At 38.7% G+C, this 144,179-nt stretch overlaps 1 protein-coding gene across 1 annotated transcript; it reads right to left on the minus strand.

Moving 5' to 3' along the window:
* Positions 1 to 11,812: 11,812 nt before the first annotated feature.
* Positions 11,813 to 117,481, minus strand: PLPPR5 (phospholipid phosphatase related 5). Its single transcript, XM_046645864.1, has 6 exons — positions 117,245 to 117,481; positions 78,926 to 79,058; positions 75,507 to 75,757; positions 40,322 to 40,498; positions 31,961 to 32,080; positions 11,813 to 12,016 (listed from the first exon to the last, which is right to left on the minus strand). The coding sequence occupies exons 1-6, from the start codon at positions 117,479 to 117,481 to the stop codon at positions 11,984 to 11,986; spliced, it is 951 nt and encodes a 316-aa protein (XP_046501820.1). The 3' UTR covers positions 11,813 to 11,983.
* Positions 117,482 to 144,179: the final 26,698 nt, after the last annotated feature.

Here is a 144,179-nt window from a genome sequence, read left to right on the forward strand (position 1 = left end):
GGCTGATTATGACATTCACTGAATTTCAGGATTTATTTGAGATATAGGACATTATCTGCAATAGTAATTTAATGCAGAAATCACAAAAAAAATGCTATTTTGAGGATTATAAATTAGGTTAGGATAAAGTTCAATCAGATTATAGCACGTAGATATTGGGATTTCAGTCAAGATCAAATCCATTGAGTGGGGAGGCATTGTTCTCTGTGGCCCTTTTAATTATAATTTTGAATCCATTATATGAACACAGTGTGGAAGTACTTGTTAAACATTTGATAATGATAACGAAATGACTGAAATATACTTTTTAATTACTACAAATTTACACATTCTGCATCTTACTTTTCCATGTTCTTTTTAATCTTATGCATCTACATATATGATTTTTACATCCCAGTAATTATAGAGTATAATTTACATTCTTTTTAAACAAAGTTATGAACATTTTTCCGGTTGCTACATAATGTGCATAATTATCATTTTAATGACTACATAGTATTCTATATAATTGGTAAGCCCTAATCCATTTAACCATCCCCCTATTGCTATATATTCAGGTCATTTTTTATATCCCAAATAAAGCTGCAACAATCATCTTTGTGATTATTAAATTATATTACTTTTGGAGACAGATTCATAGGAATGAAATTACTGAGTCAGGGTTATGAGCATTTTAGTAGATCATGAAATGTATTGCCAAACTGCTTTCCAGAGGGATTTACACTGCCAGCAGAAATATATGCTTGTATCAGTTATATTACGTCCTTGCCAGAATTGGGCATTTTAATCTTTTTTCTATGTTTTATAATTTAATAGTCACAAAATTCACTTTGAGTCTTCTGTTGTTGATGCTAATGATCTAGGGTGTTGGGGGAAACAAAAGAAATATTTATTGGGTGCCTACACTTGCTATGCACCATGCTAGGAAATTTGTACTCATTGCCTGCATACCGGCCCTACCTCCACCTCCCCACTCTGGTGTCTCTCAATATCCTTGCCCTGCTTCACTTTTCTCATAACACTTATAAGATTTTGAAATTATATTACACATTGTTGTTGTTGTTGTTAATGTCCTAGAGCCAATTCCGACTCCTAGCAACCATGTGTACAGCAGACTGGAAACCTGCCTGGTCTTTTTGTGCCATTCTCTCACCTTCCTGTACTATATCAGCTCGCTGCTATTCATAAGGTTTTCATGGCCAATATTTTCAAGAATGGGTGGCCAGGTCTTTTTTCCTAGTCTGCCTTAGTCTGAAAGACTCTGCTGAAACCTGTCCACCATGGATGTTCTTGCTGGCATTTGAAATACCAGTGGCATAGATTTTAGCATCATAGCAACACACAGCCACCGCAGGATGACAACTGACAGATAAGCCGTGTGGTTCCCTGACTGGGAAATGAACCCTTGTCGTGGCAGTAAGAGAGCAGAATCTTAACCACTAGACCACCAGGGCTGACACTACACATTTATGTTCTTCTTTATTTTACTAACTTGTCCAATAAAATGAAAACTTGCTAAAGGCAGGGGCTTTGTCTTGTGTGCTGCTCTCTAAGCTAGGACTTAGTACACAGTAGAGCCTGGATAAACATTGTTGAATGAAAATATGAAGGATTTAATTAATTAATCTCAATATATGAGTATATCAATTCTGATGGATGTCCACTGGGACTGTTCACAGATATTTGATGCTCTCTCTTCCTTTCTGGGTACCTCCCACTCCGTCGCATTCAAGCGTGGTTGATTTGCTTTGGTCAATGAAAACTGAGCAGAAGTGATGTGTGTCTATTTGGGGTAGACTATTTAAGAGCCAGGCACACTCGCCACTGGTCTCTTTCCCCTCTGCCAGAGTTAATGCGTATGTTTCAAATAGCATCTCCTCTGCCAGCCTGCATCTAAATTTAGGATGGCTGTCAAATAGATCAGAGCCTCCAAATGCCCCTTGGTGCATACGTTATGTGAACCAGAAATGAACAATAATTACTGTGGGCTGATTTTGAAGGTTGACTGTTACTGATGTAAAATCTACTGCAACCTGACTGATAACAGGATTAGTTAGTTTGAATAGCGTGGGCTAAATCAAAGAGCTGCCAGTGGAGAAGCCAAGATTCAAACCTGGTTCTGTCTGTGGCTTTTCCACTATTCCAGAGTACCAGAGGCAGTAAATAGGTGTATTAGTTTGTTTGGGCTGTGTACTACAAATGAGGTGGTATAAATAAGACAAGTTTCTTGTTTCACAGTTCTAAGGGACTAGAGATCTGAAATCAAGGTGTCAGCAGTGTTGGTTCCTCCTGAAGGCAGTGAGGGAGAATTTGTTCCATGCCTCTCACCCAGCTTCTGTTAGTTTGCTGGCAATTTTTGGAGTTCCCTGGCATGTAAAAATATCACTCTATCTCTGTCTTCCTTTTCACACAGTGTTCTCCCTGTGTGTGTTTGTGTGTGTCCGAATTTCCCCTTTCTATAAGGACACCAATCATATTGGATTCTCTATTCCAGTATTACCTTATTTTAACTAATTATGTATTCAGCTACTCTATTTCCAAATAAGGTCACATTCTGAGATACTTGGAGTTAGGACTTCAACACGTTAATTTTAGGAGAACACAATACAATCCATAACAATAGGAATAGAAGTGCTTGCTTAGTCTATTACCCCAAATGAAATTTTATGTATATAGACATATATATGTATAAATTTGCATATATACATATACATATATAAATTTGTATATATACATAAATTTAAAAATAAATACCAAGAGTTTATCTCAGGGTATGAATAGTGTATAACAGCTCTGTAACTACATCTACATTAACCCGGGTAGAAGAGAACTCAGGTTACTATTGTTTCTGTTATTATAATGTTCCTGGAAATCTATTGAATTAGAAAGAGCTAATAATAATGAAAAAAATGAGGGTTGAAAAATAGCAATGTTATCTTTTAAAAATATATATTGTTAAAGTGAACAGTGTTAGAGTCTCAATTGATGGTGGCCCAGCTGGTATGTCCATATGTCTTTAGCATTTCAAGATTAGGACCAAGTATTCAGAATAAATATAAAGGCATCTGAAATGGTATAGATATGATCCCAGATGCTGTCACCATATGTCTTAAGAATTTCACATTTAAAAAATTCCAGGTCTCTATCATTTGGCTTATCTGGTATAATATACAAGTTGATGTCCCTTAACACAAAGCACTGAATCACAAAAAAAGCAAGCTAGCTAAGAGAGCCTGAAATTTTCATAGCATTGAATTTCATTGCAATTTAGGATCTCAAAGGTTTAAATTTCATTTATGGTAAAACTGTGTTAACAGTGAACCATATGCTAAAAGCATTCTCTAAGAGAGCAAACATAATTATTTGACATCTATTTGAGTTCTTCCAGATTATGCCTTAAGATAACATCCAGAAATCTCATGTTTTGACTCACTACTAAAAGTGAGAAAAAAAAATACCCTACTTCAAGATATATTTACTCACAACAAATGTACAATCATGGCCCCTTTCGTGATGATTAGATGACTTTAATTTGAGCCATGGAGGGCCGTCTGAAATCAGTAGCACAGCCAGTAAGTCAGAGTAACAGCAGTGAAAACTCTACCACAAAGCCCACGCGTTTTGTTTCATTAGAGAGGAGTTGAGTCCACTTTAGGCTAATTGACTTCATTTTACATACAATAACACCATGGTTATCCATGTTCCATTGGCATCCTTTAGTTCTTCTGTAGGACAGAATGATAGGACATGAAATTTTAGGGCAGTATATGGCTGTTATGGACTGAATTGTATTTCCCTAAAATGCAGATGTTGAAGCCCTAACCTGCGATGTGACTGTTTTGGAGAGAAGGCCTTTTGGGAGATAAGGTTAAATGAGATCATAAGAGTGGACCCTACTCCAATAGAACTGGTGTCTTTGTGAGAAGAGACAGACACCAGAGCTCTCTCTTTCCCTGCATGTGCCCGAAGAAGAGTTCATGTGAAGACTTGGGTGTGCAACCCAAGGAGAGAGGCTGCACCAGACACTGGTCCTTCTGGCACCTTGATCTTGAACTTCCAGGCTCCAGAACTGTGAGGAAATAAATTTCTATGGTTTAAGCCCCCCAACCTGAGTATTCTGTTATGCTAAACTGAGGTGACAACACAATGCAGACTGGAAGCAGGCGAGAAGATTTCAAGACAGGAAATAGAATTAACAGCAGAGGGCAGAGAAAGCCATAAGAAGGTAAATAGTGAAAAACAAATCAGTCATAGCTTCTACAATTCTTTACATCAAGGGAACAAACTCCCCTATATAGTTTTTCATAACTTCCAAGACCTTTACTTTATTAGAGCACCAAAAAATGATTCATGTTCAAAAGACTGAGTGGGTTAAATTAGGTATATTTATGTACTAAGCCAGAATGTGTGCAATATAATTTAGAAAGATTACCTAAACTATCAAACACAAGTTGCTTGGGATTATTACTTTTCCCGATCTCCCTTCTACTCCTTCTAACGAGTAGTCTGAATAGCTGAGATAGCCCTCTGATACAATTATGTGTCTATCTGTTGATAAGACCAGTATTTTTTAATTTGGCCATAGAAAAAAATCAAGTGACTGAGGAATCACAATAAAGAGATCTAATAATGAAAAATTATGAGATTCTAAAGTTCTTATGTTATGTATCAATATGAACTATAGATAACATTTCTTTTTAAAAAACTTTTATATATGATATATATTAGGAATTTTATATATATGTAAGTATGTCTACTCTTTCTATGTGTTTATATATATGTCTCTAGACAGGTCTCTATACAGCTCTCTCTCTATGCATAGACAAACCTATAAATATACATATGCATATACATATAGACAGACAGTCTTTATACAGTAGTCTGGGACCATAAAAATAACCACGCAAACTCAATCCATGCAGAGATCTTAACAAGCAATGGGAAAAATTTAGATTAGTCTGTTACCTTTAAATTTTTCTGTCAAAACATTAGAAACTCTCTTACTGCCAATTTTACATGTATAGGGAAATTTAAAAAATAGCAAAACTAATATTTACTCAGTACACTATAATTTAAAACATTAGAAACATTGAGAATTAATATTTTATTTCTTCATAAAGAATTTATCAACAGCAGCTTGAACGTGCTTGCTGCCTTTTTCCTGTCATATAACTTGTGACATGGAGTTGAGTGATTTTTATTTTTTTAAAGGTTGGCACCTAAGCTAACATCTGTTGCCAATCTTCCCTTTTTTTTTCTTTTTCTTCCCGAAGACCCCCGGTACATAGTTGTATATTCTAGTTGCAGGTCTTTCTAATTGTGCTATGTGGGATGCAGCCTCAGCATGGCTTGACGCGCGGTGCTAGGTCCACGCCAAGGATCCAAACCCACGAACCCCTGGGCCACGAGGGTGGAGCACACAAACTTAACCATTCAACCATGGTCCCAAGTGAGTATTTTCTTCTATGCCTTGGCTAATTGTCATCTTCGTTTCTAAGTTTGGATCAGCTTATTTTACTTTTGCACTTTCAAAGTTGTGAAATATCTCCAAGAGTTCCTTTAATGTGAAGTTTTTTGTCTGAATCACTTCTTCTGGGACATTGTCATCTTTTCCATCACAACCTCTTTACTCATTTTCGTCCATCAGCTCACCTTCACTAAATTATTCTGGTTGCGTTTCTCGAGTCTCTCAGATGGTGATGACCGTGTCAACATTCTCCTGGTCAGCCAAGTTTTCTATAACTCCACTTATGTTTGATTTGAATTTCATTTTCAGTGTTATCACCTTTTCTTCTTTGCTGCACTTCCATCTTCATTGGTCAGTTTCCTCTTTCAATTATACATTTTTATAAAATGTCACAGGGGTTCATCACTGGGAGATGAGGAGTCAACACAATTGCATGCTTTGCCGTCTGTGCATGAACAGATTAACAAATGTGCGGTGACCACTGGGAGACCCTAAAAAAGTGACACGATTGGTCACTAATTATAATGCACATGTGCGTGTTATTCACATAGTGATTTGTGAACTGAAGAGCCAGCAGCTACATTTGTACTTTATGCAATAACTCACAGTTATTATACCACGGTAACTAAAATTGATCCCTGTTGTTGTGGGAGTGGTGTTATTTAACTAAACCAAGTATCTTAGTCAGTTTGGGCTGCTATAATAGAATACCATAGAGTAGGTGGCTTAGACACCAAATATTTATTTCTCACAGGTCCAGAGGCTGCAAAGTCCAAGATCAAACCGCTGGTAGTATGGTGTCTGATGAGAACTGTCTTCCTGGTTTGCAGACACCCATCTTCTCTTGTATCCTCACATGGTGGAGCGCAGAGAGAGAGGAAGCAAGAGCTCTTGTGTCTCTTCTTATAAGGGCACTAACATCATGAGGACTCCACCCTTGTAATCTAGTTACCTCCAAAGTCCCCACCCCCAAATACCATCACATTGGGGTTCAGGCTTCAACATATGAATTTTTGGGAGACACAAATATTCGGTCCATAGCACCTTGGTAACTGGAATTTGTGAAAATCAGAATTGCACAAACACACACACACACACACACACACACACACGATATATCATAACCTGGTCTTATAACTTAGTTATTCTTTTTTTTTCAGGTTTTATTCTCTTGCTTCAATTTCTTTCCTATTCTTTCTGCTCAGGTGTTTTTTCTTAACTTATAAATTTATGTCCTCTTCCTTTATTTTTTCCTATAGGAGAAGACCTAGGAAGTCTTTCTGGAAAAGCCTAGAAAACTTCAGCAAGCTCCCCATTGCTCTCAGTTAAGTACTGGATAGATAATTCTGTAGCCAATTTATCACACAGGCATTTTGGGGGCATAGTTGGTGATTGGTGGGGTGGCCATCCTTGCTCAGCTACAATGAGCTTGCTTTCTATTTGTGGGTTTCTCATACTTATCAGAATAAATCCATACTCAACAAGTTGAGGAACTCGATACAGGGGGCACTGCTTGACCATTTTTAAGGTTTATCTGCAGGAAGAGTTTATGATAGATTGAATGCACAAAGGGCCTTTGTTTTCCATGCATCTTTGTGTCCACCCCTTTGCAATGTGACTTTGCAGCTCCCTCCTCACTCCTTGACTCTGGGCTGGCCTTGAAACTTGCCTTGGACAGTTGAATGAGATGAAAGTGACAATGTGCCAGTGCCTTGCATGCTTCTGCTCTGTCTTGGCCCCTATGTGAAGGAACTTGGCTACCCTGATGGAGATTGAGAGACTGTGTAGAGAAAAGTTCAGTTGACCCAAGTGAAGCCATCTTAGATCAACCTACAGTAAGATGACCCCGCATATGTGAGACTGTCCAGCCAAGATCAGCAAATCATCTCACCTGATCATGGATGCATGGATGAGCCTAGCTCAGACTAGAAAAATGGCTCAGCTGATCCACAGACTTGTAAGAGATAGTAAATGCTTATCATTATTGAATTTAGGGCATTTTAAGTTCGGTAATAGTCAAATTATATGATACTGTTTATGGAGGCAATGCTTTTTTATTAACCTTAGCTGTTGCTGTAATCTATAAAAATGTCCTTTGCTTAGTCCTGAGAGTAGGTAGCTGGTAAACTCCAAGCCAATTCTCCCACTTTAAACAGACCTCTTGGGGCACCGTCAGTGTCAGCGCTGCTGAACTATCCAATCTGGAAGGGTAGGGACCATGTCTGTCTCTCTCATCGCTGCTAATCAGCACATTGCAAAGTATCTGCTGTACAGAATCATGCAATAAATGTTTGCTGAATGAATGAAAGCTGAAAGGCCTTCTTGAGCAGGAGCAATACCTTTTGGGAAACCTGACTAATACTCAAAATGTCTTAATATTTTGGAAAAGTTTTCCTTTTTGTTTTTTAATATCAACCTAAAAATACACCCTTTTTCCCTCCTAAAAAGAAAAAAAAATTTCCTTTTCTACAAGTGATAGTGTTTCAGTGCAAAATGAAAATGGAAATGCTTTAATAAATGCAATAATATGAAGATAGGCTAGATGATGGTGTCCATCAGGATCACCCCTGTTAAGAATGGTATCTTTGAGACATGAACTTTGAGTTTCATCTGCTTGCTGGAGGTGGTTGTGTGTCCACTCATCTATATTTTCTCATCTGGAGGTCCTTTTGAGCAAGGCCACAGATTTGAGCATGGGAGTCTGAATTTAGAATTCAGATCTTATAACCCATCCATGGCTCACAAAGCCTGGGGTGGGTGAGGAAAACAGATTTATTTTTTTATTAAATCTTGACAATGTCCTGAGGTCTATCAGACTAAGAACCAGCTATCATCTGAAGTGAAGGGGACAAGAAAGAATAATTTGAATATTTTCTTCTTCTTAGAAGAGAATCATTCACTTGAAATCTGGAAAAATTTCCTTAATTGATATATTTTTTTTTTTTTTTTTAAAGATTTTATTTTTTTCCTTTTTCTCCCCAAAGCCCCCCGGTACATAGTTGTATCTTCTTCGTTGTGGGTCCTTCTAGTTGTGGCATGTGGGATGCCGCCTCAGCGTGGTCTGATGAGCAGTGCCATGTCCGCACCCAGGATTCGAACCAACGAAACACTGGGCCGCCTGCAGCGGAGCGCGCGAACTTAACCACTCGGCCACGGGGCCAGCCCCCTTAATTGATATTTTTAAAGAATCATAGCTCACAAATTTCATTAGAAAGCCCATGCCTGGCAAATTGAGAGAACATCAACATTTGCAAGGAGTAAATCGAACCATTTGGTATATGTCCAGGACAGTTTTGTAAAGTATGCAATTAAAATTTGATAACCCGTGCCCTAGAGGTGGGAATGAGATCGTTTACATCTATTTTTCAGTACCTTGCTTGTACATCAGACATAGATTATGTAGTAGATTGTACACCCGCTCAGTATCCCAGATAGTTTCTAGGGGTTGTGATTTGCAAGTAAGGAGGTTGATAAAATCCCAGGATGGCCCATGTAATGCAGAGCATCACTTAATTGCCCAAAGAACTGGTCTAATCTGAGCCATCATGATTCATTTCTAAACAGTCTCCAGTCATTCTGACAATCTGACTTCCATCACCTTAACAGCATTCTTATTCCTTTACCCCCAAGAAAGGACTAATACTGGGAAAAAAATAAAAAATGAAACCTAATTTTTTAAATTAAAGTTTTAAAATTTTATTTGAAAAATACAATACACAGCAGAGAATTATTTCCTCCCCTACCGCTCTTTCACAAAGGAAACTGTATGGTCGATGTAACTGAGATATTTGGCTAGGATACATCCTGAGAAAAGAGAGGCCCAGCTAAAAGCGGAATCGACAAAGTCTGTCAAAGAAGGTTCACCTCTCTTTTAACATAAAAGAGCCTTTTAAATAATCTTAGGAATCAGATAAAACATGTGCAGAATTTCTGCCATGCAAACAGAGACGACTGAAATTTTCAGGCTGACCAATTTATACTGATCTGGGCCCCAAGTAAGTAGAATAAAAAGATGTCTTTATCAGAAAGATGTGTTTGCTTGCTTTTACTAGACTATATATGTAAATATTTACAAATTAACATTTTCTTAAATGTATGTTTTGTTATTCTCAGTAACAGCATCATGGTTAAGGGCTTTTTGCTGGCTTTTTGCCTTATACATGTGTCTCTTTTTATTCTTTTGAAATTCCTTCATGGCATGATCATTCATTGCACAATCTCAGGCCCATGATGTTTAAATATTAGAGATGACCTTACTCTGATCCTGGGTTAAATGTGGATTTTTGAGGAATTGATAACTCCTGCATTCAGACCAGGTTTAGCAAGGTACAAAGAAACATTTACATGACCATATATAGCTAAGGCTTCCAACAGGAAGAATATTCCAACTGGCTCCTTGGAAAATTGATGCTAGAACCGACAGAACTGATCTAACTCTGGAAGTTTTACTGGTAATCTTTCCTCTTAAGACATTAGGATCATCCTTTTCACTTCCATTCCCAGTAAGTGATTGCCCATTACTCTTATTGCCTAAAAAGTCTTTAAGGAGGATCAAAGCATTCCAAGCTTTTTCATGTTCTAAATTTCCACCAGCATTGAATTTGCAATAGTAGTCTGACATTTGTAGAAATATGGATTTTCTGGTTTTGGCCCTCCTAGACGTGTTTTTACTCACCTGTTGGAAAAGAGCAAATGACATCTATTTGGGATTAATGGCCAATTCTTGGTTATATTTATTTGTTGATTTCCATTGAAACTACAGAGAAAATTAAAAGTTCATTTTTTAGTACTGTCAAGGTTAGGAAGATTCATTTCAGTCAAGTAACTTCTACTCATATAAGACAAAGCTACTCAGGGTAGCCTTAAAGATTGCAAAGTTACGGTTGAGGAGTACAAATAATGGTTTTCTTATGGTCCAGTTCATCTTCCTTATATTATTATGAATCTCATTCTTAATTCCACTCGCTCAGTGCAAGGTATGTCCCTTGCGGGCTCTCCTGAGGCGGGATGGTGTAGGGGGCTAGGGCATCGGGGTAAGAGTAGGAGGAGAGTCATCAGATTTAGGTTTTGATTTCACAAAAGACCACACATCTAGACTCTTGACACTATTTTAAAATATGATTATAAATAGGTTACTATACAGTCGTATATTTGAAAAGTGTTCATTCTTAAAAGATAAAACATTTAAAATACAGCATAGCTTTTGTAATTCTATTTTGGCATCTCTTCATTTTTTTAAAAGATAGGTAGTTGCCCAGGACTCCACTGACCTCGGAAAGGCCTTGATGCATCCAACATGGTATGGCAGCTGTGGCATATTTCAAAGGAAGTTTGGGGTCAGAAAACCTGAATTTAAGTTTAACTGCCTCTTACTAGTTGTGTGGAATTGGGCACGTTACTGACCCTGACTTGACTTCATTTTTCTCATCTATAAAACTAAAGTCATACTCTTCATGTTTACTCTGGGTTATTGTGAGGATTAAATGAAACAATAAATCAAAATATACTTTGTAAACTATAAAGTGCTACACAAATGCAAAGTGAAATATGTTAACCATATTTCTAGCATTTATATAATTTAAATTATCTGTCAGGTGTTCTTTCCTATTTAAATTATGTGGAATCCTGACTAGTAAAAAGCCTAAGAATGGAGCCTTTGACCACTCTTAAGACACTGTTATCAATGGAAAATTGCACAATAAATAGGTGTCACTGCTGGATTTAGTCACTTAAACTATCCTAAACACGGCCTGCACCCAAAAATTACAAGTCAACAATTAAACCACAATTGTCAGGAACAAAAGTCCAAATAAATAATTTTTAATTATGATACATTACTTATTACAGTAAAAATTGGCATTTTCCCCTTCAAAAGCAGAAGCACCAGTCTTAGAATGTATAGTATGAATGGTATTTTAAGTGAAATATAGCATAATATTATGTGCAAACATTATTTTAGTATAGAACATACTTTCTAAAAGTAAAGTAATTTCACACACTGAAATCTGTTAGAATGGAAATAATGTCATGCTGAATAATAAAATAAAAACCCCCATGACTTTCAAAGTCCACTTCAAATGAAATATGGTATACTGCTGATTAGATATATGAAAAGTTAAAAAGCTTAACTGGCTCCAAATGGAGGGATATCTTGTACAAATAGGACTCGTGTAGAGGTTTCTTTTCACACGGTCTCAGTGATTCTCTGAGAAACTAAAGCGAATGTTTTATTTAAGAATTAATTTGTTCATTCGGTCATCACATTTTTATTGAACACCTACTTTGTGCGAAGCTTTGTTGTAGGTGCTGGGGATACAGAGAAGAAAGACACAGTCCTGCCCTTGAGGAGCTCACAGTCTAGTGGGGGAAACAGAGAAGTTGACACTGATTTTAAAATTATAAAAATTATTAGACAACTTTATAAACTTCTTCTGTAATCAAACAAACTTTGGGTGTTATGAATGGATGGTGAAAAGGGATGATGTCCAATGCAGAGAAAAACCATCTGCTTCAATATCATGTGACTTCTGCGAAGGCGGTGATGTGGTTCTGCAAGAAGAAAAAGGAATTACAAAGTCAGAGTCTTGGGAAAATTGGCTTCGCAAAATATTTAGTGCTTTTACGAATAATCATCAGCCTAATATACAACTGTAGTCTGTATATGTTTAAGTTGCAAAAACATTGAGTGTTATTAAAATAAGTTCTATGTATTATTAATAAATTCAGCTGCTAATCATATATTTTATTCAACATTCTTAATTAACCAAATAGATGAAAATGTTATACGTACGTGCCTTATTCAAAATTAACACTGAGATTTGGAGAGATAAAAATCGCAATGTCCGACACGTTAATATTCTGTTCAGTGTTAATGGAATTTTAATGCTGCATGTTAGAGTTTCAGATTAATTGCTCCCCGTGAGACAGATGGCATAGAATGAGGTGGTGAAATACTCAGACTGAAGTGGCATTTGCTAGTTGACAAAGATCTACTTAAACACTTCATTTTTGATGCATGAATCCAGACTACAGACTACAATCTTTGTATTTCCCTCGACCACAGAATTCTTTACAGAGCCTTTTTACTTTATTCTTTATTAAGTGACAGAATCGTATATAAAGAAACCCTGTGGAATGGCCAATATTTAAATGGATTCAGACATGCAACAGGCATGGCCGTTGAAATATTGCAGTGGAAAATCGATGTGACATAATTAATCATGCCACATATAGGGTTATGTCAAGATCTAACATAAATGACAGCCTCCCAACAATAACAGCAGCATTACAAAGGGTTTTACCATCATATGACCTGTTTTGAATGTTTTTCATGGTAGTTTTTGTATGACTTTTTATAAGTTAAAGAGATAATAAATAGAATTTCATGTAATGAATGCATGCCGTGAGATTTCTTCTACGTACATATAGCTTTTTTCAAATTAAAGTGTTTTAACTAGTTAAAACATTTTTAAAATGTGTGTGAAGAAATTAAAATTCACTTTCACTGAATTTAGGCATATTAACTACAACTAGAAGGATATCATTGACTACTGCTCAGGGCATTATTTTCTAGATTTGACCCACTTAAACCTAGAGAAAAACAATATCCATAAGAATCAGTAGTGAGCAGAGCATACTGACTTTTTCACTAACTCCTGATAAGGCCTTAGAAACTTTAATTTTCCATTAAGAAAATGCTGGAGAGTTCAGCAGCCCGTCTCTGTCTTCTTGAGTTTTCCTTACAAAAGCACAAGCATGACTTTAGGACAAAAAAGACTTGTCAGAGTTATATAATGCACTAGGACTGAATAAAAGCCATAAGTGCTGTGGAAACAGTACATCATAGTTTTATTTCTAGTGGCCCCATGGGGACTTGAAATCTGTGAACTGAGAAAATACAATTTGATATACAGTGTTGCAGTACAAAATTGACAGGAGTGTCACACCTCTGGACAGGACCTAGCACATAGTAATTGCTGGAGAGATGTTGAGATATAAATTGAAGATTAATCGGTGGCAACTGGTGGGTAGGAAAAGTGTGAAGTGACAGTAGAAAGAAAGGAAAGGAAATAAAAAAGAAGAGAAAATGGATGGTGTTCTGAAGGCCATTGGCCTAGGTGTCAGTGTTCCCTTGACCTAGATAATGAAGTGTCCACAAGGCTCATTAAATTTGCTGAAGATGATCCTAGGAGACATCCATTGAAGGGGACAACCATCACCATGGAAGGTAGAATGGAAATATTAAAAGATCTTAATAAAGCAGAGAAAGTGTCAGAAACAAATCACTGATAATCAATGCAAGGCAGAACAGAAACAAAGGAAAAACCATATGACAAGTGCAAGCTGGAGAGAGTGACAAAGAATATGCAATGACCTTAGGGCGACCACATAAATTATCATCTAAACCTGGACATATTGAGGGGGAAAAAGGAATGCTAGTAATACAGGGGCAACAGGCTGAAATTAGGCCTGTCACAAACAGAGATGTAAGGTCACTTTAGAAATAAGGCATTGAATGTGTAACTGTAAGTGTCCTGTTGAGGTCTAGGAAATCCTGGATTCAGTCTTGGCATTTAAAAATCACATTTTTGTGGCTCCTAGATCTTTCTTTCACTGCCCACAAATTCCAGGTGATATTACCATTTTCCTTACGTGAAGTCATTACCAAGTTAAACTACAAGGGTAACAGTTTGTTTCCAGACTGATGACAGTTTTAGATCCCATGATTCTGGGGAAACTCCTGCTTTTTTTCTGATTAGCACCCTTTCAGTGTCACATCACACTTCAGTTTTAACCTCTGAGATGACTTTTCCTATTTGACTGGAATTAGAAGGATCCTGCTCGGGGCTTATCATTGAAAGGTGGTGGTTAGCAGAGAGATAAACTGATGAAAATAAAACATTGAAGTGACTGTGTATGGGGAAGAGAAAATTAAGGGAAAATTTAATAATGGGTTCTAAGTACATGAAAGGAGTATATAGACAGGGGAGACGTTCATTAATTTCACTGTCTAAGAGCAAATGAGCCCACACCAGAGAATGAAGGAGACAGATTATTTATCTCAGTAGGATTTAAAAAATAAGATTAGTTCTCTTCTAGCATAGGGACAGTTTTCCCTGAAGGAATCTAGAGAAAGGACAAGCTAATTACTTAAAGTCCTTACCGTCTATAAGCCTCTATGATTCTATATTATAAAAATTACATTAGCATTGAAATATACAAATGACGTAATTCCTACGCAGGAAGTTACAATAGTGTTCACTTCCCCATCAGCATTTTTCTCAGTAATATAAAAAACCAGAATTACATTTAATATTTTCAGATCACCTGTCTGGAGGAATGGACTCCCTATGAAAAACTAGGTGACAAGGTGATTCTCCTTTTAATCTGGCTGAATTCTTAAGCTGCAATACTAAATCATATTAATAGATGACAGTACAAACACACAGGAGGCAAACCAAAAACTCATGCACAAAAGTTTAATTCAGAGTCAGGAGAAGAGAGTGGTCATGTAATTTATCAGCGCAATTACTGGTGCCTTCCACAATTAGACATACAGAGGCTGATAGTGGAGATGACAGAGCTTAAGGCCAAATAGTTGAAGATGAGAATCTGCTCCATCTGTCGGAAAGTGTCCATCAAGTCCACAGCAAATCAGTGAGCAAAATACTGAATCTAGTCCTTGAGTGCAGAGGTCCCATGGAAAAAGAAACGCTTGTTTCTCAAAAATAGTTTTGGATTCTTAAATCGGGTAAATTCTAAAGTCTATCTAACATGTCAATTTTTGAAACTCTAAGTTCTACATGAAAATCTCTATTTTACTATTTATTCTAGACATCCGTTTATAGAAATAATATTCTGTAATTTAGAAAAAGTTATTTACAACAAAACTGTCATTTATTTATGACATGAAAATTTGGTGATGACTTACCACCTGACAAGATATGCCACTCACCATTTCCCTTCACAAAAATAGGGGAAAAGTCAGAAAGAGTACTTCAGATGGGAAAACCAAAAAAGCCAATATCATTAAGGGCTATTTGGCTAAGGAATGCTAAATTCCTATGAATGAACAAAAAATTAGTGAAAAAAGTAATATATTTTAAAGATTAAAAAATAATAATAACAACAATCTAGTACCCAGATTTTTTAACACAATAGAAACCCGCACAGAAGGACACATTTTCTGTATTTGCCTTAGCTTTGCAGCCCAACTCCAACACCAGTGCGCTCTAGCGCACATACGTTTATTGCCTTAATTGAAGGTGTTCACAGTGGCTTATTCCCACCATCCAGCTGAAGAGCCTTGCAAGACAGTCTTTAAAGGACCCTCCCTGTGAATTTTCTTCTTGACCATTCTCAATAGGTTGGATTCGAGACACCTACAAAATATGTTTTATATATTATTTAAATGTTTATTTAAATAATTGACATTTCCTTGGACAAAGTACTAGTTTACTTAAAGTTCTATGTTGTTTTATTGTTAGAGTAAATTTAGAGGTTAAATATTGTTCCAGTTTCTATCTTTCAAGATGATTATAAACAGCTTTTGTGTTTTAATAGGAGGTTGTCAGCTATCAGCTTAGGTTTTAAACCTAAACACAAAATGAAATCCATGCATACAATATTTTTAATTCAATGATTTATGTCTTTGATGTGACGTGATTGATGTGAACTCATTTGGTGGCAAAAACCAAGCCCGAATTGCTGTGAGACAATTTATAGTCTATGTTGTGCTGCAGAAATATCCATCTTTGATTACAAAGTGCTGCCCAAGGTCTTGCTTGTGTAACAGAAGGCACAGTATTTTTCCCTAAAATGTAAAATATTTTGAATCCTGAAAAATACCTAGCACTAAAGATTTAGGATAAGGAATCATGACCCTATAATAATCAACAATTCTCATGCTGTATAGAAGCATATTATATCATATAATATTCCCCATATTATATCAGGGGAAGGTAGATGGATGTCATACTCCCAAATATTGGTCGCCTTTACTTTTCTATTTCCTTCCTTCCTTCACTGTCCTTTGAGGAGGGCAAAGTGGGCAGGAGAAGGGAGGAGGGGGCAAAGCCGTAATCCACGGAGTGTGTGCTCTCAGATGCTACTTTGTCACGTTAAGTTCTCCTTCTGGTAGGTTGTGAAGTTAGTATTTTCATAACGAGAAATAACGTTAGGTCTGTCTAAGAAGAAATTATTAGAGAACTTCAAACTTGAGGCTGTGAAACTGACTGTAAATTCATGTTGAGCAATTTCTTGTTTTAAGAAGTTGGGTATATGAAGACGTAAAAGCTAAAAGGTAATAGAATCAGAGTTCTCTTGAGAATGAGACTGTTTTGGAACCATTTCTTTCTTTACAGTGGTTCTCTTTCAGTTCAGAGTTTTATATTAGCTCAGAGTTTTGTTTCTATTCAGGAATTTCTTTTTTGTACTATTTGGAGAAAGGGGCTAAAAGCTACTTTCTGAAAGAATGTCTCTCCGTAGAGAAAGGAGAAATCTCTAGGCAGCTTTCCCTGATAAGCTAATTAAGCCAGAGGCAGTCCCAGCTTTTACTGGAGCATTAGCTATAGATCTTATGAGGTATTTCCAAGTCCTCAGGAGCCAAAGAAGCTTAAGGCTTTCCACACTGAATCTTTAGGAGCATGGGTTCTCAGCCTTGGGTGCATGTTGGAATCACCTGAGAGCTTTAAAAAAATACTGACACAACCCTAGAGACTTAGATTTAATTGGTCTGAGGCTTGACCTGCTCAGTGGGATTTTTAAAGGCTCTCCAGATGAGTCTAATGTGCAGCCAATATTGAAAATGACTGTTTCAGAAGCTCTGCAGGCCCAGCTGGATCTAGGTCAACTGGCTCCTTATCCAAGCACCTGAGGGGCCTGAGACAATACAGATCCCCAGGCAGAAGCCCAGGGAGTACTGGATCAGAATCTTTGGGCATGCATCCCCCAAATGTGCCCTTTTTGCGAGTGCTGCAAGCAATAAATTCACTTTTACACCAGTCCGAGAACCACTGTCTAAAGGTGTAGAAAAGTCATTGGCTAGCAATGTAAGCCTTGCCAGGTATATAAAATCAATTCCTTCTTTAAAATGCTATCATTTCTCTGATATTTCTTTCAAAAAGCCACTGCCTTAAAAAAAGCAGTAATCTTAAATAATTCTCAAAATAAATCTTTGTGTTCGAAAACGTCTGGAAACAACTGCACATTGTATTTCTAGCTTAGAGCTTCAAAGTGCACAAAAGTGTTGAGAAGATCTGTAGCAAAGACTCGTGTCTCACTTTAACTCAGTGTTTCCAAGCATTTGACACGAAACTGCATGTAAGTCTATTAATACTAGTGTGTGCATGGTGCTCGGTGGATGTGCATAACCACGTACTCTAGCCGAAGTGTCTTCACCTCCCTAACTCTAATGACCCGTCCACCACACTTTTAGCTCATATTCACAACAATATTCTCAACCGTCAACCGTAGTAGAAGTATAAAATCCCAATTAACCTCCTCCCCTACCTCCTTCATGCAACAAAGTTTCTTTGGCCACTTTGGAAATTTCCCGACCGCTCATTTGTCCATCTGTTCCAGTCCATCTTGCTCCTTCCCACTTCTATTTCTTTTACACTTGTTTTGGACCCCACCTGAACACCCTTTAACGACATTTTCAAGTCTCTTGCCCCTGTGCTCCTACCTCACCTGCCAATCAAAATCTTTGTGCAAACTGGTTCCTCTATCTGGAACATCCTTCTGTCTCCTCCTCACTTGGCTAACAGTCCTTCACATCTACCCTCAGAGGATGTTGAAAGCATTGCTAAGTTTGAATAGATCCCCCTTTACATGGGGAGACCTCATCATCGCCCTGCTCTGTATTTGCTTATAAAATTATCTCCCCGCTAGACTGTACGCTCATGAGTCCCGGGAAACGTACCATAGTGTTTCTTATTTCATATTGTTACAGGTTTCATATATTACAAATCTAATTACAAACAAAATTTTACTATACATAACAAATGACGATAAGAAAGGTAACTCATCCATAAATTATACCCATGCCTTGTTTTATACTAGTATTTTAATCTATCTTGGCTTCTTACTTATTTCATTTCTCTTTAACTTTTTAAAATGTGTTAAATTTGCTAACTCAGCGACCCAATGCTACTTGACAGAGAAGAATCAGAGGATGTGGGTAATAGATCAAGTGCATGATAAATTCTTGTATAACCAGGAACTGACAAAGCTCCTCATTTAAAAACTTGCCTATTTTCACAAAGAGGTACCAGTCAGTAAAAATCTGGAAAAGCCACATCAAGATTAATGTCAGAACTATTCAAAAGCATAAGGGCAGTTAGCCATGACCCAGATACTTTGGAAAATTTTTGTAAAGGTAAATATACATTTATCATAGAACCCAGAAATCCCATTCCTAGGTATTTAGCCAAGAGATAAAAAATATCTATTCACACAAAAACCTGTACATGAATTTTTATATCAGCTCTAGTCATAATTGTGAAAAATTGGAAACAACCCAAATGTCCTTCAGTTGGTGAATGGATTTAAAAAAATAGTATATCCATACAACAGAATACTACTCAGCAATAAAAAAACCCCTACTGATGTGTATAATAACATGATTGAATCTCAAATGCATTATTCTAAGTGAACGAAGTCAGACTCAAAAGGCTACATACTACATGAATTCATTTATACAGCATCCTGGGAAAGATAAAACTATAGGAATGGAAAACAGATTAGTGGTTGCCAGGGGTTGGGGGTTGAAGGAGGGGTTGACCACAAAGGAGAAGGAGGAAACTTTTTAGGGCCACAGAAATGTTTTATAATTAGATTTTGGTGATGATTACATGATGGTATGCACTTGTCAAAACTCACAGAACAGTTAAAAAAAGAATTTTAAAGAATGTAAATTGTGCCTTTAATAAACCCCAATTAAAAAGAAAATTAGGACCATTAACTGTGACATAAAACTGCTAAAAAGAAATGGAATTTTAAAGGATGTAAATTACACCTTTAATAAACCCCAATTAAAAAACATTAGGACCATTAACCACAAGATAAATTAAGTCTAAAGGCCACATAGTGTATAGATACTGGTTTGTCAATTGTTGAATTATTGTTTCAATATTTGATTGTTTCAGTCACAAAAGAAGACTATAAAATAAATGTATAGGAAGATATTCAGAAGATGCAAATTAAAATAAGGAACTTCATTTATTTTTGACCTACAGGATTGGTACAGATTGTTAGGGACAATATTCTCCATTGTTGGAAAGGACATAAAGATACGAATGAAACCAAAAGCCTCAAGAGTACTCATCCTCTTTTTTCAGCATTTCCACTTCTATGAATATACCTTAAATCAATTATTCATGGAACTTACAAAGATATCTATTTTAGAGATGTTTACCCTAGTATTGTTTATAATTGCGGGAAACTGAAAGTGCAAGCAATCCTCTATGCCTAACAAAAGTAATGGTTAATTTATATAGATTAGAACTTTCTCAATATCATTGTATAATATTGTATAGCACAGTGATTATGAGTTTGAGCTCTGAGGTGATAAGTACGGAACAGATTTGGAAAATGGAAAATATGGTTCTGTATTCTTGTTTCAGAACACAGGCCAGTTGTGGGACTTTGGGCAAGTCGCTTAACCACTCTCTGTCTCTTTCTCTGTAAAGTAGAAATAGTCAGACACACTCAAATGATTTCCATAAGAACTAAAGTGATATTTTATGTTTGAAATTCTTGCATAATTCGAGATACACATTAAGCTCATTGAAGATTAGCTTTTACTGTTATGCTTGATTTATTGATCTGTAACTCTATCCATAATACACTGGTAAGTGAGCAAAAGCAGGCACAAAAATGACCATCCAGGAAGATCCTGTACTGTACACAAACCCCTACCTACACTCATGGGGCCTTCAACGCTATTTTAAGAAAAGATTTCCAGTGATTATTGTGGGGGGATATGGATCTTCTATTTGTTTTTGCTTTGCTTACTTGAATTTTCAAATTTTAAAAAATATACATGAATTACTTGTTACTTCTTTAATGAACAATAAACAAAAAAAAATCTGTCATTGTTTCATAACATTGTGAATGGGTTCATGTTTATTTTACTAATTTTAATCAAATAAAATTTTACATTTTCTATACAAAAAACATTCATTGTGTGGTGGTACTCCTGATTGATTTTGAAGGCCTCAATAGTGTCTCTAGGATGGTCCACCATGCGAGAACAAATCTGAGAGAAGAGGCGGATGAATGGGTGTGAGCACTTTCTCGTGTATAACTAATTATGTGTGCACTTGGAATGATTTTCTAATCCATCATTGTTTTAGTCTTTCCTAAACTAATGACTGTAGGAATCATATAATTTAAAGATGCAGTCATCAACTCTATATTTATTCACACAAATGAGATGAAAAAGCTTGTTTATATTCAAAAGTAATTTACTGAAAAGATGCTTTTATACAAGGCCTGTTAGATAACTGAAAAAAAAATCTGGCTTTTATTCTTTGTGTAGTATATTATGATTTACAAATAGTGTGGCAAATAAATACTGAATATATGGGAGCACAAATAGGAAAAATGACATGGCAAAGTAATAACAGAATGTGCTGGTTTTTCTAACCTAAAATGCTGATGCCTGTTGGAATTTTTAAGCTTCCATTTTCAATTGACTTTTTTAAAGTGAAATTAAATTTAACAAATGAGAACAGAGTATAGCATGTAATCAATGACTTCCTTCAAATATTTTTCATAAGTGTTCAAAGCTTAGCTTGAGGACAAATGCCTAAGATATGAATATATTTAGTTCCACTAATTACTCCAATATCTGATCACTAATAAAGTTGTTTTGACAAGGCCCTATATAACATTTATATTACAGTTCAGCAGCTCTGTAAAACAAAGATTTGCATTATAGAAAAGCAACTGAATCTTAAATAGATTGCCATAATTATTCGCACACATCATTCTGAAACCTCAAAGGAATTTATCACAGAGAGCACAGTAACGTATAATCAAATTTGTCTTGGCAAGGAACCACAGGATTGTTTTGCTGTTGCTATGACACTAATGTATGCAACATTTTAGACTATAATATTTTCTGCCACATGTGCTATGTATGACATAGACTATCTGAATAAACTTTCAAATCCGTGAAATACATCTGTAGGGATATGCTAGTTTGAGATAAAAGGAAAATCCTATTAAGGGAATCATTGTTGCAGGAGAGAACTAACTTGTGTTAACCACCTACTGTGTGCCAAGAAGCTTATTTGTGATCTGTTAATTTCAACAATTAACCTACAAGGGAACCATACTGTATCAATTTTTCAGGTATTATATCAATTTTTCCTCAGTAAGGAGGAGTCATTTGTCTAATCCCACTTAGTTATTCTGTAGCCAAACCGGGCTTCAAATCCCGGATTTCCAGCTGCAAAAGCCTCGCTCTCCATCCATCTCCCACCCTAACTCTGCCTCAGTTTCAGTTCAGGTTTCTCCTTGACCCCTGTGATTCTATAATCTTCAAAACAGTCCCTGTAAAGGTCAATGCATATGCTTCTCTGGGTCATTGTGAGTTCCCTTATAATTTTCCTATCCATATAATTTTCCTTTGCAGTTGCCATGGGAATTAAACATAGTAATTTCCACCTGTAATAGTACACACTTATTATGACATTTCTAGGTTTTTGGAACTGTCATCATTGCTTACCACTTTCATTCAAGTGACATTTCTGTCAACCACGGTGTGCTGTTACACCTTGAGCTTCTTGGGTAGTACAGGTTGGTGAAAAGCCCCTTACTGCAAGTACAAAACTGTAATCCTGTAAATTATTCCTATCATCACCTTCCCTTTTTGTTGGCAAGGGAGAATTCCCTTTGCTTCAATTGATTAGATCACATAAAGTTAAGGAAAAATAATGCCTAGGTTTATAAGGAAAAAAATTTTCTCCAAAAGCATTTTTTATACCTGGCTGTATCACTAAGTTTTAGCAATCAAAGTTATCCCAAATTAGCCATAAGTGGCCATAGTGGCCTGTTCTAACTGCCTTAATAAAACTGTGTAGATATTAATTCCTTTTAGATCTACTGGAAATATCCCATTTTCTATTAAATCCCATCCATCTTTGTATTTATTTTTAAATATTTTTGTTTCCTTGCCAGATAAGGTGACCCTTTCCTTTGATTTTCTGTACGATGTCAGTTAAAATTGACAATGCATATGCATGAATATTTGCATGTATTTACTTATGCAAATCTGAATGTCAGCTTTCTGCCTTAGAGTGAGAATAAGCAGGGGGCAAGAGAGAAGGAAAGGACAAAAGTACTCAGTGCTTTGCTGTTGTGATGAATGCAGCTTGACCCAAGAGGATCCTTGGAAGGAATGTCAACGTACTCCTTATCCATTATTATGCACAAGAGAAATCTCTAAAGAGAGGATAGGAAAATGCCAGACATGAAAGGTCAGCACGTTTCTTGGGCTGGGGGTGATAGTTTTCTTAGCGACACTCTGGCTAGCAGTTAGCCCTTTTCTACTGTAAATCATTGAGACAGTTAGATAACACAAGCTATAGACTGAATGCTTGTCCCCCTAAAATTAGCGTTGAAATCTAATCCCCAATGGGATGGTATTTGGAGGTGAGGCCTCTGGGAGATGATTAGGTCATTAGGATGAAACTCTTATGAATGGAATTAGTGCCCATATAAAAGAGAGCACAGAGAGCTCCCTCACCCCTTCCACCATCTGAAGACACAGAAAGTGGGCCCTCAGCAGACACTCACTGAGCCAGTGCCTCGATCTTGGACTTCATAGCCTCCGGAATTGTGAAAAACAAATTTCTGTTATTTGTGAGACACCCAGTCTGTAGTACTTTGTTATAGCAGGCCAAACAGACTAAGACTCCTCTGATCAGAATCAGCACCTGACTAAATACAGACTTTGCCAAATGATGCCTAGTCAGTCAAAATGGCATGAAGTGGCGGTACTGAGATCTTGTCCACGTCATCTTTATCATTTATCTGGATTTTTAGAATAGCCTCCCAGATTGGTTTTGTTTTGTTTTGTTCTGCTTCAGTGTTGCTCTCCTTCAATTTATTCTCCATTCTAAACATGCTATTTCCTTCCTTAAACTCCTTAATGGCTCCCCATGGCTTATAGGGTAAGAACCAACTTCCTACGTGTTTCATGAAAGACCCTTCATAAATTTTCATCAAAAGACTTTGAAAAGATAAACAAAATTGAAAAAACCAAGAAAAAAAGGGAAAGGGCTCAAATACATAAAATCAGAGGTGAAAGAGAAGTTACAACGAGTTATACAAAATACAATGGATCATAAGAGACTACTATGAGAAATTATATGCCAACAGCAACTTTATGTCGTAAAGAAATAGAAAATATGAACAGATCGATTACCAGCAAGGAGATTGAATCAGAAATCCAAAACCTCCCAACAAACAAAAGTCCAGAACTAGGCGGCTTCCACGGTGAATTCTACCAAACATTCAAAGAAGAATAAATACCAATTCTCCTCAAACTCCTCCAAAAAACAGAAGAGGAGGGAACATTTCCAAACTCATTTTACTAGGCCAGCATTACCCTGATACCAAAACAAGACAAGAACACCACAAGAAAAGAAAATTACAGGCCAATATCTCTCATGAACATAGATGCAAAATCCACAACAAAATATTAGCAAACCGAATTAAACAATACATTAAAAAAATCATACACCATGATCAAGTGGGATTTGATTTAAGGGATGCAAGCATGGTTCAACATATGCAAATTAATCAATGTGATACACCACATTAACACAATGAACACAAGTCATATTATTATCTCAATAGATGCAGAGAAAGCATTTGACAAAATACAACAAAAATTTATGACAAAAACTCTCCAGAAAGTAGAACATACCTCAACATAATAAAGGCCATATATGACAAGCCCACAGCTAACATTATACACAATGATGAAAGATGAAAGCTTTTCCTCTAAGATCAGGAGCAAAACAAGGATGCCCACTCTCCCCACTTTTATTCAACGTAGTATTGGAAGTCCTAGCCAGAGCCATTAAGCAAGAAAACGAAATGAAAGGCTTCCAAATTGGAAAGGAAGAAGTAAAACTGTCACTATTTGCAGATGACATGATATTATATATAAAAAAACCCAAAGACCTCACCAAAAACTGTTAGAACAAATAAGTTCAATAGAGTTGCAGGATACAAAATCAATATACAAAAATATGTTGCATTTCTACACAGTAATAATGAACTATCAGAAAGAAAAATTAAGAAAACAATCCCATTTACAGTTGTATCAAAAGAATAAAATATTTGGGATGAAATTCAATCAAGGAGGCGAAAGACCTGTACACTGAAAACTATGAGACATTGATGAAAGAAACTGAAAAAGACAGAAATAAATGGAATAATATTCTGTGCTCATGGATTGGAACAATTAATATTGCTAAAATGTCCACAATACTCAAAGCAGTCCAATGCAAATCTTACCAAAATTCCAATGGTATTTTTCACAGAAATAGAACAAACAATCTTAAAATTTGTATGGAACCACAAAAGACCACTATATGTACTATATTATAACCTCAAAAGCTTAGTGTCTTCCAACAACAAATATGTTTGTCTCCCTCATACTACATGTTGGTGTTGGGTTCTATGGATCTGCTCCAGGGTTCAGGCTGGGTGCTTGACTGCTTCCCACGTCTTCCCATTCTGGGGCCCAGGCTGAGGGAGCAGCCCCTATCTGGAACATGGCCTTCTCCTGGAAAAAGCCCAGGAGCAATAAGATTGGCAACAACTCTAAGATTTTCTGATTTATGGGGTATAAATAGTGTTCATTCACACGTTATTGACCAAGTCCAAAATAACTGAATCAGGAAAGCTACTCTGCCTAAGAAAGGGGGTAGTTAATAATTGGGAACAATAATACCATCTACTGCAGTATTTATAGGACTCTTTTTCAGTACTGAAGTTCAAAAATTTCATTGAGAATTATCTAGGTTCAGTATATATTTTAATTTTACTTTGTATCTGCTTAACCCTTCTAGCTTAAAGGTACTTATGTGAAGGAGAAGCCTCCTTGAAGTATAACTCTCAGTATTCCTATAGTTCCATTTGTCTCCTCTTCAGGATCTACAGTGCTTCGTACGTTAGATTTCTGGTTATGTCCTCCGTATCTATTATCTTTTCTCAGATCAATTTTATTCTCTTGTTCTTTTGCTACATATGCTGAAACGTGTCCATAATATAACTGATTTGACTTTCTCCAGTGTAGGTTTTGTTCTTTACAGTTTCTAGCATTGGTTTTAATCCTACCATGACATTACTTGTTTTCTTACATTAGTTTCCAATTTGTGCCATTGTGCCAGCTATCTTTCATCGCTCATTTCACATATTTTCTTTAATTTCCCTGACAGTGTAAAGGAGATTCTATCTACACTAAATTAATTAAATTTCCTGAAGTTAATCGTTTTTTCCAAAAACATATTCTAACTCTTGAAACATGCTTATCTCTCTCATCTGTGTCATAACATCAATTTAAAAGATTTACGTAATTGTCCTGATCATTTACACTTGAGTCAGAATATACTTAGCTCAGTTTACTCTCCTAAAATGAGTGGGAAAAGATCATCAAAGATTCCTTAATTGTTTCCATGAATCAGGGAATCCTCCACTTAGATCTTGAGATGAAAAGCTGGAGGATGTAGTTGTATAACATCACTCTGATGATTTACCAGCCTGAGTAGAGTAGGAGAAGAAGCTGAGGCCATGGGGACTTCTAGGCAGATCACTTTGCTTCTATACAGTTGCATTCTTCTGGTTGTTGAAAGGCCAGAAGGACTGCTATTCTGTTCAGCCTTATGTCTGCTCCAGGTAGATGGTGCAGTCCTTGGAGGCAGCTTTTTCTTTTGAATGAAGGTAACTCTCCATCCCACTTTATGGTACCCATTTAGCTGAGGGAAGGGTTCTTTCATCTGGCATGAACTCATACTAATAAGAAACCTGATCAGAATAAAGCTTCTTGCCTAAAGGTTTTCTTTTGGTGTGTACTTGCCTATTTGCTAATCCTGTTTCAAAATGGTGTTGGTCCATGGTGCTGAACTTTATTCTAAATAGAATAGACTCCTCATTCTCTTAGAGCTTACTCCTATCTCTTATCCCCACTCTTTGAAATTTCAGAGTATTACTGGGATCCTATAGGATTTTAGTCACTTCTACTACACTGAACTTCTTTATTGGCAAAGAAAAAATTTAACTTTCCTTTGGTGACATCCTTCATACTGGATCTGTTTATACTATATGCAATAGAAATGCCTATAATTTTACCTATCTAGTTTTTACTCTTGGTGACACAGCTATTAAGATATTAATTCCTACTTTTGCTAATAGAGGAAACTAAAGGTAATTAATATGTAAACATTTCATCTCCACTTCCTAGGAGGAGAGTCAGACTTTTGTATCTTGGACTCCCAAAAGTAATAAATAATGTCTTCATGTTTTTGGAGACATCTTGAAGCACCACTGAAGCTTTTGTTTGGGATGCATGGGCCCTTGAAGGCAGGAGCCAGAAAAAGATTAGTTTGAAAGAAAAGCGTGGTATGACCTATGAAGAGAGTTGACTCCCTGGGGTCTTGGGTGGGTGGGAACTTTGTGGATCCTCTAAGTGAGAGGCATCTGCACACAGCTCTTGTGCAGGGTTCCAGGGCTGATAGGACCTGAAACGGGGATGGCTGCAGGTGTGCCAAGGGAAGTAGGACCTTGGGCATGAAGGCATGAAGGTGTGGGAACTATAACCAAGGTCTCCATTGCCAGTTTGGCAGAGAAAAATAAACCACTTTCAAAAAGATCATGTGCATCACAGGGAAGGAGCACAGGGATTTAAATTACTCTGGAGGAATTTTTCTAAGGGACCTTGGTCAGTCTGAACATATTGATAGTTAACGTGAGGAAGCATAACCAGGACCTACTTAGAAAGAAGTTGTAGAAAATTGAAAAAGTTTTAAAAATTATAATTATTTAAATTACACAATTATGCATGAATATAGCTTCATTATAGGAAGAGAAAGAGAAAGACAGAAAGGAAGAAAAAAATGGGAGGAAGAGAGGGAAGAAAGAAAGAAAGAAAGGAAGGAAAGAAGGAAGGAAGGGAGGAAGAAAGAAAGAAAGAAAGAGAAAGAGAAAAAAAGAAAATCAGGTCCACGATCTTAGTTTAAGTATTACTCTCAGATTGGTGTCTGTAGTTTCTCTCTCTCTCTCTCTCTCTTTCTTTCATCTATGTACTCTTTTCTGTCCTACTAGAGAGAAATATCTTGTGTGGTATTTTGCATAACAGGCTTTATTATAAACAAACACATTTTATATATATCAACTTAAAAAAACTTTATGTATTGGAAAACTTTCCACATCTTGATTTACCTTGCCCATTTTAACTGTTAAAAAGTAATAATAATTATAATTGGTAATGATTAAAGGCTTCATAGGTCCCAGACACTGTTCTAAGTGCTTTACCAGTAACTTATTGAATTCTCATAATGACCATTTTATGAATGAAAGAACTGAGTCACAGAGCATTTAAGTAAGTTGCCCAAGGTCAAAATTGTGCAAAATTCCCAGCAGGTCTACCTCCAGAACCTGTGAGCAGAAACAACACACCATAATGTACTGGATTCCACTGGAGGGAAGTACCACAATTGATCTAATAATTCAGTACTGACATACATTTAGAATTTTCATGATCTGATATTACATACAGCTGTAATGAAGCTATTGGTAACTTCAATATTTGGTGGACATTGGGATATGATGGGCCAGTTTTCACACAGATGATTAATTCTTTTCATAAAACCAAATGTAATGAATGTTCCGATTTACTTAACTTTCAGAAAAATCATGGCTTTCCCTCATAAACTATGGTGATTAACTGTATGACAAACTCCCTATAATTAAGGGATAAATTGCTGACATAAAAATAAAGAATGCTTACATGCTATAATTACTCTGTAGCTTATAGTTTATCAAACATGTACTTTGAACATAAGAGGTTATATAAGTACATAACTTCTAAAAGAAACTTTGCTTTCTCCACACAAAACTGACAAACAGAAAATGATAGGTTGGCAAAATTATGCTAAAACTACTGGTCATGCCTGCAGACCAAGCTTTAACACTGGGCACCCTCTCTCTCCTCAGAGGACCGGCTTCAAGCATCCAATGTCACTTTCCAACTATCAATTATTGAAATCAAACTACCACAAAGAATTTTTCATTCACTTATTTCCCATTGTGAACTATGATGGAAAGTGATATATTTACTCCAAATATCCCTTATCACAAAAGGAAGAGAAAGCTCTTATGGGCTTCCCTTAACTGGTGGCCTTCCTCCCTTCCTGGCTGATGAGCACATGTACACATCCTCTCAGCAGCATAGCTCCCAAAGGAAGCCTCAGATGGATTCCCAGCCCCTGGACTCGTGATCTTCCTGTGGTCTGTGTGAGTGCAGGGAACAGACCACGCACCGTGCAGACAGTGTTCTGCCTGGAAACAGGAATGAAAAGGTGGGAGAAGAAGGTCGGAGCTCAGGAGAGTGTGTGCCCATGCACTCCAGTTGGTAAAGGAGAGAGTCGAATCATATTCAAATCATCTTTATTCTCAAACTACCAGGGAGGAAACAAAGCCCATGAATTTGTCATAAACAAAAAAAATGAATGAAAGAAAGAAGTTTAATAAACACCAATCTTTTGCAATCTATGGATTCTAATAGAATATTTTTTGCTTTCATCTAATATTTTAAAACTCACTGTAAATAAAAATGAATTAGCATAAATCAAGAAGAATTTTTTAAATCACTTAATATAGAGAATGATGTAATGGTATATAAGAATATTTGTCAATGCTAGGAGGCTACTAAAGAACTCTTATGTAAATAAATATGTTAAAAAGCAGAAGACTGATTACTGTTCAAGTTAATTTCAGAGGTATATAGAATACAGACGCTGATTGTGACCCTGACCATTTTCTTCAAAATACATTTACTATCGTTTTCTAAATTCTATTGCTTTTTATCTTTATTTTTTGTTAATATCTAATTTTGTACAAACTATTCATTTAAAAAAATATATTTTATCACATAGACATGTATCTTGAAATATTACATTGTATATTTTTTCTTTGCTGTTTACCAATGATGTGGACTTTCAAAAATTGCTTAACCACTTGGAAGTTCAGTTTTCTTAACTGTACAATGAGGAAATTTTAATAGGGCATCAGCTAAGCCACTGTGAAAAACAGATTAAAATAATCCAATGGCTCAGAGAGGAAAGGAATTTATTTCTTTCTCAGAACCATCTGCAATGTGTATATCGACTGTTCCATGAGCTCATCCAGGAACCCAGGCTGTCAAGGTGTATCAGTCATCTTAAAAAATTAAAGATTACTCCAGTCATTACCTTTTCCATTTGGCGAGAAGGGGTAGAGAATGTCCAGGACAAAAGTGTTCAAAGAGATGAACCAGAGGTTGCACTTCCCTCTCCTGCTTACACTGCATTGGTCTAAACTTAGTCGTATGGTCACATCTAACTGCAATGGAAGCTGGGAAATATAGACTATCACTGGGCAGTCATGAATGTAGCTAAAATTGGACTGGGGAATTCAGTTACTAAAAGGAAAAAGGGGAGAAGGGACACTGGTGGACTATTAGTAGTCTGTGCCACTATCATGATACCTAGAATGAAATAACACTTGTGGAGCATAGAAGTGTTTTCTTGGAATTCACATAAGCAATCAGCATAGTACTTGACACATACTGAATGATCATTAAACCATAGTTGTTGCTGCTATTATTATTATTATTATCATCATCTTCTAGAACCTCTATCCTCACCTGAATGCTTGAATTCCCTCTACAGAATTAGGGATAAGTGATTATTTAGCTATTCTTGAATCTCGTTAGTAAAAGGAAATTTCATTGCTCTTAAGGCAGCCATTCCATTTTCAGAAAGTTTTTACCTCTTTCCAGATGTTATTTATCTTCTTACACTTTCTTTTCTTTCATCCTAATTGTGATCTCTGAGGCCCTACAGAAAAAACTGCATCCCTCTGCCATCCAATAGTCCTTCCAATATTTATGGAAAGCTATTGCTTCTCCCATGAGTTTTCTTTTTCTCTAGACTAATCATTTTTGTTCCTTCCACAGTCTCTCATAATCCTTGACTTTGAGTCCACTCACCATCTGAGACACATTCATTCGCTCATTTAACAAATATTTATTGAGTGCTGACTATTCTATTTTATCAACATCTACCTCAATATGTCGCCAAGGGCAGTACACAGTATTCAAGTTTGATAGATATACACTGTATATCAATCCCCTCATTCAGGATATCATTTTCCCTGAGTGGGATCAAATTAACTCTTGGCAGCCGTGTCATGCTGTTGATACATCCTGAATGGTAGCCTAATACACTCTGAGCGTTTTTCATTTGTGCGGTTATTCTAGATATACTCAACCCTACATGAACTTTTTTTATCCAAATACGAAACATTTCCTTTATTTATATGTTGTTAATTGTATTGTATTGTAATCTCTCAAGAACTTTTATCCTTTCATCTAATATATTAATTATCCATCTCAAATTCACACCATCTAAACCCCTGATTAGCATGTAACTGAACTCTTCATCTAAGATATTGACCAAAATGTGGATGTGGACAGGGCTGGGGAGGAACCATTAGTAACCCTCTGAGCAACCATTTAACCAGTTACAAATATCCATAACTGCATCATCATTTAAGAAATACTACTCTCCCTAGTTCAGAAAAGTCTCAAGAAAAGTTTTTGTTAAATATCTGGCTTCTGTGTTCACTGCCATGCCCAATGAGGCCTTTTCCTGCCACTCAAAAGTGCTACCTGGTCTGGTTCCATTCAGCCCAACCTGACCCTGAGTGCCTCCCTGACTGGGAGAGCATGACTGGTATTTTCATGCCACACCTTTATATATTTCAGATTCAGCAAATATTTATTGAGGCCTGAATAGGTGCCAGGCGTTTTACTGAGCAGTTTCTCAAATAAATGGAGCATGGAAGAAATGGAATATATTTTATGGAAAAAATGCACACATTCTCAAGTAAAACTATCTTATTATTTTGCCTACATCGGAGATCATTACACAATGTTCCTTATCTAGAAGGCATGACAAAGTACAGAATGTATTTCATGTACAGGTATGCATCTTTTAGCATGAAGGATTCAAGGAAATATTTTAAATGTGATATACATTTTTCTAAGATGACGTGTTCGGTGACTAAATTCTTGCTAAATATCACATTAGACTATAAGCTTGTTTCAGCAAATCAAAAATGACTGTGTGCTCTCAGGAATAATTATTCACTTGTTCCAGACAACAATCACATTTTAGAATTTAAATTATGAATCACCTGTACAGATGTTACCTTTTCCAAAGGACTTTCTACTCGAGGAATGCTGATCATTGGCATCTGTGCCAGATTATCCACGTGTATATGCTCATTTTCTGGTTGTCTTCCTTTGAAATTATTTACCACACACACAACCTAAAATATCAGAAAAAAATTACAGTTTAAAGCAAAGCCATTCTCCCCATGACTATGACCCTTTGAGTAGCTTAATAAATCTAATCATAGTAATAAAGTATTAAAATTACTTAAATATTACATGCATATAACTTTATATCTAGATTTATCTTACATAAATTTGAATAGTTACTCCAGGGCAAATGTGTTCAAGAAAATTCATCAATTAATATATAGGTCAGTTAATAATGACAATTTTATTATTCTAAAATTTTCATTAATTTAGGTTATAGTCAATGTTCAAATCAATCCAAAAATAGCATCATAACCTTATAAGAATTCAAAGCAAGTTAACCTTTCCTTAATGTCGCGAACCTATGACTTAATTTAAATGCTAATTATTTCCCATTGCTTCAAGATTGTTACATTCATAATAAACCTTCCACAATTGGCACTCCCTAATTTAGTAGCATACCTTTAATTAACCTAGTTTATTGTCTATTATTGTATCCCATATATACTGGCCATTTGTTCAACAATAGCTTACTGGGCTACTACTGAAAGAGAAGACCTTTTACAAAAAGGGAATTGACCATTGTTTCAACTGATTATATCTCATAGGTGATAGGATTTGAACTAAAGCAGAGGTTCTCACACTCTAGTGTGAATAAAAATTAAGTTCTGGCACTGTTAAAAATGTACATTCCTAAGTCCTTCCCTAAAGATTCTGATTTTGTAGATGAAGGATGGGGCCTAGGAACTGACACTTTTAAAATGCATTCCAGAAACTTCTGATGCAGGTGGCTCATCTCTAAGAAACAGCGAATTAAATAACACAGGAAAATTACTTACTATTATTTGCTTATACTAACTAGTGGATAATATATCCTTGAGCCTTCCTTTTCTGGGTTTTATACTCTATTATCAAATCAAAAAACAGAACTCACTTGCAGTTAAAACCTAATATTCACTTTTTAAATAAATGCTTAATATATAATTACACATTTACATTGTATATTTTCACAAACGCTCCATTGGAAAGCCTTTTCTTTAGTAGGGCTCATTACTGAATATTTTCAAAGGACAATTAGATCTTGGTTACTCTCCAGTTTTTAAATAAAATTTACAAATCTACAAAATAATAACACGTACAATAAGACTATCTCAGAAAATAATATTTCCTTGCTCACTGTTATATGCTTACTATTCTTCCACTTCCTTGAAGAATTACAGATCAGAAGCATAGATCAAAGCCTGATAATGTGATACCTCAACTTTATCACTGCCATCAAGATCTTTAAAGTAAGGGATTGTAATGGCTTGGAGACAGGTACTTGATAAACCAATTATCAAATGATGACCCTACAGAGGACTAATAGTGATTGCCCCAGAGCAAGGAACAGTAACTTTTGTCTGTAAAGGGCAGATAATAAATATTTTTGGCTTTGTAGGCATACAATCTCTGCAGCAACTACTCAACTCTGCCATCTTGGTGTGAAAGCAGCCACAGACAATTCATAAAGGAATGTCATGTCAGTGTCCCAATATAGCTTTTTTCACATGGGCCGTAGTTTTCCACCTGACCACTAACTAGGGTACAAAGGATAAAATCAAGAACTTTAGCTAACATCCACAAAAACAACAAGGAGTTTCACATCATTTCATGAAATAGACACACACATCCCTTTTTATTAATATTATAAATTAATGGAAAATTGGGCAGATGAAAAAAATTACCACCGATTCTTCTGAAGAAAGATTTGTTGAAATGAAATAACTATGCTATTTATATAGCTAAGTTATAGACATGTGTAACTCATGAGATTAAATTAAGTTCATTTAGAGTTAATATGTTCTTCTGAAATTAGTATAATTGTTTTTTATATTATTTAAGTGTGAAGAACTCTTTGAAAGGTTATATCAGTTATCTCTTTGCCCACATTGAGGGTCAGAACAATACCATCGAAACAGCTGAGAATTCATATGTGAAATATTTAAATGCCTGAGACACAGTAGATATTCATTAAATGGTATCTATTAGCATAATGATTATTCACCATTACTGTTATTATTTAAATTATAAGGAAGGAAATTACCAAATCTTCCTTAGAATCATATTCAAATATTTAATGTCTTGTCTGCTAACATTCACAAGTATGGAATTGATTTCCTACTAGTAAAAATGCTCATAGGAAAAAGCAAGAGACCTGGTTTTGGATCCTGAGTCTGTAAGCTCTTGGAAAGTGTTCTGGGTCTCAGTTTTCTCAATTCAAAAGTGAGGAGATCACCAAGTTAGCTCCATTTCTTTGGTAGGCAAACGTATGACAAATACAACAAATGTCCAAAATGAAGCCTAACTCCTAACTGCCTATCTCCTAACCCCACTGCAAACCTGATCTTGTTCTGGGCCTCTCAAGGAAAGGAAACATCTCCACACCCCCATTCCCCTAACCTGTTACACAGGCTGAAAACTTGTATTCATCCTTCACACATCCTATACTCAACCTTCACTCAATTTGCTCAATTTTCCTTCCTAAATACTTTGGTTTCTTATATCTTTGTTCTGTCTCCACCATGAGCTCAAAAGATTAAGCAATCGCCACCACTTGCTAGATTCTGCATAGCTTTCTAAAGTCTCCCCAAATCCAATCTTGGCCCTCTCCAATCCGTATTCTGCAATGATGTGAGAATCATCTTTCCAAAATGCAAACTGGATCATGTCATCCTTCTCAAAACCATTCTGTGGCTTGGCTTCCCATTTCTCATACAGGGTAAACTCTGGCCCACCTCCACAGCCTGCTTTCTCTCAGTTTTCCAGACAGTTTCTGCTCTCCTTCACATCCTTCTGTTTGGAATACTCATCTCCACTGTCTCTGGACACTGCATCTTACTCATCTATGGAATCTCAGCTCAGTCTCACCTCCTCATTAGCCTTCCCTGACCCCAGGCTGTTTTGTTTGTTTGCTTACATGGAACTGTGATTTTTTTCATCAAAGTGCCTATCTCGGTATGAAACTATACATTTGTTAAAGTAACACTTTGGTTAATGTAAGTCTCTTCCAAGGTTGTGAGCTCCAGAAAAACAAAGATGCTGTCTCTTTTTGCTCACGATTATATTGTCAGTGCCACAGTGAATGAATAGATTAATGAGTGAGCAGGCATCCAGCCCAAAACTTCTCAACTTTTCTGATGTTCCCGTATAATTCAAAGTGACTTTCCTTTGAAATATTCTATCTTTACATTAGTCGCTTTCATGTGTATAATTCCACCCTCTCCTACAAAAACGACATCAAGAAGTCATCACTACACGTATGTTTTTGCTTTCTTTTTCCAGTAGTGACAATAAATGAATCTGATCCATTTGTGATCATTTTTCCCTTTTCCCTCGTGGGAAGTAAAACATCTTTGTTGCATAGGGTTAAGTGCGTGGGCTTTGGGGTCACACAGGCCTCGGCCTTAATCCTGGGCTGTCTTATTTAGTAACTTTGTGAGCCTGGGTAAGCTACTTAATGTAACTAGACCTGTTTATTTTATCTGTAAAATGAGGACAATAATAAATACATGTCAATGTGTTGTTGTGAGAATTACTTGAGTTAATGTAGTAAAGAGTACTCAAATAATTCATTATTATGAGATATGTTGTTATGTTGATATATGTTCTTACATATAATAATATGACAAGCTAACGTTGTGGCTCAGAGCTCAGGAAACTTGAATATTTTGCCTGACATGGTAAAATACATCTTTTTTGGAAGTGTTCTGAGGCATACATTTGTATAAAGGAAGATTAATCAATCTACAAGTAATGGTCAACCAGTATTCATGTTTTCCTAAGCATGGGGATTCTGTTCTCTAACTTCAAAGAAAATGCACATAGGTAAGAGCAATAAACTTAGTACAGAATGTGATTCCTTATTAGATTGTAATAGGGCAGACTGCAAGTGTAGTGGAAATTCAGGAAAAATGAGGGAACCAGGTGATCAGGGGACCCTTCCGAGGAAGGTGGGACACGTCTGAGAAAAATCTCAAGCGCCTAAAACAGGAATTGAATATAGTCATTAAGATGAGGACCATGATATCCAGAGCCCACTCTGTACCACACACTTGACTGCCCTTATTACATATGGGATTTCACTTAACCCGCAAAAGAGCTCTGGGAAGTAAAGAAAACAGTCCATTCATTCATTCATCAGCATTTCCTGAGACCCTCCTATGTACCAGACCCTGAACTGCATACTGGGAATATGCAGTGAAGAAAACAAATAAACTTTCTCTATCAGGAGTTTATATTCTAATGGTCTGATAGCAAAAAAAAAAAAAACACCAAAAATATTGCATGTGGTGTATTAAAAGTTGAAATGTGCTACAAAGAAAAGTAAATAGGAAATGAGGAAGAAGTCCTTGGAGTGGGACAGCCATTTTAAATATGGTTCGGGGAAGGCCTCACTATTTTAGGAATAATGAGGGGCTGAGTGACTTGTTCAAGGTCACACATGGAGCATGTGCCAAAAGCAGGATTCAACCTAGGTTTGTCTGACTCCCACACCCCTGTTTTGGTCTGTAAAATATACAGAGAAAAGGGCATCCCCCCTGAGGCAAATGCATTGGCTGAGCAGAGCCTGTCTGTGAGAAAGGAAGAAAACTGACTGGATTCAAAGTACGAGATTTCTGCTGTAAAGACGGAAGCATAAACTTGGCTAGGAAGAGTGCAACCAGAGTACTGAGGACCCCGAAGTCCAATGGAAGTGTCTGGAGTTAATGCAGCAGGAAAGAGGTCTTTGCTTTTGTTTTTCGTGTTTTTATTAGCAATGAATTACGTCATCACGTGTACAGAAGCAGAATGGGAGGTATTTGGAGGAGAGTCTGAAGTGAGGAGCTAGCTAGGAACCTAAAGATATAATAGAAGTAAGAAACATTGATTTTTTAATTGAGAGGTTATCGTCAGAATGGCAAAGAAATAAGGCATGGAAGAAATACTGTCGTAGTGGAAATGAGCTGGGGCTAGCTGAATCACTGGGTGAGGGGGATGAACGAGGCGAATGAGTCAGAGGCAAATGCCAGACACTGGGTGACTGGGGAATGTGGGTGACTTTACTCGAGACACAGAGGCTTGGAGGAGGTTAGTATTCATTTTATTTTGGAATCATCTGAGAGCTTCGCACACACTGCAAGATAATTGGAAACACCCCAGGATATTGCCAGCTAGAGCTGCAGTGACTACTCAAAATAAATGTTCTACTTAGTTGCCCAGATGAGAAACCCAGGAATCATCATAGATTGCTCCCTTTCCTTCGCCTCCATCATCTCCAGTGTCCCATCAAGCTCCAAACCACTCCACCTCCTAAATCCCTCCCTGATATGGATACCCTCCTTTCTCTCTGCCCACTGAGGCCCACTTTGCGCCATCTTCTTTCCCTGGTTCTGCATAACTTGTCCCCTCTATCCTCACCTGGAGTTTTATTTTCAAAGCACAAATTGCGTCAGAGTAAAAGGGACTGAAAGGAAACAAACTATCATTTATTGAACTTATTTCAGTCATTTATGCGGCTACTCATCGAACACATACTATTTCGTTTAACCTTTATAAATCCTTACAATCTTTAAGGAGGCTGTTATTAGCCTCATTTAAAGAGGAAGAACCCGAGGCTCAGAAAGGTTAGGTAAATTGCCTAATCGCATGAACTGAGTACATAGAGAAGCTGAGATTCACCCAGCTTTAACTCACTTGAACCCTGACAGTGGCTCCCAAATCACCTAAATTTTTTAAAAAGCCCAGATGATTCTAACACAAAAGGCCATTTGGGATATTCCTCCTGTGTGCGTTTCCATCCTCCCCTCTTGTCACTCATGCTGGATGACTGGTACCATTCCAGGGTGCCATGCTCTCTCATGCACATGCTGGGCCCTGGGCCTAGCATACGCTAAGGGCTCCATATGAATTTGTTTCACGAAGCATTTCATAGCCTCTGTGTCCTACGCTCTTGGTCCCTTCTTCCTTACACCCAGCCTAGACCTACCTGCTTTCCAAATTTTTCAAGTTTATGTATCACCTCCCCTTTCTGATTGCCCCTAAATCCCAACATAGCTGTTCTCTTAAGTATATGAACCTCTATCATTACATTTAACCTCTATAAAACACTTTGCATCTATCTGGCCCCACCCAATTGTGATCTGTTTAAGAATATGGACTGTATCTTTTTCAGGTATTCATTCCCAGCACCAAGCACAGTGCCTGGATTATAATAGGAGCTAATGTTCATTTTATGAAGAGAAGGAGGGAATGTTCGAGGGAACAACCTATTACTGTCTGACCCTGAACCAGACTGTGACTCCATAGGAGCATGTTCATCTCAGCCCCCCTACATCCCCAGTTCTTGGTACAGAGCCTGGCTCCCATAGGCACTCACACTCAGAAATAGTTGTGCATGAATGTATAAATACTTGTTTAGTTATTACATAGTTAAAGCATTATTTCTATATTTATTGTTTTTGAGGAAGATTAGCCCTGAGCTAACTACTGCCAGTCCTCCTCTTTTTGCTGAGGAAGCCTAGCCATGAGCTAACATCCATGCCCATCTTCCTCTACTTTATATGTGGGATGCCTACCACAGCATGGTGTGCTAAGCGGTGCCATGTCTGCACCCGGGATCCGAACCGCGAACCCCGGGCCGCTGAGAAGGGGAACGTGAGCACTTAACCGCTGCGCCACCGGGCCGGATCCTAAACATTATTTTACATGACCTTTTCATAAGTCATTTTCCTGGGTGTATGGAAACGTTTGAAGGGCCATTATGGAATGTTCTGAATATGTTCAATAGGAGGGTCTTGAGCCCAAGGGGGATCACGGTCCAAGTCATCATTAACCACATGGTTCTCAGGTGAGGGCGTGAATGGGAAGACACTAGGGTTCTAGATTTGGCCTTGAAAGGTGGCAAGATGTTCACTGGAGTAAAGAGAAGATGGCAACAGGCATAGGAAGAGAAGCAGGAAGCCTGATGAGATGCCAGTGAAGATATTTTGGACCCGTGGAACTGAAATGCAGTTACATCTGACACTAGTGCTTTGAAGTTTTGACTTTTGGTATACTCTTTGACTTGCCTATGATTATTTTCTTCGGATTTGCGTAAGGTGGGTTTTCTTGTTTTGTTTTAAATGTTTTAACCTGTTTCACCTGTGGTGAGTGAAAGCAAGGAAAAGGTTCTGATTCAAGCCTGGGCCCCATTTTCCTGAGGCTATAGAACATCTTCGGGAGAGAGAGATGGAGTGATATCAGGAAGAAAAGCAGCATAGGGTGCAGAGCAGGGATGAGGGCATAGTCACCACTTCATCACACAAGGTTCTGGAGGAAATAACCAATTTAAAATGCCTGGTTCACAAATTGTGCTCCAATCTTTGGTAGCTGGAAATGTTCATATAAGTTTTTGCTTACTGGTTGTGAACTAGTGAAAGGAGGCTGAAGAAGCAAAGTTAAGTGTGAGAAGCAACTTAAATGTAATCAAAATGGAAATAAAGTGTTTCTTATATTAATGTGTCACTGCAAAGCTATGTTTTGAATTATAGTCTACACTTATTCCATCTGGGTAAAATGTTGTATATCCACACTTATAATGGACTGATTAACTCCAAATTCAGACTAAAATGTATTTTCCAATAACCAAAACCCACAGAAATATTCCACGGAGATTTTATAATGGGAGTAGAGATGACACCTTACTTCTTAGAAGTCACTATATATGCTCTGCGCTACCTGGCAAGGTCTAATTTGAGATGGTCTTGTCTTGGAAACTACCCACGAATGGTAAGTGACGGAAATGAACTGGTTCACCGCACAGTGAGATTTACCCGTCAGCAAGTGCTGTGACACAGTGGCTCATGGAGAGCTCTGTGCTGAGTCACTAAGGCACTTTGGGGTGCTCCAGATACTTCAGGATGCAAAGTGCCCTGAGGAAATTTTAAAAATATCCAAGCAACCCCGTCTTAAAAAACTATCTGGGGAGGACTAAGTGTTTTTAGTCTTGCTCCATTTTATCTGTAAATATTTAGTTCACCTTGAAATGTAGAATTTACATTTTTTCCATCCCTAACCCTGACTTGAGGCAGAACAGATGAGGGATGAGGAAAAAAATGAATGACTTAAAGTATATATATTATCATTTGATATATCCCATTTAGATAGACTCAGTGATTCACACTTGTGTTTTCTTACAGCGGTTATACAAGCTAACTTAAAACCCAATGATAGCCAAATAAATTTGTACTTACCAGAAATACTGCTATAGATATTCCAACCAGAAAGCCTGCTATCACGTCTGACCAGTGATTTCGATACTCGGCTACTCTGTTGAGACCAGTAAGGAAGGCCAAACACATCAGGCCCAAGCATAGAACGGGCTTAGCAAGTCTTGTTCCTTTGGCTTTGATTGTGTTGGTAATGTACATCTGAAATAGTAAGTGAAAAACAGGACTTTTCAGGAAGGTATTTCCTTGATATATATCTCATATATGTATATGTACACATATATATTTATAGACATATATATATGCCTATATAATTCCATAATTAACTGCAATTTATAAATTTTTTGAAGGAAGTTTCTTAAAAGTAGAATTTAAGTGTGGTGATTATTTAATTTTACTTAGCTGATATTTACTAATGGCTAATTCTTATGTAATATTAATCATTTAGGAACACTGAGCACAGATACTCCAAGTGACTGTTTTTAACTTTTAATGTACCTACTCTTATTTTATATGAATTTACATTTTAGATTAATACTGTCAGAAGGAGAAAACTGATAAAGGAGTGTTTTCATGTTTACATCTTTGTATGCCATATTGAGAGGATGCATACTAGATAGAATCAGAACTCGTGAATAGAGCTATAAAAAATAAAACGGAGTAGATTTTCACTAAATAGATACTATTTTGAAGAAGGAATTTAAGGTTCAATGCGGTGCCAAGGTTTGCTTTTATGTTGTTGTCTGAAATTGTGAAATTAACTAAATTTTATCAGCCAAAATTAGGACAACAAAAAAAAATCACTTAATTACAAACGGAGAACTGTCAGCTAAACACAAAATAAAACACTGACTAGATACCTACATTTCCGGTATCTTCACATGTGCTAATGAAGAACATACAGTCTTCAAATCTGATTTTTTCTATAGCTCAGCTGCTTATAACTTAAACCATGTGTTACTATATACGGAAATCTGTTGACTGGAAGGGGAACATGTCAGTTATTATTTCAAGTCATTACTAAAGTAACTATAGAAGAGATGGCTTTGACAGTACAATAAGTTTTTATAGTATTCATATTAGTAAATATCTGATACTAATAATATTACTCAGCAAAGTACTTAGAAACACATGCAACCACTTGCCTATTGTCCTGAGCTGCATATAAAAGACATTTGCCTAAGAATTAAACCAGAGTCAGCACTTAAGTTTTTAATTCATAGCAGCCATTTTAGAATGCTATGAAATTGAAAGATTATCTTCTCTGGTTGGTTGGTTTGTTTCTGGGCTAAGTTTGCAGTCCTCTTAGCTGCCAGAAGAAGCTGTATGAATATTTAAACAGCCCATGTGATACAAGGCTTCTATCTAGCCAAGTTCTAGCCCTTTGCAACCTATCCCAGATACCAAAACCCAAGGGCGGGGGAAAAAATAAAAGCTGGATTGTCTCCATTTTCGGCCTGTTACCTTCAGAGCTAGGTCTGTGTATTCTAAACCTGTGCTGGGAAGAGCTGAATAATTTCAGCTATGGAGGGTATGTGTACATGAGAGGGAAATAGGAAGAGATGAGAAAGAGAAAATGATGCTTTTGCCATTCTGAGAGAATATGTTAAAGAGCTCTGCCCATATGAGTAACAAAGAAAGGATATCACACCACTCCAGGTTTCCAGAGATGCATCTAATAGAGTAATTCCTTATTTGACTAGCACATATGAATAGCGAGTGAAATTTGGGCTGTTTGTGAGATTTTCTTTGACACACTTAGAGGCTGATTAATGATTCCTTACCTTTGCATTTCTTCCCATCTGTCAGAACTCTAAAGATATCCTATCCTTATTAAGATAAAAAAATGTGGAACGATAACTGAGTAACATTCGTACTGTTAATATTCATTATAGCTGGGATTTAATGAGTGATCGCTGTTCAAAGCAACATTCTAAGCAAATTACCTTATCTTATTAAATCCTCATAATAACCACATAAGTCAGATATCATCATTACCTTCATTTTATACATTTTATAAGTTTTATTGGATCAAGATACAGTTCCTTATGAAGAATACACAACTTGAGTATTGGGGGTGGCTGTTGAGAAGGGAGAGATGTAAATGGGAAGTAGGGGGAAAGCACATAAGTACCTCAAGCTTTTCTTCTTTTTTCATTAATTTCTCGCATGGAGGAAATGGCCAATGGACCTGAGTTGAGTATCAGTGAATGCAAGAGAGTTGAAATTAAAGATGGAGAAAGATGGCGGTATCATAGAGGTGAGGCCACATCTGTACTCTGCTATTAGGCAGGAGTAGGAAGCAGTGCAAGTGTGGTCTGTGCGGCAAATGTCATACCGAATCTACATGGCTTTGGAAAGCATTTGCCTTACCCCTTCATCCCCAGAGGCCATCTCAGATACAGCCCAGCCCCTACCTGTACAAGTTGTGTAGACCCGTAGTAACCAGTGAGCTTGGGCTACGACCCTCTGAAGTTTCTCTTGAATGTCGAGTTCATTCTTAAGTTGCTCTAATGACTAAAGCCTTGTTTATAAGGTCTCCAAAGACACAGTCTGGCCCCTATGTAAACTCATGAAAAAACTTCTATATTATCATAGGATTTCCCTTTTCCTCCACCAGATCCCCACTTAATGTCCAGACTCCGAATGGAAGAAGATTGAATTTTAAGGGTTATGGGAGAATGGTGACATTTGTTCAAATACATGCAAGTTTAAGGTGGATCATAGCAGTGCTTTATAATGCACAGATTTTTCTGGAGCATAATCAGTTGGCATGAATGTCACAAAAGAAAAATTAGAGAGTTTTCATTTACACTCGGCAACTCTTTGGTATGTTATGAAAATAAGTGTGTATTACCCAGTCTAATTGTGTTATCCATACAGAAAGTCTATTATTCCTAATTTGCAGAAGAGGAAATTACAGCATAAGAATCTATTAAGCAAGTTGGATACAGAACAGTAATTGATTATTTATGCTTTCTTGGTTTTTAATTCACTTATGAAACCATCTAGGTTAACCAGATGTCAAAATGTAACTAAAATAAAACAAACAGAAGGTGTATAATTTGAGCAGGATGGTATCCACTCATCCTCAAGGGTCAGTGGATGCTCATTACCTTACAATGCAGAAAGCCAAAGATGATCATTTTCTCTTTGTTAACAGCCTTGTATATATTCTTCTATAATTTTCTCCTTGCTTACACAAATATATACATTAATTGACACACATATAAACAGGTTTTGCTTACTTGTTTACTTTTACTAAAATGTAATCACAATGCCCATATTATTGAGTAATGTGAATTGACTCAATTGTGAATATAAACATCCATCTGTTGGGTAAGTTGAGAAAGAACTGTACAATTTTAAAACAATAATAATAAGAAAAATCCACAAATATTTGTGGTTTTTAAGCATTTACTAAACACCAGAAACTGTTTCTTCAAAGAGCAGACATCTGACGTTAGCTCCAGAAGGATGAGTACGAGAGTTCCCAGCAAGGGGGAATTGATGGGGAAACGGTGTCCTAGACCCAGGGGACGGCATCAGTAATCCTGCTGTGTGCTCTCCAAGCACCTGGCTCATTCTCTCTCAGAACACTTGCCACAATGTATGGCTTTTGTTAGTTGGTTTCTTCACTAGAATGAGGACAAAGAAGCCAAATCTGAGTTCCTTACTGTAAGCCCTGTGCTTAGTTAGCACTTTGCCTGACACCCACTAAGCACTTAATGAAGACTTACAAGACATACTAGATTAAAAAAATGGATAAGTGAAAAGTGAAAAGGTACAGGAGAGAGAGTATGGAGTATTTTCTTTGTAGCATTTGTCCCTATCTATGTATATATGTTTATCCGTTTCCTCCAATGGAATACTTCATTAGAATGGAACCTCTGTACACTCAATGTTCTACCTGAAATGGATAGAACACCTTTTACATAGTAGGCATTCAAAAATCATCCAATGGATGAATGCATGAATGGCATGCTTGGGAAAAAGTGAATTTTTGAATTCTTTTATTGTCTGAAAGTACGTATCGTCATCTAAAATTGTCTTGCATATGTATTTATTTACTTTCCATTGTCCTCCTCCTTCTTGGTCATCTCATACTCATGGAGCAATACCAAGTACAGGGTAGGCACCTGTGACAAGAAGAATATTAGCCCCCTAAAGATGCCCATGCACTAATCCCAGGAACTTGGGAATATGTCACCTAATCATAAGTCTTTAAAAGTGGAGAAGCTTTCCTGGCTGTAGTCATATAGAGATTTGAGAATGCTATGCTGCTGTTTTTGAAGATGGAGGAAGGCAGCCACAAGCCAAGGAATTCAGATAGCTTCTAGAATTCTCCCCTGGAGCCTCCTGAAGGCACACAGCTGGGCTGAAACCTTGATTTTAGCCCAGTGAAACCCACGTTGGACTGCAGACCTGTGGACTCTATGGTAATGAATTTGAGTTGTTTTAGTTTACAAAGTTTGTGGTAATTTGTCATGGTGTCAAAAGAAAACTACTACATTCAAATAATATGTGCTTAATGTGTGAATGAATGAATGCACTGGGATCATAAAAATGATCCATCGGAGGAGATAACTGAGGCACCATGATAAGAGCATCTAATTTGGAACCAATAAGATCTGGGTTTGAGTCCTAGCTCTGCCACTTACTTAGACAAGTTATTCAACCTGTCTAAGCCTTGGTCTCCCTCTATGTAAAATGCAAATGATAATAAAAATATTACCACACAATGTTGAAAGGATTAAATGACAAAATACAGGTAAAGTACTTAGCACGGAGTTTGGCCTCCAGTGAGCCGTCAGTAACTGCAGGGGTTAAATCAGAGCCAACCTGGTAAACACAACAGGACCAGACCCTGATGCTGAGGGCTGTGCTTGGTGAGTGGAGACCATGAGGATTATGGAGGCATCGTGGCCTCGCATATGGAGAACTTGGTTCCTTCTCTTGCTTTCAGGCTTCTTTTACTTTTTCCTTATGCTATTTTGCCACTTTTCCCTCCTTTTTAAGTCCTCTGCCTAAAGACGTCCACTCATTGTTTATTCGCAGGTGATTATCACTTACTCTTTTATCCTTTGCCTCTTCTTTCCTACAGACTAAATGGCCTCCATTCCACCCATCAGTATGGAAATACTTAAGTGGCCAGATTCCTCAGCAATCTGGACACCAGGGCTTTTGACATTCCAGTCCTTCTCTTAAATGTAGAGCCCCCAATTCATCCTACCAGTGCTAGGATCCTCTGATCAGTCCAAAGTGCAGTTATAACTTTTCTGGATCATACCCTATAGTAGTCTTACTCATTGATCCATATTTCCTTAGGTTAGGATTGGATAATCTCTGAACTGATTTTCAAGTTTTGACTATTTTGATTACCATAAACTTAAAAAGCAATAGGTATTTTTTTTAAATAACTACATAGCACTATTGGTCACATTGTTTGTGATCTACTAAATCCTGCATGACTTCCTCACAGGGACTGATGCCCTAATAAGTTCCCCTTATCCTAAATTTCTGGAATGGTTTAAAAAAATCAAATTTCTTAATTGTTTTCAAAATAACATTCCACCTGTCAAGACCATTTTGAACTCTGATGTTGACATCTATCATATTAGTCCTCTTTCTCCCAGTTTCTAGTTAGCTCCATACAGATCACCAATAACAATAAGACAGTATCAAGAATAGGACCTCATGGCACTCCATTAGAGATCTATTTGCAAATTGGTATAGAGACATTGAACAAATTTGGGGGGGTGGATTTAATAAGCCAGGTGTGCAGTGTCCTGGAAGTCATATTATTGTATCCATACTTATCCACATTCATAAATTTGCCAAATAGCAATATAAAGGTGTCTGATAAGGTATGGAACAGAATTGTAGTGGGAGGTAACGCAGTGGTGGAAAGACTATGGACTTTGTACCAGACAGATTTGTGTTCACATAATTCAGACCTTTCAGGGCTGTGATGCGGAGGTACAATAAATGGCGGTATAGTGAAGTCATAAATTTTATATACTACAATCTGGGCTGGAGAAAGCATGCAGCTACTTTATTTTCCATATCTGATCTACACTTCATCATGAACATCCATCCTGCACTGAATAGGAATGGAATGAGGGAGAGAGGAATGTTCAATAAATGCTCAGTTGTTCTCAATTTCCCACTCTCCCCTGTCTGGAAAAATGACACTGGGGTCCAGTTTGGGGCCCACAGGACTGCATAGCTGAGGTGGGGAGGCAACTTCAGAGCAGCCACAGGCCTATCCTACAGAGTGGCCTCTCAGTCTTCGCTGGCCTCCACTGCCATGTGCTTCTCCCTATGAGTCACTGGTGCCCTATTGACAATCACTGTTAATGTCCTTGTAGCCCTATGCTGACCTGGTCCATCTAGGCTCAGATGCTACAAAGATCCTCTGAAACTCCAGGACATCTTCCTTCTAGCCCTAGGTGGGCTGTCTGCCTTCTCTGACTCTGTTGCTGGGTCCTCTGGCCCCCATCACACCTATTTTCTCTGCTGCCTGACCTACCCACCATAGGGATGCACTGAGGTTGAGTTCTCCCAGTTTCAAGCCAGAAATGAAGTACAACTCCATCTACTTTCTGTTTTCTCTTCTACCTCTCTAGAGTTTCTATTATCTGGTGACTAAGTTCCCTCTCAGGGTTTCTAACCTAAGGGTGCTCACCAAATACTCACATCTGCCATTCTGCCCTTTGCCCTCCTCCAGTCTTCCCACTTCCTAGACCCAGAAATGCTGCTTTCCCCTCCCCTCCCCTAAGTTGATGGTACCATCCCTTAAATTATATCCTGTATTCTCTATTACTGGCTTATAATAAAATGCTTAGATCTTCAAATTTTGCTTTTGGTATGTAAAGGCAGCTTTGGAATTTAGAAATTCTTGTTCTCTCTTGACAAAGAGAGATTTGACTATGGAAGCTAAACACTGTCTTCTTTTTTGATTGGTATCAGCCCATCTCTCTTTCTTTCCAGCTTTACTGAGGTATAATTGACAAATAAAAATTATATATACTTAATGTCTTCAACTCGATATTTTGATATATGTGTACATTGTAAGGTAATCACCATAATCAAGCTAATTAACATATCCATTACTTCATATGGTTACCATTTTGTGTGTTTGTGTGTGGTGAGAACATTTAAGGTCTACCTATTCTTTTAGCAAATTTCAATTATACAATACAGTATTCTTAACTATAGTCACACTGCTATAGATTAGATGTGTGTGGTATATATCTCTCTATATAGATATACAATGGAATATTATTCATCCTTACAAAAGAAGGACATCCTGCCATTTACAGCAACACTGATGAATGTGAGGAACATTATGCTAAGTGAAGTCAGCCAGGCACAGAAAGACAACTACTGCATGACCTCACTTCTATGTGGAACCTAAAATAGCCAAACTCAGAGGAGCAGAGAGTAGAGTGGCGATTGCCAGGAGCCGAGGGAGAGGGATCTGGGGAGATGTCGGCCCTTGTCTTACGGCCCACCCTTCTCTGCGGCACTGAACAGGAGATGAGACATCCTAGAGCTATGTTGTCCGATGTCCAATACGGTAGCCACTAGCAAGTGCAGCTATTGAGCACTTGAAATGTGGCTAGTGGGGTTGAGGGACTGAATTTTTAATTTTAGTTAATTTTAGTTCATTTAAATTTCAAAATTCGTACTTGATTTGATTAGAAAACTTTCAAACATGGGTAGACAAATTGGGTATGCATCTACTTTTTACACTGTAAATTTTATGAAGTCTAAATACAAATCAAATATTTCAGATGAAAATTTAGTATCTGAATTGAGATGTATTGCAAGTGTCAAATATACACGGGATTTTGGAAACTTTTTAAAAAAAGAAATGCAAAATGTCTCGTTAATACTTTTTACATTGATATATGCTAAAACAGTAATATTTTGGATATACTCAGTTAATAAATTTTTAAAATTACATTTCCTCCCTTTTTTTTTTTTGACAAAAATTAGCCCTGAGCTAGTATTTGCCACAATCCTCTTTTTGCTGAGGAAGATTGGCCCTAAGCTTACATCCGTGCCCATCTTCCTCTATTTTATATGTGAGATGCCTGCCACAGCATGGCTTGATAAGCCATGCATAAGTCTGCTCCCAGGATCTGAAGTGGCGAACCCCAGGCCCCCGAAGAGGAACATGCAAACTTAACCGCTGAGCCACCGGGCTGGCCCCTTTTTTTACTTTCTAAAAAAAATGTGACTAATAGAAAATTAAAAATCACATATGTGGTTCATTTTATTGTTCTACTGGACAATGCTGACCTAGACAAGAGCGTCATGATTTAAGGAGAATGGAAAATATACTAATTAATATTCAAAAAAGATTGTATCCATTTCAGCATTTTTTGCTATTTTATTATTTATTTATTATATCAGTTGAAGTTGAGTACTGAGCCTAAAATCATATCTGTATACTTTTATCTATATCTTTTATATCTATTAATATATTACTGTTTGAAGTAGCAGATGAAATGATATGGAATTATTTTGAATTTTCAGAGATTACAAATTTAGTCTATTTTTTTCAGGTTCTGGTTATCATAATAGTTACCTTTTTATATTTCACTTCATCAAAGTTAATCCATTGTTTTTTATTTTATTGATACCCTTTAGATACTTGTGAAATTCCATATTTTGTCAGTGTAAACCAGGAGGAAAGTTCACTTTTAGGAGTTTAGTATCTGGGTTAAAATGTCAATCTACCACTGGTTAGTTCTGTGGCCTTAGATAAGTTACTTAACTTCTCAGTCTTAGTTATATCATTTGTAAAATGAAAATGACAATATTAGTTTCTAGAATTTAGCACAGTAATCACACAAGGAATGTAAGTTTTATTATTGTCACATTGCCCCATGAAGATTTTTGTTTGCTTTGTGACTGGAATAAACCTAAGGGATTAAAAGAACACATTTAGATTAAAGCTATGCGTTTACTGCGGAGAAATAATAAATTTAATTGCCTAACTTATGGGCATGAGGATAAGGGTCCTTAAACATATTGTATTTGAAAAATCAAGAGCAACCATCCATTTTCTTTACAATATACTTAATGGGTATCTAACAAAAGATGACATAATCATGAACACAGAATTTATCATGTAGTTGCTGTCCTTGAATGAGCAACACTAGGAAGTCACAAATGTGATGCCAATAACAACAACCTCAGTGTTCAGGACCAGCTGGTACATGCAGTTAAGATCAGAATACGCTCAGTGACTCAGCTGCCCCCAGCACAATGGCCGATTGATGGTCTGGTTGTGAATAACAGCCCCTTCATCACTGACACATTTACCTTATCCCTCAAGTGCAGCCGTGGCCGATTTTACATGGAGATCATTTCTCTCCAGTATGAGACAGAGAAACATATCGGGCACATGGCACCCCCTGATAAATACATTATGCACATGGCACTTCCTCCATCAGCTAGAAGATCAAAAGTACTTTTAGTCGACATTTTTTTCTGTCATCTATTAAATTGAGAGCCACACATACTTACGACTTAAAATTTGTTTTCTGTAAACCAGATAAAAAGACAGATAATATTTAGATAAAGATAGGCTGCTGTCTTTTTTCTGATTGTGATACAAGGCAAAGAAAGCTACGTGACATATGGGGAGTTACATTCAAGTAAAAGATATTTGAATCCTATGATTTTAAGAACTCCACCATCTCTAAGATTTAAAATTCACAGACTAGAAATTCAGGAACTAAAATTAATACTATGTAAAGACCAATCTGGAGATCTTTAAAATGTGCGCTACACTGTTAGATGAACTTAGGAATTAGTATTAGCTTAACTTATAGGCAAATGAAGAAGGTAGAACATGCAAAACTATTAAAATACACAAGTAAAATACTTAAGTTTAGGGGGCCGGCCCAGTGGCACAGCAGTTAGGTTGGCATGTCCTGCTTCGGCGGCCTGAGGTTCGCAGGTTGGGATCCCGGGTGTGGACATGGCACCGCTTGGCAAGACATGCTGTGATAGGTGCCCCAAATATAGGGGGAGAAGATGGGCACAAATGTTAGCTCAGGGCCAGTCTTCCTCAGCAAAATGAGGCAGATTGGTGGCAGATAGTAGCTCAGGGCTAATCTTCCTCAAAAAAAAAAAAAATTAAGTTTAATATCAGGGACAAGAAATAAGTGGTAAAAGGGTAAAAGCACATCTCAAATATTTCTGACTAATCCTCAAAACTATTTGAATTTGCAGTTAAATCTTAGGACTCATAATGTTTCTTAGACTTTCTTCAGTTAAAGAGAAAGCTATAATTAATAAATATGTGATTATCCATATACCTAATCTCTGTATGATATACTCTATACACAATATACCCGTATATCATACAGCATCATACAAAACAAATATGAAGAACTGAATTCCAGATCTTGAGATATTGTCTTAAATTATATAATAACAGGAAAAGGCTCATATAATACCTTAAAAAGATAAGTGCAATATTGCAACAAGGAAAAGAAATGTGTAACACAAGGCACGTAACAAAGAGAGTTTCATAGTTACTGTGCATATACATGAATAGATAGTATATGTAGGTTTGCAATTAGCAACCAAGTACTTTATCGATTTCACATTAATTTTAATAAGTATGATAAATATTAACCGCAGTGTGCAATCTCAAGGGATATCTCAAAATTCAAGAGTGTGCTTATACCACATGATATTGCTGACCTCCACCCTGACTTTTATCTGTGGCTAAGTCACAGGGGGTGGGGAGTCGCAGGAGGTGCCTGCTTTTCCCCACTTATGGCTTGAGAAACCAGAGTTTCTTAGAGAAATGGCTGAGTCCAGGTCAGGAGCAGTAATATTCAAGATGAGACAGAAACAACTGGTCATACTGATATCAGGAAAGGTCTCAGAGATTTTTATCATCTTATCAAAAGGATTAAGGAGCAACTTGAACTCACGTTCCTTGCTGAAAGGGAGGATAATTGGAGCATCAGTAAGGACCATATTGCAATGGATTGAACTACTTCCATGTGTCTGAATCCTGGAGTTCACATCAACACGGGAAAAGAAAGAGAAAAGAAGCTAAGTGGTGACCACAGAGGATGCTAGGGGACCAGCTCATTTAGCTGCAGTTCTCTTTGCAGACTGTTTTGTTCCATAACTAAATAGCTATTTAGGGGAAGTTGTACTCTTCCATCAGGGGACACATCACGTCCTGTGTGTCTCTTCTAATGGTGTTAGCAGCCCTTTATGCCACTCCCTCAATTTTCATTCAACTAAAAACTGCCTAGATTCATCCCCAGTGTGCCCCTACCCAATTTCCAACTCTCACCTCACACCTCCTCAAGAAGGAGGAAAGTGGAGAAGACGAACCCCTCTGGTCTCTTTCCTCCCACAACCACCAGCTTCTACCCCTCACCCCCAGATGCTTTGGGCATGGGGCACACAAGTTGTCAGATGTCCAGACACCCCTCTCCATGGTGCCTGCCCTGCACCTCAAACCACATTCTCAGCCTCAGTCCCGGCTGTTGGGGGGAGTGAGCTCATTCTCATTTCGTTACCCAGAATTTTGTTCATAGCTATTATGAAAAGACATTATTATGTATTGACACAACGTATATATTTTTCTCCTTTGCTAGTTGATGAGGGATAGAAATTTCCTTCCCTCTTTGTCACCTCGGTGATTAACATGGTGCTTGGCTCACACTCATTAACCAATTAATCATGATAACAGTTAAGATCTACCGAATGCTTACTGTGTGTCAAGGACAGTGCTAAGTGCTGTACAGACATCAGTCATATAATCCAAACAATCCCCTGACATTGGACTTAACAGTGGAGGTAACTGGGACCGGAAAGTTTAAGTTACTGCCATGGACTTCAGGCTAATAGTGATGAAGCAGGGATCCAAACTCAATCAGTTCAACTGCAAAGTCTGCGCGCTCTGAGGATGATGCTGTATGCAGTAGAGAAGTCTCAACCTGAGCCTCTGAGAGGGGGCAGGGCTCGAGGGGTTCCTCAAGCAGAGGGGAGAGCATGCACGAAGGAGACACTGCAGGAACTAAAAATGACTCAGCCTGTGAGACTGAGGCTCTGTGGGTGGGGTGTGGGTGAGCGCTGGGAGGTACATGCAGAGAGGGGAGTGGCAGGAAATGACACCAGAGAGGTTAACTGGGGCCAGATTACCAAAGGCTTTGTGTGCCAAGTGAAGGAGTTTGGATTTTTACTAAAAGGAAAATGGAAAGCTTTTAAAGGGTCGTGAGGAAATGACAGGAGCCGATTTGAGTTTTAAAATATGGCTGAAGTGGTTCCAGGTGTTGGATTGTCATGTCCTGAACTGGAGTGATGGCAGCAGTTATGAATAAACTGGATGAATATTTAAGAAGTTGAATTGGTAAGGCTTGTTGATCAATTGGATGTGTGTGTGTGTGTGCACGTGTGTGCGCGTACTTCTGTGGATGAGCTTGAACTGCGTGGAGACACAGTAGGAGTAGAAAGTAAGGTGAGTAGGAGTAAGTCAGGCCTCAGCAGCCAACAGAAGCTTCTAGTGAGGAAAGCTATATTCCCAACTGGAGGGATAATCATGTTCACACATACACCAAGAATCAAAATGTTAACCTGTTTGCTCATGGCAACACTGTACTCCGAGCCAGTTCTATAGCACTATTAGCAATATATTTTAAGTACATAATGGGTTAAGCAGGGTTTTGAAGGCTGAGGTAGGTACCAAAATCCATGTATGATGATATGACAGCCATCAGGTAACAGTTTCAGACAACTGAGTTAAAACACTAGACTGGCATTCCATGAAGACAGGGGTGATTTTTTCTTGTGCCCTACTCTACCCGCAGCCCCTAGCACAGGTTAGGAATATAGAAAGCACTCAATGAATGAACGAATGAATAAACATACTATTTTTGAGAACTTAACTTGTGTCTACATTACACCAGGAATATCTAACTAGAACAAAAATATATACCAAATTTACAGTAAATGCCACAATGAATAATCTAGGTCTGTGAACTTTTGACCTATGTACTACTTTAGCTATTTTTTAAGTGTTGTAGTGGTTTTTATATTTCAGAAATGATCTCCAAGAAGCTGTATATTTTCCTGGTATCTACTGATTTGCTGAAAAATTAATGCCTTTGAGAGGAGGTGGTCAGGAGAAAAAGAATCTCTACCTTCTCCCCGCTCTGAAGAGGAGGTGTGCCCTGTGGGAAGCATCCACATTCGGTGGCCGTGGTGAGTGGGTCATGCCCCAGGTGGATTCAGAGGATGTGAGTTCCAGTCCTAACCCTCCAGTACATTGGGGGTATGACATCTGTGAGTGATTTATCTTCTCTGAGCCTCAGTTTCTTCATTTGCCAAATGTGAAAAGCAGTGATGCCTGCCTTGTTATAGCTCCACAATGCCTTATCTGAATGCTTGAGTTGAGAGGTATTTGAGAATTCAGGACTGTTTTAGATTTTAGAAAAGTAATATGACGCATGTGCTGCTCATTACATGATACACCCAGCGGGATCAGATGCCACATCCCACAATGAAGCACATTCACATTTCTACATCAAAATATATGGATATTCACAGTAAGGAGAATAAATAAGACTATAAGTTGCTTCGCATTAACTCAACAAATTCAGGTCAGATCCAGTTTGGCTACCCAAAAAACAAACAAAATAAAAAATAATCTTGTTTTGAGAGTTTTTTGTTTTTGTTTTGGAAATTTCAGAATCAATGATAAAGGATTGTGGAACTGTGAGCTGTTTTCAAGACCAGAACCAGATGCAATAATGATACTAAAGGACCAAATGTAGAGATGAGGAGCTGAGCTTCACACAGCCAAAGCCAGTGCTGTGACATCTCGGTAATTCCAACTATGGTAATTCCAATACCAGTTCCAACACAACTGGTATTCCACTTGAAGGGCTGTGACTCTAACCAAATAGGGAAAGATTCCATCCAGCTTTGAAAACTGAGAAAGCACTAAAGACACACAGACTATTGAAATAGCAGAAATATGTTGGTTGATTCGGGAAGGCCTTTCCTTGTAAAGGGGCCGCCAGGGTTGGGGGTGCATTTTGCTACATGTAGCAAAGTGAGCAAAGGTGCCAAGGGGTATGGAGCAAGGCACGCTCTCAGAAGAGTGAGTGAACATGTCTGGCTAAAGCTGGAGAACTGTGTTAGGAAAATTAGCCTGGCTCTGGAAGCTTTGTGAAGGAATTTGTTATTGAACCTGAGGGAGAGAGAGTAGGTATCAGAGGTGTTTGAGGTGCTTGAGGTACCTGAAGTCCAAGACGCACCTGGAAGGTAGTGCGGAGAAGAAGACAAGAGGCAGGGCCCCTTGGCTCTCACTACTTCACTGAAATAGGAGGCATGGAAGTTGGAATCTGGAGGCATGAAAGTTTGACCATACTCAGGGGATAAACCCCAATGGGAACATGAGGGAGCAGAGAGATTATTTCACAGGCATGTTTCCTGAACTATTTGGCCTCACTGGGACTTGGAACTCAGGTGGCCACATGACATAGTGGAGGAAGCAGAGGCAGGAGCAGGCAGGAGTGTGCTTGTAGATAGATAGGAGCTGGTGTCTGGCAAGCATGCTATCCCCCAGGGCAAAATATGGCTGAGAAGGGAAGGAAGGCTGTGTGTTCCTCAGCAGACAAGGAAAGATTTCCTATACCACCATTAAAAATATACTAAACGGCAGAAAAAGGTATTGATTAAAAGTTTAAAAGTGAGGTGAAGGGGCCGGCCCCGTGGCCGAGTGGTAAGCGCGCGGGCTCCGCTTCAGCGGCCCAGGGTTTTGTGGGTTTGAATCCTGGTCGCAGACATGGCACTGCTCATCAAGCCATGCTGAGGTGGCATCCCATATGCCACAACTAGAAGAACTCACAGCTAAAAATACACGACTATGTACTGGGGGGCTTTGGGTAGAAAAAGGAAAAATAAAATCTTAAAAAAAACGAAAAACGATGAGGTCAAGTTCATGAGAAGAAAAGAGATGTGGATGGAATTCATTCATTCATTCATTCATTCCCTAGCTCATTTTCAATTAACATTTATTGTGCCTTTACTGTGTCCCGGACAATGTGCTTGGGCTAAGCATATAGAGATAGGGATCTCAAGGAACTTTAGTCTAAAAGGAAAAAGAAGTGTAAAAAGATCATTATAATTCAAGTCAATAACAAGAATAAGTGAAGTGTGGGTATAGGAACGCAAAACACAAAAAGAGTTCACAAAAAATTGAAGTCATATTGATCAAGTTTTTTCTAGGCCCTGAGAATAAAGTGACATGTAAGACCCTTTCTTTGTCTCAAGGAATATTGAAGCAACAACCCAGACATGGCAGGAGGGTCAGGCAAAATTTCCTGTGGGTTTTTTTTAATAAGATCAAAAGATAAGGAGACAGGAGAAGAAAGAAGGAGGGGAAGAGAATTTAAGGCAGAGGGAAAGAGGGGACACCTGGTGTAAAGAGACGGTTACAAATTCACTTACCTGAAGAACGAGTCAGGTAACGTAACTGAGCCAATTTGAGTAAGTAGAGAAAAAGCCAACAGCAACAGTGACTGAGGTCAATGGCTTCAGCCCTGTGTTGAGAAGACAATGAAGGGGAGGGACTGAGGCCAACATGTGCCTTTTAGAGGGGAGTGAGCTGTGCTGCAACCAGTTATTGTCATTGGTGAATACAAGTCTGGGGCCACCATATAACCAATCTTTCAAGAATAAGTAGACATATTATGATATGAAATTCTCCAATTTTCAAATCTTGGCAAGTAACTAAAAATTTTAAAATGTGCTAGACAAATACAGACCTATCTGCCAGCAGGATGAGGCATGTGCCATTAGTTCATGTCACTAAAGGGACAAGCGAGATCATGGAGAGCTCACAGGAGGCAAGCAGTTAAATAGCTCCCTACTGCATTCAGAATAAAGTTCCAACTTTTATTGATGTATAAGGCCCGTTGCAAAGTGGCCTTTCCTTGTTTCTCCAGCTTCATCTTCTCATTCCCTTCCCAGAGTCTAGGCTCTAGCCATGTTAAACTGCTTATAATTCCCCCCAGAGAACCATGTTTTCTGTCATCCCATGTCTCTGACTCCTTGTAGTGGGTGAAAAAATTATCCCAAAAAAGATATGTCCAAGTCCCAACCCCTGGAACCTCTGAATGTTAACTTATTTGGGAAAAGGGTGTTTGCAGATTTTATTAAGCTAAGAATCTTGAGATGAGACAAGTGTCTGTGTAAGAAGAGGAGACTTAGACAAGAAAGGAAGACATACAGTAAAGGCCACGCGAAGATGGAGACAGAGATTGCAAGTACGCTGCCACAAGCCAAGGAACGTCTAGAGCCACCAGAAGCTGGGAGATGTAAGGAAGGGTTCTCCTCTAGATCTTCAGAGGGAGCACAGCCCTGCCGACACCTTGATTTCAGATGTCTGACCTCAAGAACTGTGAGAGAATATATTTCTGTTGTTTTAAGCCATCAAGTTTGCAGTAGTTTACTATGGCAGCCATGGCAAACTAAAGTCTCCTCAACCACCCGTCATCCTTGTCTGGTTGTCTCTCCTGGAAATATCACTTCTGTTTCCTGGATATCTTCTGGCCACCCCACCACGGTGTTCATCTCTGTGAAAGCACTTAGGACATGTTTTATGGGTATTGTGGGGTACTTCTTCACCAGTTATGGACTGAATTTTACCTTTTCAAAATTCATATGTTGAAGCCATAACCCCCAGTGTGGCTATATTTAGAGATAAGGCCTTCAGGGAGATAAGTAAGGTTAAATGAAGTCATAGAGTGGGGCCCTAATCCAATAGGATTGGTGTCCTTATAAGAAGAGGAAGAGACACCAGAGAGCTCTCTCTCCATGGGAGCACAGAGGAAAGGCCATATGAGGATACAGTGAGAAAGCCACCAACCTGCGACCCAAGAAAAGAGGCCTCACTAGACACCAACCCTGGTGGCACCTTGATCTTGTACTTCTAGCCTCCAAAACTGAGAAAATAAGTTTCTGTTGTTTAAGCCACTCAGTGTGTGATATTTTGTTATGGCAGCCCTGGCAGATTAACATATCCCACCACCTCGCAGCCACATCTAAGTGTTAAGCATCCTGAGATCAGGGGCTGAGTGCCTTTATCTTTGAATCCTCAGAATATCCTAGGTGCTCAATAACTGTTTTGTTATGGATGAAAAAAATAATTGAATCAATTTATATTTTCAGTGTTTTGAAATTAAACTAACTTTGCTTGATCTTTTTAATCTAAATTTCTTCTTTAAAGCCTGGTACAAGTGCTGTAAATTAATATAAAATATAGCGAATCAAGATTCTTTAATTTTGAGCCCTTTTAGACATTTCTTATCAGACACTAAGATAATTGATGACACTGAAAATTACTGAAAAACCCACTCTGAATCTGTGAATTTGAAGGAAAAGATAAAGGTAACTGCTAAAGAAAAATCTTGGAAATTGTGTGACCACCAGGTCAATACAAATCAAGAATGTGATGTGTCTGATAAAACAACCCAGCAGACAAACCAAAAAAAACCAACCAAACAAACAAAAACTAGTGCCATTTTAGGATTATTAGCACTGGATTAGTTTTTGAAGTGCTTGTGTAAGTACTGGATCTTTGCCATCCCTTAATCATTACATTTGTAAAGGACTTTATAGTCTCAGAATGACAGAACTGTAAAAGAAGGAAAATCCAGATGCTTCTAAACCACATTTCATGAATTCTTAGGAAATTCACAGAGGGGCTTCTAGAGCATTTATGGGGAGGGAGGTGACGGGCGAGGGAGGATTACATGATTATATGTTACCAGGACTGGTTACCTAATTTGCAAAGTCGAGTACAAAATGAAAATGAGAGGTCCTTTGTTCACAAATCATTAAGAATGTAAAGATGGTGATGGGAGAGCATAAAACTAAGCATGAGATCCTCTTGATCACAGGTTATACACTCCTGAAAGCCGACCCTGCGTGTTATGATTTCCATTTTATAAAGTCACTTGGGAAATTACATGAAGGATGAATGGACTACAGTGGGCAAGAGGAGAGGCTAGCAGGAAAATTTTATTGGTAATCCAGGCAAGCGATGAGAAGGGCCTGAACCAAGTTTGTAGAAGTGGCAGTGGAGAGAAGTTTTATCACCCTAAAGTGATACCTCCTATGACTGTTCAACTTTACTATTTAATTTTTTCTATTTTAATTATATTTGTAAATAACTGCAAAGCTATAAACTTAGCACCATAGAGCTTCATGAATTAAAAGTACCCAATAAGAAAACTTTATGGAATAAGGAAAATCAATTACAGAATGAGTTAAAAGACCCTGTGATTCTACGTTAAAAATGGCCCAGCTGAATTAGTGGGTGTCATCGTGAGTAAGTTCAACTTAATAGCAAAAAATATATGAGCATACTGGGGCCATTAAGAACACTTAAATATAAGAAATATGCCTGATTTATGTGTGGTGGCTTCCTTTAGTGTTCCTTCTCTGGTGAGTGCACTGTGATTTCTGGCTCACTCTAAGAAGCCAATAGTGCTAGAACACCGCATTATGCCGTTGCCACGTGAGCAGCAAAGGAGCATGCTGTGAGTCAAAACTCCACCCCTGGGAAATGACAGAGACGTTAGCCACCCAACACGAAGGGCCTGGGCTAACAGACTTGGGATTCTGCACTGTCAGCAGCCCTCTGGGTGTGCACTTAGTTTACGGGGTGCATTGGGGAGGCAGTGGACAGGAGGGGCCGGTTCAGAGAATACACTCAGGGGGCATTGTGGATACAGATCTTGGCTCCAGCAAATACCCACTGTGGGGCTCTGCGAAAGTTATTACATTTTGCTGAGCCTCAATTTTCTCATCTTTAATTTGGGAATTATAATAGTACCTATGGCATACACATGTGAGGACTGAACAGGATAATCTATGTAAAGCACGTAGCACAGTACTGGCTCACAGAGTACACGGATGTTACTTATTATTCAGCTGTTCACACAAATACAGTGTGCCCTTTTCAGGGAAAATAAGAGTCAAAAGGGCCTTAAGTTTTAGTGGTTTTTAGAGTATATAAGGAGTGTTCCGAAGTTGGCTGCTGGAGGGTCCAGAGGGGTGCTGGACAGGATGCTAAGGACATGCTCATGAATAGCTGTGGACTCAGCTCAGGGCAGGGACCCTCCCAGCCAGCATATTTGTGAATCCAACTCAGCTGCCTCCATGTCCACAGGCAGTGAGGGTACTAGGATCATTTATGGGTGTGCACCAGGATCTCCCCACCTTCAAGATGTGCATGGACCCCCTTCAGGCATCATCTCCCGTTATGAGATTGATTAAGGGTTTTCCCAGTTGAGGTCAAAGTGGTGAGGAGTCACAGTGGGAGGGCCTGTGGGGCCTTATATAAATGCCAACCTGTATCCCCTTACCTCTCTTGACTTTAATAAAATTGCCATAGGAAATGCAAGTGATTAATTTATTTAAGAAAGTAGACCTATTTATTCAGAAGAATTGATCCAGTGCTTTGTGTAGGCACAGGCTCTAAGTCTGAGCATCATTTTCTGCATCACTATACTTTGAGATTATAGATTTATTGGGGGCAATGCATCTATTTAAACCTCCTAGTTAACAAATAATGAGCATTTAAGATATGGCTGTAGTTGTCTGAATCAATCAACATACTTTTCTAAATCTGTATTACATTCAGGCTACTGCTGGCATTGTGGTGGCTATAAAGAAATGATCTCTAACCTTTGTGAATTTATAATCTGCTGGAGGCAGAAATACATAAATAATAAAAAAACAAGGCTAATCTTTGCCCTTTAAGTGCTACATTACCAAGGCCTTCCCAGACCAGAACAAGGGGAGTGGCACACTAAGGCTGGGGCAGTAGCAGCAAATCTGCCCCAGATGCAGGCAATTAGGGGATGCAATAATAAAATAATAAATACAAGCTGTCTACCTGCTCTTCATGATTGCCAGGCAATTCTAAACAATGTTAGTGATAACATACTCCTGAGCCCCAGAATCTTTTGTTGGTGTGGCCAATTGTATTCCTCAGAGATGGTTGCCACAGTCCCCTAACCCCTTGCTCCTGTGCCACTCCTCCATTAGAAGGTAAAGTCAAATTCTCCTCCCTTTGAATCTGGGCAGGCTTGTGACTCGCTTGTAATCCACAAAATGCAGCAGATGTGAAACTATGAACTCACAAAAACTGATGAACTTCTGCTAGTTCACTGGAACACTCATGCTAGGAGTCTTCTAAGAAACCTGACCACCTGGGGCCACCATCCTATGAGGAAGTCAAGACATATGGAAAGGTCACATGCAGGCAGCCCTGGTCTTCAAGTCCTCCCAGCCCAGAGGCAGACATCTGAATGAACAACCTTTCAGATGACTCCACGTCCCAGATATCAAGACACTCTATGAATCTTCCCAATTAAGGCCAGAAATATCATGGAGCAGAGGTAAGACAGCCATGCTGTGTCTTTTTCAAGTACCTGATCTACAGAATCTACCAGTATAGTAAGTTGTTTTATGCCATCAAGTTTGGGGGGTTTACTATGGAGCAGTAGTAAGTAGAACATTGGTCTAAGTTGAAATAATTGCTGTAGTTACTGTTGAGTGTTAATAATACATAAGTAAGTTTCAAATCAGTACATTTTTATTACATAATCTCTAATAAATATTGTATTGTACACGGAAGCTAATGCAAAGAACTCCCAGCCATACAGTTGACTTCCATCAAGTGGACTCAGCTACACATATTCATCAAGAGTGTGAGTTTGTAAATGTTGGGAGCCACTCAAGCAAGCTTTGGCCACAGAGGCTCTTCAACTCCCACGGTAGTACGTTTAAACAGCAGATTTGAGAGGGAAAAAAATGCAATAGCATAGTAATTTTAAAGATGAAGAAAGAGAACTTGAGTTATTTCAACTCGGCCAATCTCTGTGAATACTTGGAGTTTTTATGTTTAACATGAAGTAATGTAATGAAACAATGAAATATTTCATTACAATGAAATAACGTAAATGTAAAGTATAGTATTTTTGTTGGCTAAGTGCAAATTTTAGTTCATATATGAAATATTGCACCAAAATTTTATGTCTTTAAAATTAAAATATATTCTTATTTAGTTATTTTAAAACTGAAAAATGAATCAATAAAATAATGATTATTACTGTTATCACATAACTACTACTGAAAATAATTTTTCCATAGGGAGGAAGAGATGCTAAAAAATTATTTGCTTGGTGTCAGATATGCTAGGTAGGTGTGCCACCGAAGATGGGTAGATTAATTTCAATTAAAAAGATGAAACAAAACTTTGAAAAGGAAATCTATCTTGGTCTCGGTTACAAAGGTAAAGAGCATTTTTTTTCATTACAGAGCATCTGAATCCCTTTCTTGTAACTGGGAAATTCCCCACAGTATGCCTCCTATACGGGAAGCATAGCCTCTATTCCACCACCGAAGCCAAAAAAAGCTGGACATTGCCTTCCTCAAAGCCCTGGCAAGCAGGCTGCAGGCACATGATCCACACTCAGTCAACCAGATGCACCTGCAAGTGAGGTGAAGAAGCAGGTAAAGTGAAACATCCATTTCACTGGCAGCCGAGGTGGCAGCCGTACCGGTGGAGGCATCAAGAGATGGCAGCCGCAGTGGTGTCCAGGGTCCTGTGCTCACAGCACTGTAGCCTCACCACTCCCTTCCTCTGGTGTGATTCTGGCTGTAGTTCTGGCTGCTCAGCTTCCATCAGTTCCTGCTCATTCCTTGAACCTAGTTTTTCAGCCTGTCCTGTCACCTCATTTTATCTAAGTCAGCCAAACTCACTCTCTATTATTTATAGTAGAGAACTCTGACAAAACATAAAGAGCGAATAGAATTTTGACCAGGCAAATATGCAGGTAGGAGGTACTGGAGATATTGTAGCTGGAAAGAATAGCAAAAGCATAAATAGTGAAGTAGAACAAATATTATGGTTAATAACTGGTAGTGGTCTAGTGTGAACTGAGTTCACATGAACTGAGAACTGAGCTCATGAAAGAGAGCATTAGGAAGGAAGAGAAGTGTCTTAGTGCAAGTGGCCATAACAAAGTATCATAGACTAGGCGGCTTAAACAATAGACATTTGTTTTCTCATAGTTCTGGATGTGGGAAATCAGAGATCAGGGGCCAGCATGGGCAGGTTCCAGTGAGAGCGCTCTTCCTGGTTTGTAGATGGCTGCCTTCTTGCTACATCCTCACATGGCTGAGAGAGAGGACAAGCTCTCTGGTGTCTCTCCTTATAAGGCCACTAATCCCATAATAAGGACCCCACCCCTCATGACCTCATCTAACCCTAATTACATCCCAAAGGCCCCCTCTCTAAATACCATCAACTGGAGATTAGGGCTTCAACACATGATTTTGGGGAGATACAAGTGAGTCCATAACAGAAGGGAAGACAAGTTTTAGCCAGGACCAAGAAAGCCTTGTATGCTACATATAGGATTGTGATCCTTGAAGGGTTTGTGAGAGTAGGCTAAGGAGAGCTTTTGTGCAAAAAGAGACTTACTTAAAACTCATGCTTTAGGAGTGTTACTCCAGTGGCAGAGTGGAGAATGGATGGGGTGAGGAAAGAATTTTCTTAGGAACTTACTTGGGAGGCTCCTGCAATAGTCAAGGCAAGCGATATAAAGAAGCCAAATTCAAGCAGTGGAAGTATAGGGGGCAGGGTGGAGAAGAAGAGTCTGGATTTGAGAGATATTTCAAATGTGGAGCCAACAGAATTAATCAGACATCTGGATTCAGGGGTGTGGAAGTGGGAGGAGTTGGGGCTGACTCAGATTTCAGGCTTCGGGAACTGGGGTGGGGGTAGGAATGTCAATAATCAAGTCAGAAGATACAAAAGCAGGAGCTAGTTTGGAGCAATGGCAAGATCATGATTTTGGTTTTGGAATCACTGAGTTTAAGGAATTAATGGAGCACTACAGAGATATGTTCAAGTTAGGAATGTAGTCTAGAGTTCAGGAGAGAAGTTAAGTTGAGTGAAGGTGTTTCAGGGTTCACTTGAAAAGATACGGAAGTGGTAATGAATGAGATCACCCTTGGGAGGGATAACAGAGGGAAGAAAATAAGGTCAAGACCAGAAGCTTGGTAAACACTGGTAGATGGTTTTCTGACAGCGTGATAAAGCACTTAATGAGGGGGGAAGCAAATCTGGAGAATGTAATGTTCTCAAAGTCTTAAAAAGAGAAAAGTTCAGCTAGAAGGGGGTGATCAAGAGTCTCAATGTTGAAATGACCAACAAGATAAGGGTCAGAAGAGGCCTTTGATAAGATCGCTGGTGGATGAAGTCTGAGGAGTAGTTTCGGTAGTAGAGTATGTGTCAGGAGAGGGGCAGAACACATTGTAACTAGTTTATAAGTGAGGAAGTATAAACTAGTCTTCCTTGAAGTTTCTTTCAGAGATGGGATGGTAGCTCAAATTAATGTAAGGTTTTTGTGTGATCGTTGGTTTTGTTTAATAGTGGAAATTTTAGCATGTCTAAAGAAACCATATTTCCCTATATTGTGTGTAAGCTAATCGCACACATCCCTATATATATAGAAAGATGCCTGATTAATATGTTTGACAAAGGAAAGAAAGCAGTAAATATATTGTATGTAAAGTGCTTAGCACAGTAAGCATGCAATAATAATAGTTATTATTTTTATACTCTAAATTTCTGTATTATTATAGAGGGATTTCTACTTGTTATTTGAAGTCCTTTGTTCCTCTTCCAAGATTTTCTTTAAGTGGCATAAACAAATGGCTCAAAACAGACTGTGTTCATAGGAGAAGGTAACTTCTTTTGCAATACAGTGGAAGAGATGCCAAGAAATCTCCTTGATTTGAACTATATCCTCAATTAAGGAGGAGTTTGATGACTGAAATTACAGTGCTATAATTTCTTCCTATATGTTAAGTCACTTAAAATGCGAATATATTTGACACAGGGAGGATCACAGAAGATAATAAATCGCACTGGCAGCCCCTTGCTGTGCATTAACTTATTACACTCTCTCGGCGTTAGAACAAGATGAAAGCAGCATGGCAGCCTCAGAGGTAAGTTGCTGTGATCTCCCTTCGGGAAAGACGGAGCCAGTCTGCTGCAAGGACAGCTGCAAGCAGAGAGTCGCCACCTGTAGTGCATTCAAGTTCTCTGTAGTGTTTGAGCAGGGGCCACAATCTTCCTGGTCAGCCCCAACCAGTGACTGAGTATAGCAGGAGCACTAAGGCTTGGACATTAACGCCCAATGTGGGGCTCTTCTAATGGGCAATCTCTGCGTAAGGTTAGCTGAGACTGAAAGATCGGCACAGCAGTCCGAGACTCCCTAACCAATTTTGCTTCTTTCCTGTATCTTTTGCAAGTATTAGCCCCCTCCAAACCTCCCACAAATCTCTTACTCTCCTAAACTCTATCTCACCTTCCACCTCTCAGAGGATCCTAACAGAGGTGATACTAGGAGTGGTCTAAGAGAACAGGTGGTAAGATGGAGTTGGGGACATGTTCTGGCCAGAAATGAGGATCCCACCCTATGTTGTTTGTGAGGCACAATCCACCAGGTAGCAATCCAATTGCTAAAACACACCAATAGTGACTTGGGAGAATGTTCTGGTGGCAATAGGGTAACCAACTCATCCTTGTTTATACAAAACTTTCCTGATTTTAGCACTGAAAGTCTGAAGTCTGATGGTTGGTCGCCCTAGGTAGGAGGAAAACCCTGACCAGGTCAATGATACAGGTAGTTGAGAAGTCCCAGGAAACAATGCCTAGAAGGATAATAAAATTGGCTGACTCTTATTAAGTTGTGTTGGTGCCCTACAGAAGCAAAATAAAAAGCTGAGAGTAGCTAACAAACAAATGAATACTGAGCATGAAGGCCAGAGGGCCTCTCTGATAAGTTACAAAAAGGTCCATTATTCTGCAGTGTGAGAGCAGAAAAATCCAAAGACCAAACTGATGACTTACTAGCTAACAGTCAGGGGACCTTCAACGATGACTGAAGGCTCAGCTAAAGCAGGTCTATTATGCCAAGGTCAGGACCCAGGCTAGGAAAATCTAAGACCTGACACAAGGGATGAGGAAATCTGGGTGGATGTGCCTGAAGATTTTGGTCCACGAGACTCCTCTAAACCCTCAGAGCCTTCAGACGTGGCCCACCACTACCTATTAAGTGCTAGCCCCCCACCCCACCCCAGCCATGCCAGGAGACATTCTTGTGGGGGAATGAGAAGCCTCTTTTCCCCAATGCAACAGGGGCCCCCTCATGATCTGCCCCCACCTCTTCTCCTGGCTGCCCAAGATCTGATTAACCTGGTGAGAGAGGAAAGAGACTCTACCGCAAAAGAGCTGCGAGAATTAGCACATAGCAGCCGGAGCCAGAGGAGCCCTATGCAGCTGGATTTTGAGGGCGCTTTATCAAGTAGGCTGAACCATAAGAAGGATAAGGGGGTGTTTGTTGACATGAGGATACTGTCCCTGGGGATGTAGGATTTCATACTCTTGCAAGGCCCCCGGGACAGTAAAAACTTCCTCTTGGGCTGGCTCCTAAAAGCCTAGAAAAAGTGATTGCTTTCTCTTAATGAAGCTGACATGTGTGAAATGCCTTGGCAGATGGTGGAGGAAGGAATTAAAAGACTCAGAGAAGTGGGCATTGCTGGAATGAACATATAATATGAGCCTCAAAAACCCCCAGAGGATTATGTACCCTGGGAGGACCTAGTGGACGTGTGTTCATTGAGGCATAGGAATGTGCTAGTGAAAGGAACACCAGGATGATGCAGAAGTTCAGTGGTGTTTCTCCTCTACGGGGCAAGATTGATGGTGGCAGAGGCCATTACAGAGCTAAGTTCCTTAATATCCATGTGGGTTACGGGGGTCTGAAGAAAAGGAAGCCAGATTCCAGTGCTCAACCATCGGATGCAGGGGTCAGGTGGGGGGAGGGGGTGTCTCAATTATCATAATAATGCAGAAAGCCTGAGTGACAGCCAAGGGGGCTTGACCAGCAGAAAGTTTTGGAGATGATTTATAGAAGAGGAGCCAACAGATGGGGCAACAAGATGGGGAGCCAATGAGACTACTTAACTTATAATCACAAGCAAACAAGAAGGCAGAGCTGAGAGTGAATGCCCCAATAAAAAGTTTTAATCCTTCGTGCAATTATCAAGCCTGAATGAAACTCATTGACTGAAGAGCCAGCAGGTCCCTAGAGGGAAGAACCTTGTAACACCACAGAAAACATATATTATAAAGATTTTCCAGTCCTTCCCCAAAAGGACCTATGACCATTTATTCAGGTAACTTTACATTGGAGAAAAGAGAATATCCTACAGTTTGAGGACTATTGGACATAGGGTCTAAGTGGACACTGAGACCTGGAGATCTGAACTGACCTCATTCTGGTCCCCTGTTAGAGAAGGGTCATATAGGACTAGGCAATAAATGAGTCCAGGCCAAAGGCTGGCTCACAGTGGATCTACTAGGTCTGTGAACACATCCAGTGGTCATTTTCCCCTTGATAGATGGAATATTGGGACAATTCAGTTGCAAGCTAATGAAACTATACACTTCCACTCCTGCCAAGATAGTAAATCAAAAACAAAATTGCATTAGGGGAAGGAGAATGTTGAAGATTTAATGCTGCCCCTTAGTATCTCAAACGCAGCGATGGTGGTTCTTATATCTCCATTTAATTCACCAAACTGGACAGATCCTGGAGAGTGAGTGTAGACTACTGAATCTCCAACCAAGTAGTGGCCATTGATTTGTCAAATGCATTCTTTTCTATCTCATTGAAGAAAGATGAGAAACAGTTCCCATTCACAGGGAACAGACCACTCCTTCCATCACAGTTTGTCAGTGCTATATTAACTCTCCTGCTCTTTGCCATATCATAGTTTGAAGGGATGTGGACATTTGGACATCTCACAGACCATCATACTGATCCTTTACATCAAAGACACCACGCTGATCAGGCAAGATAAACAAGAGGTGGTTAGCACATTGGAGGCCTTGGTAAGACACATGCATTCCATCTTGGAAGATAAACCCTACAAGATTCAGGGGTCTGGGACATCAGCACAGTTTTTAGGGATCCATTGGTCAGGGGCATGCTAGACATCCCCTCCCAAAGCAAAAGACAGAATCACTGCGTCCTGCACCCCTACCACAAAGAAGGAAGCACGGCACCTTTAGATCACTTCGTGTTCTTGGGGAAACACATTCCACACCTGAGAATACTGCTCTGGCCCATATACCAGGTGACATGAAAAGCTGTCAGCTTTGCATGGAGCCTGGAGCAGGAGAAGGCTCTCCAACAAGTATAGGCTGTGGGACAAGCAGCCTTGCTACCTCGGCCACATGATCCAGCAGACCATCTAGTGCCTGAGGTGTCAGCGGTGGAAGACACATGGTCTGGAGCCTATGGTAAGTCCTAGTATGAGAATCACAACGTTGGCTCCTAGAATTGAGGAGCAAGATCCTGCCACCTGCAGCAGAGAATAACGTGTCTTTGAAAAATGGAATTGAGTGTGTTATTGGGCCTGGCAGAGATGGACTGTTTGACCCCAAGATAGCAAATGAACACACATTGAGAGCTGCCCATTATAACCTGGGGTTTGTCAGACCCCGTCAAGTGATTTTGCCTACCATGGGGTCTCATTGGCATTAAGCACTGCCAATACTAGTTAGGTAATTATGTAGCCAATTATCATACATGGTAAACCAATTAAAGATAACTGAGAAGTTGCCATTTTAAAAGTAATTCAAATTCTTTAACATCCCAAAGATGAGCAGAACATAAGCTATTAAAAATTAAGGGTCATAAGAATAAAAGATGCATTAACTTAAAATCAAAGTACAGTTAAAACCCAATAATCACAATTATTTATATTACTTTTAGTGTTTGAGCTACTTGGCCACGTGGAAAAGAGGACACGAGACAAGAACTTGTGTAGTGCACACTTTTTCCACAGCCTTCTTAATTCATATTGTGCAACATTCAAATAAAATCAACTGACAAGTTTTCTTCACCTACTGTGTGTCCACTGCACTCCGAAGATAACTCAAAATGTGGCAGCCTTGTCTTCACTGGACGTATCTCAGGAGGTAATGTATGTAAGAGACCAAATACTGGCATTGGAGTCACACTGAGCTCGGTCACCTTCCTGGCTCTACCAAATACTAGCTGAACAACCTTGGTCTAGTTAATTAGCCTCTTGTATCTTCAGCTTTGTTAGCTGTAAAGTGAAGACAGCCATACTTTCATTCCAGCCACTGTGAAGTTTGAGGCATATAAAGTACTTAGTACGATGCTAGACAAGTAGTGATTTTTCAATGAATGGAAGGTGGGGGCCAGGGGCTGAAATACAGCAGCAGAATGGAATACTAAAACTGGGTCCAGGGATGTGGCCATGTTTGGCCACGGCATCTAAGTAAGCTGGGGATGGTGTGAAAACCCTGAGGTGTACACCCAGAGCACTGGCTCTGACTTTCCTATTTCTGTGCTCTAAGAGAAAATGCTTAGGGGTTCCTCCACTGCTCAAATCTATACTCACCTTGCCATGGCTCAGGTACTTGGCAGCTCGTTCCACTCTTCAGAAACTATGAATTTCATTTCGCTTCATTTCATCTAACTCTGGTCTCATCAGCATAGGGCTCCCAATCTTACGGAAACCAGCTGAATTCAAATCCTTATCATTTCAAGTCTGAGATTCTTTGACAATCTCCTCAAAATGTTCTCTTTACTTTTAATTCCTTTCCTTTTTAATTCCCACTTTATTCTCTATCAGACCATTTTTAAACTTGACAAGGAGTTTATATCAGTATGTACAGGCCTGGTGCATTCAAGGTATTCAATATGTATTTATGGAATTGAATTAAATAAAACCATTCTGAAGCACTGCTTCTCTAATGTCCTTTTTCAGCCCCATATTGCTTATTAACTCAAGCATGAAGCCTCAGGTTGGTTTACAAGGTCTTCCTGATTTATTTATTCTTGCTAATCCTTAAGTCCCTAAATTCTCCTCCTACACTCCCCATCTGAGGTCCCTGCTTCACTTGTTTCTAATTGTATCTGTTGTTTGTTGCTCCCTGCCTTTGCTCTAGCTGTCCCCCTACCTGGAATGCCTCTTCTTCACCTATTCAATTCACACTCATCTCCAAGACCCACCCCAAGTACCGCTTACTTCTGAAGCCCTCACCCCTGGTGCTTGCAGCAATGATCTCTTCCTTCTTGGACAGAGTGGATCTCACCGGATACACTAACAATCATATTCCACCTAGAACTTTATTACAGACAATCCTCAGGGTAAATTTCAGTAGGCATTGTACCCAGGGCCCATGATACTTCTAGGGACCCATGAAACTGTCTTCATTTCTTTTAAAATCAGAAGGAAAAAGTAAACATTTAGGTTGAAGAAAATATTTACTATATGATATTTATAAATTTGTTTTTATAGCAATGAAGTTGTAAAATATTCATTTTTTTAATGGCAGAAAGAGCCCATGAAGGCACAAGTAGGAGCCTAGGGACTGCAAGTCATAATGCAGCCCTGACTATCTTATATTGCCCAATAATAGTAAATTCTGTTTTCCTAATTAGAATGTGCAAATGCTGCCAGCAATCCCCAAGCTGAAGTTTGCTAATACGTAAGAAGCCCCAGACTTATTAATGGAATTCTGTGACATATTTTGCAATATTTCAAAGAGCCTAATAGAATAGTAGATTTACCCATAATAAGCTGCCATGCACTAACTAAAACATCAGTGCGCTTCACTTTTGGCTAGAACTATGTTAAGTCAGTTGGTCACACTGGTGATCTCATGCTGCTCAGCGGTTCTGATAAACTGTGGGAGACACAGGAATTTCCGTGACATGACTGGAGAACTAGATACCATTCCAGAGCCACATGTCAAATACAGAATATCCAAATAAAAGTGTCACTGACAGAAGCCAGATAAAATTGAGGTAAAGATGCAGAGTGTCCCTGTGTCTTTAATCATTTACTTGACTGCTTCTCATCATCCCAACCATTGTAATAATTGTATGCGTGCAATTTCAAAACAGCATTATTATATTTTTATTATTACAGATCATTGTTTAAAATCTGGGCCTAAGTTGGGATGGGAAAGTATTAATATGTTAAATAGAAGATTTAAAAGCATAGAGTTCAGGGAGGCGTGTGGGAGAAGAGGAGGTGAGTAAATTATAAGAGGTCGACGGTAATGAAAATATTGGAACCCAATGGGTACTTCACAGATGTCTTTTGTACCTTCCCCAACCTCCTACCAATAACACGTAGCTGAAGGCTGACAGGGGACATGTCCATCGACTAGTAACAGTGGTTGCAGCACCAGTAGTCACAGAATAGGAGTCACATTACAAGTGGGTACTCAATAAATACTTTTTGATACATTATCTAGTAGACGCAAATTTGCTCACTTGAAATCTTGAGCACAGGGACCTTATATCTTTCAGCATTAAATTACTCCTGGGAGGGAAGATTTATGGAATGGCTTTCTGATGGCAGCCAGATCTCATCAGCCAGTGAAGACAAATACGCAGAGGCAGTCCACAGCTCTTCTCTTTACCACCCAATCCTTCTCCTCCAAACACAGCCCTGACCAGGCTCATGAACTCAACGGCTGCAAGTAAGCTGGCATGCATTCCCCAAATTCCTGTACGCCAGAAGGAGGGCCTGTTCACATCCCTATGTAGAATTAGGTAAACAGTCACTAAAGGAGGGGTGCACAGACCTCAGTGGGCTGTTTATTTAACCCTTGTCTTGGCAGCCAATAGCAGTAACTGCTGCACATGGGACCTTGTGAGCTTATTATAAAAGATGGCTGCATGGGAAGGGAGACTAGAATGATATGAATGACTGGCTACCAATGAGGAGGGAGAGGGAGGGAAATGATATTTTAGAGCTTTTCACTAATATTCTGGGAAAAGACTGTAATACTTTGTTTCGTGTCCACAAATTCCTTCTATGCCAGTACACGCACCTCTCTACAATCTGACTTCAATGGATCTTCCCCAACTACAGGTGGCGTCTATTTCTCCACCCTGGATGTTGAACAAGTTTTGGAGCCTAAGCCTGAAGATGCCTTGCAGCACGGGCCTCTGCCCTCTGGAAGGCTGCTCTAAGACACTGACAGGGGAGGACAACCTGCAAGAAAGGCCACTTGAGGATGAGAGGTCCAGCCCCCGCCGACTGGTCAGCTGAACGTGACAGAGGGGAGAAGCAAGGACTGACTGACCACCAAGAAAACCACAGGTCAACTCACAGAATCCTACGGATAATAAATTCTTGTTATTTTGGGGTTAGGGTGGTTTGCTATGCAGCAACAGATAATGGAAACAAGCCAACCAATGTGGCTGACCTTTCCTTTTTTTTTTTTTTAACATTTTCAGAACATCTAAGGTCAGAATTGAAAGTGACTTAAAGAGATCATTTTATGTCTTTCTGATTCAATGGTTTATGAGGTTACCCAAAAAGTCACCAAACATTATTTCTCATTCTCAATTTTGAAGTTCATTTGACTTTAATTGGAAAAACCTTTACCCATTTTATATGAAAAGAAATACCACAAAGCTAAATTTAAATATTATTCCAATGCAACTTAACAGTGAATTATAAATTTAATGATGGAGGGTTAAAGAAACTTCAGAATGCTTTCCTGGGGAACCAACAGCACTTGCAAAAACAGGCATAGGGATTTTTCTCTCTGAAAGTTCTCAGTAAAGCCAAGAGACTAACTCTGTGATCCAATTATCCCCAAAGCCTCAATTAAAGTCAGATGCTAAGGGAGAGTTCAAGTTCCTTAATTTTATTTACTAATCCACAAGGAGAAGAATCAGAAAAATATTCCTCAGTTCTTCTTTGCATACTTCATAATAGGGCTCATTTATTTTTATTTATGTGTTTACATTTATTTATAACACCTACACCACATTAAACAAATATATCTCTACCTAAACACAGCAATAAGCCTATTTCCACAGTGAATATTGAATATATGGCTGTTTTTCCCTATTTACCTACTCATCAAAATTCTGCAAGCATTTCACAAGACAGTATTAGTTTGAAATACCCCAACATTTCTATTATAAAGTCCTTCCAAGGTGTCTCCAGTGAAGCTGGGAAGAAATACATTTGTATGTAAGTTCAAATATAACAGCAAAACCTGACTGTAATGCCTACATTTGCAGCAGGAGTTATATTCAGAGTTGCCATAGCAGCCACCCACACGCACAGGCACACACAAAGGGGTGGTAGAGAAAAGAGAAAAGCAGTTAGCAGAGAACAGAATCTATTGTTTAAAAGACAGAGGTACCCTTCAATGTAATTACAAGCAGGAATCCTGTCTTTGAGTCTGAACCACTGTTTAATGATAGAAGATTTCCAAATGCTGAAGTGTTACTAAACGTTTTTTTTTCTCTAAATGTATCTACCTACCATCTGAACCCTTGGCTTTAACCTTGACAGGTGCTGAGGTCATGTGGGAATAGGAGGAAATTCAGCTGACCATGCACACATTAGGGCTAATATGATTCAATGATTCCCTCTCTGGAATATTCGGAATCATTGTAGCCAGGAAAATTTGTGGTTCTATGGGTCTGGGCGAGTTACTTCACTTTCTGATTGTCCTCATCCATGAAATGGGCATGATAATACTACTTACTTAAGGAGTTCTTATGAGGATTCAATAAATTAGTACAAATAAACAATTATTACATAAATAATGATAAATAAAAATAAATTTTAATAATACATAACTATTAGTAATATATTAAATTAGTAAAAGTGAAGCACTTAGTTCCTGACACAGAGTAAATGCTCAATAAACATTTGCTATAATAGTAATTATTATTACAAACATTTCCAAGTCTTTATTATAGACCAGAATGGTCTGGTTTATAATTCAGAAGTCCCTTAAATAAATGTGTGAAAGTAAGTTGCTAAAACAAATCAAGTAAGAAGTTGCTAAAAGAAATGTCAGCAGCCCAGGGGCAAGACAAGATAATTAAGATTTTTCCAGTACATAAAAGGATAATGCCTTCTCCCACAGCAATGCCTTTGAAATACCATTTTGGCAGAATAAAAAGACCAAGTATTTTAATATACTAGCACATCCACCACCATTGGCAAACCCTGGTTACACAGTAAAATCTAACATCTGTTAGTGCTAAGATAACCATGTAAAACAGTATGTGGGGTCAGAGAGTACTCTGGAATTTGTCCCAAGTCATTGGCTTGATCATATATGTATGTGAAGATATATTTGCAATTCATACCCAGGTACAAATATAAACATCAGATTCAGATATGATAACAGTGAATGAAAAATATTTTATGATTTCCGATTCACTCAAGTTTTAAATCTTCATTTTAAGGCTGAATGCTACATCTTCTGGGAGAGGTGGAACATGTAGTCAAGTAATTTAGTGAGTAGAAAAGAATATGCAGGGATTAGCAGACTTCACCTCAAGTCTAGAAGTAACTTAGAATGTGAAGCAGAAAGCAAAGCTGGTGGGCTAGAGAAATCAGGGGGAATTAGAGGAACAGAGTTGTAGCACAGTAAGAGGGCAAGAAGGGAGCTGTAACTGACAAACTGCAATATCAGAAGACAGCGGAAGAGAAAATGGATATGACGGGATTTGATTCTTAACTCTACAAATTTTCTTTTCTTTTTTTTTTTTGAGGAAGATTAGCCCTGAGCTAACTGCTCCCAATCCTCCTCTTTTTTTCACTCAGGAAGACTGGCCCTGAGCTAACATCTGTGCCCATCTTCCTCTACTTTATACGTGGGATGCCTACCACAGCATGGCTTGCCAAGTGGTGCCATGTCCGTACCCAGGATCCAAACCAGCGAACCCCGTGCCCCGGAGAAGTGGAATGTGCGAACCTAACCGCAGCGCCACTGGGCTGGCCCCCAAATTTTCTTGATGGGATTTTTTTTCAAGTCCAGGCTGTGAGGGACAGAATTAGCTTGGCTCAAAAACTTTAAAAATGCTAAAATGCATAGACTTGGGACCTCCAAAAGTATCCTGCTGTTGTGAATGTTATGTACAATGCTATATTGCCCTTCCTAAATTGTTCTTTATTTAGTAACCTTTATTTCCAATCTCAAGTAGAGGTGTCATAGGGTATTACTGTCTATTCTCTCGGCTCTTAGAGTTAATCTGACATGAGTGCATTAGGAACATTAGAAACATTTCCACAGTTGAATAGCTCTTTGAGGGTAAAAATAACTCCAAGTTTTTTTAAGTCGTTAGAAACGATTCAATTTGGTTTCATATCGGTCCTGAGATCTCTTGGCAATGAGCTGAAATCAGAAAGAAGTCGCTATTGGTACCAGTGGAAAGGAGAATCCAAAAAGATATTTAAATTCTCAGCTTCTTCTTGGAGCTATGGAAAAGCCTACAGAGCACACTTTTGGAGTCCAACGCCACAGCAGCACAGTAGATCCTGGTGAGACACGGAGAGGCCCACGACACGAACGCAGGGATCGAGAGCTGCCTGCCGAGGCTGCCCTTCTTTCTACTCCTGCACATCAGTAATGCACTCAGCTGTGACCACTTACTTCCATCTAAGGGTCCCATCCCGAGGCCTTGGCTTACACTTGAGGCCTGACTCTTAGCCCTAAAATAATGGCAAATATTCAAGAATAAAGGAAAAAACATAATTTATAAGGACATTTTGGTCATTTCTACGAGAAAATATAAAACGCTGGTTGAGATATTATGATGATATAGTTACCAAAAACAAAAGAACTTTCTAGAAAAAGAGTGCCCCTTTGCTCCCACCAGAGCATATTAGAGCTTGAGCAGGCAGCTGAGAGGCTTGGGTAGTTCTCTTAATTGCGCTATTACAAGTTTATGGGCCTGTTACAGGACAAATTTGCTTCCATTAAGCCCTATTTAATATAAAGACAAACATATTCTCAAATAGAAATGCTAATGGTGTATTTTTTAATGCAACCAACTACCCACACATAGTCTCATGAGAGTCGACTGACTTAATTTTATTCACAGTACAAACAGCTATTATTAAAAGCAAATTAAATGGCCTACAGAAAGCTGTTAATGCGAGTTCCATTATGGCAGGGAGAAATAATTTCTGCATTGGAAGAATTCACAGGAAGACAGATGAAGACTGGTTTATAAGCCTTACTTACTGTCAGATACATAGCTGCATAGACACTGAGGGCCGCCTCTTTGGATGGAAATGTTTTCCTTGCCCTCATGATGAGATCTGGGTTGCCCGTGCAGGCCTCTTCCCCACTGATGAACTGTGTGTACTGCTGACATCCAAGCGCCGTATAGTTGGGCTTACACAGGGCAAGAAAATGTGGAGCCAGGTTCCCCGTGACTACTTGTCCAGCATTGACAAAGATATCTGTAGCAAATAGTCCAAACGTATAAATCCCTGGGGAAGAGAACAAATCATTTTAACTCTTCAGGTTTTTGTGTTTTAGTTTACAATAAACCAACATGGAAATATTTTAGAAATTATAAAATAGTTCCTACATACATACATATGGTTCCTTCCACTTCACTCCTCTCCAGTTCCTCCCTTCGCTTTCTGGAGTGGTGGGAGTGTTAAATTATTTAACATATTGAGCTGTCTACCACTGGCTACATTTTTATGCATGGCAGGTTTATAAGACATAAGATAGAAGAAAATATATTCTAAGGCTGTGGTTGAGTAATGAGATTTTTTAAACGGAGACACATTCATTTCCCTTGAGAGAGTTCAGTCTATCACTTTCTACTAATGCTAGCCATCTTTATTTTTTCTCCATATTTGAAAATATTTTTTCTCTGACTACATAAAACAAAGCCATTTTCTCCCTTTGATTATGCTTCTTAAGCTCATTCAGAATGATATTAACTCTGTGGGAGGTGCCAATTAGCAGTAAAATCCAACGCCATCAGTTTTCATTTAAATATCATGGAGAATCTTAAGTAAAGCAGAATGTTTTCAGATTCATCTCTACATTGCCTTCAGAAACACATTTTTAAAAGTCACATAACAGCTAGTAACTTAGTTTCACCTTATTTTTTATGGATCGGGTTTTAGTTTATCAAATTTGGGGCAAGTTCATAAACAATAAAACCATCAAAATTATTATTTTTCAATTATCTTCACAGTATTAAAATTTATTTGCTTGGGTTACCTGAAGGTATAAAATTAAGTACATAGATTTTCCCCCCCTTCTGTAAGAAACATGCCAATTAACTCAAATACACATTTTCTAATTTCAATGTTATTGATCATTATTGCCAAAAATTATCTTTGTACTTAAGTAGGGTAGGCAAAATAAATTCTTTGGCATCATTTTCAATTAAACTTACAAATACAACTTTCAAGGATGTGGCACTGAAAAGAACCCCATTCTTTCATAATTTGGGGAAATTAAATCCATCAGGACATTTTAAAACTACACCAAAAAAATACTTCCCCAATACTTGGTTCATTAAAAAGTCATATAATTCTACTATAATAATTAGCTGCTTTTTTTCTCAGTGTATTTCTGGATCGTTTGTTTCCTAAGAGTTACATAATTATTGGCTATTGTGCAGGAAAGCACCAGGAAAGCTGTGCAGTATCAAATAATTTTCCAGCATTAGATGCATGGCCGTCCTTTTCATTTTCAAAATATTACATAAGATTATAAAAGGTTTATGCACACAAGTCTGCACACAGCAAAACTCTGTGTATAGACAAATGAAGCAAAGACCTTAGCTCCCTCTTTATCCAAAATTTTAAAAGGAAACAACACAAAGCTCTTTTTTACATCTTACCCCTTTTCCATGAGTCAAGTAAATGTTATCAAAAGTAGAAATTTGGAGAGGTAGAGAAATAAAAGCGAGTGGAACTCAATAAAATGTTACGGTACTCAACTTCTCCTTCCAAATCTCATGGCCTAGCCTGGGAACCTAAATGACAAGCCTTCATCTCCACCCTCTTGAAATCTAGGCTAAGATGGACTCATTTTATTTAACCAAACCATTCCTTTTATCTGGTGTAATAATTTTTCCTGTTTAAAATAGAGAGAACTATTTGATAAGGATATGGAAATATCTCTTGATACTTGTAAAGTTCCCAAATGTGCTTAGGAATTAAAATGTCAGTGCATCAGGCCCAAGGTCAATGCTGTAGTTAACTACAAAGATACTTATTAAAGTGAGATCCCATGAGTGCATCCCTCTGCTGACTTGAAGAATAAAATTACCATAAATAATGATGTCCTATTATGCAGTAATGCTTTGCTTAGAGGCTTCCCATTTTATTATAACAAATCAGAAACATCCAAATCATGATAAACAAGGGAACAAGAAACAAATCAAGCACGCCTAAATATTTTATAAAATGATATAAGAAGAATCATGTGAAGACTTAAAAGCACACTTTGTGCCATATATTCTTCAGAAATATGTGTGCAAATGCATAAAAATATTTTACTTAAGTATAATATAATTTGCTTAACAGTGTTGAGATAGTGTCAATTTCAACAAATATTTGCAGTTCTGAGTATATTATTGATTGTTTTGTTATTAAATGACTCATATAAAGAGAAATGAGTCAAGAACACAATATTGATGGATGTGAAAAAATAATTTTTTAATGTTTTATATAAAAGCTATTCCTGCTACAGTATAAATGAGGGCTTTGGACATGTATAACTTGATGGCAATAGAAAGAACAGTCTTAGATACGAAGACCTTTCATCCTCAGAGAGATTTAAAGGCATGATGACATTTGGTTAGTCTTTAAATGGGTTTATATATAGATTAGGTGATCTAGACATAATATGTCCAAAGTCATCATCTTGATCCCATCAATATGAGAAATATATAGAAGAGTTGTGGTATCCTTAATCTTAATACCAATCAGAACTTATCTTAAATGTTATTCAGTATAAACAGACATACTTTTATTTAATCTGATAAATCCAGGAAATAATCATTTATATTAAATTTTATCGTGTCAGTTAAAAAATTTGTCTTGACCAAGTTTCCACTGAATCGGGATGATTTTCAGTAATTCATCAATATTCATATGTATTAATGCTAGAATTTGAGATTGAAAGTTAAATTATCAGTAAAGCTTGTCCTCTAATAAAATCACCAGTACATTCTTGCTGACATTAAAAAACAGCTCAGAAATAGCGCATGGAGCGCTACACGTGGTAATTAACAAATGCAACATTTCTTTTATATGTCAAGCTATTTTTCTTGCCCTTCATGATTTTCAACAACCTACCTACTATCATTTCTCCCTAAGCACTGTTTCTGAAATTTCATAAACACAGTAAATAATTCTTTTAATTATGTAATTTTTAGTTTCTTAAAGAATTTTAAATATCCAAAGGTGGTGTTCTTTGTTAAAATAATATGGAAATGACACCTGGAGTCTTGCAATATAAAAGAGAAAGTAGTATGCAATGTTTATTTTTAAAACCAAATTAAAACATTTCAAAGAAGATATAATCTAATATTTGCATACAGTTAAAATGCTGGCCATTTTAAAGGTGAGCCTATACATAAACATTGTTTCAGCAACAATAAAAACAATTCCATGAACACGTACCAAGAAATCGTACAGTTCGCCGCACCAGTGGGTTTATATAGCAACAGTCTCCAGTTAAAATAGTTTTCTCCTGGTTTTCAAAATCTCTTGTGGCTAGTTGTAGGCAAAACACAGCAGTTTCTCCAACTATTATCTTGCAAGGAAATAAAAGGTTAAAGAACATTAGATTTTAACCAGTATAAATGTAGAATATTTCTGTTTTTAAAAAACATAAGAAGGAGCTCCTTTGAATGGTAACAATTTCAGTATAAAACTGAACCATAATTGTTTAACCAAATCCTTTTCTTATTAATTTATCCCTACGCATATAACCCATATTTCTCTCAATTCAAGAGAATACTAAACTGATAAATGACAAATAAAAATAGACCATAACATTTTTGTTCTCTAAAAAATTTCATTAAAAAAATAAAATATAGGGGGCTGGCCCCGTGGCCGAGTGGTTAAGTTCGCGCGCTCCGCTGCAGGCGGCCCAGTGTTTCGTTGGTTCGAATCCTGGGCGCGGACATGACACTGCTCATCAAACCACGCTGAGGCAGCGTCCCACATACCACAACTAGAAGGACCCACAACGAAGAATATACAACTATGTACCGGGGGGGCTGTGGGGAGAAAAAGGAAAAAATAAAATCTTTAAAAAAAAAATAAAAAATAAAAAAATAAAATAAAATATAGAAAGGATTTTTGCTTTAAGGAAGCACTCATTCATTTTTGGTGTGAAACTGAATTCTATATTTTATTTTCAAGTGATTGCGTCTTGCTTAAATTTGACTCTCATGAAAATCAGAATAACTCTTTACACAAATATTTTTGAAAAGATCTGATATAGACATACTAATTTAAAATTATGCTAATACTTTGATAACAAGAAAAAAATAATCAATTCACATGTTTGGCCTTCAGGTTATCCTTTGCCAAAATGTCATTATTCTATTCTGAAACATTATTAAGAATTATAATCATTAATATATTCTTAATACTTTATACATACATCATTTTCATCTTCATAAAAACCCATATGACACAGAGAATATTATCATATCTCTTTTATAAGTGAAAAAAAACAAGACTTGAATTCAAATCAATTACCCAAGGCCACAGAGCTAGTGAGGAGAAAAATTAGGTTCTGGTACAGATTCTTTACTCAGCTATGCTGATTTACTAAAGGACCCAGCTATCTTCATTGGTATTTGTACCATCTGCGGTGTTTTCATACATGGTCCTTAAAATCACCCAGCAAGGAATTAGAGCAAGTGCTATTATTCCATTTTACAGATGAGGAAATGGAGGCTTGGGGAAGCTAAATAATTTGCTCCTGGTCAGGCTGGGCAGAAGCCACAAAGAAGTTTCTGATTCAGCCCCAGACCTTTTGACTCTATTTAATGCCATGAACAACAGTACTAGAAACAAGATTAAGAGAAAAGAAAGTGGAGCCAAGAGTATTTTCCTAATCTGTCGTTATTAATGTTTGTTTTTAGCACATCTTGTCAAGGTTAAATAACGTACTCTATAGGGAGTCCCTGACATCCCCGGGGGAAATGCTTTTGGAATCTTTATGAAAAGCAATATCTATGATTATAAGATATTCAAAGTTATAAGCAGGATTAGAAAGGAGGTCACAGGAGGTTAGGTGTTTGACCTAATTTCACCTCAAGATGAGCAACAGATTATGAGGCATCTCTTAATTTTTATCCTTCTTTCTATTTCTTTTTCCTCTTTTCTCACTATATCTCTTCTTTCAAGTAGGGCAGAGTTCAAGGTTAAACCAGAAGATGTTGAGCTGAATTATGATAAAGGAGTCTACTCTTGCCTATCTGGTAAGACTGGGTTGAATTGGGAAAGACTAGAGTTTATAGTCTTCCAAATCCTCCTGAAATTTTAACTTTGGTAAAGTAGACCAAGTATGTGATGACACAGTTCATTCAGCCTAAAGAGACACAAGAGGTGTTTTTTATAGGTTTGTCAGCTGCCACCAGGCCCTAGGAGAAACTGACAAACAGACAAGCTGTGTGTTGACACCTTCTTGTCTCCCTCTCTGAGTCACTCTTTCATGCCCTACCACTTCTCTGTCACTCCTTAAAAGAAATTACTTCCCGAGTTTTCAGTTTCAACTTTCAGTTTTCAGTCTCAGGGATGTTTTGTCCCAGAATTTTCCAAATTCTAACAATCTGTCATCTACTCCACATCATGAGCTGACTGGCTCCCTGCCTGATTCTGCCCTCTCAGATTTCTCTCCTCCACAGGAGGTACCATGGAGTCTCCACTCTCAGGTTGGCTCCACCCCAGGGTACTCTGAACCCCCAACTCAGTCTGTTAATACACTAAATTCCCTAGAATGTAGTAACCACCCAAAAACTCTTACTGAATGCATGAATGAATTGCATCTCAATAGATCTCATCTTCAACAGATCAGAAGGTCTTAGTCTGCCTCTGACCTTTGCCTGACTCCTAACAACCAACTTCTTCTGCCTTGTTCATGTGATGAAGGCTCCACCCTCCACCCTACTCCCTACAACCAGATCCTGTATGCTTAGGCCCTGACTTGATAACTCATTTAGTTATCAGGTTCCTACCAGACTAAGAGCTGTCTTGTCTGGGCCACTCTTTCCAGGGCTACTCTTCGCAGTTTTCCTAACGCTAATCTCTTGCTTACCTACATCTCAGCATATTACACATTCCTGAATTTCCTGTTTGTGTCTTGTTATTTTTGTGTGTGTCAAAAAAACACTATCTCAGTCAATTTTGTTTGGCTGTACTAAAAGAAACTCACTAAAACTAGAGTAAGCAAAATAGGAAATTTATTCTAGAGTTGATGAGTTATCGCAGAATCTAAGGGGACGGGGCTCAGGATTAGGGCCAAGAATGGAAATTCCTCAAGAGTCCAGACAACTACTTTCTCAGTCTCATTCCCTGGAGTCACACTATCTCTCATCTCGGCTCTCCTCTGAATGCCTGACTCACTCTTGTCTTTCTGCAAGCCAGCTCTCCTGTTTCCTAGCATACCTGGTTATCCCAACAGTCTCCAAGACCCTTGGCTTGAACATGTTAGCTCAGTTCAAGGAAAGCTCAATTAATTAGGTTCATCGGACCCCAATTCAAAATTCCTAGGCAGGTCAGCTTGGGATATGTGTCTCCCTGATCCAATTCTCCGAGGTTAAGAGGGAGAGTCATGGTGTATGAAAACTGCTTCTGTGGGTAGAGAGAGTAATTCTCAAAAAAAGGGAGCTTCAGAGTGACCATCAGATATCATGTGCCTCTCGATGGAAACACACACTACCACCTATAAAGTATTCTTGCCAAAAGACTCTAACGTGAATCTGATCGAGCCTGTAGAGACAGTTACCAATTTACAAAAACATAGAGGTCAGAAGCACATGTTAGCCTGCACCCTGGGACGCTACTAACAGAATCCAGACTGTGGTAAATTCTACAGTACAAACAAATAAAGTGCAAGAAAAGAAAAAAGGAAAAGAAAAGAGATGGAGGAGGGAAGGAGAGATTAAAAGACTTAAAAGATGCATCAACCATTGCAATGCTAAAAAAGAAGACAAAAACAACTGGAATTTGTATACTCAATGTCTATAACTAACGACATTAAGAAATTATGATTAATTTTTGAGGTATTATAATGTAAAAAAAAAACAGAGAGAGAAAGAGCTGCAGTGACGTGACGTCTACTTGAAACTCTTCTCCACTCTACCTTGCTGGGCTGGACCTCCCCCATGCTAGTTCTTGCCCTAAACTAGCCCTTTCCACCGTGTTCTCTGGATATGGTGTTCTGCGTGCCTACTTGGACTTCCTCTCATCCAATGTACGGGCCAAGGCCCTAGTGTCTGCTTTCCTCCAGTGAGCATATCTACTTCATGCTCTACTTCTCCCTCCCTCATGGCAATATCTATGGAACGCCTTACCCGAATCATATTCTCTCTTAACTTTCCTTACCCCAACTTCCTGAGTCAGAATCCCCATTGTTAACTTCCCTCAGATAAGTTCAAGTAATGAAAATAAAACAACTCTCATTATGATGAACACTTAGATGCCCTCTGAGTTAAGGATGCAACTCCAGCCACTGATGTTTAAAGAAGAGTTTATAACTAGCTGGGTGGACACAAAGAGAAATAATTAATAATGGTACAAGACTACACACGCTGAGTTTTATTTGACTGATTTGGACAATAAATGCTATTAGAACATTTAGGAAGAAGTGTCACTGAGTCACTGAGGGCGTCTGTGTTGGCCATGAAGGTGCCACGAGGATCTCCTACTGCAGGAAGGCTTTAGGACTGATGGCCCCAGCTGCTCCTGCTCCTCTGGATCCAGCACGGAGTCCCTGTTCATGCCATACTTGCTGCAGGCTCCTGCTGGCCAAGGATTAAGCACGGTGGGCGTACTCACGTGAAACCACTCCTCTGAGATGTGGGGTACCTCTAACTGGTAATTTTGGTTTGAAGACTCCCCATGGGCCTGACCAAATCGTTCTTGGAACTGTGCTGTACTCTGAGGTGCTTCCTACCCAAACCTCCTTCCTTCCCCTTCTCCTTCAGAGGGGTCAGACCTCCATCATATCTGAAGGCCCTCCCTGTCTTCTCTGGCTTACCACCCCCAACCTTTATCTTTTACAAGTGTTTCCCCTGAAAAATCCCTTGTATATCTAATCACCTTTGGTAGCTGGTTCTAGAAGAACTCAATTTAACACAGCATCAAAGAAAGACCGGTTATGATCCTGACTGCTTTTAAAGGTGGGATGGTTACGAGACAGATGTAGAGAATTTGGACACAGCCCTAGCAGGAAGACAGTGTTAGGAGAGGAAAGGAGGTAGGCTTTCTCCTGATAGCTCTCAACTTGACCTAAACATAGGCCAAAGTAGATTGAGTTTGCCTTGGAGGCAGAGGCTCTCATCAGTGAATTACAGACTTAAATTCTAAGTTCCCTGATTTTTATTTTGGTTCTTTTCTGCCTGTCCTGTCAGAAGCCCTTCCTGGAGCACTTCATTCCTCCTAAGGTTTTACCAACCCATGCTACTCTAAGGAATCCCAAATATTTCTCTTCTCCTGAACTCCAGATGCGGGTCTCCAACCACCCATTAAACAGCAGCATCTCAACATGCTCAGATCTGCAGACTGAAGTCCTCCAAGCCTTCCCACCCGAAATGCAATTCCCGTCCCCGAGCCTAAACCTCCTGCTTCTCCACGTCACCACCTCAGTTAACCCACTATCCTCACTTGGACACACAGGCTACCTCACACCCTTACATACCCCGCTGACACCCCTGTTTCCCTCATTTGCCTCTCTCCATCAATTGCTAAATCACGTTGCTTTTATACCTTAATTATATGTCAGATATGTTCCTTTTTATCACTATTGCCATTTTAAAATTCAGTCTCTCATCACTTCTTTCCGCATAGCAGCATCTTCCGAACTCGCCTCTGTGCTTCCACTTTCTCTGCTCTTCAAACTGTCTACTGCCAGATTGATCTATCGAAAACAGACTTTGTGCAACCCAAATTTCCTGTTTACAGTTTTCAGTCTGTCCTCATAGCCAATGGAGTAACAGGAATTGTCACAAGAGATTGTTTACAGCTGAGCCTAAATCTATCTTTTTCAGCTTCTGCAACTGTTACACAGCCTCCAGACAGGCTGTGTTCTAGTCACAGCTAAACATTTTCATTCCCCAACATACCAGGCTTTTCCACACAGCCAGGCTTTTATACTTGGTCCATGGCTTGGTATAGGTTGGTAGGCAGGGCACAGATCTGTGCTTGAGACATGATTTAAATATTGCTTACTCTATTGCCACTTTATGCCTATTCCCGGTACATCCCATTGCTCCCTCTGGGTGTTTCAATAGCACTTTGTACATTTAGTATGGTTCTTTTCACATGGTTTTATAAGTGTCAGTAACATCTGTCTCCTCCACTCCGTTGAGAGCTTCTCTGAGGCAGGGACTGTGTGTTTCTCTTTATGCTTCCATGTTAAAGCACAGTGACTGCAATAAACATGAATGGCTGTATGAATGAATGAAATACGGTTCCATCTGCCCACTTCATAGATACGAACACCTATCTGGAGAGAAATAAAAGAGTAAAACATGCTTGAGTCACACAGTTGCTGGCACAGCCAGAATCTGAATCCAAGTTCAGAGGTATTTTGACCACAGCCTCTGCCTGGGAACTTGCAAGTCTTTCTTCCAAGTTTTCCAGGCTAAGCCAAGTCAGCCCCCTGCTCCCACTCCCACTCCTAAAGGCTCAGGTCACACCCTGGAGTTCAGCCACGTTCCTAGCACTTCTACAGTTTGGAGGGGAAAGTATTGGGATAGAGAGCACCTCATAAGGACCCTTCCAACTTCTGGGGTCTCCAGGAATAAGAGGACTGAGCACAGAAAAAAATTTTCCTGATCTTTTCAACACACATGCCAGTCTTCCAACAACGACCAAAAGAGCTTCACAGGACCCTTCCAATTCTGCCCTTGTTTTTTTGAGATTCTGTTTTCAGTGACATTTCTTCCTGTTTCCTCTGCATATCCTTGGTTCTTATATGGAATTGACGACCTGGTGGTTTGGTCATCTTCTCACTACTATCAAGAAGGGAGACTTAATCTGGTGTCACTGGCTGCCATTTTCATTTGATTCCCAAAGCGGCCCTTGGGTAAAGAGCATAATTGGTGTGCTTTCTCTCCTGAGAGTGGGAGAGGGGAAAACATGACAGTACAAGGGCAGAGAAGCCAGAGATGGGGATGCTAAGAGCTCTGTCACTTCGTAGTGTTCCTTGACAAAATTTCCTTTCTTCTGTGAACTAATAAATGAAAGCTGTTTCCAGAGAGAACTGAGGTGATGAACAGTGTTAGCTGAGATTGACCAGGATGATTACAGCCCCTCCTCCTGCCTGCCACAGGCTCCAGCTGTCTCCGGAGGGTGAGAAAGGAGCGGAACTTCGAGAAGGACACCTGTGGCACCAGTGGGGAGAAGCAATGGGCTTCCCATGGTCAGGTGTTAACAGCAGGGCCTCTGTCCCCCCTCAGCAAAACTCATTCATTGGGACATAAAAGAAAAAGGGAGAAAAAAGTGCACTGCTAGCAGAGAGTGTAGGTTGGCACAGTAAATACATAGCCGTCAACCCTCACTTTCTTTCTTTCCTCTGCCTTCTAGCTCCCCTCACCTGGTCTCACTAACCTCATTCCACCCCCACTCCTCCTCTGCCAGGAAAGGCAAAGCTTCTGCCAGTTCCCCAGTTCAATAGGAAGCCCTAACGCAACCCCTGTGGCAGGTTGGTTTCAATCTGATCTGGAATATAAGAGGCCCACCAAAGGCTCAGGAGCTGACAGTGAAGGGCCCTCACCACTGCACCTACCCAACCAGGGCTGTGTCTGAGCAACCTTGTTTCTGGAGTCACAGTCTCCTCTCCACTGCAAACTGACAGTCTGCCTCCTTGGAGGCAAGAGTTGTGTTCCTGAACTTCACCCAACTTGATAAACAAGCTCTACATTCCATAGATCTTCCAAAACTGGAGTACTACGTACTCTATTATATGCCACCCTCTCACTGAGTCACTCCATTATCTCCACTGAACTCAGGGTTGACATTATGAAGCCCCTTGAAGCCTGCCTTGCTTATCAAGCCAGAGCTACACATTTCCATTCCTAAATGACCCATCCATGTCTCCATCCTGTCTTTGAGGGCAGATTTGGTATCTGGCCCTGTTTCTTATCCATTACATTGTTCGGCAGTGAGTAAAAAGGCCCATCTTGCTGATGAATAGCAATCTAGAAAAATGCAGGTGTAAATCATAAATCCCCAGGTATAAATGTATAATTGTCTCTGTTATGAGCACATAACATCACTCTCATACCTCAACTCCCAGAGGCTGACCCTGTTATCTATATTCTCTAATGAAAAAGTACCAAAGCAAGTTTTTCCAGGAAGATTAAATCATTGTAGATTTCCATCAAATGTCAAACTCCAAATAGCTTTATGGATTCATTTACATCAACCCAATTAGAAATTCCTCTCCCCTTCAACTAGTGATGACTCAAAGATATCCATGCATCACTGATTTGAAATTGGTACAAGAAAATCATTTCAGACATAATGTAGCAGCACAGTTCATGCAATCAGGGTGACAGTGCTTCACCCTGTCTCACACTCTTCAGACATACGTCAACGAATAGCTACAAAGATACTTTAATCTGTCAAAGTATAGTCATGGGATACACAGATTTTAAAATGTAGGGAGGTATTGGGTTTATATTTAGGTTCCTATCAAACATATTGTGCATTCTTGGTTATTACACAGACACATATATGGAGAGAGCTTATTTCCCATCATCGATTTCAGGCGAGCCAAGGAAAGCTCTGAGGTTTACTACAAGGTGAATAGTTGCACTGGGTACTATCTCACGAACTTTGTGTCATGTGGGGAGAAACTAAGGTTTCTTCTGTGTACGTATGGATTTCAGCACCCTTGCTAAGTAAGGAAGATGCTAACTTCTCAGAACACAGTTTCTGAGTGGAATCAAGGTTAGGAGACAGGAGAGCTAATTGGAGTGAAGAAGTAATATAGTTGGTAGTGCAACGTTTGCAGTTGAACTATGGTTATGTCTTACTGTAACTGCATATATTTCAAAATTTGACCACCAAAAACTTGTGTTCTCACTTTCATACTATAAAGCTGCTGTGGGAAGTGGCCACCCAGCCTGAACCCACACTCCCTGCACACCTGCCTCTGGGAGATTTACACCAAAGGAAGGTCAGGATGAATGACGTGTCAGTTTCAGACCAAAGAGATAAAGCGCCTTCTCCATGTTCTCCTTCTCCATCTGCTGGCTGGAAGCAGGGAGATCTCTGGGCCCAGAAGTTTTTGGTGCCACAAGATGGAAAGAGTCCAGGTTGCTCAGTCAGCGGCCCTGCATCAGACTGTTACATAGCGAAAGATAAACTATAATGTGTGAAGCCAGTGAAATGTGAAAGTTTATTTGTTATAGTAGCTAAAACTTACTAATTTCCCTGTTTTTAATAAAAAGAGGGCAAGTCTCAGGCGCAAAGCCTTCAGCAGAAAACAACAATAACTGGCTAGAATCCAAAAACTCCAGTTTTCATTGTATTTGTTTTATGGTAACCTTCTAATTATCAAGTGTTGTTGGTATGCCTTTGATGATAATGATATAAGTTTTCTTTTACAATAATTTGTTAGTAAAATGGATTAATTTAAAGAAAAAAATGATAGTTGAGGTAGTATGCAGCCATGATAGAAATAATGAATGTGATACCCTGAGAGGCAAATTCGGGAAACATTTAACACACAATTAAAGCTATCTTAAAGCTTCTGCAAAGCAAAAAAAACCTCCAAAAAACAAACAAAATCAACAAAAGGAAAAGGCAACATATGGAATGGGAGAAAATATTTGCAAATCATATATCTGGATAAAGGGTTAATATCCAAAATAGATAAAGAACTCATACAACTCAATAGCAAAAAAACAAACAACCCGATTTAAAAAATGGGCAGAAGAACTGAATAAACAATTTTCCAAAGAAGACATACAAATAGCCAAGAGGTACATGAAAAGATGCTCAGCATCACTTATCAGCAGGTAAATGCAAATTAAAACCACAATGAGATATCATCTCATACTTGTTGGAATAGCTCTTATCAAAAAGACAAGGGATAAGTGTTGCTGAGGATGTGGAGAGATGGGAATCTTTGTACACTGTTGGTGGGAATGCAAATTGGTGCAGCCACTGTGGAAAATGGTATGGAGTTTCCTCAAAAAGCTGAAAGCAGAACTACTGTATGATTCACAATTCCACTTCTGGAATATATATCTAAAGGAATTGAAATCAGAATCTTGTAAAGACATCTACACCCCCATGTTCATTGCAGTATTATTCACAATCGCCAAGACATGGAAACAACCTAAGTGCCCGTCTATGGATGAATAGATAAAGAAGATACATATAACAGAATACTATTCAGCCACGAGAAAGAAAGAAATCCTGCTGTTTACAACAACTTGGATGAACTTGAGGTAAATAAGTCAGACAGAAAAAGAAAAATACTGTATGATCTCACTAACATGTGGCATCTAAAAGAGTCAAACTCATAGAAACAATTTAATCTTCAAAACAACCATATGAGAGGGATGGCCCAGTGGCCTAGTGGTTAAGTTCAGCACATTCCGCTGTGGTGGCCTGGGTTTAGTTTCTGAGCATGGACCTACACCACTCATTGGTGGGCATGCTGTATCAGTGACCCACATACAAAACAGAGGAAGATTTGCACAGATGTTGGCTCAGAGTGAATCTTCCTCAGCAAAAAAGAAACCCCCAAAAACATAATAAAACCCCACAAACTTATGAGGTAAGTATTGCTATTAAAATTCAATTACAGATAAAGAAAATAAAGCATAAACGAAACCACCATGGCCGGATATAGAGTGGGGAACCAGCATCTGAACCCAAGGTTGGTCTATCACCCGAGCCCATGCTCTTCACCTTCACATGTTACTAGCTGAGGTTAATACTGTGGGCATGTGGCGACCAGGAGGCCCTAGTACGCAAGCGAGAGGACAATTTCAGTGAAGCAGTGGGTCAAAAGGCAGCTTAGACAGAGGGACACGAAGCCAAGAACTGGATTTGTTCCTTCAAGTTGAGGTTTGCAGTCTTTCAGAGCCCCCTGTTAAAATACAGACAGCACAGGATAAGAAACACGTGAAGCTGTCATCCCACCCACTGGGTGGGATAAGCTCTTTAATTGTTTTTTAACTGGGAAACCAGTGGAAAGGTGTTTGTCTGTTTTGAAAGTGCTCTATGGGTAATGGTTCTAAAATGTGGTCCCCAGACCAGAAGCACCTGGGAAGTTGATAGAAAAGCAAATTCTCAGGCCTTACCCCAGACCTAGTGACTCAGAAAGTCTGGGCGTGGGGTCCAGCCATCTGTGTTTTAACAAGCCCTTCAAGCTCTATAAAGGATATTTCAAGGGGTCTAAAACTCCTGACCACCACAGGTTTTAAATTTGTCAGGGATATTTTAAAAGGGATTTCTAGAGCGCTGGTCCCGTGCCCGAGTTGTTTAGTCCGCGCACTCCGCTGCCGGCGGCCCAGTGTTTCGTTGGTTTGAATCCTGGGCACGGACATGGCACTGCTCATCAAACCACGCTGAGGCAGCGTCCCACATGCCACAACTAGAAGGACCCACAACGAAGACTATACAACTATGTACCGGGGGGCTTTGGGGAGAAAAAGGAAAAAATAAAATCTTTTAAAAAAAAGGGATTTCTAGATATTTATTTGAACCAATAATTACTAGGTACTTGTACTGTGTAAAGAGCTATTCTAGGCATTGTAGTGAAGGGGGGCATTATAGAAGGAAAGGTTAAATGAAACCTAAAATAAAAAGACACTCGATGCTCTCACTTTCGAGATATTTTAAGTGAGACCTGGAAAGACGAAGTGTCCTGATAAGCGACTTGATGCTGAGCACCCTACAGGTCACCCTTGTCCTCTGGCTCATAGTCCACTGCACTTCTCACTACGGCTGAAACGCAGGAGTTCATTTGAGACACTTAAAACTTACCTGCAATACAGATGCATATACAAATAACACTAGTGAATGAATAAAGGAGAGATGAGATAGGATTAAGCGCTGACTGAGGCCTGAGTTTGCAAGTGACCAAATGTGGCATTATGTCTTGGAACACTCTCGCAGAAAGAGTGCTTGCAGAAGACCCTTTGCAGAAAGGGATCCAGTCTTCTTCAACACCATCCATGCAGTGTGGTCAATACTAACCCTCCGGGGCTTGAGGACCAGAGAGCATGGGATAGAGAAGTGCTGCCTGCAATGTTTGCTCCTCGAAGCACTGGAAGGATATACTTGCCTCTCCAAGGCAGTAGCACAGTGAGTAAGAACTCTAGAACCTGACGGTGTGGGGCTGAGTCTCGGCTTTACCTCTTATCAGCTGAATGGCCTTCAGTAAGTCCTATAACTCCTCTCTGCCTCAGTGTCCTCAACTGTAAAATGGAGATGATAGGAAGAATGCCATCATAGGCTGTTGGAAGGATTCAATGACTTCATTGTTGTAAAATTCTTAGAAGAGAAGCTAGCTAGCACAGAGTAAGCACAATGCAAATTTTAGCCATTATTAGATGACCTTGGTTTTGTCCAGCTCAGATCTGTGATGGGTTATGCTTGTAGTAAGGGGATCTGGCATGTCTGGAATATGATCATAGAGTAAGTTTGATAAGCCGGGATGGTGTGAAAATTCTGACACTAATCTTTGAAAACATGTGTGTGTGTGGAGGGGGTGGAGAGGGGACAGCATGAGGATACAGAAAAAGGGAGCGTGGTCTGCCTAACAACGAGACATAGATTTACAAGCTATGCATATTCTTTTCCTTAATGACGAGAAGCTTGTGAAAACCATTAAAAAAATTCTTTCCTAGTTAAAATAAACACTGCTAATTAAACTTTACATGATCTTCATATTTTGCCCAACCATTCATATAAGTGTAGTGAACATAAGCTATTAAAAAAATGAATTATAAGAACATTGCAACACAAACTCATTTTGCATACTTGTCGTTTTTTTCAAATTTTAATATCTAAGGTCAAATTTTCCATGTTCCCAAATCTACTCTAGGCCAGTAATGTTATAATGCACCCGTTATTCCTCAAAAGAGCTAACTGATAAGTAAGAAAAACTAGTATACAGGTCATTAGCATGCTTTCTAGCTCTTCTAAAATACACGTTTGAATTAATTCCCCCTGTTCTTTATCAACAATAAAAAAGCAACATGATAAAATTTAAATACTCTTCGGGACTTTGAGATGATGGAGTTTTTAGAAATGAGCCTTTGAAGCACAAGCAATAATTAGAGATTCCTATGTTAGTGCTACCAAAGGTATGTTCAGCACGATGTGAAGTGGTTGTTTTTTTGGGGTGGGGGTAGATTCTTGGTCAGAATATCAGCTAAAAGCTACAAACTCTTGCCCCTCCTGGAGATCTTAGCACACCAAAATTTATCATTTCTGGCTGTCCTATGATAGCATTATTTTATTGTCTCCATTTTATAGATGAGGACACTGAGGCATAGAGAGATTACGTGATTTCCCTAAGTTCATTCAGCTAATAAGTTGTAAAGCCAGGACTCAACTCCATGCAGTATAATTCTGGAGTTCAACTTGATATTATGCTTTATTATTTTGCTTTGTTTCAGGAAGGAAAGTCTGACAGTTAAAGCTTTCTTGTCTGAACTTCAACATTTGTGAGTGTAATTTCCTCCCAGTTAGCTTTCCTGCATGAACCCAAAGTCTGATAATCTGTTAAAGAAAACTGTTAACTTCACTGCCCAGTGTTTCTCACACTTATTTGATCCTGGAAATCCATGTTCTAGAGACAATCCTAAATATCCAGGTGAGCTTGTGTCCCAGAAACACTGGGGAAAGTAAGTAAAAGCAAAAGTTTTCTTCCTTTTTAGAGGAGAGAAATTCACATTTAGTTAGGAAGGAGTAGCTAGTGTAGCTACTATACGATAACTGGATAAAAAGAATTAGAGCTTTCCAGAAAGACAAAGTCAAGCTGAGAAAGGCTAACTTTACAAAGTGAAGATGAACTCATTCACTACTTCGCTGGTTATTAGGAAGAAGAGAGAAGAAAGTTTAACACAAAGGGAACAAATATTAACTCACACAATGAGCGAGAAACGTATTACTCTAAAAGGCGACACAGGTGAGAATAAAAAGGCATGTAAGTAGCGTTTTGAGATGTATGTGCAGCAGAAAGTGGCCAGCGAAGCACACTGGGATTTGCTTGACCATTCAGATCTATGGCTCAGAAAGAATAACATTTCTGTCCTGTAGGACAGAAGAGCCATACTTTCCCCTTGGGACTTCCTTGGGGTGTCTGCTGGTCACTGAATCTGGGGAGAACTAGCAAGGTACATGAGTCAGTGTGATGGCTTCATTACTGTATTAAAGCAGACAGTAATTCTCTCTCTTTTTTTTCCTTTTTTTTTTTTTGCTAGCTCAGAAAATTTACATTGCTGTATGGCTGAAATTCCTTCTGTACTAAAATATAGGCATCTGCTGGACAACAGGACTGAATTATCAGTGGTCACCTTCAGGTGCCCGGCCCACATTAAGGGACAATGTATTCAACAGACTGAACTGTGACACTCTGGGTAACGATCTCCTTTTCAGGAAAAAAGGCTTTGGAGGTGACAGCCCTGCCTGGGAAAACAGAAATAGTATTCCTTAGAATTTCAAATCCATCATACGGATCTTTCCCTGGAGGCCATCTTCTTCCAGTTTCCTGGGCCTTCATTTCTCTCATCTTTAAACAGACTGTCAGAACAAATGTTTTTTAAGGCCATTCATTTTTACTGAAAAAAATGACTAGACATCTGAAGGACTTTATTTTTAAAACACTTTCACAAGAGGAGTAAATGTTGATTACATAGGAAATCCTTGTACTTGACCAAGCCATTAAAAATGTTTGATGAGAACGCACAAAGAAAAGCATGATTGAAACCCAAAAATAAATGAATGAGATGAATCTTGGAACATAAACTCATTTTGCAGTCTGGTCTCATTTGTATTTGGTATAAGTGCAACTTTCCAGCTGACTGCTCACAGTGTATTAGGAAAAGGTATAATTATAATTTAAATGTGAAACCCTAACAGCTCTGATTCAGATGAATTTATTAAGAAGGCCAATTTAAGGGTTTCCAAGATAAAATGGGAAATACATTTTAAAAAACTGATTATTTATGCCTTTAAGCTTATGATGCATACATATTTATTATACAAATTCATATATATATTTTTCCCTGTGTTGTCATTTTAAAAAGTGGCATATACCGCTTACTATGGACCAGGTACTGTTCTAAACACTTTACATATATTAATATGATGTGATCCTCACCACCACTCTATGAGGTAGGTATTATTATCCCTTTTTACAGATAAGGAACCTGAGGCATGAAGAAGTTAAGTAATCTTCCCAAGGTCTCATAGCTGGCAAATGACAGACCTGGGATTCAAACCTAGGCAGGCTGACTCCAACGTTAATATTATTTTCATCATTAAAGATTTTTGCAGGAATGGAGGCAAAGCACTTTAGAAAATACATGGTAACCTACTTTATCACACAATGTCAAACTTGACATTATAATATTTTATCATTTTGCTTTATTTTAGGAAGAAAAGTCTAACAGTTAAAGCTTTTTCATCTGAACTTCTGTACTTATGAGTATAATTCCCCCCAATTAGCTTTTATGCATAAAGCACAAATATGGGAATCTGTTCTTTTTAAAAATAAAAGATCTAGATAAGTTAGGCTTATAGATAAGATGCCCTTACAAACAGTTACATTTATTCCAATAAAGAGTCAAGGACAGAGCCCGTATGGGTGGGCAGCATGCAGTGGGGCTGGGAGTACTAATTTCTGCAGTGTACCTCCAGCCTACTGCATCTTAGTTTTAGAGTCAGTCTGCTACTCTGAAATGTGATTTTGAAGTATTGGTGATGGGGTAGTTTGGTGGGAGATTCAGATACTATTAACAGGAAGCTCATTTCTCAAAAAATAAATACATAAAACTTTGAAGAAAACATAGATTTATATTATTTCTCAAAAGAATAATGATTATATATTTGCAGAAGCTGGATAGCATAGTAGAAACCTACAGAACTGATGTGAAAGGCTTTCTATTGATTTGAATTATTAAGTGAAAAAAAAAAGTGCAACTTTGAAGTCCATTATTTCTTCCGTATATAACTTAGTTTCTATGCTATTTCCCCACCAACTCTCCCTACAAGATTCAGAGTGGCTTTCGAATGTATTTGAACATGCACATAAAAATTGCCCTCAGATAAGAATCCTTGACTTTTATACTTGGACGGAATTCAATCTTATCTGGCCCCTTCATCCTTCAGAAAACTTGTTCATATGTCCAAACCACACATAATCTAAGATTCAGCTTCTCTATTGGGTCCTATTGTAGGCTGTCAAAATATTTAGAGTCATCACATCTCAGCAGTTAGCAAGAGAGTTGCTGAGAACATAAAACGCCAGCTCCAAGCCCCTTAGCACCAAGGCCCATAACTCTGAGCAGCAATACCCACTGCACGTTTTAGAAGCAGTTTTCCTCTGTTCTGTCCTTTCTATTTCATTCAGAAATAAAATGAGTCTTTCTGATTCTTTTATTGCATGAAATATTTTCATGTTAATAGTGCTGGCTCCTTCTCGTGCTGCCCCAGGGGATGCTGGGCCCCCTGTGGTCTCCCCACTGGGATCATTCATGTTGCAGACTGGTGAGAACACTTCAGAAGGTTCAACAAGCCTCTATTTGCAGAGGACAGTACTAACTCTGCAAAGAACACAGCACTGCTCCGAATTCTCGGGCTTCTGCCACTGACTTACCCACCGAGGAACTTGGGATGTGCTGGCCCTGAACAGACACTGGGTGGGAAGAGCGAGACGCCTCTCATGGGTATGAGAGAAAAGGATCCTCATTTGGTAGTCTCTCTTTCCAAGCTCCCCTTGGTGCACTAGGACATCTCAAAAATCACAATTTTGGGACGTATTGTTTATTACATTTCACAGTTGGCAGATATTCTGAGAATTCTGCAATTCAGTACCAAAAGGTAAATTTGTAACAGATCATTGAAATTCTATGAACATTTGAGTCCTATGGATATATGACTCAATGAATATAGGACTCAAATACTCCAAAAAACATTCCCTCAAAAAGCAACAGGAAACAATTCTCCTTAATGAGCAATTCTGAGCACAGTTTGCTGGCCAGCAGTTTTAGATGGCTATTAAAATCTCAATCAAGTTTTCTTTCAAAACCTTAATTACAGTCTCTCCATATGAACTTAAGCAAAATAGTTTGGGAATGAACCTGTTATGTGCAGTACTGATAATTTCAAAGGTTTATTTGATATCAGTATTTACAATTCACGACAGCACGAGAATATTCAAGTGAATTATAACTCTTCATATCCTGAAATAAAACTAAAACCCTATTTAATAAACATTGACTAAACCCAAACTTACACGTAGCAGACACTGTTGTTTGCCTAATCAATGTTAACTAGCTCTCTTCCTCACAAAGCCTTGATTTTCTTCATTTATCCACCTTCTCTTATGGCCACGATCCTCAGGGGAGCCAGGGTCATCCTCGGCCTCAAAGGATGAATGATTTGTCAAGTTTTGATGACCCCATCTGGGATGAATTTAGCCCTGGGCATATGATGAAATTCTGCCCTAGGAAGGGTGAGAAGACTTCTGCTAGGGATGGGTGCTTCGACATAGGGGTCTTGCTTTTAAAAGCGACTCACAGAAGAAATGTTCTTCTGTTAGACTTCACGATTGCATGCAATTTCTAGAATAAGAGTGGCCATTGTGCAGTTCTGAGAGGAGCCAGCCAAGAGCAGAGCAGACACATATTACGGCAAAGTGGAAAAAGAAGAGAAACCTGGATCTTTAATCTGTTGTTCAGATAGTGAAGTAGTCATTTTTGAGCCATCCTAACTTGGCACTCCCTGTTATGTGACATAATAAATTCTCTTTATTGTTTAAATGCTTAAGTCAGAGCTTTCTGTTATTTAGAGATGAATGCAATCCAATTGGTACAAAGAATACGGCCTTGAATTTGTGAAGTACTATGGAGGATAAAATAAAAAATACATAAATACCTACATGTAAATACAAATAACTACAATACCATGTTGGTAAATGTAGGGATTGAAAGTAGGAAGAGAATACATGATATTGGTGATGGCAAGGTGAGAAGAGAGCAAGAAAATCTCATAAAAGTTGATGTTTTTTATATGGTACAAGGCTTGAAAGGAAAGGACTCTGTTTACCACAAGCAAATTTAAATAGAGTGCAGACTGGGGAATAAGACTGACAGAAGGAACAGGAAAAAGAGCTTTATAGGTAGGGTGACCATATAATTTATCATCCAAACTACTACACTTTTGAGTGTGAAATAGGAGCTTAGTAATATTGATATCAAGACAACAGGATTAAACTAGGACTGATGTAGGCAAACCAGGACGTATGGTTACCACAATTATAGGGCAAAAGGAGAATATAAATAAAGTGTCAGAAGAGGGAAAGCATAGGATGTCCTTGAGAAACAGTAAGTGGCCCAAATTGGCTGGAACATAGACTGGATGTGGGGGCCTTATGGGAGATTATCTTGGGACCATGATGCAAATGCCTTGAGATCCAGGTGAGAAGTTGGTACTCAATTTTGTTCACAGTGGGAGGCTATGAAGTTTCTGGGCAGGGTGGTGGTGTGGTCAGATCCATGCTTTAGGAAAATCAATCTGGAAGCAGGGGAGACTAGCCAGAGGGGTGAAAGGCCTGGTAAGCAGCTGTTGCAGGCATCCTTCCAGGTAACAAGCCAGGCTTACAGCAGTGGGAAAGCAGAGGGGCCCAGGCAAATCATGAGGAGAGGTGAGCAAAGGGAAAGAAAGACTTACAGGTCAATTCTGAGGTCACCTACAGTTGGGGAGTGGGAAGCAAAAAGAGGGACAAACAGAAGACACACAGCAGGAGGGTCAGTGAGATGGAAGAAAATGATCAGGTCATTTCGCTCTAGGAGAGGAGCAAATTTCAAGGCAAGGGTGGTCCTTGATCAGCCACATTCAGAGCTGCAAAGAAGTGGAGGAAGTTAACATCCAACCAAGAAGGTAGTTGATGGTGACCTCCAAGAAATGGTTTGACAGTGACGAAAGCAGAACTTTTCATGATGTCTTTGCCTTTCAGAGAACCTTGTTAGTTGAATCGATGGAGCAATTCTCCCCACAGTCTAACTTAAATGAACTGATAGTGAGTTCAAGTTAAATAATGAAATCAATTTGTTGAGGAGGAGAAGGGGGGACTGCAATGGATTACAGGTGTTTCACCCTACTTCATTCTTAGCTCGGCACCACCCATCTCCCACCGTCTTCACAAAGCCAGGGGCACTTGAATATGCTTCTTTCCCCTTTGTCCTCAAACTTGAAGCTCAGCTCTCCCTGATCTGAAAACGATGACCTCAGGAAGGAGAGGTTTACACAGCTCTGGCCCCAGCTCTGCAATTCAGTATCAAGTCTCTGCTGCTGATTCAGGGTGAACATTCTGGCCTAGATTCGATAATGAGATTTATGCATGGTTCCTGAAGTGCAGTTTCTACTTCGTGCCTGATTTCTTCTAGCTGCTCCCTGTTACTGAGTCTCTGCTTTGGTCACTTATTTGGCATCACAGTCCCTCTATGGATGAGACTGTCAGCCTCAGTCTGTATTCCAAGCTCTGGTGTTCTCCTGCTTAACCCCATATAGTGGCTAAGGCCCTATTCTCTTACTCAGCAACAGGCTTTCCTAACACCCACCGGCTCCTAGATTCCTGGGAGCTGTGTTCTGCCCAATCCCAGAACATGCCACTACTGCCCTCTGGGCCTCCTTGATGGAGACTTTCCTAGAATACCTGTCTTCTGTAACTTTTCCTTCCAGAGCCCATGTTCTCTTGCAGGACCAGATGCCCAAGAGCATCTTTGGGGGCTTCTACCCTTCTGTGCCTTTATTGTGTCTATTCCTCAATTGTTTCCATGTCCCAGTTCTTCCTGACATGATACATTCCATTGGGTTATAGAGTGGGTCTCTGCCTTCCCTGTCCTGATGCATGGTAATAGGTTGGGTATTCAGTATCATCTTTGCAAAGAGAGTCTAGGCAAGTGGAACACTTGTAAATTGGAACCAGAGGAAAATAGATTCTGCATTGTCCCCCTCCATTAACAAAAATCATGGCATGTGATTCACGTACTTGGAAATGTACAGAAAGCAGGGAGAAGCACACAGATGTATACACGTGAACTGAAGGCACAGCAGTGCATTCATTGGTGATAATACTCATTTTAAAAGTATGAATATAGCCCCCATGTAATTCAACATAGCAATGTAATAACTTCTATCCAATATCTATCCAACCCGACCTGATGCCTCTGATAATTGAGCACAAAAAGGACATAAGCTTCTTCTGAAAGGGGTATTCACTTGGAAAAAGGATTGGCTGGAACCCAGGGACATTCACATAATTAGCACCTTTAGTAAAAGTGAAGAAAGAGAGGAACACTTCCACATTTTCAAGACATCTGGGACCAAGCTCTACACATCAACAAAGAATAAATGATATGTCCTCTTGAGGGTGGTGATGGATATCATACATTAATATTTGTAATTTTCTTACACGATTTCCCCACTACATTGTGAGATCTTTGAGGGCTCCTTTTCATCATTTAATCTCTATGCTTGGTAAGTTGCCTGACATGTAATAGATATTCACTAGGAGCCGTATGAATAAATGAATATATATATATATCATATAGTATATACTATAAACATACATAGTAGCTGGACCTTTTGGAAAGTACCTGTAAATCAGTCTTATAAATCAGTAACCAAAGATAACAAATGATAATGAGATGGTGGTATAGTAAGAATGCTAACTCTTTCAAAATGCCCCTGCATAATTCAGTCAAAACTTTTGTCTGTTGAAAGCAAAAGGAGAAAAGCAGAAATGAGTTTTAATTCCTCTAAGGTCTACAATGGCTATGTCTGAACTATAAATTCCTGATTCTTTTATTTATCTTTGTATTACCAGAACTTCGCCCAGTTCATGGCACAGAGAAGACAATCAAGAATGTTTGCTAAAGAGGGGCCAGGCTGGTGGCATAGCAGTTAAGTTCATGTGCCTCGCTGACGTAGCCCAGCATTCGCAGGTTGGGATCCTGGGTGTGGACCTAGCACCGCTTGTCAGGCCATGCTGTGTAGGTGTCCCACATAAAGTGGTGGAAGATTGGCACAGATGTTAGCTCAGCAACAGTCTTCCTCAAGCAAAAAAGAGGAAGATTGGCAACAGATGTTAGCTCAGGGCCAATCTTCCTCACCAAAAAAAAAAAAAAAAAAAGACAAACAAAAGAATGTTAAAGAAAGAAAGGCAGGAAGAGAGGATAGGAGGAAAGAAGGAAGGGAGAAAAGGAGAGAGGGGGGAAGGAAGGAACAAAAGAATGAAGGAACAAAAGAAGGAAGGAAGAAAGGAAAGGAAAGAGATACAGTAAAAGTCAAAAGAGACTTGGCTTGGTTGATTCACAAACTGAATAGCTGCCATGTGAACGAACGGTACCAGCAATGACAAATGTAGGATCTGACCGGGACACTTGTGTACCTGACACCATAGCTATGCCTTGGTGGCAGTGTTTCATCACCTTTCCATACACTCATCTACAGATGTAATTCATGCCTTTGCCAACACTTCAATATATTAAAAGTATTTATTCATATCACATATTCAGTTGCAGGACAGCTTCCTCTTCTATGATACCGAGAATCCACAAACCCTCACATTTACATTTTTATCACATCTACTTATCTGGGATCCCACATCAATTGAAAATAATTTAGGAAAAGGAGAAATGACCAAAGGAGATATGAAAAGATAGTTAAACACAAATAGATCCCAGATAATGCTCTGGAAGGGACTAACACTCGAGTTTTCTTTCATCTCCATCTCCATTTAATGTCCTTTTTGGTTTAGCTGTTTTCTCCTAATTCAAAACATTTGTAAGACATAAATTCTTCTGGTTGCTAATTTCAACTCAATATTGTCTTGATTCTCTAGTTGAATAAGTTTATGTCTTTGTACCTACTTCACCTGAATTAATAAGTACTACGTTTTCCATCAGCACCTCCGCTATTTGATGTTCACATGGAATTTTTACCCCATCTTCTAAACTTCCCTTTCTCCATCAATGATGGTTCATTGCTATATTTGGACTTGTTTCAATTACACATAAATTATTGCTCTCTTCACTTGTTCCTAACTCTCTTTCTCTTTCTACAAACTCCCTATTACAATCAAATGGACCAAATGAAAGAAGTGTGCTCCTTCTTTTCAAAAATACCCCTGGATTATCTCAATACATCCCTTGCATGTCATTGGAAGGCACTGGAAAAAGTATGGGTTTTGGAGCCAGGAAGACCTTCTGGATTCAAATTACTTAACTTTAAGCAAGTTATTTAACATTTTTTGAGTCTTAGTTTTCTTCTCCTGCAAAAGAGTAATGATAACACAAAATGACAGAACTGTTGTGAAATTTAACTCCCCTCCTCCCCCCCAAAATTAACATTTTCAAAAGCACTAGCTTCTGTACAATGAGCACCTACTATAAGAAAACTGAGAATCAATGAGGTCAAGTAACTGGCCCCATATTACACTAATTAGTAGTGGAACCAGGATCCAAACCCAGGTATGTCTGATTCTAAATCAACCTCAATAAATATTAGTGCTCTTTCTGCTCCGACCAAATCCAAACACACCTATCCATCATGGAAGCACCTTGTCATTGAGTGGCAGAAATGCCATGTTCTCAGAGAAGCCTTTTCTCTAGCCTGAGTTCAGACTGGTTATTTTCTTTGCTGGGCTACCACAGCATTTCACTCGACATTCACTAATACATCCAACAGTGACTGAGTCCCTCCCAAGTCCCAGGCCCTCTTCCAGGACTGGGAGGAGTTTTCAAAATGGTAAGGTTATTTCTGCATGAGCCTGGATCCTTGACTGCACTGTAAACTTCCTGAGGTCAGGAGGACCCTTCTCACTGATCTTCATGCCAACTGCCCTTTTCTTTACTCACTGCAAAGTACCTCACAAACAGAGGTTTAAAACACGAGAAACAGGTTCTAATCTAAGCTCTGCCACTGTTCTGACTGCAAGACTAAGAGCAAATCTAATTTTTCTGAGCCTGGGTTTTATCCTCTCTAAATGATTATAATACCCAGGTCATGCGATTATTGTGAGCCATTCTAGGAGTGACAGAGCTCTATACAAATGTAAGGGGTCATGTTGCTACTGCTGATGTCAATTATCATTATTTAATACATGAGTGCCAGAAGGAATGTTCCGCAGATCACTTCTGCACTAGAAGCTGTAAGGTCAGAAGTTTGGTTCCATATCTAGGCTTTCTTAATTCTATTACCTCACATCTGTTGTTCAGACTTTGCTCAGAATCAATTTCTCAGCCCCTGATTGTTGCCTGCTGGAAAGGGTTTCTGGTTTCGGCTGCTGGTTATCCTGATGTGGTGCCAAGCCCCAGGGCCCCAGACTGTGTGCCTGGGGCCTCATCTCACCTTCTTGTTCTATCCCTTGGCCCCTCTAGACTTGCCTATTCTGATCAGCCGGCCTTGTCTTACTCATGTGTGCCTTCCTCCATTTCACCACCTTTGCTTCCTCCATACTGCCCTGGCTCTGCCCTACTTTCTCAGCGTCCTAGTTCCAGGCTGCTATCTTTTGAGTATCCCTGGATCAGCTCTGGTCTCTGATGACCAAGTGACCCTCTATTAGAGCTGCTTGCCAAAAGCCTGCATGCCCACAATCCAAGCTGCCATCCTTGCCTTGGCCTTCTCCATCCTTAATGTAGCACCAGCTCTTCCAGTCTCTGTAATCAAATCCACCTCAGGCACCAGAGCTGCTCTAGATCCCTTTTCTTTTGAAAAAACAAACACACACTAAGATCTGTGGTCTATCTGAAGCATCCATCTCTTTTTTCCTATGCCCAGCTTTTCCAGGCTTCGTCAGCTCACACATTGCCAAAGCTTTGACTGCTTTAGCTCCTTATGGTTTGTTCTTACCATGTCATTAACCTGACTGCTTTTGCACGCTTCCTTTGCAACCATTAACGTGTTTCTCTTTCAAATTTCTTTAACTTCTCCATTCTAAGTGAATGAAACCAAGACCCTAGCACATTCACATCATAAAATTTACAAAAATCTAATTAATCCAATCAAAGCTTGTTTGTGTAAAAGCCTGTTTTATGTACCCTTTAAAGTCATTTCCCATGAATGGAAATCTTAATTAGATGACTAAATTTAGAAGGATAGAGCATCTTGCAAGAAAAACAAGCACATTTAATCCTTAATACCATAAAATGGAAAATCTTGGCTTCACCTGCCAAGAATAGTACTGTTCAATTTCACATAAATTTCAACCCGTGCTTTCTGAAAAAACTGCAATATTATGTCCTCCAATTTCTAGAAAAACATATAGATGCATATATTTCACTTCAATTTCCAACTTATAATAAGGATATTAAGGACATTTATTACACAGGTGAGCACACCTGTTATGCAATTTAGGAAATGCAAGTCAAGATGACCTAATTATAGAAGCAAAACATAGCAATAGTAACAAAAATATCCTTGCCAATTTAAATTTTCATTGTGCATACCAACATGAACTTTTAAAATTGTACAAATACTGATCTTTTAGCATTGTTCATCTTGCAAATAATAATCTAAAGTCATGTAGTATGTGTGTCACGGGACCTAACTTAGTAACTATCTAATTAAAAGTTTATTTCACAATGGTGTCTTTATTTTAAAGTAGGAAAACATAAGTACTCTGGAACACACTTGGCAGCCGAGATCCAAGTGATGAATACTACTCTAGATTCCTTCAAACTCTTATCAATATTCTAATGTTTTTCCTTTGGTTTACTAAATTAAAGTCAGTCACTAAAATAGAATTACTTTTGTAAGACAGTTAGATTTAGATGTCCCATTTTGTAGATAGAGAAAGTGAGGCTCAGAGGTTAGAATGTGTATCACAGGTTTAACTCGTCAGGTTGGTAAGGGAATTTTGACTTCAATCTCTGAGTATTATTGTAATGTATTTTATACTAAACAGCCTTAAATTCTGAACTTAATGACTTCTGTGACATATACCTTTCCATTCCAGATATCCTCGGCACTCTTTCAACCTATGAAACTTTCTCCAGCCTAAATGACTTCGCATGCTCTTTGCTGACATTGGACTTGGAGGTCCTTGAGAACAGGGATATTTTCTCCCATCTTTGAATATGCAGAATCTATTACACACACAAAGCCTTGTCCTTGCCCAAAGACGAGTCGGTAAACGCTTTTCAGTGAATACGTGAAGGAGTGAATTACTGAATACCAGATCATTGTGCTTTAATGTGATTGCTAGTAGGCTATTTCATTTCCACCCATTTGATAAGGTGAGGAGCTAATTTTCACTTGTTTGATATTTCACTCTAATTGGGAAATCCTGAGTTTCAATGAAAAGTATCCATAAACAATAAAATCCTAATTTCATTTTCCCAGTTCCTCCTGAAGTTAATTGAAGTTGTAAGTGACTTGCCTACCCAAGCAGCACTGAATCTTTCTTTACTCATTAATGTCATTCTCTAAAGTACCACTAATTTTTATCACTCTCTGAGGAAAGAAACTCTTCTTAAAAATAGTTCTATGTATTGAGTCAAATGTTTCAACTCTTAATTTATGATTACTAATGAAAATGTAGAGTATGATTCAGAGACCCTGAGTGACAATAAAATCATGACTCATCTCATTTAGAAACACTGCCAGCTATCTGAATCCTACATTAGAACATCGAAAGAAGTTTTCTAATTTACCAGATATACAAATTTCAGATGTAAAATGTATTAGTGGTCTGATTTACAAAATAGAAAGGAAGACGATGCGTTCTTTAAATCAACCAATTAGTTTGAGGAAAAAATTGGAAAAAAGTACTGAAATATAGAAAATGTCACACTTGATGAAGAAAAAGCCTATGCTACAAAAATGCTTAAGTGGTGACCATTTAAATTTATAAAAGTATGTGCTACAGACAAAGACATGGGGAAATGAAATAAGGGTTACAGAGGTAAACTATGAGTGATATTAAAGATTTTTAAGACAAAATGATAGGTTTGAAATATTCTTGATGTGAAGTAAATAAGATTTATTTTTAATACAGTCTATATGACTTTGAATAAATGAAAAAATTAAGTGAGTGTAACTGGAAAAAATATTTGAAATTAAGGATGACTGTGAAAAAAGCAAAACATTAAAGACTCTGGTTTTTGAAAAATAATTTGGACTTTACAACCTAAGTATCTAAGAAAGGGTAGTACACGTAACTATATTTTATCATAAAAAATGACATTGATTTAAATACCTAGGAAATTAATAATAGTCTTAAAGAAATAAGAGTGCCCAAGTAATTTTAATTCCTGCTTCTCTAATTCTGTTAAAATACATAAATAATTATTTATATCTACCAGTTGAAAGGCATTATATTAGACACTATGTGGTGAGCAAGAGTTAGAGACATACGAGACATATTTGCTGGTCTATGGGACTTTATAATCTTTTGACAGCCAAAATATTGGTATGTAATTAACTACAAAGCATAACTGTGTAATATACTAGACTATATATGCTACATACAATTGGAAGCATTTTAATAACCTGATTCTAAGATGGCAAATCCAATTAGAAGTTGCCTGGAGTTTTGCCTTAAAAGCCCACATCAGTCTCATTTGGAGAGAAAATGCCACAATCTCTTATCAATGTGGGCTATGGTCATAGGAGGGGGACAGTGTATATCACTGTGCAGTGCTTTTTTGCCTACTTGAAAAAGAGTTTAAGCTACTCCCTTTACAAATGAGATAACTGACCGCAACATGGCTTCATACCAAGCCCAAGGCTAAAGCACTAAGGAAAAGGAAAAACCAGTATGTGGAATTCCTGCTCTATTTGCCATGGGTGGAAATACACCTGAAATACATCATTCAGTGCCGGTGCCACATCTTAAAAACATAGGCCACGTCAAGTGAAGTCAGATGTGAGCAGCCAGAATAGAATGGACTCAAATCCATACCATGTGAAGATGAAGGACTCTAAGTCTCAAGAGAGAAAGAGTCAGAGAAGTAAAAAATAGCTTCATATCCTGGGAAACCATCTAGGTTGTTCCACATGGCTTCCAAAGGTGAGAGAGGACAGTGAGAGGAAGATTCAGAGAGAGAGATTTTATTTTATCCTAAGGTAGAGTGTCCTAAGAAACTTGTTTTATATGCAGAAAGGGCTGCCTGGGGAGCCATGAGTCAGTCTGCCCCAGATGGAGTTCAAATCCCTTCCAAACCAGATATCTAATGATACAGAGGTCGGAAAGCTACTTGACTTTCTCAAGGTGTCAAAGGCAGTAGGCAGCAGAGCAAGGAGGAAAGGTCACCTGCTTGTCAGGCCAGTGAGTCACTGTCCCTTTTATTTACTTATTTATTTTAATTTCAGATCATCACGAAACTTGCAGATGCAAAACTTATTACCAATCTTCTGCATTCAGCATGTACATGTAATAGCACATGTTATTGCTACCGTTTCCTTTAATTTGTCTTGCTTTCTCTCCAGCTCCTTATCCCACACTTGCAACTACCCGTCTCTTGTATGGAGAGTATAGAAGATAAGGGGAAAGACTATTATTCAGAAAGGCGTTTGTAGGAAAGATAGATCGTTGTTGACTAGAAGCTTCAAGGAAAGAATTACGAAAGATGTAGGATGGGAGTTGCCTAAATGAAAGGATGGGAAGTATTTGAACAGCTGGAAAGGAAGACCAGGGAGCATAACATAAAGCGCAGCATAGCAGACAACTGCTTTCTCAAGCCACTGCTGTTTCACAGGAAATGGATCGAGAGTTTCTGCCATCGCTTTGAGAGTTTCCCTAAGTCCCTTCAAAACAAAAAGACTTGAAAATATATAAATATATAAATGTCTATTCTTTTCCCTTAAATATATTTATATCACTGAATAGTTTTTCCATATCTTTAACTAGTTACCAAACTTAACATAATGACTATGCCTTGGGTGCAGCAGATATGCTGTATGCTAATTATATATAGTGTTATCATTATATTATATTATGTTAAAATCATCCTATAAGAATTTAAAATCTGTGCATCAAAAATGGGTAAGGTTTTGTTATATCCATTTGTACAGAGTTTCAAATGGAGTTTTACTTTTTGTCTGAAAAGATTTGATGTTAGAAACATACAAGAAGGCATCCTAGAACCAAATGATGAGAGAATTAAATGCTCTTTTCCCTTATCTGCTACTCCTTCTTCACTAGCACAGATAAAGAGTTAACTGTAAATACAATATTTGGTAAAATGTTTTCGGTCAACAATATAAAGTCACAAGAAAAAAGCTATCATAATACTCACGTACTCCTCATCTCTCTCTCCCAACTAATACTTCCAGGCAGAGTGATTCATTGTAGGTGGCCTTAACCTCTCCAGGAAATGACAAAAAATTCACTACTGGGGACAAGGACCATCCTCGTGTTAAAATCACATATGGAGCCATTCTGCCATTAAGTCACTTCCTTGCCGCTGGGTCATGGGTCTAGCTGCCTAATCCTTCTGTGCCCCAGTGTCCTCATTTATGAACTGAGATAACAGTAGAGCCTATCTCCAATGTTGTGAGGATTAAATTAGTTAATACGTGTAAAGTACTTACAACAAAGCCTAATATATACCAAGTGCCCATTTATGTTAGCTATTTGTGTAATTTCTCATTAGTTGCATGGCCTTGGGCAAGTCGCTTAATCTCTCTGGTCATTCATTTGAAAATTAAGAGATGAAACTAAATGATCTCTAAGGGCGCTTTCAGGACTAAAAAGTTCCAGCGACAAAGAAGCATGTTCTCTCTCCAATGGATTCACAAATCTTTTCCAAAAATGGAATGGCAGAAAGAGCCTGATAGTGTGGCTTGAATAAAGTGTCTACTGGATTCCTATATCTGTATTCTAGACTTAGCCCCAGAAAAAATGAAAAGGGGACCCCAAGTAATCATGTGATGAGGAGCCAGAGAGAAGAGGGAACAGAGGTCTCTTTGTGAAAGACCGAAAGGGTTGTCACGTAGTTTTGACTAAGTCTCTTCATTCATTTTAGTAACTGAGCAAACCCAACACTGCAAAGGCACATGTGAAGGAAGGGGTCATTGTCATCAACCCAAAGATATTGGCTTTTTTTAACTGGAAATGTCAGGAGTTCATTTTAAATTACAAGTGCACCCCAGGTGCACTATCTCTATCCAAGACTGCTCAATTTTGGTGTCTGTGAGAACATGGCATTCTGCTTTGATGAGATCTCTGGAAATACAAGATGCTTCTCAGCGTGAAAAGTGCTTCTGTGCACCCCAGTGTGAGAAAAGGCTAAATCTGAAATCTCGATAAAAAATAGAAAAGTACGGTTTCTGCTGGCATTACTGAAAGCACTCTTAAAAAAGGGGATCATCGACCTAGAAACACAATACACAATTTACTCAGCATAGAGGTTCTGGTTATATCAACACAAATCCTGCTTCCCACAGAGAGGAAATGCCACAAGTTATTTCGGTAATATGTAGATATGTCAGGACTACATTTGTACTTAACTACCTTGTGATTTCATGTCTTTTATTTCCTGATACTGCTTTGAAAGATTTAGAGAAAGGGGAGATTGGCTTTAATCCTGATTTTTGGATTTGGAGCAAGTGAAGTAACCTCTTTAAGCCTTACTTTCAAGGTATGCTACACATGGAAGGCACTCAACAAATGTTTGTGCAGGAAAAGAAGGAATGAGGAAGGGAGGGCGGGAGTCCATTTCACCAGAAAGGCCCCACTGCTGTTACAAGTCTTTTTGCTATTTGTACGTTAATTAACAACTGATTTAATTAACATTGTGGATATAAAAAAATGATTTTTTTATTGATGAAAGTAGTGACTTTTGGTTAGTATGATGAATGCTAAAAATGGACTCTTTATTGGTGAAATGAAAGATTTGCAAGCAACATGGATTGACTAAAATAGTTTGGAAGTACTTCTCGCCCTTGAAATAAGACAGTCACTAAGACTCCAGTGAGGCCTGTAACCTATATGCCAGTGGCTTGTTCTCAATGGATCTGGAGTCTAGTTATTGGTTTGGGAGGATTTTTGCTTGAAACATGTCAATCTGAGAAAGCAGAATCCCACGTTGGCTATGCTGAACCTTTCATACAGGGTTTCAAACACTTAAAACACCTCAAGGACAGAGAGCTGCAAATTCATTGAACTTATAGAACAGGGCATATGGATAATTTTACCTGTTTTAATGAACGGTTATAAGTAGCTGTGTGCTCAGCAGACTTTGGTCATTATAGCCTAATCATTGCAAACGTCAGTCAGTGCCTGGATAACTTATATACCACAAATAACAAAATTGACTTGAGTCAGAGTACAACACCCTGACTTTGAGATGCTCAAGTTTAGTGATGGAACTATGGATAAAGATAAATACAACATACAGCACAATATAAAGCTATTTTAATGGCACGATTTGTTAAAGATATGAAAGGATCATAAAGGAGAATGCAACTATTTCAGCTGGGGGAGTCCAAGAGATCTGCTCAGAGGAGCTGGTGCTAGGGCTGGAAGGATACAGCAGAATATTCCAGAAAGTTGGGCTTTGGGGGTGCGGGGAGAGCTTCATAAAGGTTAGAAGCAAGGGAGGTAAAAACAAATTCATATAAGAAATCACAAATTTATTACACGCCAAAATAATACACACACACAAATACATTTGCTTTCATTCACACAGGTTCTCTCAGTGAGAAATGTCCACCAAAAGACTGTCTTTAGAGTTTTAAATGCACCTGATCTGAAAAAAAACTCTAGGATTCTGTTTTTGCAAAAAAAAGAGATGATTTTACTGACAGTGATTCTCAAACTATATCTGTCATAATAAGACTAAAAAAGTAACCAGCCTGCTGAGTGAAAGCTGGGATCCTGAAAAATAGTTTAAATAGTACTGAATATAGAACTCCATTCCACATATTTTAAAATATTTTCCATCAAAATGATATTCCTCATGATTTTCCAAAGTCTGTTCAAAGGATCCTCCTAAACACAGGTTAAGATCATAACTCTGACATCAGAACTGGCCTTCCCCATCCATAACGATGGGAATGTTGAGCTGGGAAAATCGAGTTCTACTGGCTATTCCACTGGTCTTAGGAACCAATGAAGTTTTGCCTTTGAACTCAGATTTTAAATTTCCGTTTTCGTGTCTGGTTGTAACTAAGCCTACACATTAACAAGCATATGGATACTGTAAAGAGCGCATTGATATACCATCAATGTGATTTAACCCTCCTCTGTCGTCTAGGACAGAGGCTGCCGCCATTTATGCTGTGAACCAAATTAGTGGGCGACTGTGCTGGACTGGAAGTAACAGGTTCAGATCCTAGATGTGTCATTTACCAAATGCAGTGAATTGCTTAAGCTCCCTAGATGTGTTAGCACATACGCCTTCCAAAAAGGTTAATGTAAAGAGAGAATGGTTTGCCTCATTCATTCAACAGAAGTGATTAAGTACACCTGATGTCATTTTGCTATGTACTATCAATACACATTACTGGTATTTATTTTAAAAGAGTAGTTATGACTTACTGAGTACTTAATGCATGATTATATTTAATTCTTATACGGTATCATGTTTCGTGTCATTATCTCAATCTTACAGACAAGAGAACCAAAGCTTGGGAGTATCATTTCCTGCAGATAGTCAGAACTCTTAAAGGGCACGGGACACACCTTCCTCATTTTACAGGTCCAAGCAACAGCACTGTATCTAGTACATTCAAGATGCCTTATCATGAGTCAAAACTTTTACAAATAATGTCTTTTTGGCACAGTGCAAATTTAAAAATTAATATGATACAATGCATACCTAACAGATGGTATCAACAGTGCTCTCTGGAACATTATTTCTTCCAAATTACACAAATGAATGGAATGATTCTTTATAATAATCTTGACAATGCTCAGAGATCATTGAAATATTTTGGAAAACAGCATTGGGTATTAGAGTAGTACAGTCTGTCATAATTAGTCAGGAGCCATTTCATACTGTTGGTTTTTTATTTTATTTATTTTTGCTATCCTTTCTATAGGGAAATTAGAAAAGAAGCATAAAAATCGTACCCATTTTTCCATGCCAGAGAGTAAGTGCATTAGACCTCTAGCAAAGCCATGCTGCCAACAGTCATAACCACTGCTAATGACCAGGTGCTACCTAACCCAGGTAACCCGCTCACATTATGTTTTCCTCATATGAATGAAGCGACTTATTGCCTCCAAAGTGCATTCGCATCCATTTCATCTCACATAGCTCTGAAAGGTAGGAAGGATTAAGGCAACATTTTTCAGATAAGGCAACTAACTGGCGCAGAGAAGCCACATGGATGATGAGTGATGGAGGATGGAAGGGGAGAATCGAGGGGGAGGGGAGAGACAAGGAGAGAAAAGGGAGAAAGGGAAGAGGAGGAGAAGAGGCAGAGGGAGAGTGGGAGAGGGAGGAAGGGGAGAGAGAGGAAAAGCAAGCTGTGTTTTAGATTCCTGGGCCTTTACTTTCCCCTCAGCATCACCACCTCTTCATCAGTATGCAAAGGAAAGGGGATAAATGGGAAAAGAGAGACAAAGAGGAATGCAGGGAAGAAGGGAGGGAGGAAAAGATCAAGGCAGAATATGAATGAACGAATATGAATGAGAATATGTAAGTAAAGCCAGGTCCTAAGAGGCAGAAGGAGGAGTTTAAACAGATCTACAAGTCCTCAAAGAGTAATTCTTAACTTTTAGGGAATCTTGGATATCTCCGACAATCTGATAAAGCTATGGAGGCTCTTACTAGAAAAATGCATACACACATACATACAGTATTTTATATACAATTTTGGTGTGCTCTTTCTGTCCCCAAACCTAGTGCTAGGTCCCATTTTAACAAACAGCCCTTAGAAATAGAGGCCCCCTCAGCTGTCCATGCACCGTATTTGCAGATCCAGAACCAGAGGGTGATTCCACAGAAATGCAGGTGCCTGCAGCACTGTATCAGTGTGTGCTACGGAGAGAAGAAACAGGCTTCAAATCAGAACAACAGAAATATCTTTGAATCCCTTCTGCTGCCACCCACCTTTCCACAACCTCCAAGCTTAATAGGAAACAAGACAATTTCCTACACCGCACACTGAAATCATTATCTACACTGGAACACAAAGCTTTCCATCAAACCAGAAAAACGGAAACTGAGGATAAAAGATTTGAGAAAATTTTGATGCTTCTACTATTGAATCACTATGACTAAAAATCTTTAAAGGTTCATTTAATGTGTTAGGATAAAGGTATATAACAAAAGAATTAAATGCACAGGCTTTGACAACTCTAGCACTGTCATTGTTGGACTCTGAATTGGTTACCTAATCTATTCACATCCAAGTTTCTTTCATAAGTTTATTGTGAAAATTAATTATATAAATGGATTTAAATAATTTAATAAAGGTCTGACATATAATCTCACTAAACATCATGTTTCTGATTTATAAAGTGGTTTTAATGATAGTATCTATGTTTAAAGAAAGTACTACCATGGTGAGCATTAAATGAAGTAATGCATTAAATGTACCTAACACAGAGTCTGGTACATAGAGATACTAGCTGGCGTTAGCCTACTTGAAGAAATGGAGGTGTTGTCAAAGGTAGGAATCATTGACTTAATTCCAAGAACAGAGTTCTGATTGAGTTTTACCATTCTTGCTATTCAGACTCCCCAATTTTTGTGGGTGAGCGGATTGAACTAGGTGGCCTATGGCCTTCTCTAATATTTTATCAGCCCTGAAATCTACTAACAAACAAACATATTTTGCTAGATGATTTAAATAGGTTATTTTAATTAACCATCACAACCTTGAGAGGAGTAATGGTAGCTAACGCATATATAGCTGGGCACTACTCTGCTACTTACATACGTTCAGCCATTTCATACTCATTATAATCCTATGAGGCTAATACTCATATGATCTCCATTTTACAGTCAAAGAAACTGAGACACAAAGAGACTGGGTCAAGTTCACACAGCTGGAAAGTGGCAGATCTGAGTTTCAAACCCAAGTAGTCTGACTCTCGGGAATCTGTGATCTTGACCTCTGCATGCACTACCTCACAAGAGGTAGGCATTTTTATCTCCAGTTTATGAATAAGGAAATTTTGCCTAAGGTCACAAGGCTAGTAAGTGAGAGACACCAGGATAAGAATCCAGAATTGCCTGACATCCATGTCTGGGCTTTCTCTCTTGCACCACAGGCACAGGAGTGTGTTTCAGGAGTGGGGGATAGAAGGGAGCCGCCAAAGCAAGGTTGGAGGGAGAAGAGGTCTATAGGAAAGCTGTAGGCACTTTGATTCAATATGATGAGGCTCAGGATATGAAATGCCCTTCTGTCATCACGTACCTCTGCCACATTTAGTGATGCAACACCCTTGGGATAGCAGCAGTAGCTACACCCCTCAGAGTCTCAGAGTCCAGAGGGAGTTTCCTGGGGATGCAGACATTAAGAATCAGAGACGTTCCCTAACCCTCAAACTGCCCTGCTTGGTGCCGGTTTTCTGTCTTGGCTCTGGCTCTCTGACGATGCATGGTCTAGCTTCATCTCCCTCTAATCATCTGTGTTGCACAGAGATCTAAGGAACAATAGCTTCTAGTGGCCCCTGTATCCCAATGTGGGGAGCAGAAACCATTGTCAGCACCAGTTCTTTTAATCAATGAAAACCAAAGATCACTAATTAAATTTATATCTGTAAAAGCTGCACACGGTACTTTGGCAAATGCTATACATACAGGTCAAACCAAACAATACTTGTTTTCAAAGAGTCTATAAATCATGTCATCTTTGTAAATGAGCCCAAATTACAGGTGTATTTCGAAAACACATTTAGAATAATAGTTCACAAAACAAAACAGACTTGGGAATGAAGACTTTAAAATTATGTTATATAGATATTTTAATAATAGAAGAGACCTACACTGCTGTCCCCAAAATGTCCTAAAATACCACCCATCAGACATTGTCCCTACTCAATTCCCAAGAAAGTGAGAAAAACTCAGCCTGGCATTCCAAGTCACATTAATGACACCTTTGTCTTCCTCTTCAGCCATATACCCACCGTGTTCCCCACACACCACTCTTCGGAACAAGTTTAACCAATGGCTATTTCAAGAGTACAGCCTGCATTTCCTGCTACCAACGGGTTGTTCACCTAGCTGCTTCTGTGATGCCCTGAGTCAAACTCCATTTCAGCCTCTCCTTCAAGTCACATCTCAAATGCCACCTTTTCTTCATGAAGCCTTTCCCGACCCCTCCCAATAATCTTCTCCTCTTCTGGACCACCACAGGTCTTTGTGGTACACACATACATATGTATGTATATATGCTACTTTTATTATGACAATTTATATTATAACCTTTTGTGTGTTTACCTCATTTCCCAAATTAGACAGTAGACTCCTTAGGATCAGTGACTATGGTTTACTTCTGAAGTTGCCCTTATAACCTCTACTCAGCCTGATCTGCTGCTTGCAACACAGGAACTCACTAAACATTTACTGAATTATTATTTTATTAACAATGATAATGATAATGGAGTATCAACCATGGGCCAAGGATGACATTTACATATTATATCTCATTTACCATTCAAAATCTTATGACTTAGGAAATTGAGGCTTAACAAGCTTAAATAAGTTGTTCAAGGTTACACAGCAAGCAGAATTCCCAACTGGTAACAGAGCAGCAGGATGTACTTTGGCTCTGAATCCAAATTTGTTAGACTCCAAACCTGGGCCCAAGTCAACACTAGATAAAAGTGATAGAAATGAAAAGATGTATTGCTTTTAATTTTTAGATAAATAAATTTAGGAAGTATGAAACAAAACCACAGATTGTGAAGTGAAGAGAGCTGCTTTTCAAAATTAATTTCAAGGATTAAAAATGAGTTTTGAATGTTAAAAATACATATTCTGAAGAATTTTTATCACTACCGTCCAAGAAATGTAAAAGATGGGGAAAGAAACTGTTTGAGGTATTTATTTAGAAGAATGATTTACGAGTAGACTGAATTTGCATATTTAATAGAAAAGACACAGGCGTGGGAGTTTGACACGGTGGGGTTAAAATTCTAGGTGTAACATTTTTAGCCATTGTCCTTGGGCAAGTTACCTAATCTTTCTAAGCCTCAATTTTCCCAAATGTTAGGTGACAATAATAATAACTGTTTTCATAGATAATGCAAATATGAGATGGGTATAAAGAATATAACTATACAGATGAGGAGTACTACTAACATTATTATTAATAGTATTATTTTCATGCAAAGTGACTGTGCTAAGCCAGGGTCCTGGAGAGGGATGGAAAGGAAGAGCAGCCCTCACTGCCTCCAAATTTTCACACGGTGAGAGTGTACTATTTGGAAGAGCAGAAGGGGGAACAAAGGCCAGCAGCACGCCTATCCTCTAAAACCCAGCACTTCCTTCTCTTAACACTGACTCCCAAATTCTTTCTCTTGTAACTAAAGAACTGAAAGTCAAAACATGGAAATCGAGTTGGATCCTCCTTTTAAAATCTATCAATTTATATTGTAGATACCTGCCCATCAGTCACCTCTCATCTCCTTTCAGAGAACATGCTCTTTGCAAGTAGTAGAAGTAGCATGCCATTTGGCATCAGTCCCATGGGCATGCAAACACCACACCCACCATTTTTGTTTTTAGGTGTTTCTAGTTTATTACCGGATCCCCAAATGTTAATTGGAGAGAATATCTGCTGGAAGGGATGCTGTGAGAAGCATATGCAGCTATGACCAGTCAGTGCCCAGCACAGAGCAGGCCCTCAGTAACGACTAATTAATTCCCCTTCTCCACCTAGGTTCCCCGAGTGGAGAATAATCAAAATCTTTGGGCGAATAGGTTCTTATCTCTAACCGGCACCTGCCACCATGGATGGATGGTTAGGATCTGAAAAGTGCTATCTCATCTAAATAAGACAGAACAGAACAGTAATTACCAAGGGATGAGTTACAGACAGTATTGATTATGGTTGTAATCAACCAGTGACCTGAAAGCGACAGGCTTTTTTTCTCTCAAAAACAAAAAAACAGTCTTTGAAAAATCCTTGAGCTATTCAGTCTCCTCGAAAATGTGTGCCTGGAAACCCAACATCTGCAGAAGGCAAAAAGAGCCCCAAGAAAGACCAATTTTTTTTCTCTTCCTGCTTTTCAAACAGAAGAGAGAGAACACAAACCTGAAACTGGATTTGGAGTTTCTGACACATTGTAGCAAATTACTGTAAAAAAAAACAAAACAAAACATTTTCCGGTGCAAAGTCTAACACTTTTCAAACCAGTATTTTGGAGCTGAATTTGAGTCAACTACCACGGTACCCACGATAAACAGAGTTACTTTGAAGTTAGCAAGAAGTTCCTCAGTTTGTTCCCGGAATTCCACTGTTTGTCAGGAACTCTTCATTATTTTGTAAATTGTTAAATCATTTCCCCCAAAATCAAAGAAAACAAGAATACCCAAACCTAACAGATACAACAGATGTTCTTAACATTCACTATTGCAATTTACACATTCGACCACTGAAAATGAAACTTCCTCTTCCCTTCCCTCTTCATTTTTTAATTGAATTTAATTAATTGAGAGAGAGGAGCCGTACCACAGAGAGGGAACCTCCAATACTCTGACAACATTAAAGGCACCATAATGTTTTCTGAGGAAACACCACCCATTCTCCTACCAATAACTTTGCGCCATATTCACATATGTAAATCACTATGTGATTATTATCCTAATAATTACATATGTATATGTGTATATATATGTGTGTGCGTGTGTCCGCATAGACACACACACACACAACCAGTCCGTAAATCCAAAATGTATTCTCAGCGATACTGTAAAAGGACTTAAGCTGCCCAGAGAGCGGAGCGACCTTTAAATAAATCTTGTAATTCAGGCACAGCTCCTGCTTTTCAGCAAGCAGTGGTGCTGGAGCCTCTTCATTTAGGAATTGCCACATATTTTTTTTAGCTATTTGTTCCCTGGTCAGCTTAGTTCCATCGGCACATTCATCTGAAAGGGAAGGAGGTGGGAAAATAGGAAAACGCGCCCGGACTCGGGAAGCAGGAGTCCCTTCCACACCCCAAGAACGGACCCCCCTCTCCCTGTCGCTGGCCCCGCTGCTGCTCATCTTCCAGTCTCAATCTGAGAGGAGGTGGCCAACGGAGGAAGGCCACGGAGTGGAGGAAGTAAAAATTCATCCCAATGGCTTACCTCCTCCCCAGTCCAGACCCCCACCCATCACCTCCTACAGCCCCTTTCTTCCTACCCTCTCCCCGTCACCCTACACTGCAGCCACCGCAGGGAGTGCGGGGGTGGCACGTGGGGAGAGACCGGGGCTTCCTTTGCAGCCACCCCTGACGCCCCCTAGAAGAATGTCCTCCGGGGAAGGGGCTGCCCACAACTTGCAGGAACTTAGAAGGCAAAGGCTGCCGCGCCCCGACCCTCCGCGGGGCTCAACCCCGAAGGCGAGGGGCGAAAGAAGGGAGTCAGCGGTGAGGGCGAGCACCCCCGGGCTTACCACGAGCACGGGGACCCCGGCGGCCAGCGAGTAGAGGAGCACCGGGGGCACGGCGCTGCTGTCCTCCGGGCCGGGGTAGGGCTTGCGGTAGGCGCTGTCGTGGCAGAAGAAGCCCTGCACGTTCACGGTGAACGTGTCCGTGTACTCGAAGTAGTACGCCAGCATCACCGTCCCTGCCATGATCACCATCTGGAAATAGAGCATGCTGCTGGTGAGCGCCGCGGGCAGCAGCGGCATGCACGCCTCCCCGGCCGGGCCCAGCCGAGCCGAGCGGGCGGCGGGCCCCCTCCCGGGTCCGCCGAGGCAGCCACCGGGGGCGCGGCGGCGGGGGCGGCGGGAGGACGAGGCGCGGGAGGCGGGATGGAGCCGCTGGAGGAAGACGCGGAGGCAGGTCCGGGTTTCGAAGCGCCGGCAGGCTGCGGAGGAGGCGGCTACCCCCGGACGAGCCCCCGCTCCCCTCCCCGCCCCCTGCCCGCCGCAAGCGCCGCCCGCCCGGGCGCGGGGTCGCGCGGGAGGGCGGGGAGTCCCGGGCGACGGGCAGCGGCCGCAGCGCCCAGGCTGAAGACCATTCGAAATGCAGCAGCCCCGGGTCAAGCCCCCTGGTCCGCCCGGAGGAGGCGGCGTCGGCGGACGGGGCGGCGGCAGCCGGGACAGCGGCACCTGTACCCCTCGGAGGGCGGACGCAGTGGAGCTGAAGAAGCTCCTCGCGGGGGTAAAAACCAAAAAAAAAAAAAGGGGAGGGGAGGCAGTAGAATAGGAGCTTCTAGAAAGTCCCTCTGAGGCAGCAGCTTGGCGGTTTAAGAAACCCGCACAATGCCTGGAAAAATGATGCGTGGACGCGTCTTCGGAGCGCAAACCCCACCAAAGTGCAAAGTGCCGGATGCCGCGCCGCGAGTTTCAGCCGGCGCTCCCTTGGATTCCTGGACCCGCGCAGGACACACGCCAGGCGGTGGTTTCCAGGCGCAATTAGAAAAATGATCTCAGAGCATTTTAGGTTCGGAGTTTCCTTGCCTCCCCTCCAGTTTCCTAGGGCTTTGTATGTAAAAGCACAATCATAGCTCGGTAGCTCCCGAAGCGTCATCTCTTGTACCACGGCCCCTTCCTCGTCCCTGTATTCTCTCGCTCATCTTCTCAGTCTCCCTTTATTAGCTGCTTGTGAGACGAAGCACTGCAGATTCATGGGACCCAGCGGTGCCAGCCGCCAGGGAAGGGAAAAGGGCTATTTGCCTCATCTCGAGATTCCCTGAGTTCCCGGGAACTGCCGGGATTCCCCCGGGGTCAAGCGAAAGGAGAGGGAAACCAACGCGGGCTCACGCCATATGCATACAAAACGCACGCATACATGGGCATGCACGCGTGTGCGTGGGCATGTAAGTAGCTATGGAACTGCATATATATAAAGAGCCCGTTTAGTGATGCCATGTGAGCCCCTGCGTGCAAGACTAGGCAGCAGACTGGGCGGGGGTGGGGGGGTGGGGGGGGAAGGGGGGCGCGGGGGTAGTGGAAGCTGACACTGCTCACCCTCCTCCAAAGAGCAGGTAAGAAATCGCCTATAGGAGGCAATGAAAATATTCTTAGAGCCCTGCCTTCCTCATTAAGACGTGGAATTACCTTAGCAGGTTTCTAGAATGTTCATTCATTTTAATGGGTTGTAGCTTGATGATTTTTAGAGGTGGGCCTTTATTATCAGGAAAAGAAAACATTGTTAGAAGAAAAAGACGGTTTAAATTTGGGAAGGGGTTGGAGGCTTGGGGATGGAGTAGTAATGGCAGTGTGAATTTCTTTAATGTAGAATGCCTTACCCTCCACGTTACTGCAAACATCATTTAATAACTAATTACTTAGTGCTTACCAGATAGAGGGCACTGAACAAGGAAGAATGTCTATAATAAGCAGTTTTGTGCAGTGGGAGTTAACTGTTTCTAAATAGACAAGAGTACCTTACCATATTATGAAAATGTAACCACCACAAAGGTACATGGTTTCATGCTCCATTCAAAAAATCATTCTAAGACTATAAGGGTGTTTAAACTGCAACTCTGGTTCTAACTGGCAATCCCCCAAACCTTCCTACTTGGAATTTTTGGAAGAATGGTATTAATTCTTAAGGGTGATTTTTAAGGGTAACAGATTGTGGGGAGTCTAATGTAGGTAATTTATTCAAGCGGATAAAAACGTGCATTATATTCAAAATTAAAATAGATTGTAATGCATTGTCAAAGTGTAATGAGTGCCTAGTACTGTGCGTGTAACAAAGCAGGGTCCTTATCTGTCCTGTTCGCTGCTCTAGCCCTAGCGTGAGCAGTGTATGGTACATTGTAGGTATTCAGTCAATAAATATCTGTTGAATAAATTGATGAGCTTACTCCTCTAAGAACAACAGAGAAGTGTTTTCACAAATAAAATTTATGTCAAGGGTTAGGGAATCACAATCTTTACGTCCCCAGGTAAAAGTAGCCCACATACTGGCACACTGACATTGAAGGTCAACATAAGAGCCTTGACTCTGGTATTGCCTCAGTTCAATCCCAGCTCTGCCATTTACCAGCCATGGAAACCCGGGCAAGATGCTTGACCTCCTTCTGCCTTAGTTCTATCACGAGTAAAATTGGGGTTTTACTAGTACCTACTTCACAAGGTTGAGATGAGGATTATTTATGCTCCGATCATTATATCCGGCACATAATGAACACCTGCATCGTGTTTAAATTCTATAAAATTGCCTGTGAGTCTTAAAAGTATCTAGCCTACTTAACCCAGGTCATTGTAACATTGTAACCTCCATCACTTCCTTCTCATTTTATTGCTTACAAAATGATTGTAACCTCCATCACTTTCTTCTCATTTTATTGCTTACAAAATGATTCTGGGTGTATCCATATTTCTGTAGGTATATGTCTTTTTCTGTAGATTTGTGCACATTCTATCTTTTCTTTCAGATGCTACCCATCTCAGTAATGAGATATTATTTTCTTTCAGAATTCCCAATATCCCCATCATTTGTCCATATTAGATGCTCGAATAATGTTGTTGCCTGATTCATGGTTGACTAACGATCCAATGCTGAAATTCAAAGTTAATACTGAATCTTAACTCACATTATAAAGATACCAACATTAAACTCAACTTGCATGAATATTTGAGCAGATCGGTTATTCATAGAAATGTTGCCAGTTGGATGAAAGAGCATCAGCAATGTGCCCTTGGGCTGGTTATTTTACCTTCCTGAGTCTGAGTTTCTTTGGGTACAAAATGAGCTAATTTTTCTTACCTCTGGGCTTATTTTGACAATTAAATGAGAATATGTGAAGTATCTGGCCCAAAGAAGGTACTTATTTAGGATTTTTCTTCATTTTATTTTTTAAATCATTTAAGCTAATTCTTTTCCAAAACACATATTTTCAACTTCAAAGAATTCTTTGGAATCCTGCCTAAATTCTTAATTTAATTTCATTCTTAGGCATATCATTGTGCTTTCAAATGTATTATAGCAGTCAGTCTTTCTTAACAGAACACTTTCCTGCCCTTCAAACTCTCCCCATCTCCTACCAATGTGGATAATCTAGGTCAAAAATGTGCCATTTATAACTCTTATTTTCCAACTTCCAGTGATTCGTATTATAGTTATATGTGTGTGATTTAACAACCACTCCATCCCGCCATGTTTCTCCATCCATTAAACATGACCCATGATAAATACAGAGGCAAATCTCGGGGGAATCATTTCTCAATTCTAATACCTTCCATCTCCCCAGCACAGTACTCATGTTCTAGTGAGAACTAGTAGGGTGCTAGGCCAACATGGGAAGATAGCTCTTGTCTATATGGTTTATACCTTTTCTTCCACAGATGGAAGACAAACATACAAAAGGTCAGGGTGGAGGGGACCTTTATTTTGGTAGTAAGTATAAAGACCAATGAATAGTCCTTTGGAAGCCAAGCATTGAATATGTGTAGATAGCTAGATAAGTGAATATATTCTTCTCCTTTAACTTTGACTACCTAAGATGCCTGCTAGAAGGGAAGAGGCTCCTCAAGATGATTATCAGTTGGGTTCTATACAACAAATCAGTGAATATCGAGAGAGCCAGATTGAGATTTTCTGCTAAGGCCCAAGGATTTGGTCCTCATTAGTTTATAGACTGAGTGTTTTTACAAAGATGCCTGAGCTTTTCCAAGGACCAAAGGATACAAAATTGTAAACATTGGTTTCCATGTGTTTCATGTAACTCAGAGGTAAACCCAGGCATTTTCCTGAAATATTCTCATTCCATGTGCAAAAACGGAGAAAAATAACATTACTTTCAATGCATAGCTGAGACAGTGAGATATGAAAAATTCAGAAGGCTTTACATACGAAAAACTAGGGAAGCCTCTCCAAAAGAAGAATAGAGTCCTCCTTTAAAAAAAAAAAGCAACAAAAATCTGTATTTGTGATGCTAAACCTGAGCTAGAGATGTTTAAGGGATTTGTGAGTGTGAAAACTTGCCTAACTTTATATTAATGAGGAACTTTAAATATTATCAAATAGACTGGTGGAAGATCTCATGGAAGTAGATTTGGAAAGAGATTTTTTTTAGGCCGGGAACTGCTTTCAGGATACATAAAGGCAGCTGGTAATTTATTCTAATAATTATTGGACTACAAAAGGGAGTATCTTAACAGATCTTTATTGAGCTGGATCTAGAGAATCAATAAATACACTAGTTTACTATCTCCCAGACAATTTGATATAAAGAACACCCCTGAAGCTTGAATAAGAAATAAGATGTAGGACTAGTTAACTCAAGAAATGTTGTGCTTAAATGTGTTCAGATAAATTCAAAGATACAACTTCTTCAAAGGCAAACTAGGGGGCTCACAACATTTGGAATTACACTTTGACCTCTTATTATTGACATCAGAGTGTACTGCATCCTCACAGAATGATCTTTATTGCTTGATTTAGGAGGTATCTACTTCCTCAAGAAAACCAGTTAGTATAGTAATCTGTATGTCTGTCTCTGAGATTCCAGCTGTAATGGGATATTTATCTCAAAGGCCAGATGCTTCTGACCTGGCAAGTGGTGCTTATCTTCAGCTGGAACCACTAACGTATCTTTAAAGGGCCTTTCTCTGGGACTGTATTTTAGCTTATTCTGTTTTTCTACATTTCCAATATTTTAAGTTTTTACTTTCAAAATCATTATCACAAAGGACAGATTTTATTAGAGAATCTAGTTATATTTCACTGAAGGTACATTTATGAAATTGATGGACCAAGTGAAAGAGCCAAATAATTTATAAAATATTAAGGCTAGGAAAGAATAGAAAAATTTAACTAATGTGTTATCAATGGAACAACCCCCTATTAAAGTAAAATTTTTTAATTATTAAGTTAGCAAAAGTTAATTGGGACATACCAATAAAACTTACTACGTGGCCATGGCAGTACCTTAGCCTCTCTGACTCTCAGTTTTCTCATCTGCAAAATTGGGTTAGTGAATCTTTACAAAGACATTGATAGGCTTATATTTATAAAATGCTTCATAAATATTAAATCATTGGGCAAATCTGCATTAGAAAATATATCATACTTAGGAGGAGAGAATACCGAATTTAAATGGTTTCTGGATTTTCTCCCCAATGCTGAGTTCCAACTCATAAAAACTCAGATTAATCATCACCTGGTCTGTTTCTGCATCTGTGAATACTGGATTGTTTATCATATGTTTCAATCATTGAAAAATAAACCACGTTGTTTTGTTAAATATAAATCTATGGATCCATAACATCAGGGATGTTTCAAAATATGCAAATTCCCTGATAATAACTTTTAACAGTTATTAAGGAAAGGGACATAGAAGTGTGTCAGTGAAGTACGATGGTTGAGCCCAAGAACTGCGGACTCAAGAGAACTGAGTTCGTATTTTTGCTCTGTACCTTCATAATTATGAGATCTTGGCCAAGTCATTTTAATTTCTCAGCACCAAATGTAGTACAGAGCCTAGGCCATTCACAAGAATAAATGATCATTACAGTTATTGTTAGTCTTCTGTATAATTAATCCTGTCACTGCTGGATCAGCAAAACTTTCAACTTTCATTGATCCATTTGGAAATGTGCCTGCATAGAATTCTGCTGAACTGTCTTTGTAACTTCATGTTACTTGAAGACACCTGAAAGTCATTATTTGTGCTATGATAAATGAGGAGCATCCTAAACAAAAACACAAATCCTGAGAAACAAAGTTTCTTTAGCAGTGGTGTGGAATACATGGGACAAACTATGCTGATGACAGCTGCAGGCTCTTTGTCAAAGATACAGATTGTGAATGCTAATCAGCATTTGTTTGGTTGTCCTTCAGTGCACTAGGAAATGATTGAAACAAAGACACAGCAGAAACTAGACACTCAAAATTGTTCCTTATGTTCATCTATGGGCCATAATCAACTATTAGTTTAGAATCAGATGATTTTCAGAATGCTATTTTAGTGAGGGCACAAAGTTTTCAGACTTGATGAGTTTCTGCCCTAAATTTCATGTTACTTGAATGAATTATTAAATTACTGGCCTATTTTTCCCACGAGGGTTTACAACTATAAGCAAGGAAAATGATTTTTTGGTCAAGGAAAGAAAATAATGTCTTAATTGCTGAATTGGAAGATAGCGAGTAGTAGAAAACAATACTCTTAAAATGTAAGTATTTATACATCGTTCCACTGTGAAAGAAAGCTGAGGGAAGTATTTGGAAGAGAAACATATCACTGCGCATATTATTTTGTTTACTCGTCTGATTATCACTCTGTTATTAAATCAGGTCTGATTAATCATTTTTCATTATACCAATCATGTTATTATAATCAATGCTTCAGCATGCAATGATGTCTTCAATTCAAAGTCATGGATAAGAATAAAATATTTTAGTCTGTTTTCCACTCACTGATGACTTCTTTAATACTTTTTTTTTTGGCTAATATATATTGCCAACAAAAATAGAAGAACATAATCTTAATTAACTTCATAAAATAGGATATCCTGGGGAGTTATTGCCTTTATTATAAATAGAAACCCTCCACATTTTTTGTCAGAACTCTTAAATTAGTAATCAAAGTGTGCTGAATATACTGCATTTCTCTTTGCTGGTCTGATGTAGGGGTCATTATTTTGAAGCTCAGTTCTTACTGTTCATTACTGTAGTGGTACTAGATGAAGGAGATTGAATTTGTAAGTACTGATGGTAGGATAAACTCTGGATATTTTGTGAAAAAAAAGTCTGAAAAATGGTTTTGTTTTCTTGAAAATAGTACTATTTATTGAGTGACTACTATATGGTAGAAACAGGGGGAGATGTTTTACTCACATATCTCTGATCCTTGCAACTCCCCCCAGTTTACTGAAAAGATGTGACAGCATCAGTCGTAATTTGCCTGTCTTCCAAAAAAACGTAGTGTACAGAATACTGCCACTAAAACTACTCCACTTAATTGAGGATTCCAGTGTGTGTGGAGTCCAGTTTGAATAAATTAGGTTTTTGCTAATCAAGATACCTATTTATATTGCTACAGCAGCATGAAACTGAAGCTGCTCTGGAGCGACACAGAATTTTCATTTTGGTGTTTAAGTGGACCTGGAAATGAGACCACCGGCTTGAGAAGTAGATGCCTCTATGTCTCTTTAACACTTAGCTACTGAAGCAGAAGTGGAGGATTCTGGGAGGATTGGGGACTGGCTCCTGTGTTGGTCTGCTTGGGCTGCCATAACAAAATACCACAGACAGGGTGGCTTAATAGAAATTTGTGTTTTTACAGTTCTGGAGCCTGGAAATCCAACATCAAGATGCCGTCAAGGTTGGTTTCCGGTGAGGCCTCTCTTTCTGGCTTGTAGACAGCACCTTCTCACTGTATCCTCACATAGTCTTTCCTCTGTGCTCACATGGAGAGACAGAACTCTGGTGTCTGTTCCTCTTCTTACAAGAACTGCAATCCTATCAGGTGAGGGCCCTACCCTTATGACCTCATTTAACCTTAGTTATCTTCCTAAAGGTCCCGTCTCCAAAGACAGTCACCTCAGAGGTTAGAGTTTGAACATATGAATTCTTGGGGGAACATAATTCAGTCTATAAGAGCATCCCATTGCACTCCCAATTCAAATTATTAGGATGCTTTATTAGGTTCCATCGTATGAAATTGCCAGTTCTACAGGTGAAAAATGGTTGATTATTGGTCAAGTGAATCAACTTATACAAGGTCAATACAAATATGCTTGATTGCTAAGATATTCACATAATTGTCTCATAAATTGTATTTAGGAATTAATTAGGAAAATTAGGAATAAATTAGGAAATAATGTTATATTTAGTCATTTTTTAAATGATATCTATGCCCCCAATCCGATAGGTTTCCAGTCGAACTCTTTAAAGTTAAGTTTGAGACCAAGTGAATTTTTATTACCTCATTGTAAAAGTCAGAAAGCATGAGTTAAAACTGAATCAATGGCACTTAAATTTAATGATTTGCTTGGCAGTACAAGTGCACTAAAATCCTCCCCAACTTGATTTTCAGACTATAAATGTTGGTATCGGAAGGACAGTCTTACTCAGTTGTGCAGCCAGAAGTATAAAATGAATAAAATATAGGGAGTTTGGGCTAAGCACACACTTTTTTTAATCTTTGGGTCAGAAATGTAATTGCTTCTTCTTGCTCATACTGATAAGAAAGCCAGATGCTACGCTCCAGGAATTGCAACAAATCAATTACTGACGAGTAACAGAGTCCAGTATCAAGTAAGATAAGGATGCTTAGAAATCACCTTCATCAGAGCACTTCCCAATGCTGTCTGAATCCCCCAAGCGCCCTTTGTATTTAAGCATTACCTCCTTCTCTCCAGCTGGCTGTGACTGCATGATGAGGAGCAGACAAAATATGCATCTATCATATGTCATCATCAGATTACACGGACCCCAGGTTCTGCTGGTGCTGCTCAAAACAAGTCCAAATCCCTGGTCTCTAGAAACTCACTCCATAAGATAATCTGGTACTAGAAAAGCATGCAAACTACTACTTTGCACTTGTTTAGAAACGCATTTATTGAGAATCACACTCTGCAAAGATCTGTATTAGGCATAGTACAATAGCTTATCTCCCATGTGCTCACAACACAGATTATAATAAAGTCAATATTATGAGTTTACACATCTGAAAATCAGGAGGATAAAAATTTCTAAAAATAAATACTATGCTACCTTAACTTGGTGGCAGAGGGGAGGGAAGACAGACGTGTTTGACTATTTACTATGCACCAGACACTTTACATGCTTTAATCTTATTTAATTATTTCTAGAACCCAATGAAATAAGTACCATTACTCCCCACTTTGCCAAACCTGAATGTCAGGGAGACTTCCCACTTGCCCATGATAAGTAAGTAGCAGAACTGATGTTTGAATCTGGATCTGACTGGTTCCCAAGAAATTTCTATTGCATCATATATATTGACAATTTTTAATATGTTGTACCAATTCTATAAATACCATTTATATTTAATATAAATATATTAAAAGATATATTTGAATCAATAAACAAGCTGTGGTATATCCATATTAGAGAATACTATTCAACAATAAAAAGGAATAAAACTCCATAACTTGGATGAATCTCAAAGGCATTATGCTAATTGAAAGAAGCCAGTCTCAAAAGGCTACATACTGTATGATTTACCATGATCAAGTGGTTTTTATACCAGGGATGCAGCGATGGTTCAACATGCACAAATCGATCAATATGACACACCACATTACCAAAATGAGGAATAAAAGTCACATGAGCATCTCAATAGATGCAGAGAAATCATTTGACAAGGTCCAACATCCATTTATGATACAAACTCTCAATAAAATGGTTATAGAAGGAAACTATCTCAACATAACAAAGGCCATATATGACCAACCCACAGCGAACATCATACTTAACAGTGAAAAACTAAAAGCTATCCCTATGAGAACAGGAACAAGATAAGGATGCCCACTCTCACCACTCCTATTCAACATCGTACTGGAAGTTTTGGCCAGAGCAATTAGGTAAGAAAAAGAACTAAGAGGAATCCAAATTAGAAAGGAAGAAATGAAACTCTCACTGTTTTGCAGAGGACATGATTCTCCGTATAGAAAACCCAAAGAATCTATCAGAAAACTATTAGAAATAATCAACAACTACAACAAAGTTGCAGGGTACAAAATCAACTTACAAAAATCAGTTGCATTTCTATACACTAATAACGAACTGACAAAAAGAGAACTCGAGAATACAATTTCATTTACAATCACAACAAAAAGAATAAAATATCTAGGAATAAATTTAACCAAGAGGTGTAAGACCTATACACTAAAAACTACAAGACATTATTGAAAGAAATTGAAGAAGATATAAAGAAATGGAAAGATAGTCTAGGCTCATGGATTGGAAGACTAAACATAGTTAAAATGTCACATTACCTAAAGCAGTCTACAGATTCAATGCAATCCCAATCAGAATCCCAATAACATTCTTCATGGAAATAGAACAAAGAATCCTAAAATTTATATGGAACGACAAAAGACTTCGAATAGCCAAAGCAATCCTGATAAAAAAGAACAAAGCTGGAGGCATCACAACTTCAAAATATACTACAAAGCTATAGTAATCAAAACAGCATGATATTGCCACAAACACACAGATCAATGGAACAGAATTGAAAGCCCAGAAATAAAACCACACATCTATGGACAGTTAATTTTTGACAAAGGAGACAAGAACATACAATGGAGAAAGGAAAGTTCTCTTCAGTAAAAGATGTCAGGAAAACTGAACAGCCACATGCAAAAGAGCAAAAGTAGGACATTATCTTACACCATACTCAAAAATGAACTCAAAATGGGCTAAAGACTTGAATGTAAGACCCGAAACTGTAAAACTCCTGGAAGAAAATATAGGCAGCACGCTCTTTGACATGGGTCTTAGCAGCATCATTTCAAATACGATGTCTACTCAGGCAAGGGAAACAAGAGAAAAAATTAACAAATGGGACTTCATCAGACTAAAAAACTTCTGTAAGGCAAACGCAACCATGAAGTAAACAAAAAGACAACCCACCAACTGGGAGAAAATATTTGCAAGTCATACATCCGACAAGGGTTTAATTCCCAAAATATATAAAGAAATACAACTCAACAACAAAAAACAAACAACCTGATCAAAAAATGAGCAAAGGATATGAACAGACATTTTTCCAGAGAAGTTATACAGATGAACAACAGACACATGAAAAGATGTTCAACATCACTAATCATTAGGGAAAAGCAAATCAGAACTGCAATGAGATATCACCTTACATCCATCACAATGGCTATAATTACCAAGACAAAAAATAACAAATGTTGGAGAGGACGTGGAGAAAAGGGAACCCTCATACACTGCTGGTGGGAATGCAAACTGGTGCAGCTGCTATGGAAAACAGTATGGAGGTTTCTCAAAAATTAAAAATAGAAATACCAGATGATCCAGCTGTCCCACTATTGGGTATTTATTCCAAAGATCTTAAAATCAACAATCCAAAGAGATTTATGCACCCCTATGTTCACTGCAGCATTATTCACAGTAACCAAGATGTGGAAGCAACCCAAGTCCTTCTACAGATGAATGGATAAAGCAGATGTGGTATATATATGCAGTGGAATATTATTCAGCCATAAAAAACATGAAATCATCCCGTTTGCAACAGCATGGATGGACCTAGAGAGTCCATGTTAAGCTAAATAAGCCAGACAGAGAAACACAAATACTGCATGATTTCACTCATATATGGAAGATAAACAAACACATGGATAAAGAGAACAGATTAGTGGTTACCAGAGTGGCAGGGGGTTGGAGGGTGGGCAAAAGGAGTAAAGGGGCACATATGTATGATGATGGATAAAAGTTAGACTACTGGTGGTGAGTATGATGCAATCTATACAGAAATTGGTAAATAATATACACTTGAAATTACACAGTGTTATAAACCATTATGATCTCGATAAGATAACTGAAAGAAAGTTACATACTGTATGATTCCGTTTATGTGTCATCTTTGAAAAGACACATCTACAGTGATGAGAACAGGTCACTCGTTGTCAGGGGCTAGGAGTGGGTGTGGTGGTATGACTATAAAGGAAAAGCACAAGGGAATTCTTTGGGTGATGAAGCTGTTCTGCCTCCCAATTGTTGTGGCAATTATCTGAACTATACATGTATTATAATTCATAGAAAGGTACACCAAAACATCAATACAAAATAAAAAAAAGAAATATTTGAAGAGTGGAAAAATTGTAGAAAAAATCACTATACTAATAAGACTTTTGATAATTTTGTAGTGTTCTTACACATAAAGGTGACATATTTTGTGAGAGTTTGTAACCCCTTACAGAAAAGTGTAAATTCTGACTCATTTGAAAGATGATAAATTATGATGCTTAGGAATAATGGAGCCTGACACGTGCCCACAGCCATCCTTTGGAGTTGGTATATTTATTTTTTATCCTAAGGAATACTGTGAACATTTCAGACAAGAATTCAATGTATTAAGAGGAACAACCCATCAAATAGCTGGGGAGAATGTAGATAAAGTCCTTCTGCCACAGTGCCTTCCCATGATAGCCGGTGGCAGGAATAGACACCCTGTCCCAACGGTGAGGGCAAAACCTACCAATTCCTGTGGAGAACTAGAGAACTAGGAAAGAGACATTGGAAGAAACACCTTGTGCCAATTGAGCCTAGAAAATGAAGTCTGGAAGGAAGCTGGGGCTGGTGGAAGGAGAGAGCTCCAGAATTTAATCTGGTCACGTCAGATAGTGGGTCACCCTCTGGCCACATCTGCTGACCACTTCCACTTGCCATTCCTGAATCTAACAGCTTAGTCAGGCTTGGCTTAGGAACTTGCATCATTGAAGGTTAGGGACACAGGCTGAGGAGAGAGGAACTGGCCCTTTAAGTGGTTCTTCTGTAGCTTCTAAAAGTTATCGAGCTTTCCCAAGACTTAGGACATGTTATTAAATGAGTTAATGTACGTGAAAAGAGTACTATAAATTGTAGGGTACCACAGAAGCATTAGTTGTTATCAACCTTGAGACTGGGAGGCTGACTCAATGGAATATATTAAACTAGCAGATCCACATCTGTAAGGTAACCAAAAGACCAAATGCTCAGGCTTTCACATTTTTAAACTTGCGTTTCAGGTAGACATAATCCATATGTGCCTGCACATGGCACACATATTCATACTGCACGTTAATAAACACAAATAAATGAGCTGAAAATTGTGAATTACTCAGTAAAACCACAGCAGCCCATCTTGATGAGATTACCCTTTCAGAAAAATCCATTAAAATGCAAATATGCTAAATAAATCAAATTTGGGGGGTCAAATTTTCTGGGGAAGTACAATCTGTTAGCAATATTGCATCTCCACAGAATTTCCATCTGAATTGCACTGATGATGTGCAGACTGGAGTGCAATGGAAGGAAAATTCCTAAGACTATGGGCTTCAGCAGATGTTGTATATTCTGATAACTAAATCAAAAGGAGACAGAGAAAAACCTCTGCACGCACTTTACACGTATTTGCTAGGAGAGAGATACTCTATAATGAGCAATTCAGAAGGGAATTAAGGAAATATACACTATTTTAAAATAATGTAATTCACATATATCAAAATATTAAATAGATTTACGACATTACACTAATGTCTTCTGGGTGAAGGCTTGAGTTCTGTTTTAACAATGACTTTCATAAGCAGAGTTCCTCTCCACCCAGCTGATTCACAAGTGATAGTGAGCATGTCACATCTGATGCATCCGTGGCTACCGGGCCTCTCAAATGAAAACTAAGATCCAGCCTGAGATAGTAAATAGCTATTTGGTTTACCATCAGTGCCTCATTCCGCCCAATGTTTAGTTTTATCTTTTTGAAGTCATCCAAGCAGGACTGTTCAAAGCCACTGGCTGAGGTAACCTCATGCAGAGGAAGTCTTCCAGAATCAAAACACTGTGGTTTTGTGTGTGTGTGTGTGTGTGTGTGTGAGCGTGTCTTTTTTCTACTCCTCAGAGCACTTGCATCCTTGACTGTATTCCATAACTCCACCCTTTACTCTGACAGGGTTCCCAAACTTTGCTGCACATTGGAATCCCTAGAAAGCTTTTAAAACTCTTGCTGCCCAGGTCACACCCATACCAATTAAATCAGAACGTCTGGGCAACCAGAGCCAGGCAGCAGTGGTTTTTTAATAACCTCCAGGTGATTCCAATATGCAGCAAAATTTGGAACTACTACTTCATGGCCAATCTGACATAGAACATAGTGCCTGCTACATGGCTGACATTCCTTGTATATTTGTAGAATAAATGAAAGAATCTAGCCTCAGATCAAAAAGTCTCCTGGCTACTGGAGATCAATTGTAGTAATTTTTTGCAGTAATTTCTCCAATACTCACTCCCTCAGATAACATAGAGACAAGTGTTAAACCACATTAGTTACAGATAAATCAAAACAACAACACCATGCTGTTTTTTTTAAAAAAATATTGAATTACAGATAAAATATGCAATGATAAAAACCCATGCTAGTGAGAATGTGCTAAGATGAATATGCTCATACACTGCCTGTGGTATAGGCTTGTTGAAAGGCTCTTAGCTCATATGTAACAAAAACAGGCTCCTTGACCCAGTAAGTATATATTTTTAAATCAATCCCCCCAAAATAATTGAAACTTAAGAAAAGAAATTATTGTTTAACCACCTTATTTCTAACATGATGAAATGGAAAGGTTCAAAAGTCCAGCAACAGGGTATGTTTGAGTAAACTATGAAATAGCAGCCCAATAGTATATTAAGCAGCAAATAAAAATTACCAAGTATGAAATGTTTGAAATAAATATGAATATTTATAAAATATGAATATTGCATAAAATATGAACATATTTTATTAGAATTAAAGTTAGACTCCAATTCTTTTATTATACTCTTCTCTTTTTCTATTTCTAAATCATTCTTTGGAAAAATATCACATTCATAATGAAAAAACAAAATAAAAATTATATCACTGAGAGGGCCGTAATCTAGGTCTAAATTTACACATTAAGACAAGTTGATGGCACCTAAAATGGCAAACAAACTGTGTTTCACAAAGGAAATTCATCTATGCAAGGCCCATTTTTGTTTAGCTCTGTCACAACTACACAAATACTCTCAGAATTTAGCACGAGTGAACTCACATTGAGGTCCAGAGAAGTAGCAACCATTTTGGATTTGAATCAAATAGGATTTGGATGGAAGCTTGAATATATTTGGATTTGAATAAGAGGAAAAATTTTGGCAGGAGTTTTGAAATCTCAACGTTTTGAACAAAGAAATGGAGGGCAAGAGTGAGGCTGGCGTGTTACGGAAGCAAGTGAAAGATTAGCTTAGCCAGAGGGGAGGGCCAGTGCTGGGGAGAAATGGCAAATTATTTTGGACAGGGAGACTGAACCTAGATGGCAGCTAGCCTTAGCAAAACTGTCTGAGCTTTATCCTAAAATAATGGGGAATCATCTAAACTACTTGATTAGGAAACAGATAAGGGTCAAAGAACACCTTGTGAGGATAGTTTGGATGTTGGTTTGTATAATACTTCACAAGGTGGAGGGATGAAAGACACACAAATGATCAATTGGGAAGCAAAGGCAGTGATCCAAAAATGCAAGAGTGACTTACAAAATTCAATGCTAATCATGTTGCCCCATTGTTTAAATGCTTCTGTGAATTTCTTTGATCTCACAATAAACAAAATACTCCTTAACATGATGTACAAGGCCTTACATGGAGTAACCCCTACCTACATTTTCAGCACCCCTACTCTGTACCCTATTCTTGCTTCTTACAACCTCCTCTCACTATTCTACCTCCAATCATAAGGCATTTGCACAGAGAGAATGCTGCCTGGAATGCTCCTTTCTGGCCTCTTTGCCTAATTAACTCCTGCTTATACTTTATATTTCAATTCGAGTGTCACTTCCCAGAGACACTATCTTCCTCTTCCCTAATCCTCTTACTATAGGCTTACATAACATCAAGTGCCTTTCAGGGCATTGCAATTGTTTGTGTTGAGATTATATATTTCTTTGGATTACTGTTTGATAACCTTTTGTCATTTTTCTCAGACCCATGACAGCTGAATTTATGTTTTACCTTTCTTTCATATCTCTACTGCCTAAAAAGTTTCCTGGCACCCAGTATGTACTAAATCAATAGTTTTTGAATGTATGCATGATAAATAAGGAGTAGAATAGGGTGGTAGGGGTACAAATTAAAGAGAAAGGATGAAAGGGCGAGACATTTTAAAAGAAGAACCAATAGGAACAAGGAGAGTGATGAGTAAAAGATGATGCCAAAGATTTTTGTCGGGATATTTGGGAGTGGTAGTGCCATTGCCCATAATAAGGGGGAGCATGGGTGAAGGGGAGCAGGTAGATTTAATGTTGTAAAGTTTAGAAATACATCAGACTCAGAGACACAGATTTGAGAATTATCTACATAAAGATAATGATTAAAATAAGAATCAAGAATATCCCACGCTGTGTGTATATATTCATATTTCCCTCATATTTCCTTATAGAGAAACCTGCACTTAAAATAACATTCGTGATGTGTCTTACTCATTTCTCACCCACGCAGGAGCAGGGGTTTTTTTTGACTGGGAGTGACAGTGACATTCGCTGGTTCACGTTTTTCCACTGGGTGAATCTTATATGTTTAAAGGCTGAAAGATATGGAGATTCACCTCCCTCTTTTTTGGGAGACAGTAATTCTGGGTGTGTTGGTCCTACAGATCCAATTTGTTACCTTGAATAGGTTCTGTCAATCTCTGAGCTTGGGATAAGTGGAGAGTCAGAGAATACTGGCATCTTTTTGACTGTGGATCTATAGTAACAGTTAATATCCATTTGCTGATCTTCTATGTCTAGTTTTTCAGTTAGTTCAATATTATGCAGTAGAATCAAATGATGTTATATATTAGCCCCCAGGACCCCAATATTCTAGAAATGTTTAGAAGGAAAAGTGTAAAGGTGAAGGATAATAGAGCAGCCAGTGAAACAGAGAAGTAATCCTTGAAAATGTTTGAAGATATCAAGAATTTTCCAGTGTCAAGGAGAGCAAGGAGAAAGAGTTCACAAAGTACATGGGAGAGAAGCCCAGGTCATAATCTACCAAGCAGGCAAGGAGTCTGAACCACTGGGTGTGGTGATTAGGTGCCTGGTTACCTGTAAAATTTTATTCTACGTGAAATGGTCAAAGAGGAAGCCAGATTTCAGGAGGCAGTAAGGAAACAGAGGCAGTGGGTCCAGATTATTTGTTGTAGTAGTTTGAGAATCAATAATGTGAGGGGGCTAGAATACTGGCTGGAGGAGGTTGCAAGGTAAAGCCTGTTTTGTTCTATTTCATTTTCCCAAGAAAAGGAAGATCAGCGCACACATTTCATGATAAAGAACCCATAGAAGTATGAATGAATGAAGAGGCCAGAGTGAGGAGAACTTGTTTATGGGGGTAGATTTTGAAAGATGGAAGAGAGTGAGAAGGTGAAATGGGCAGTAGCGTCAGCCTTGGAGGAGCCATCTTCCTTCAGTGGAGAGAGGAGGGCGAAGGTAGATACAGCAACCTATGAAAGCAGAGAAGAGAAGCTGGCGCGGTCCCCTACCAAGGGGAAGTTGAGAGAAAGAGCCAGTGAGAGAGATCAATCAAAATATAATGTTCTTGAGAAGGCTGATGACTCTCACTTTATCTGAAAATAAGTGCTGTTTCCTCTTTAATTTAGCTTCAGTATCAAAGTCTATCTTTTAGATTATGGAGTAAGTGAGAAGTGTACTAAAATAGAACACACTAACCCAACTGAAAAGCAGAGTTTTAGGATATATATATATGAAAGGACCTGGGCATTTCAATTTGGAAGTCCAAACTCCCATGAGAACAAAGCTTAATCTTGAAGTTGAAAGGCGACCTTAAGTTTCCTGCCTCCAGGAAAGGTGACTTGCATTCCCCTCACTCTCTCTATCCTCCCCACCACCCCTTCTTCCCTTTCCCTTTGGGAAAAAATAGGAAGGACACAAAACACTTTTATTTTTCTCTTTTAGCAGCCAAAATATCTTATGAATATGGCTCCTTTTTAACGAATCCTATACCAGAGCAAGGAAAGTGGTGCCAAACCCACTGATTGATCCGGTGCCATGTTTTGAAGCTGAACTAAGTCAGGGGGCACATCTAAGCAGCATAGCCTGAGAAAAAGGCAAAATAGAAAATTAATCCCAGGAGGTTTTTCACATGGCCTAGCACTTGTTCAGTGAAAATCAGCAATGTGTTATGTCCCCCTTTTTTATGGGAAAGATGAAAACGTTTTAAAATATAAAGTACAATAGTTTTGTATTGAAAACAAAAGGCAAAGTAAGTAGATGGCAAGATTGGTTACATATAAAATCATTCATTTTAATAATCATTTTCTTAAACTAACTTGAAGCACAGAAGAATAAAGTTTATTAATTATTAATTTTCATTTGTTCCTATTTTAAAAATAGGAAAATGGGGGACCAAGAGGAATAAGATAATTCAATTGTTTTCCTTGAATCAGCAAGTTAGTATCAATTGAAAAGGAACTTCTTACCATGAAAACAGGAATAAAATGAGTTACAGAGGGGTGGCAGCTACTTACAGGATGTGATAATAAAAATGAGTTCCAATTTATGTCTTTTACTTGCTAGACATTGCACTAATTATTCTATTTTTTTGTGTTTTTTAATGAAACATTTCAAACATTCAGAAAAGTTTACGTAGTTTATGTATGTATTTAAATATATGAGCTTATATATATCATTATAAACTTATGGATTTAAATGTATTTGATGTGTTTCAATCTATTAGGTTGTTATTCTTATTTATACTCCAGTTATCCTACTTTTTGGCCAGTAGGAGCGTCTTCACATTGGTTCCTGGATCTTTTTAATGTAAGTTAAATTATCATGGTTGGTTTCCTTGGTTCTGGTGTGATAAGATGTTCCAGGATCATCTCGTACAAGTTTTGACCCAGAGCTAGAACTAGCTATTTTTTCCAAAGTGCTTTGGTTCCTTTCAGAGGGAAATGGTATTTAGAGACCAAAATTTGATCAATAGGGAGTTGCTTTATTGCCACCAGGTTGGTCATTGTTTTTAGGCCTTTTCAATGGATAGAGCTAATTTTTCTTTTCTTTTAGAGAAAACCCATCATAAATTCATACTGACATTCCAATTCAAAGTGAGGAATCCAAGGTTTATACTTAATCTCTTTGGTCTTACATCTATACCTCCTTTCTCTAGTGCTGAAAAATCTTTCACTTACATAACCTACAGTACCTCACACTCAACATATTCAAAATTAAAGCCCTGATTGCCTCTCACATACCCCACACCTGGTTTTCCTTCTTGTTCCCTCTTCCAGTGAAAAGGATCACCTTGCATCCATCCAGGCATTGGACTGGAAGCTTGGAAGTTATTTCATTATTTACCCTCTCTTTCATATGCACATTAAATCAGGTCCAAGTGCAATGTATTAATACTGGCTCTCGCTGAAATCCTCTCCCTCCTCCCTTTCCTTAGCTGTTGTCTTAGTTCAAGCCTCATTGTTACTTATTTATTTCATGCAATTGGCATGCCCTACCTCTGGATTCATATCTCTCTAATTGCCTCTCCGCATTGCTGTCAGAGTGTATCTCCCAATCTCTGAACAGATGTCATTTCCTTGCTTAAATAAGGATCTTTATTGCCATCTTCTTTTGATATCCTCTCCATTCTGTATCATCTTTAAGATTTCAGACTCCTCTACGCAATATAAGCCCTTCCTGATCCTTCTTCTTTTACCTGCCTCTGCTTATGACACACAATTTTACACGTGCTCGATGAATTATAATTGTCTGGGAGCCTTCCCTGATAACCTCCATGGGGATGGGACCCTTCCTGGGTGTGCACATAGTTTTCTATGTTTAACTCTTACTCCACTCATTTTACTTTCTATAGTTACTGCTTTCATGGTCATGGTTTTATTCCTCTACTACACTGTACACCTTTAGAGCAGAGATTGTATAGTTAGGAACCAATCTTTGATGTTAAACACACTTAGGTTTACATTCTAGCTTTGTCTTGTCCTAGTTGTGAGATTTGGGGCTACTTAACCTCTCTCAACCTCAGTTTCCTCATCTGTATACTGGCCAACCTACCACATAGGGCTGTTGATAGGAAATTAAATGAGGCAGTACCTATAGAGTGTTTGGTAGAACTCCTAGCTCATAAGAGCTTTTGATAAATATAAACTGTTAGCACTATCATCTATGTCAATAGAGGATTAATGGAGGGAAAATGAGGGCAAAGTCAGCCTTCAGGGGAGGCAGTCTTATCACCAAAGGCAGGTACTGAAACAGGAAAAGCAGAACTTGGGGCCCACTGGGAAAAGAAGCTGCAGGTCAGCAAGTGGCTCCCCTAATTAGACCAGGAGTAACAGCTAAACCAGACCCAAGGGGCATCTCTCAATTGAGGCTGTCAGGAGGTGGCTGAGAAGCTAGGTAAAGAAAAGTAGGACACACAAGGGACAGTTTTCAGAAAAGTACTTTTTACACAGCTTTTCTGTTTTGAGGGGGCTTGAAGTCACATGACTCCTTTAAGAAGCAATATTAAAAGTAGATGCCTAGTGTTATAGGTAGAATTATGTCCCCCCAAAAGATACAGTGAAGTCCTAACCTTCAGTACCTCAGAACGTGACATTATTTGGAAATAGGGTCTTTACAGAGGTAATCTATTTAAGATGAAGGCATTAGAGTGGGCTCTAATCCATATGACTGGTGTCCTAATAAAAGGGGGAAATTTGGACACGGAGACAGACATGCACAGAGGGAAGACGATGTGAAGATGCACAGGGAGAAGACGGCCATGTGCTGGAGAGATACACCTATGGGCCTAAGAATGCCAAAGATTGCCATCAAACACCAGAAGCTAGAAAAGGTGGGGAAGGATTCTCCCCTAGAACTATCAGAGACAGCATGGCCTTGCTACTACCTTGATTTCAGAGATGAAGCCTTCAAAACTGTAAAATACATTTCTACTGTTTTAAGCCACATGATTTTTGGTGCTTTGTTACAGCAGTCCTAGGAAACTAATATATCTGGTGATATAAAATAATAGCCAGTTCTTTCCAACTATGTAATAACCTTTAGACACTGGGCTAATCACTTTTCATGGATTTTCACATTGAATCCTCACACTTCTTTGGTTTGGGCACTTTTATGTCCATTTTATAAATGATACTATTGAGGCTTAGTGAGGTGAAGCTACTTGCCTGAGAACACACAGCTGGTAAAGGGCAGAGCCTAAATTTGACCCCACTCCAGCTGCCGGAGAACACATGCCCTCAATCACTGCCTACTGTCCCCTGATGCATCCATAGCACACTGGAACTTTACAGCAAATGTGGATCAAAACCCAAATTCAAGGGAATTATCATCTTAGTAAAGGACAGGTGTCATCTCTGTGTCTATGTGCCACCTTCCTGATACAGTGCTGAAGGCAGGCAGCTGTGGTACCATGGAAATGAATAAAGTTAGAATGAGATGTTCTGGGTTCAAGCCCAGATATTTTGATTCCAATAGATGTTTGGCTTTGGGCAGACATTTAACCTCTCAATTTCCTCTTATGCAAAAAAGTCTCCTGATGCTCCAGTTCCGTCTTGTATCTCTTTGTAGTTATTCATTCATCTGTTCATTCAACAAATGTATCCTAAGCAATCACTAAACACCAACAAACAAGATGAGGCATTGGGATTTCAAAGGGGAAAAGACAACCTCTTAGAACTTCCAGTCCCAATTTCGACACTTGTGTTATATTATTGTGTTTCTGTATATGTTGGTTATTTTTTTTTCACTCTTTCCTCATTAGCATGTACTGCAATTAAGAGCACTGATTTGGAAAAGACAGATCTGGGTTTGAGTGTTGGATCCTCATGTACTGTTTATGTGACATTGGGCAGGTTATCTCATTTCTCTACGTTTAAATTTGTAAAACCGGTATAATAATATTGTCATTTTGAGGGTTAAATAAGATAAGATGTGCAAAGCAAACAGTTCAGTGCTTGGCACATCAAAAGGCTTAATAAATCTGATATTATTATTAATCATTTGGTACATTTTCTGGAAGATAATAAATACTCAAATAGTTAATCAATTAATGAAATAAGATAATATAATGAAAGCATTTAACCAACTATTGGGTGATAAAATGTAGCATAATTTCTGCAAGATCTGCATATCACTCTCTGTTATCACTTTTTTTTCTAGAGGATAAAATCTGAAAACTGGAATGCTGCTAAATTTCAATTTTCTGGGAATACTGGTGATAAAAAGAGAGACTATCAATATGTGTTCCACAAGTCAGAAAAGGTAACTAAATGTGAATAGCTGGCACACTGAGAGCTTATTTGTACGCGAAATACATTCAGGGTTATCTCGCTGACTGTTTTGCTTGAATCAGCTGCTTAGCTAAAAATTAGTCTGACATCATTTTGACAGATTAAAGCAAACAATAACAACAAAAAACAAAATTGAACAGATTGTTTAGAATAGGTATTGCTGCTTACCTTATTTACTTCTACCTTGACTATCTCTGAAAGTCTAAAATAAATCTATCTGCCATGAGGCCAGCCTGTATGGTACCTATTCCAGAAAGCTTTTATAAGCACTGGCCTAGAGTAGCCCCAATCTGCTTTTTCTGTATTCCTTTCACCACACACCACATTGCAACAGTTATTTGAATACAGGTCTTATTTCTTTTGTTGGACTCCAGAGTTCTTGCAGGTAAAAAAAATCTATATGATAGGTATTGCTTTTCATGGCACTTAATATAATGCTTTGCATAGAAAAAATATTTGTTATATGAATGAATTGAAGAAAAACTCAGTGGGTGAATACATGAATGAATGAAAAATGAGTAGTTGCCTTTCTGAATCATTATTTAGAAACACTTGCCACAAACGTTACCAATGTCTTGAATGTATGATACTTCCAAATTTTAGAAAAAGTGGCTAATGTTTTGTAGTAAGACAATCTTATCTTGCCCTATATGCCACCATTCACTCACTCACTCATTCAACACTGTTTATTGAGTGCCGATTATATACCAGGCATTATAGGAGGCAATGAAGATCCGTTCTTCACCTGCCAACAGAATGTTCTCTCTAGAGCAGAAAATCTGTGTCTCACCATTATCTTTCTGATAAATTCAAAATATTTTAGCATAGAACACATGCATCTGCCCACCTATCTCCCCTTGTGTTTTGCTCTGTGGATCGCTTGCCCTCATAAACCTATTCTCTAGCCTTAGAACTCCCTGCAATTTCTCACCATCCGATGAACTCTCATGTGTCTTGTCTAGGTTAAGGCATTCCCTTTGTCCTTTTCCCTAATAATTTCTATTCAGTATTTAAAACTCATCTCAAAGTCACCTGCTCTTGGCAATCTGTCTGGGCAAGCAGTCATCCTGACCTCACTTTTGAGTATGCTCTTTGCATCCTGTATTTGTTTCTATCATCACATTTAATGTAATCTATCATAGTTGTTGATTTACCAGTGACTCTTTTCTGTTGGATTGTAAGTTCTTTGATAGGAGGCTCTATGTCTCATTTATCCCAAAGACCTATTACCAGGAAAATCAGAGGTACTTGATAAATTCTTTATGAATGAGGAAAAAAAATCAAGGGACATCTTAAAACTAGTCATTTATTATAATTACCAAATTCTTCATTCTAATGGTCATATGCTGTCTAAAATATATTAATAATAATAATACCTGTATTAGTATAATGCTTTATTCTTTAAAAAATACATTTGAACTAGTTAAATGGAAAATTCCTACATAAAAATAAATTATATACATGTAACTCTTAATCATTTCAGGGTGCAGTAGTTACAAGAGCATTTGTGATTTGTAATTTTCCTCCTTCCAGGCACCTGATGGAACTGCACTCTACGTCACCTTGAGGTTGGGCATGGATGTGTGACATGCTTTGGCCAATGAATTGTGAAGGGAAGCAGAGTGGGCCAGTTCCAGATGGAAGCCTTTAGAAGAGAGTGCTGAATTCCCCTTGACATGACACAATATCGTGCACCCAAGTGAAGTCAGCAAGGAACAGAGCTCACTATTGACCTGAGACGGATATGTCGCAGGAGCAAGGAACATAAAACGAGAAAAAGAACAAAACCCAAACTTTTTGTTGCTGAAAGCTACCGAGATTTTTAAGGATTTTTGTTACTGCAACATATTTTAGTCCATCTTGACTAATACCTAAAGTATGTTCACATGTGAGAATTACATAATGGTATTTCTGTATATAATTTATTCTCATCCCTAGTTATTATTTAATTTATGGAAATATCAAAGTTGTGAACAGTAATACATTGTGATGATCATACTGGTTCTGCCTATATCTTTAGCAGGAATGCCTGGGGAAGGAAATTTAGACCATCAATATCAAAATCATGAATTTTGGTGAAAGAAGGGGAATAGCTGAGAGAGCATGAGGAACAAGATGAGAAGTGCATTTGGTTTGGAAGAGATATACATCTGAAAAGGGTCTGTGTCTAGGGCCCCACTGACTCACGTTGCTCACACTTTTATCTACCTTTTTCAGAAGATAGGAAGAAGGAATAACTATATCAATATGTAATCCAATAAATCGCACTATTTTCAGAGCAGAAGACACTTTATTTATTGAGTGCCAACTGCACAGCTTTAATTAGTGCTGTGTGGATCTAAAAAGGAGGACTGGACAAGGATGTCTGCCCTCTGGATTCTTCTTTCTCCGTTTGGTCTTTGGATCACTAATTTCAGAACTCACTGTCAGGTTCAAAATTTACTCAAATTTGTCTGCCCAGCATTTTCATGTAAAAAATATTTTTTTGAAGATATTAATTGGCTCAAGTGGACTAAAACAATGCACTACAGGTATTCTAAGGAGAAAAAAAGGTAAGATTAGTTAATTATTTATGTATTTGTATATATGCATTTACCCACACAGACACACATAGTGAAAATATCCCTGTAGTAAAATGTTAAGCTTATCTTAAGACCAAAAGAATGAAATAGAAGAAAATCAATGGACATTTCCAAGTTTTCATATCAGTCCCCAGTCTTGGAAAATTTGAATTCAGACATCTTAATAGCTCATCAAACTCCCACACTAATTAAAAACATCGGATACCTTACTTTCACACTTTAATGAACTAGCTCGCATCAACATTTGTTGTGCTTTAAACAACCATTATCTCATATTCTATGCTTTATCTATACTTATGATACTAAAACTCTTCTGAGACTTCATGATACGTAGTCCTGGCTCTCTATAAAACTCAATATATCCAGATATGATTTTCTCATATAACTAAAACATTCATTACAGACATCCTTTAAATAGCTAACTCCCGATGAATTTAAATGCTGACAGTTCATCAACTAATTGACAGAGAACCTTGAAGGGCAGAGAAATGGTGAAGGTGTTATGAAAGGCTGCCAATTGCAAATCAATCAGAAACACAGATAAAATAGCTCTTCTAATGTAAGTCAATGTAATTAGATTTGCCCTTATTAGATTTGCACATAACTTTTCAGAAATTTACCTAAAGAATAAAAGGCACATATGCATAAAATTAATTCAAAGGTTTAGCATTTGTATGCTCTGCCTCCAGGTTGCAAATTTCTCAAACTAATTCCTAATTTGCTAAAATGTGTTTTTAGTCAAATGAGAGTAACCTTTCTTACACAAAATTAGTTGCATGAACATGTTAAAACATTTATGCATTTCCACCCTCTGAAAACTCCTCTGCCACACCAGATCACCCAGCTTCCATATTGGAGTTTCTCAAATCTACCTTTCTTATTTTGTCCTGTTCTTTGATCTGATCTTTCCAACTCCAAACAGAACATATTTACTAATCCTCAAACCCAATACATCATGTATTCTCTCAAAATCAATTTATGAAACACCAACCTTGTAGGTACTGTGCTAAGTGTGGGAAAGACAGTGCTAACCAAACAAAAATGTCTAATATTATATAGGTTCCAATCTAAAACCAACTCCAAGTCCCTCTATTGTATTAAAACTCTCCAATTATTTGTCACTTAAAAAAATACTGTAGGCTATGTTCCCTGGAATCATTATTTTAGTTTGTTCTTTCCCCTCATTCGTTATATTCAATCTGCTACTATGTATTACTTCCTTCAGAATTTTTGTAGTATTTATTCATTAATTTAAATCTGTCAAGGACTGTTTAGGCTGTGGAAATATAACAATGAAAAAACAAAAAATGTTTCGCTAATAGGGGAAAGAGAGACAATAAATTAAAATAAAGTGGTTAGGAAAACTATGAAAAAGCATTGCGTGAAGAGGATTGGGAGTGTCATTGTGGCAGGTCAATTTTAGTAGTCAAAGAAGGCCATCCTTTGCTCTTTATGGAACATAGAGTATTTCTTGTCCCTTATCATCTTATCTTGCTTTAGTACAATCTGTGGTCTCCCTGACTTCACATTCATCTTCCTGTTCGTCTTTTTTAATCTTTCCAGACTATTCTTCAGAAGACATTGAGCATAGTACACATCACACTTTTTATAAAATGACTTCCAATGGATTCTATGCTAAACATCCAGTTCCAAAATTTTTGTCATTGTCTGATCCTCCTTAAGTTACCGCAAACATTCGCACTCCTCCCTGATGCGGACTCCCAAGTTGATCATCTTCTCTCCACGTCTTTGTTCATTCTGCTCCTCTGGCTTGGAATTCTCTACCCTTTCTTTTCAGTATCTTTTCTTCCCTTCACTTAAGCTTCAACCAAGGCTCACTTTTCTCCCGAAGTT

This window comes from Equus quagga, chromosome 18 (assembly GCF_021613505.1).
Source record: "Equus quagga isolate Etosha38 chromosome 18, UCLA_HA_Equagga_1.0, whole genome shotgun sequence".
NCBI lineage: Eukaryota > Metazoa > Chordata > Mammalia > Perissodactyla > Equidae > Equus > Equus quagga.

Bases quoted from the DNA above. Each gene is read 5' to 3' on its own strand.
- PLPPR5 (XM_046645864.1), bottom strand. From the start codon at position 117,481: ATGCCGCTGCTGCCCGCGGCGCTCACCAGCAGCATGCTCTATTTCCAG. The intron at 79,059-117,244 runs GTAAGCCCGGGG...TTTCCTTGCAAG, and splicing joins CCGGGGTCCCCGTGCTCGTG to ATAATAGTTGGAGAAACTGC. The intron at 12,017-31,960 runs GTAACATCTGTA...TTCTTCTTGCAG, and splicing joins TAGAAAGTCCTTTGGAAAAG to AACCACATCACCGCCTTCGC.